The sequence below is a fragment of the Pelobates fuscus genome, chromosome 9 (assembly GCF_036172605.1).
Source record: "Pelobates fuscus isolate aPelFus1 chromosome 9, aPelFus1.pri, whole genome shotgun sequence".
Lineage (NCBI taxonomy): Eukaryota > Metazoa > Chordata > Amphibia > Anura > Pelobatidae > Pelobates > Pelobates fuscus.
In genome coordinates, this window is record NC_086325.1 from 76,105,121 (window position 1) to 76,240,530 (window position 135,410).

Sequence of the window (135,410 nt, forward strand, 5' to 3'; positions counted from 1 at the left end):
TTTTTAACCCCCCCTCCCACTCTCTTTTTACCCACCCCCACTCTCTTTTTAACCCCCCTCCCACTCTCTTTTTAACCCCCCCTTCCACTCTCTTTTTAACCCCCCTCTCTTTTTAACCCCCTCCCCCTCTTCTTACCCCCTTCTTACTCCCCCACTCTCTTTTTAACCCCCCCTCCCACTCTCTTTTTAAACCCCCCCTCCCACTCTCTTTTTAGCCCCCCCTCCCACTCTCTTTTTAACCCCCCACTCTCTTTTTAACCCCCCCACTCTCTTTTTAACCCCCCCACTCTTTTTTAACCCCCCCTTCCCATTCTCTTTTTAACCCCCCCTTCCCATTCTCTTTTTAACCCCCCCCCTCCCACTCTCTTTTTAACCCCCCCTCCCACTCTCTTTTTACCCCCGCCCCCACTCTCTTTTTACCCCCGCCCCACTCTCTTTTTACCCCCGCCCCCACTCTCTTTTTAACCCCCCGTCCCACTCTCTTTTTAACCCCCCCCACTCTCTTTTTAACAACCCCCCCCACACACCCACTCTCTTTTTTAACACCCCCCCCCTCCCACTCTCTTTTTACCCCCTCCCCTGTAGCGTGGCCGAGCTGCTCTCCGGTCCGCAGCGCCCGGCCGGAGTGATAGGAAGGTGCACACTGAGTGTGCACCTTCCTGTCAGTCCGGCCGGGTACAGGAAACAGAAACTCCTGTTCCGCGTGGAACAGGAGTTTCTGTTTCCTGTACCCGGCCGGACTGACAGGAAGGTGCACAGTGTGTGCACCTTCCCACTGTGCACCTTCCTTTCACTACGGCCGGGCACCGCGGACCGCACAGCTACAGGGGAGGGGAGGTGAGAAGCTGCAGCCGCCTGAGGCTCTTAAGAGAGCGCTCAGGCGCTGCAGCATTTAAAGGGGCGGGCGGGCCCCCTGATGGCGGGCCCCCCTCCCGGCCGGGCCCTCGGACCATGTCCGAAGTGCCCGACCGGTCAGTCCGCCCCTGCCCCCACCCACCACTCAGGGGTGGGGGCTAGGGGGGGGAACAGTAGGTCCCCCCCTCATTATTTTTATGGCCCCCACCCACCGCGCAGGGGTGGGGGCGGGGGGAGGACAGTAGGTCCTCCCCCCATTGTGATTTATGGCCCCCACCCACTGCGCAGGGGTTGGGGCGGGGGGAGGACAGTAGGTCCTCCCCCCATTGTGATTTATGGCCCCCACCCACCGGTCAGGGGTGGGGGCCAGTGGGGGAGGACAGTAGGTCTCCCCCTCATTATTTTTATGGCCCCCACCCACCGCGCAGGGGTGTGGGCGGGGGGAGGACAGTAGGTCCTCTCCCATTGTGATTTATGGCCCCCACCCACCGCTCAGGTGTGGGGGCCAGTGGGGGAGGACAATAGGTCTCCCCCTCATTATTTTTATGGCCCCCACCCACCGCGCAGGGGTGGGGACCGGGAGGAGGACAGTAGGTCCCCCCATCATTATTTTTACAGCCCCCACCCACCGCGCAGGGGTGGGGGCGGGGGGAGGACATTAGGTCCTCCTCCCATTGTGATTTATGGCCCCCACCCACCGTGCAGGGGTGGGGGCTGGGGGAGGACAGTAGGTCCTCTCCCATTGTGATTTAGGCCCCCACCCACCGCTCAGGTGTGGGGGCCAGTGGGGGAGGACAATAGGTCTCCCCCTCATTATTTTTATGGCCCCCACCCACCGCGCAGGGGTGGGGACCGGGAGGAGGACAGTAGGTCCCCCCATCATTATTTTTACAGCCCCCACCCACCGCGCAGGGGTGGGGGCGGGGGGAGGACAGTAGGTCCTCCTCCCATTGTGATTTATGGCCCCCACCCACCGTGCAGGGGTGGGGGCTGGGGGAGGACAGTAGGTCCCCCCCAGTGTGTATCAGGGTCCCTGAGGACAGGTGTCAATCCATATCTGCCAAGTGACCCTATGTAGGGGGAACAGTCCCTATTCTGCTCTGTGTCAGTGTGTTTCAGGGATCCTTAGGATAGGTGTCAATCCATATCTGCCAAGTGTCCCTATGTAGGAGGAACAGTCCCTAGTCTGCTCTGTGTCAGTGTGTATCATGGTCTCTGAGGATAGGTGTCAATCCATATCTGCCAAGTGACCCTATGTAGGGGGAACAGTCCCTATTCTGCTCTGTGTCAGTGTGTATCAGGGATCCTTAGGATAGGTGTCAATTCATATCTGCCAAGTGATCCTATGTAGGGGGAACAGTCCCTAGTCTGCTCTGTGTCAGTGTGTATCAGGGATCCTTAGGATAGGTGTCAATCCATATCTGCCAAGTGACCCTATGTAGGGGGAACAGTCCCTATTCTGCTCTGTGTCAGTGTGTATCAGGGATCCTTAGGATAGGTGTCAATCCATATCTGCCAAGTGACCCTACGTAGGGGGAACAGTCCCTATTCTGCTCTGTGTCAGTGTGTATCAGGGATCCTTAGGATAGGTGTCAATCCATATCTGCCAAGTGACCCTATGTAGGGGGAACAGTCCCTATTCTGCTCTGTGTCAGTGTGTATCATGGTCTCTGAGGATAGGTGTCAATCCATATCTGCCAAGTGACCCTATGTAGGAGGAACAGTCCCTTTTCTGCTCTGTGTCAGTGTGTATCATGGTCTCTGAGGATAGGTGTCAATCCATATCTGCCAAGTGACCCTATGTAGGAGGAACAGTCCCTTTTCTGCTCTGTGTCAGTGTGTATCATGGTCTCTGAGGATAGGTGTCAATCCATATCTGCCAAGTGACCCTATGTAGGAGGAACAGTCCCTATTCTGCTCTCTGTCAGTGTGTATCATGGTCTCTGAGGATAGGTGTCAATCCATATCTGCCAAGTGACCCTATGTAGGGGGAACAGTCAGGGCCGGTGCAAGGATTTTTGCCGCCCTAGGCAAAAGTAAAATTTGCCGCCCCCCCCCCACCCCCCATATGACATCACAATGCCCCACCCATATGATCTGCCATGTTAACTAACGCCAGTGCTGCAGTGCCACCGTGTTTACATTAAAAGGCCTGCAGGTACAGGCTATAAACACCAGAACCACTACATTAAGCTGCAGTGGTTCTGGGGACTATAGTGTTTCTTTAATGTGAGGTAAATTAGAGATCAGTGCCACGAATAATATACTAGATTGCCTACTTACAACCAGATGAGGATGATGATGGGTTCTAGCTGCAGTCTGGCTCCACTGGTCTGGTGTAGAACAGGCTCTCTGGAGGCTGTTTGTAACTGTGGTCACAAAAATCAATGTTCTGGGAGAACGGGAAGCAGCACCATTTTTTTAACGCCCTTTACACAGCTCAAGGTCTGAGTCCCAGGGTCCACCTTCATGTTCCACCAATGAGTTTGTTCACAGAAGGTGGAGTAGGGGATGTCCTGATATGTGTGTAAGGAATGCATTGTGTGAATCTGTGTTTGTATGTGTAAGGGCTGCAAGGTGTGTTTCTGTGTATGTACGGGATGCAGTGTGTGCGTCTGTAAGGGGTGCATTGAGTTTGTGTAAGGGGTGCATTGAGTGTGTGTAAGGAATGCATTGTGTGTAAGGGTTGCATTGCTTGTCTGTGTGTGTAATGCATTGTGTGTTTTTCTGTGTGCAAGGGGTGCATTGTGTGTGTGTGATGGATGTCACTCTCCCCCCTCCCTTGTCACTCTCTTCTCCCCCTCTCCCTCCCTTGTCACTCTCTTCTCCCCCCCTCCTTGTCACTCTCTTCTCCCCTGCTTGTCCCTCTCTTCTCCCCCCTCCCTTGTCACTCTCGTCTCCCCCGTTGTCACTCTCTTCTCCCCTCCCGACCCCGTCAATTCCCCTCCCTGTCAATTTCTTCCCCCCACCTTGTCAATTTCTTTCCCCTCCCTTTCAATTTATTCCCCCCACCCCTGTCCGTTTATCCCCCCCTGTCCATTTATTCCCACCCCCGTCCATTTATTCCCCCCGTCCATTTATTCCCCCCCGTCCATTTATTCCCCCCCTGTCCATTTATTCCCCCCCTGTCCATTTATTCCCCCCCTGTCCATTTATCCCCCCTCCCTGTCCATTTATCCCCCCTCCCTGTTCATTTATTCCCACCCCCCTCCCTGTCCATTTATTCCCACCCCCCTCCATGTCCATTTATTCCCCCCCTCCCTGTCCATTTATTCCCAGCCCCCTCCCTTTAAATTTATCTCCCCCCCCCCCCCTACCTATGTTGTAGCGTGGCCGAGCTCTGTATGGTCCGCGGGTACAGGGAGCTTTTGTTCCTGTACCCGGCCGGACTAAAAGGAAGTGAACACTCAGTGTTCACTTCCTGTTAGTCCGGTCGGGTACATGAGACAGATGCTCCCTGTACCCGCGGACCATACTGCGCTCGGCCACGCTACAGTGAGGGAGTGACAGGAGGGAGCGCTGAGCGCTTCCCTCCTGTCAGCCCCTCTCCTCACGATGCGCCCGGGCAGTGCGCCCTCATGGACGCACCAGCCCGGGCAGAGCTGCAGCCGCCTGAGGCTCTCTGCAGAGCGCTCGGGCGGCTGCAGCATGAGGGGGGGCGGCTCTCCTGGCGGCGCCCCTTCCCAAGGGGCGCCCTAGGCGGCTGCCTAGTCAGCCTTACAGGTAGCGATGGCCCTGGGAACAGTCTCTATTCTGCTCTGTGTCAGTGTGTATCAGGGTCTCTGAGGACAGGTGTCAATCCATATCTGCCAAGTGACCCTATGTAGGGGGAACAGTCCCTATTCTGCTCTGTGTCAGTGTGTATCAGGGATCCTTAAGATAGGTGTCAATCCATATCTGCCAAGTGACCCTATGTAGGGGGAACAGTCCCTATTCTGCTCTGTGTCAGTGTGTATCAGGGATCATTAGGATAGGTGTCAATCCATATGTCAATGTGTCAATATGTCATATGTCAGGTGTCAATCCATATCCATTGTGATTTAGGAATGTTAGGTGATTTCTGCCCTTTATGGATTAAAACCAGACTCTGCATCAACTGTGTAATTTTCCATGGGAGTTTTGCCATGGAACCCCCTCCGGCATGCCACAGTCCAGGTGTTCGTCCCCTTGAAACAACTTTTCCATCACTTTTGTGGCCAGAAAGAGTCCCTGTGGGTTTTAAAATTCGCCTGCCCATTGAAGTCAATGGCGGTTCGCCCGGTTCGCGGAAGTTCCCGCTCGCCGTTCGCGAACCGAAAATGTTGTGTTCGCGACATCACTAATCCCGGCTACCAGCTACCACTACCATGTTATTTGTGGTTATGGTAATAAGAGTGCCCTGGCGCATCCCCATTGTAAGTAGTTAAACAATTTTAGACTTTCATTCGACTCCTAGCCTGGGTTCCACCAAAATTTGTATTCCAGGAGTTTAAAAGCACTGACACAATGACTCAATTAGATATCCGAAACTGCAGTCTAGTTAATGATCAAATTGTAATGATGACAAAGACATTTAGGTTAAAAAAAAGTGTAGAATATGAAAGTGTCTCTCGGTAGGCTGGATGACCCTGAAAATCTGCAAATTAACCTGAGCTTGGCTTTTTATCTCTGAAAATAATCTACAGCACAACATCTACATTTCTCCTCATCTGTGTTTTTAAACTAAATTGGTAAAAGACAGGGCTACAGTAAGTGGGCACATAGAGGGGGGAGATGGTAGTATTTGAAGACCTAGCTCAAATGTGTAATAGACTGTTGATTCAATAGGTGGGAGTAATTTGTTTGCCAAGCAACAGATACTACAGAGATGGAGAAATAGGCAGACTGGCAGAATGACAAAGCCAGGGATAGACATAAACTTGTTGTCTCCAGATACTGTGTAATTTGTTTGATGCTCACCCAATGAAGAAACTAAGCATCATTGGAGATGCTGTTCAGAGCCGAGAGAGCTCAATATATAGTTTATGTTTACTACTTGGAAGCGCAAGTACAAAAGGCAAGAACAGATGCTATTCAGGGATAAAGTGCTATATATGGACTAATCACCATGGAAACAAATAGAGGCAGAATAGCACCTGTTTTGGTTTGATAAATATGGCCCTATGTGTAGTGTTTTTCTTTGCAACCCATCACTTTCACCTCTATCTATCAGTGCATAAATCTTGCAATGCTTGTTACTACTCTGTTACGTTTTATAATATTTTTAGGTTTGAAAGCTGACTGCATTTAAAGGTTGTTGCTCCGACTAAGAATGCAACTAGATACATAGCAATAGCATTAGAATATCCAAGGCTACACACAAACATTTTTAAAATTCCCTAACCAAGAGACTAGTTTATATTTCCCACTCTAGAAAACTGCTTAAAAGGATGCTCCACTGCCCAAACAAAAACAACAACCAAACAAATATTACTGTTTAGTAGTTATACCCTCACTGAAGACAAGCATGCATTCAATTATATACTTTTTCATTGGTGGTGTATCTAAAAACAACATGTAATATCATTATATATCTCGTGTCTGAAGCCTTGACAATCCCTCCCCTCTAACCCAGCCTGACTTTCGATGGCTGTCCAATGACATCCTTCCCAATGCATCTCAATGCAAGGCAGGTGCTCAGGACCGGCTGACTGATTAACAGCCAGAGGGGTGTAATATGCTTAACCCCTTAATGACACATGACATGTGTGACATGTCATGATTCCCTTTTATTACAGAAGTTTGGTCCTTAAGGGGTTAAAGGAACACTATAGTGTCAGAACATGAATTTCTATGTTTCTATGTAGTTCTAAAAAAAACCCAACAATTTACATTCCCAGGCCCCTTATCAGTTGCAGAGATAATTTTGCTCCCCTTTTAGGCGGCGTGCAGGTTGTTGTGGCTGGCTCCGCCCCCTTGGCAGAGATCATCAGACTTGATGATCTCAGCCAGTCCAATGTTTTACAATTGGAAAGCATTGGGAGGCTATCGCACATGCGCAGCAAAACACCACTCTGCACCAGTTAGCATCTCCTCATAGAGGTGCATTGAATCAATGGATCTTTATGAAGAACATTCAGCCCCTCCATGCACATTCAATAACAAAAGAGTCTGTTATTTTACTCAAGATATCCTGCTCCTTTCTTGGAGCCTCCAGAAATCTCCATATGGGCAGTGCCATTCCTAATTTAAATTGGCACTACACCTATACACCTCAGAGCAGGGACCTATAGGCTCAGGACCAGGTGAGCACCACATTTATTATTTTACACTCATCTTTTTTATTGCTACAGTCTGCACATTGGTCCGCTTTCCCTTTATGTTTTATCTATGAGAACCACTCCAAGCCGAAGCAGAAGGGTGGTGTTACCAAAATAAGCACACAGGCCTAAGTACAGAGCCAGTATTTACACACAGGCTCCTTAAAATGTGAGTGTTATGTTTGCTATGTCATTCAGGGCCGGCGCGTCCATAAGGCGGCACAAGCGGCCGCCTTAGGGCGCACCGGCTCTGGGGGCGCAAGATTTCGGTGACCGGCAGGAGGGAAACGCTCCCTCCTGCCAGGTCACCTTCTGGACCCCCGGCGGGCGGCAGCGTTCTAATGAGAGGCGGCGAGGGAGCTCTAACCTGTCTGCTCTGCTCCCTCGCGCGCCGTGTGCTGATTCTGCGGGAGCCGGAATATGACGTCATATTCCGGCTCCCGGCATCAGCAGACAGCCCGCGAGGGAGCAGAGCAGACAGGTTAGAGCTCCCTCGCCGCCTCTCATTAGAACGCTGCCGCCCGCCGCACTGAAGCCCCACTGGACCCCAGGGACACATCCACACCAGCTCTCCAGGTAGGGAGGCTGGGTGGATATTATTATTAATTTGTGTGTGTCTGAAAGTGTATGTGTCAGTGTGTGTGTGTCTGTGTTTGTCTGTGAGTGTGTGTGTCTGTGTATGTGTTTGTCTGTGAGTGTGTGTCTGTGAGTGTGTGTGTATGTGTTTGTCAGTGTGTGTGTGTGTATGTGTTTGTCAGTGTGTGTGTGTGTATGTGTTTGTGTGTGTTTGTCTTTGTATGTGTTTGTCTGTGAGTGTGTGTCTGTATGTGTGTGTCTGTGAGTGTGTGTCTGTATGTGCTTGTTTGTGAGTGTGTGTCTGTATGTGTTTGTCTGTGTGAGTGTGTGTCTGTATGTGTTTGTCTGTGAGTGTTTCTGTGTGTGTGTGTCTGTGTATATGTGTCTGTGTGTGTGTCTGTGAATGATTGTATGAATGTGTGTGTCTGTCAGTGTATGAGTGTGTGTTTTTGAGTGTCTGTCAAATCAGTGAGAGTATGTTTGTGATTGAGTGTGTGTCTGTCAATGAATGAGTGTGTGTCAGATCAGTGAGTCTGTGTCTGTCAGTGACGTCTGTGTGTTTGTCATTGAGTGTGTGTGGCTGTTAGTGTGTATACACCACTGAGTGTAGCGTGGCGGAGCGGAGCGCAGTACAGGAGCTTCTGTTTCCTGTACCTGGCCAGACTGAGAGGAGGTGCTCACTGAGAGAGCACTTCCTGTCAATCCAGCCAGGTACAAAAAACTGAAGCTCCTGTAGAGGGTCTGCTCCGCAACGCTACAAGACAGGTAGGAGGCACACCAGGAATGGGAGTGTGACCGCTAAGAGGGTGGGGGGAGAGAAAAACCAAGGGACAGAGAGGGGAGGGGAGAGAAAAACCAAGGGACAGGGAAAGGAGGGGGGAGGGGAGAGGAACACTAAGGGACGGGGAAGAGGGAGGAGCTGGTTAGGAGGCACATAGGTGAAGATGTTAATTTTAGAGGGGGGGGCGGAAAAATGCATCTTCGCCTATGTACCCAAAAATCCTTGCACCGGCCCTGATTTCATTCACTGGATTGCATTTTTAAAATACCATCTGCACTATATTGTATCTTTTGTATTTTTATACTCTCTGGCATGTACGTCACACCATACTACTGAATCAAGTTATGCTTGTTATGCTTAGTAAGCTTTATATTTGTTTTAGCGCTCCACTTATAGGTGTAGGTCTTTGTCACTTATACCGCAATGTATTCCATATTATTGTTTTGTGGAAAAGAGGATATTTCCACATAAGTGTATAGAGCTGCTTTTAATTGTTTTTATTCACGTTTAATCACTTATTGTTACACACATCCCTCCATGTAAGTGGGGTAACTTTGGATTGGTATTCATGGACTAAGAAAATAAATTGAATATTACCTGAACATCAATTTAAAGAAACACTCCAAGCACCATAATCACTACAGTGCACTTTAGTAGTAATGATGCGAGTTCCCTGGTGCTTCCCATTGTTAGGAGTCAAACCATTTTAGAATGGATTGAATTCTCATTTGGGGTCTGCCAGGCACCGTTCCCTGCTTCCTATAAAGTTTTTTTTTTTTTTTTAAATTTTTCTTTTATTATGGCACATGCGTTATGGGGTACAGAATAGAAAGAGGAGGCATTGCGGGGTAACACAGGTTAACACTAACAAGGTGGTATGCAATACACTCCTAGGAAAGACTGACATTTTTTTTTTTTTTTTTTTAAAGACGTCACGTGTACAACATAATGATACAAGCTTGGTCAACTGAAGTGCATGAAAATTAAATAAAATAAAATAAAGTAAAGAGAACTATCAATGCTTAACAATATTAGAGCAGCTACCCTGGTGCAGTCCTAAAATACTAACAAGTCTGTCGATGTACCTCATCTTATATTATATCAACAAGCTTAAACCATTGATAAATAGCAGGTAAGGTATGTGCTGGACAATGCGCATTTTTGATAAATAGGAACATAGCTATAGTTTCCTGCAGGCATTAGATCTGCTAACGATTTGCTGAAAACATGTTTGAAATACTCGCGTAAATTATATGTTTAGGTTATAGGATTAGCATGTGTCAGCCTAGTAGGCAGATAAGCGACATATATTAAACCGCTCCCATTGCGATTGGTAAGGTAGTGAAGCAACTGACTATGATTCACTGGCAGTGAGTGTCAGAAAAAGCTGGGTAGACATGTATTGGGCAATAGGAGTTGTGCCTATGGTAGAAGCTGAATGGCTTTGCGTTTTCTAAATAAGAATCATGTGTAAATAGGCTAAACACAACAATCCTGCGCTTTGCTCGTTTTAGGCACTGCTAGCAAGAGGGTAAGCATAAATAAAACAGGCTATGGGAACCGCTAGTCCATCATGGCAATGCAGGGCAAGAAAGGAGTAAATAAGTGGTTGTGGTCATTGGAGGCAACAAGGACAGTTCAGGTGCCGGTTATACGTAGTGCAGTCCATTACCGGGGTTTCTGCGGGCAGGTCTTGCGGGACTATCGGTCCACTTCAGCCGATACTTCTGCGGGTAGACGCTGACGTTTGTACCTGCACTATCCCCATGGTTAGGGTAAGGGGCGAGCGGTGGGGAGCCGCCCTCCTGCCCCGGGTCGTTGGTAAGGCCAGCACCCGTGAGCCACAGACTCGGTGTCTCGATGAGGCCGGGTCTTCCCCTTCATGGGCGCCCTGGAAAGCCCGGTTGTTCTGCCGCCGCCTGCGGTGGTCGGGCTTCCGGCGGTGTGGTCGGTGCTGCGGAATTGATCTCCGTGGGGCCTTCGGCCCAGGTAGGCTGTCGACGTGAATAGCGGGTGCAACTCTGCGTGAGGTGCCCGAGCGCGGCCCCTTCCCGCTCTGCTCCCTCTGCTTTACTGCCCTCTGTTCCGGGGCATGGGGTGTCTGCTTACTACGTTGCTCCATGTTGTCCCAGAAGCGCTGTAATATGATGTCTAGTTGTGTGGAGTAGTGCTCTGTCTGAGTGAGCTGCTTGTCAGGATGTTGTGGTGACTTGAGCTCTGCTCTCATGTGCTTGTCTGCCATCTTGCGCTGGCCATCTCCGTTACCGCTTGGTCGGGAGAGTGGCAGTGCCTTGTGCTTCAGGCTGGCGGGGACCGGGATGACCCCCACCGGTCCATAGGGGGGTGGGGGGAACGGAGGTGCAAGCTTGGTCTTTCCACGGCTGATAGGCACAGGGGCGCGGCCATCCCCCCCGCGCCTGCCGCGTGTGTAGGCCGCAGATGCCGATGCGGAGATTCCTTGCATTTGGGCGACACGTTTGGTGTCCCCCGGTAGGTCCCAGCTTTGTCTGTCTCGTTAGGGACTGAGAATGTCTCGTAACCGCTTTACCGAGCAGGTTACCGACTCAGTCGCTTGGTGCGGGAGCCCCAGGGAGACACGTCTGCATGGCTCAGCGGTCAGGCCCCGCCCCCCTCCTATAAAGTTCAGTAAGGGCTGGTAGCTCCTGCTGAGGAGATTCTGTTAGCTCAGTTTATCATGCTCAGCCACTGAGATAAGCACTGCAAGGCCTGAGCTTTTATGGAGGCGGGGAATGTGTGGGTACCTCCGCCAGAGGGGTTGCTTTCTAGCTGGAACCGGCAAACGGATGGGGAAACTAGCTCGTTTAGTCCTTACAAGGACTTTCCCCGCTGCGTCCCCTGCAAGATGGAACAGAAGTTAAATTTTCCTTCCCTCCAGTAACCAGACGAGACACAGTTATGGAAGTTAAAACACTGACAATCTTTTATGCTCCTTCAGTTCAACACAATCGCAGGCAGGAGAGGGTTGGGTTACGGATAGCCATCTCCCGCTCTGGGAGATACCAACAGTACACAGGGACACACATTAAAACATATTCCGTACAGAGGGAGGTAACCTTCCCTGGGGCTACTTCCACCTAGGTAGCCTCAGAGAGAGAGCGCTCTCTTGGGCAGCTACGAGCCTAGCCTCATAGCTCCCAGGCAGGGGGGTAAACAGCGATTATAGCCCCGTTAGAAAAGTAGGGCGATCCCCGAGCAGGCCTGTTTGGAAAACAAATGATTCCCTTGTGGGCATTCGGCTTACGAAACGGCGGCCACCCAGGTGAAGCATGTACCACTTGTTTCCCTTGCGGTTTGTGGTTTTGACACCTCGTTACAAGGTGTGAACATTCCAAATGAGGTATTGGGGTATTCCCTGTTCGCGAGACAAACATGTTCCATTTGTATGCCCTCTCCCGAACGGGGAGAGGGAAAAACACATGAATACATCACAATTACATGGGGAAACAAAGAATACAAGAGAAAATCATGGGAATAAGCATTTTTTTTTTTTTGTAAATCTTTATTTTCAGTGCAAAATGTACGAGTTTCACAAACTTGTGCCGTAGAGGCTATGTTAAGGTAGCAACACTGTAATCAAGTTACGAGAAAGAAAAAAAACTTTAGCAAGGTACATTAAACACATTTTTAGTTATAGCAGGACTGTCGGGTTGTATCGGCATGTGATCTTATGGTAATAAAAGTGGGTATGTCACTCTATAGTCAGTAGCACCACTAGCGTAACCTGTTAGTGTTGGTTGGTAGTGGATGTTGGGTCTATTGACTTCAATAGGCTTCGACTTCTATCTGGAGGGATACTCAGGGAATATACCCTATGAGTGGCTAGGCTAATTGCGTATGTCCACGGCTTAATTGTGTAGGTGTAACGCTGTGTGGTGCCTCGCTAGGTTAGGTCTAATAGTGAGTGGTCTAGTTGCACAGTACACGTCCGTTCATGAGTAATGTCAGCTATTGCGAGTCTATAGATGTCAATGTTGGGCCATGTAGTGGTGGTCCGCCTGTGCTGTCTAGCAGAGTCCCTGTATGTGTGTGTCATTTGTATGTGCAGAGCCATTTAGGTCTTGTGTGGACTCTGTTGCAAGCAGTTCCCCTGTGACCCTGGGGTTGGGGGGGGGGGGGAGAGAAGAGGTGTTATAGTAAAAGAGTCCCGGAGTGTGTGTAACCGCGTGGCGGTTGGTGATAGGACAGTTCGTCTTGGGTATTGGGGCCAACTGTTGAACTAGAAATGTCCCATTGTCCCCGGCCGGGGTAGGTAGGAGTTGATGTTGATTCAGGTCGTATCGTCGCGTGGTCCCTTGAGGTCTGATGCTCCTCCGCTTCTCGCTGTCCTCTGTCCGAGGCTGGGGGTGGTGGTCAAGCCTTGGGTCTGTAGTCCCAAAGTAGTTAGCAGTGCCGGTCCCTCAGTGGGGTCTGATATTTTATAATGCGTCCCTTCTTTAGTTATCCATAGGGTCTTTGGCGTCGCCCACCTGTACTTAATGCCTGCTTCCTGGAGGGAGGTTGTGATTGGTCTCATCGCTTTACGCCATATGAGTGTTTCTCTGCTTAAGTCCTGAAATAGGGAGAGTTGACAGTTCTCAAACTTGTAGGGGGTCCGTCCCCGAAATGCCGCCATTAGTCCCATTTTATCAGTCATGGTACAGCAGCGTAGGATGAGGTCTCGTGGCGCTGACGTGGGAGCACGGGGCGATTTTGCTATTCTGTATATGCCATCAAAGACAAACTGCTTGGCCCCCTTGTGCGGTAGGACTGTCGCCACAAGGCGCCTGACGAAATGGGGCAGCTCTTCTAGTTGTATGTTCTCTGGGACTCCCCTTATTTTTACGTTTTTTCTCCTGCCTCTGTCGTCCAGTATATTTAGTTGCCTGGCCATTGAGGCTTGTGTTGATTGTAGGTTCAGCACTGTTTCCCTCAGGGTGTGAAAGTCCTGTTTCAGGTCTGTCAGGCCTGTTTCAGTTGCCTGTGTGCGGGCTGTCACTGAGTGTACTTCCGTGGTGAGTGCTGCTAGATCAGCCTCCCACATTCGTTTCAGGTTATTTTGCAGGCCGGTGAGCATTTCCTGTATATCATTTTTAGAGGCAGGTGTGTGGCCCCCTGTCGTCGGTAGTGCTATCGGGGAGTGAGTGTTGGAGGGGAGCATATCAGTGTGGTCCCCTGCCCTTAATGTTGCCTCTGGAGGATGAGCATTGGAGGGGGTAGTGTCCGCGTGGGCTCCCTCCGTTGAGGAGGCAGGTGATGGCTCGCGGGGCGCCGGAGTCATTGGGGAAGAGGAGGATTGCAGCATGAGGCTGATATCTCGCTGCATTTTCGGGTTGAGAGGAGGTTGCTTTTGCGACCTTCGCCCCATTTCACTTGCCTCTGTTTGTCCGTGGCAGTCCGGCGTGTATCGCGGATCGTATCCCCAGGCGAGCTCTGCCGGTTGTCCGCACTCGAGGTAGGCCTTGGTGCCTCGTTTTCGGGGTTTTCTGCCCGGGGTGGAAAAGAAGGGCATCTGTGTGTTCAGCAGGTTACGCTGGAGCTGCCTCGCTTGTCAGGGGCCGTGTATCTCGTAGGATGCTTTTGATTTTTAGCCGATTAGCATGGGAATAAGCATTGGGAACACAAAATACAAGGGCAAAACATATGAATATTCAGTGGGCATGGAACTTAGTGGTGGTGGCCCGCCACTGATAGACCCCAGGTAAGACGTCAAACTGTCCTAAAATGGTTTGACTCCTTACAGTGGAGGGATGGGTGGCACAGGGACCCATGTGCGCTGTAATGGTTATGGTGCTTGGAGGGTTCCTTTAAATGTAATAATTTGGGTAAAAAGTAATATGTCTAAATAGTCTACAACACCCTCAGTCTAACTAAAGTGAATGAAAATTAGTATGTTTAGTGTAGATTTTGTTAGCCCTAATGTAAACTAATGTCAACCAAAAACAATGTATATGTTTAGCTGTTACAGAGAAGCATAATGAATCATTTCATTCAACATTACGGTTAATTATAATACCTAGACAAAAATGGATGACTCTTTTGAGTGATGTGTACAATATATGCTAATGGATGTAAACAATGTAGTGAAAAAAAAAAAAAAACTATTTACCACAAATGACTGAGATATCTTTCAAATGGGTTATGGATGAAAACAGATTAATGTGAAATAATTTCTGTAGTTAGACAACCAACATTTATTTTTAATGATAGTGAAAGCCTGTAGCTAACATGATGGAAAAAACAGATAACTTTTATTCTGTGGTCGGATAAGGTTATGTGCTACAGCATTAATTTAACAAAAAGTGTTGATTTAAGTAGAAATTGCCATTTTTTTAAAATATAAATTTACCGAAGGGCAAGCTTCTGAATGTCTCTAAGCTTATGTCCGTTCTCATATTTTTGTTGCAATGCAATTTGCTACAGTTCTCCCTAAGCAAAAAGGGTGATCCAGATGTGGACCCTGTGCTCATTGTGCCTAGAGGCGTATCAGCTACACCTCGCTAATGAACAGAGAGAGGATAGGGGGCACTCCCGAGACCTACTTTTGTATGAAAGGTGCTGCCGCTGTGACCAAAACTTCATGAATAAGAGAATAAATAGTTGCGTCGCACTCAGACTACAAAGAGAACAAAGAAGGCTACTAAAATGCCTATCTAAGTATAAACATGGGGATTTGGTTCCACCATATGGCCATATGTTGTTAAGCCCACAACTACTTTCAAAGTACCCAATTATTGGTGGGTCCTACACTAAAATGTGGGGGGCAAATAAATAGTAAAAGTGTTAAAAATAAAAGTGTTAAATTAAATACTGGTAAGAGCATAGTGAGTATACAAACATAAGTGATGAAAGCAATTAAAAACAGTGTTAAAACTAAATAGTTAATGTGTTTGTGCTAAACTGGGTATACTCACTATTGCAAATGACTGTGCTAGCTGGGAAAAATAATAAAAGTGAACTGACTATTGATAAACTCCTCCTATATATACACACCTGTGGCCACCTCTAAAGGAGACTCTGAAGCTGGGGGGGCCTGGGCGGGGTGCTTAACCCCTAAGGAATCTGGTCTGGATTCCAAATATAATATGAACAGAGAGAGGATAGGGGGCACTCCCGAGACCTACTTTTGTATGAAAGGTGCTGCCGCTGTGACCAAAACTTCATGAATGAGAGAATAAATAGTCGCTAATGAGGCCCAAAGAAACGATTGTCCAGGGTTGTTGTATCTCTCATGCAAAGGAAACTTGCTGGCATTTCAGTTCTGGACTGCCCTTATGGGTGGAATCAGTCTTATATGCAAATTGTATAGGTTCTCTTCTTTTAATAGCACAAGTGAGCAAAAACATTTTTGTGAGACCCAAGCTACTGAGTTTCTCTGAGCTTTTGTCCATTCTAAGAGTTCTAATTTTCTCTATTTTTATAAATTACACTTGTTACACCTCCCTGGCTGTGAATCATGTTACTTCCTGGTTGTTTAGCTCAGTGGAGCTAAACTCAAGAGACGGCAATTACTCAGAACATCTGTCTTGGAAAGACTTGTTAAGCTGCATTGGGAAGTCCGGTGATTGGACAGCCAGAGAAAGTCTGAGCTAGGTTAGAAGGGGAGGGACTACGAAGGCTCAGACAAGAGATCTAGAGCTTTTACAGGCTGTTTTTAGATATACCTGAAAAAAAAAGCATCATTAATTGCATTCATGTTCTCATTTGGGTATATCTATTAAACAGTGATTTAAAACACAATTATTTGGGCAGTGGAGTCTCTCTTTCATTATATGATCAGGAGCTATTCAATAAAAATAAAAACACACCAAGCACCATAACCAGTGCCAGGAGTGACAATACTACATAAACAGACCAATACAAAAGGTAGAGCGCCCTGCCCGTGAGCTTACAATCTAAAGTCTATAGAGTATTATTACTGTCTCTGTGTTATTGTTACTGTCCTGCCACAGAGAAGCCAGTTATTAGGGATCCCCAGACCGGTCCATTGGGAGAACCCCCAGCAGGCCTGTATCATGTAATGCAGCATCCAGGCCAGGCCAGTGCAGTTCTGCCGCCGGCCGCTGGGTGCCGCTGTTCTTCATTTCTTGCAGGCCCGGCCGCCGTTGCTAGGATACGTGGAGCGGGCGGTGTGTGGGCAGCTGCAGGCAGCGCTATGGAGATGGTGCCGCGGGCTCGGACTGCTCGGTGAGGTGGAGGTGGGAGGGAGGGAGGGAGCGGCAGGGCCCCGGGCCCGGAGTAGGCCGGATAATCCGCGCACCCAGACAGCCTGGGTCCGGAGAGGGCCTGCCCCGGCCTGCGGAGGCCCCGAGCTGCGGTGCTAGATGGTGTTGGAGCTGAATGTCCCGGAGAGTGCGTGTCCCCTGCTGCAGCGCTGCGCCCCCCGCATCCACAGACTGTTCAACGTCCGGGTGCGGGTACCGGAACCGAGCCCGCACCATGGGCACCACCGCACCGTGCGCCTCGAGCTAGGGGGCGAGGAGCAGTGCGAGAAGGCCCGGGTGAGTCTCCTGCCATGCTGACATCAAACTACCACCATGTATGTCAAATACAACATTGACACCTGCCAGGAACATCATAGCACCCCAAAATACTGCCACCTGCCAGGAACATCATAGCACCCCAAAATACTGCCACCTGCCAGGAACATCATAGCACCCCAAAATACTGCCACCTGCCAGGAACATCATAGCACCCCAAAATACTGCCACCTGCCAGGAACATCACAGCACCCCAAAATACTGCCACCTGCCAGGAACATCACAGCACCCCAAAATACTGCCACCTGCCAGGAACATCACAGCACCCCAAAATACTGCCACCTGCCAGGAACATCACAGCACCCCAAAATACTGCCACCTGCCAGGAACATCACAGCACCCCAAAATACTGCCACCTGCCAGGAACATCATAGCACCCCAAAATACTGCCACCTGCCAGGAACATCATAGTACCCCAAAATACTGCCACCTGCCAGGAACATCATAGCACCACAAAATACTGCCACCTGCCAGGAACATCATAGCACCACAAAATACTGCCACCTGCCAGGAACATCATAGCACCCCAAAATACTGCCACCTGCCAGGAACATCATAGCACCCCAAAATACTGCCACCTGCCAGGAACATCATAGCACCCCATCATAGCACTCATTAACAACACCCCAAAAATACTGCTACCTGCCAGGTAACCCCAATACACCCCAAAATACTGCCACCTGCCAGGTAACCCCATTACACCCCAAAATACTGCTACCTGCCAGGTTAACCCATTACACCTTAAAATGCTGCCACCTGCTAGGAACACCATAAAGTCTATTGACATCCCAAATTACTGCCACCTGCCGGGTAACCCTATACTATCTAGTAATATTTCCCCCCAAATACTGTCACCTGCCAGGTAAACCCATAATGCCTGTTAATAATAGCCAAACTGGAAAATGTTTCAAGGTCATCTGTGCTTCCATTTCACCCTTAAGTTTTACTTCTTGGCAATTCTCACTTGAGTGATAACACTTACAGAAAATCTCACAAATACTGTCGGTGGTAGGAACCCATAATTGTTAGACCAAATATTTCCAAATCTTATAAATTATGTCCCACCCCTGGCACTGTTTCCAGTCCATGATTCCCCAAAATACTGTCACTTGTCAATTATATCAATGTAGACACTATCCATCAATATCACTAATATGGGTCGCCCCAAAAACCACTATCTATTAATCATCACATTTGAACTCACTGAATTCTGTGCCAATCATACCTTACTCACTGATCCTATTATTGCCAAACTGTCTTAAGCTACCCTGTTCTGCCAATTGGTGTTCCATCAAAACCCATCCCCGGCTTCCAGTTACTTTTCATTGACCCACTCTACTCCAACCTTAATTATATCTCAAATACCAGTCTGACACTGGCTCCTAGTACCACACTGCAACCTACTGGAAAATAACAACAGTACATTGTCAGTTAGGGAATCACAAACACAAGGTTTTTTAATATAATACATCTCACACATCTGGCATAATATTGCAATTGCTGATGCCTGTTATGTAAGACATAGAAATAAAGAAACATTCCTGGTGGATTTACATCCCATTTGTATTGTGGAAATCATTCATTCAGAATTGGGGTAGGGGGGAAAATCACTTACCTTATTGTCTTACTTGCTCTTTAAACTGTACTTGGCTCTTTGCAGGGGGGCTTCTGTCCTTAGAATTCCACTGAACGTTTCCCCTTTTGTCATAGGACAAACCTAATGGACATATTTGTTTTTGGAATTCTCCTATACCTTTCCACCTTTTCAGTCAGCTTGTAAAATAAGTGCAATATTGCCAGACAAAGTCAGGTCAAAGATGTTGCACTTCGTACCTTTGGATTATTCATGCAGCTTTTGGACAGCAAAGGTAGTCTGAGAGCACTAAGCTAACTCCCCATCCTTGGTCTCAGCCTATTTAACCATCCAGAGATGGACCACTTCTCTCTAAATTCACTTCTTCATCCAAGGAGAGAGGGCTTTAGATGCTGAGAGCTTCATTAGCAAACACAAATTGGGGAGGTACCTGAACACCTTCACTGTTACAATGAGCTGTAATCGTTATGTTTTGAGTGCTCTTCTGGTTTCTTGAATTAGTCTTTCATGGAATTTTGCATTTGTAGTAGTAAAGAAGTGCTGTTTTTATTACATATCTACATGGTTGAACTATTTATTGTAAGGTGGAGAATGTCACATCAATGATATGGAACAAATCTATGGAGCAGTAAGTGGGTAGAGGCTTTTCAAAAAAGTGATTTGCATTGAACAGGCTTTGTCATTTTTGAGTATCCACATTCAAGTGTCTTTTTAAGCACTTTGTATGATTGCAAAGTTTGTGGTGCTGCAGCATCCTGAGCCAACTTTGGAGATTGTGCTATAGCGGCCACAATTTGTAAAAATCCTGCCACTAAAAGACTGTTCACCAGAGTGAACGTTCAGTGAGTTAGTCTGGAACACTTAGTTCAAGGTTGCCACTTTCACTATTGCCCCTGTGGTGCATGCACACTGCACACCTACAGTAGGAAAGAGAGAGGTCTGCACCTTTTGAGTTGAAGTGCTTTCAGGGTCTGTAGTGACGGGATGATGTTTTCATGTTGGTGTGTGGTGCATTTTTTACGCCATACATAGTGATATGTGGTGCCCTTTTTACGCCATTCATCAGTCCACAGAACATTTTTCTAGTAGCATTGTGGAGAGTTATGGTGGACATTGGCTAACCTCAGGTGCATAGCAATGTGTTGTTGTTTTTTTGTTTTGTTTGTTTTTTAGTGAGCAGTGCGTTTCTTCATGGTGTCCTATCATGAACACCATGCGTGTTGAATGTTTTCCCTATAGTTGACTAATGAACATAGATGTTAACTGGTTCCAATGATTTCTTAAAGGGACACTTCAGACCCCTAAAGCACTTTATCTTGTTGAAAAGCTTTATGTGTGAAGAGTGTCTTGTTTTTTTTCATTTGCTCCCCCTCCTTCGCGCCTCCCCACTAAATAAATAAGGGGTTGAAAACCCTTTATTTACTTATTATTCTAGCTGGGTCACGACCCCTACGACGTTCCGCTATGAGCGGGCGCTAATGCTCTTGCGCAGCAAATGCCGCTCGCGCATTAGACCTTCCCATAGGAAAGCATTGAATCAATGCTTTCCTATGGGGGGGAAATCTAACACTGGATGTCCTTATACTGAGCGCGAGGACGTCTAATGTCAGATCCCAGACCAAAGATCTGGAGGCAGGCTTAGTGCTGCTTATTGCGGTTTCACTGGAACTGTAATGTTTAACATTGTAGCATTAAGGGCAAAAGGGCACTGCACGTAGACCACTTCAATGAGCTGAAGTGGTCTGGGTGCCTATAGTATCCATTTAACCCCTTAAGGACCAAACTTCTGGAATAAAAGGGAATCATGACATGTCACACATGTCATGTGTCCTTAACATTAAAGACAGTTTCTCTAACATTGGACAGATGCATGTCTAAGTACTTTGAGATAACTTAGTAACCCTTTCCAGTTTTAATTTTTGATCCCAGGTCACAGGTTTTATAAGTTAAAGGGACACTCCACTGCCAAAATACAAAATAAATTTTAAAAAAAATCACTGTTTAGTAGATATACCCCAAAATAAACTTGCATGCATTTAACTGTAATTTTTTCTTTAGGGATATATCTAAAGTCAACTTGCAAAACCTGCAGTATTATTGTCTGCTAGCTTTGCAAACTTTCCCCTTTTAATCTCGCCTAGATTTTCTGTGACTGTCCAATCACTGACTCCCCAATACAGCTCAATGAAAAGCAGGTGCTCTGGGCAATGATTTTATTAAAGACACGGAGGTGAGTATTATGCATAACTCTTTCTTTAATTACCTCAGCAGCAAAGATAGAGAGGGATATAAATATATCAAAATGAGAAACTGTATAGTAACACAAGCAACCAATCACATAACAGGGGAAGTGACTATAAAAGGCTTGTGTTTCCCAAAATCCCCCTCTTTCTTGCGAAAACCGAAGACCAGTAACCACGAACCGAACTCATTCACCGGAATCAACAGGAAACCAGACCAGAGCGATAACTTCAAGCTAAAAGGAAGACAGAGAAAAATAAATTATGGTAATTTCAAAACTCCAAACCGGAATACTCACAAAGCAAATCTGTTAATATCCAGTCCAGGTAATCAACCTATAAAACAGAATGCGTGATTAATAAATAGCCATATCATGAAAATACATAGAAATAACGAAAACATATACAAAGAGAAGACAAATCCCAAACGGAACACTTACCGAATCATCCAAATGTTGTCACATCACAACACCCCCATAACCGGGAGGCCGGGTGGGTATAATACTCGCCTCTGTGTCTTTAATAAAATCATGACTTTACATCATGTTAATAGTAAAATCTGGGAATTTTATTAAAGACACGGAGGCTCCTAGCTGAGCCACCACTTGAGATGCAATGTGCTCAATCGCTCTAAAGTAGAAATAACGGAAAGTCGATTCTCGCGATCAATCAGCAGCTCGTAAAATATCCTCCAGACAACAACCAACCGCTGAAGCCTTAGATGCCATGGCTCCCAGCACCAAATGTGGCGTAAAAATCAACGTGTCAATTCCAGCCAACGCGCCAACATAGGAGTCGACACCAGGAGATGAGGATTGCGGAAGGAAATGAATAGAGGATGACGATCCGATGAGCGCAGGGATCGAGTAGCATCCAGATATGTCTTCAGACATTCTACCGTGCATAGTGCCGGGATGCCCTCGAACCTAGGATAAACAAAGGATTTCAAAGCCGACTTCGTCCTCCTGGAGTTATTAAAGAAAATAGCCTCCGGGGTAAATATAACGGCATCCCAATCAAGTGCCCTAACATCTGACACTCGCTTGCAGGAAATTAGACAGAACAACATTACCAACTTAGCAGACAGTTGCTTAAAGGGAAACTCCAGTGCCAGGAAAACGATCCTGGCACTGGAGGGTCCCTCTCCCTCCCACCCACCCACCAATCCCCGGTTACTGAAGCGGTGAAAACCCCTTCAGTCACTTACCTGAGGCAGCGGCGATGTCCCTCGCCGCTGTCTCCTCCTCCGCGACGCTCCTCCCTGTTCTTCCGTCGGCCGGTGGGCGAGACTGATCCCGCCCACCGGCCGAGGAGACCTAATGTGCATGCGCGGCAATGCCGCACATGCGCATTACGTCTCCCCATAGGAAAGCATTGAAAACAAATTTCAATGCTTTCCTATGGGGATTTGAGTGACGCTGGAGGTCCTCACACAGCGTGAGGACGTCCAGCGACGCTCTAGCACAGGTTTCCTGTGCTATAGAGCAGGAAGTTCCCTCTAGTGGCTGTCTAATAGACAGCCACTAGAGGTGGAGTTAACCCTGCAAGGTAATTATTGCAGTTTATAAAAAACTGCAATAATTACACTTGCAGGGTTAGGAGTAGTGGGAGTTGGCACCCAGACCACTCCAATGAGCAGAAGTGGTCTGGGTGCCTGGAGTGTCCTTTTAAGCATCAAATCCAGATTCGTATAGATGTCAAGAACTGCAACACTACACTGACGTCTCAACAGGCATAGAACCTAGCTTTAGGCGGTCGAGTAAGGTGAGTCCCTTTGAGAAGACTACACACGAAAGGATGCATTCCGACCGGTGAACCATTTATGCCCTGATGTCCCGCTGAGATAGCCGAACAGAACAAATTGACGGTGCGATACGCCTTCTCGGACTCGAACATGCCAGTGAGAAACTAACTCCAAAATCCTATGTAATGGGGCAGATACAGGATCCAGTGCTCGTCCCACGCAAAAACCAGACAACAGGCGCAACAATGAGCGATAGGCAGATCAAGTACCTGGTGCCCATGCGCTGTCAGGAAAGAGTTGTTTGCAGGACGGCTGGTAGAGTACAAGGTCCCCAGAAAGGAGAAACGCCATCCGGTGTAGGAGGTCCTGATCCACTAATCCGTGCTAGTTCCCATCCAGATCCAGAAGGGGATTCTGGAAGTTCGGAATCAAGCGCGGGTAATCTATCGCCATTTCCAGTAACCGAGGGAATCACGGCTGTGATCTCCACAGAGGAGTGACCAACAACATCGTACAGTCGTGACTGAAAAATTTCGAGAGCGTGCACGCAATCAAGTTGAATGGAGGGAAGGCATACAGCTGAGTGTCTGGCCAAGTCTGAAGAAAGGCGTCCGTTGTCATGGCCGCTGGATCCGGCCTCCAGCTGTAAAACTTTGCAAACAGATCTACTTCGAAAGGTCCCCATAATCACTCTATACCTTGAAACGCTGAAGCGTGTAAGCGCCAATCCCCAGAGTCTTTCAAATATCTCGAATTCCAATCGGCCCACGAACTGTCCAGGCCTGGGATGTGCTCCACCATCACCGAGACGTTGTCAAAACAGAATTTACAGAAATCATTTGCCATGATCGCTAGCATCCTTGACTTAGTGCCCCCCAGGTGGTTGATTTAATGCACCGCCGACACGTTGCCCATCTTGAGCACAATGCAGCAGTTCACGCGGGGGTAAGGCTGCGATTAGTGAAAGCCCCTACTAAGAGCTCCAGACAGTTGATGTGCAACGACTTCTCAATTTCGGACTCCGGTGGAAACGTTGCCACAGCACGCACCCCATCTGTGCAAACTGGCATCGGATTCGATTACCACGTCTAGAACTGACCTGAAGATGGCCCTGCCGTTCCATGCCCCCATGTGAGCGAGCCACCAGATCAGTTCGTCCCTGGACTCATCGTCCAACTTCAGTTTCATCTCGTAAGAGTGCCCCGATCGGAGGTAAGGAGCCTTTGAGGCGTTAAAGTGCATGATGGTGAAGTGGCCCCGGAAAAATAGCTTGGGTGGAAGCTGCGGGCAGGCCTATGATCCTCGCCAACTGTCTGATCGACAGCTCCGATGCCCGAAGAGGCCTTAGTTCCTTCTTTCTGGCTTTTATCTTGGATTCTGGAAGATATAGGAACTGCTGGAGAGAGTCCACATTGAAACCCAATTTCACAGATAGCGCGGGGGTCAGCACCGACTTTTCCAAATTGATCAGGAAAACCCAAGTTCTGAAGCAAATTGGTCGTCCAAGTCACATGCAATTTGAGCTGATCCCGCGACTGGGACATGATCAGGATGTCGTCCAGATAGATAATCAAACAAACACCCCGTCTGCAGAGGAATGACACTACTGGTTTCATGACCTTGGTGAAGCACCAAGGAGCCGATGAGAGACTGAACAGTAGACATGTAAACCTCCAACATTTTCCGCACCAGGTAAAGTGGAGGAAGTTCCATGGCGATGGGAACCGTGAAATACGCGTCATGTAAGTCCAGTTTGGCCAACCAGTCTGATGCCTGAAAGAGATCTCGGAGGCAATGGATACCTTCCATCTGGGAGTGTTGGTACCGAAGGAAAGCATTAAGAGGATGGAGGTTTATCATGGGGGTGAACCCCTCCTCCCTTTTTCAGCACCAGGAAAAGGTTGCTCGTGAAGCCCGGGCAAGTGTACGGCAATTCCTGGATCGCTCCTTTTGCGAGCAACTCTTGAATCTCTGAGGAGATCAATGACTCCTGTTCCGTCGACAGGTTGAGTTCCCTGGGGACACAATACTGAACAGACAGAGACAGTAAATCGAGGTGATAACCCCATTCATTTTGGAGAACCCAAGCGTCCGATGTCACGGCAGCCCACTTGTGGTAAAACTGGGACAACCTGCCCGACACCTGCACGTAAAAGTGAGAGGAAAAATGGGTACTCCCCATAAGGGCATCTGCCCGACGGGGCACGTTGAGGGTAGCGAGAGTTCTATGGTCTCCCTCTGGATGGAAAGAAGGTTGGAGCCTTGGTGTTGTGGAATCTCCGCGTAGGGAAGGAGGAGCCTCGAGTGGCTCGAAATGAGCCCCAGAAACCACGGCCAGGTGGATGGCTCCCCTTTAAAAACCTTTGCAGAAAATACTCATATTCACAATCACCTGGGCCTTATGGATCGCCGTGAACATCTTCACGTAGGACCCCAGGTCCTTGACAAAATTGTCCCCAAACAGCATTCCTTCAATAACGGCAGCCCCAGAAATGTCGCCACGGTAGGGGGAATGTCTTCCTCAGTATCAGCCTCGTCATAAGAGGCATACTCCATAGCCTCAGTCACCCTCCTCACTCCGGTCGGTATCCAACCTCTCTTCACGGGACCTAGCCAGTTTCCACAATCTGGACGTTTTTGCCTGGCCAGGGGCTCTTTTGCGTGTTGGGAGCGTGCCGTCTTTGACCGCCTTAAGCGAGTCCGTCATGGCAGGCAGTACCTGCATCGAGGAGTGTGAGGTGAGGTGTTTCGCCTTTGCCGTAGCCTTACGGGCCCCAGGCGTGGCAGGGGCAGAAGGAGGCCCAGTACCCAGGAGAGCAGGGGGAGCTGCCGAGGGCAGCAAAAGAGCCTGTGCCAACGTCTAGGATAGCGAATGAATCATTGCATCTCTATGAGTAAAATTTAGCTTTCTCATGCAGAGCGTAGAGACGCTGAACGGCAGAGCTACCTACTTTGCAGCACTGAGCCCAGAAGCACCATCTGAGGAGTGGCCACTTGGAGGTGTCCCTAGGGGCAATGTAAACACTGCCTTTTCTCTGAAAAGACAGTGTTTGCATTAAAATGCCTGAAGGCAATTATTGTACTCACCAGAACAACTACATTAAGGTGACAATAGTGTCCATTTAACAATCCACTTACTTCTTACTTACTTACTTTTTTCCCCACCATAACTCTGTTGGTATGTAAAATATATATATAAATATATATATATATATATATATATAATATATTTATGCAATCAAACATGATGTGAGACTGTATGATCTCCACTAGGAGGCACCAGCCAGCCATGTATAGTTAGTGTGACTTTCAAAGTGACTTACCAACTCTGCAACCCATTAGTGCAGGGTATGCAAGCTTCTGCACTCCAGATGCTGTGGACTACATCTCCCATAATGCTCTTACTGCCATAATGCTAGCAAAGCATCAAGGGGAATGTAATCCACAGCATTAGCTTGCCTACCACTGCCTCAGTGAGTGAGACTTTAAAAAAAAAAAAAAAAAAGGACATTCTGAACATTTTCGGTACTTTTAAATTAAATGCCACCTACATATTATATATTTTTTTAGAAGTATCTCTTGTATGCCTATATACCACGAGATTAAAACGGCACTGTTCTTCTATTTCAAAGTGCCTACATTTGTATGCTGCTGCAACTTCCAAGTACAGCAATATTTCACATGTATACCTTTGCTTTTTTGGGAAGGTTTAGGATAAAGGCATATGGTCTAATTTTGACATTACTTTGTGCTTACTTGCATACTTTATTTGGAAAAATTACACTATCTGTGTCTCCATAGTGACCAGCGTTAAAATTTTATGATGTTCGTAACCCTAGCAAAGCCTAACAATTAACTGTAGAGTAGATTCCCCCACCCCCGGCTGAGTGATCAATGTGATGAGGCAGCCTAGGAGTCAGTTAATAATTTCTGCTATGAAAAATTGGAACAATAAAAATAGAAACTACTACTTATAATTCCAAAAGAATAATCGGAAAATGGATCAATAAATAAAACACCTGTACACCCCACTTGACTGGTCACCAAGGTCCCAAACAAAAATCACTACTAAAATGCAGCTATATATATATTTGTTATTTAGTAATTTTCTTTTTTTGTTTCCCCTGAGACACCACTCCTGATATAGCACTAGGATTCTGGTCCTTCTTGCATTTTAGTAATGATTTTTTTCCCTTCGTATAGTGGCAGTACTTACAAGTGGGATGTTCCTTATGGTTCTGGACAAGAAGCTCCCCCTTCTTAAAATTTAATTGCTGTGCTCCGCCTGCTGCCTCCATATAATCTGCAAGCCAGAGTCTCATACCAGTTCTTCTTGTCCCGGCAACGGGACGGACAGGTTCCCCACAGTGCAGGTGGAGAATTGGTGCAGTCAGCACAGGTTGCTGACCAGGAGGTGAGTGCCCGATAGCTCCCCGGGCGGGAACTGAGCGGCAATAGTACTTCCGGTTTCGCGTTACGGAACGCAACCGGGTACTTGCTATTTGTGGCATTACTGTGAGTTCCCGGGCGTTCTTCCTTCATCGTTACGCATGCGCACAGCGGTGGAACGCACGCCCGGGAGGTGTTGCGTTCCACCAAACACAGAATCGTGCTACTGAGCATGCGCGAAACGGTGTTTGGCGCCAAATTCTAAATTTGGACTTCTAAAGCTGTGCAGAACCTTCCTGACCCCAAGGGTGGGTGTACAGTCCTGGTTCTCCGTGTCACCAGCCCTCCTACAACGGATCTTAGGTGATTTGAGGTGAGATTTAACTCTTTTTTTTTTTTTTTTATTCTTTATTTTTGTAGTGCAGATAAGAAACGTACACAAATTTTGTCATGCCCCAACAGCTAATGACAATAGATTCACAATAGATAGCTTACATGTAATAGAGCCATGAGAGAGACATGCACAATTTTTAAAAGGTATAACAACAAGATTAATAACAAGATTAATAATTTGCTTTGTATATTTTGAATATAGGCATTATATAGGCATTTCGGCTGGGGTGTGTGTCCTATGAGACTGAGCTTTGTTTAAAATGTCATCTACAATGCCAGATACAACTCTTGCCTATTGCTTATATGGCCAATAAATGCTAGCCAGTTGCTTATGTAGGATAGAAGTGAAGTCGCTTAATGAACATGTTTTTCAGTATAGCAGTAGCTGTTTGATATATGGTGCTTATACAGTTACATCTTAAAGGCATTTTGCAAAGGAGATTTACCACCCTGAGTGACTATATCAGTATGAGCTTGTATGGGGATGTGTGGAACAGATGGTGCAGGCTTAGATACAGATGATTGATTTCTCCTGGCTGTGTGTGGTGTGGTTGTGGGTTCGGCGACCATCTGTGCTTTCAGCCTATGCCCGTCATGAGCAGGGTACAGTACCATGTGTTGGGATGAGTCCTGAGGTGTAGTGACCCAGAAAAGGTCGGTGGAGTGTCCATAATGTTTAGTGTCTTCTTCTGTGTCCCCTGCTTTCCTCTCCCTGCTTCGGCTTGCTTGGCTTTCCGGCTGATGGCTCCATAGGCATCACTGTCCGATGTAGGCCTGTGCTTCCCGCCCTTTGTGCTCCGCCGACCCGGTTTTTTTCGCCCTGTTTGTGTTTTCTCTGTGTTCCGCTTATTTCGAGGCTGCCAGGGATCAGGTTTGGATGGGTGCTCTTGTAAGATTTGTTGGGCGGGTACTGGGTTTCGGAGGGACAGCGCTCCCCAGAAGTCGGCAATTAGGTTGTCCAGGAAGGCCATCGTTCTGGGCATCACATCGCCATAATCAGGCGTGAGGACCGCCGCGTCCGCCATATTGGTTATGCCATGTGGGTTGTCAATGCTGGTTGAGGCCGGGTCGCTTAGTCCTGGTGGAGGGAGTGAGCCTCCAGGGTGGGGACCGGGATCACCCCCGCCGGTCCAAAGGGGGGGGTTGCAGGGTGCCATCAAGGGTTGTACAGAGGTCTGCCTGAGCTTGGTTGAGAGAGCGGCCGCCTCTCCCCTCCGCGCTGCTTGCTAGGCCTAACTCCGACCCGTTGAGGGTTTGATGCTGGACGGCTGCCACCGATCGTGCAGAGCCGGTCGCCTTACACCTGGCGTTCAAAACCTCGCTTTCTATTTCGGAGAGAGCCCCGGTAGTACAGGTAAGTCGCTTAATTTCAATGATTTGCCCGGAGCTCTCTGATAATGCGTCCAGCCGCCATCACAGTCAGGCCCCGCCCCCGAGATTTAACTCTTTAAACTCTCCTTTTCACCTATCATTATGCATGCTCCTAGAATTATTTGATGCTGGTGTTTTTTTCCACAGATATGTCCAGTCCTATATCTCCGGATAAGACAGATAAAGACAAGATGTCAGCATCTGTTCTGAAAAAAGCCACAAGCAAATCTAAGCACTTATGTTGTCTGGAATGTGCTGTACCTCTACTTGACAGATGTTGCAAAAATACATACAATCAGTGCTCAACGGAATTGCTAGAAAAAGCCAAGCAAACTGATATGGCATCCTTCCTGGGCTGGTTTCAGGAAAATATGTCCCAGACATTTGAATCTTTTAACCCCTTAAGGACCAAACTTCTGGAATAAAAGGGAATCATGACATGTCACACATGTCATGTGTCCTTAAGGGGTTAAAGATGCTGTGAAGAAAGAACCGGCTATTCAAGAGAAACTGCCTAAAAAACGTAGGAGGCATAGATCTCCTTCTGTGTCTGACGTCTCTTCAGGAGAATGCTCTCTTTCTTCACCTTCGGATATTTCCAGCCTGGCTTCAAGTGTGGAGGAGGGCTTTCCACCAGAACAGCTAAAGAAATTTATTAAAGAAGTGACGACGGCTGTACAAGAAACTGAACCTACCCAAGGGTAAGGTTAAAGGTTTCCCAATGTCTCCTAAAATCTTGGATCTCCTTCATAGAGAATGGAAGAATCCTGAAAGACGTGCATTTATTTCAAAGCATTTTAAACTGCTGTTCAAGCTACAGTCTGAAGAAAAATGGGAAGATCTTCCTAAAGTGGATATTCAGATTGCCCATCTGTCAAAGAAAACCACTATACCCATTTGCGAAGTCTCAGGACTTAAAGACCCAATGGACAAACGAGCCGAAACTTCATGTAGAAGAATATTCCAGGCCGCAGGATATCAGTGCAGAGCTGAAATTGCAGGTTCGGCGGTTCTCAGAGCTCAGAGCGTTTGGCTACAAGCCCTGGAAGATTCCCTTATGGGAAATCCGATACAGATCCTTCCCATCTCATGTTCCTACTGAAAATATCCAATGAATTCCTTTCGGATGCCTCTGATGAGTTTCTTCGTTTATCAGCAAGAATTATGGGGTTTTCATCAGTAGCCAGAAGAGCGCTTTGGCTACGAACATGGACAGCTGATTCAGCGTCTAAGGCAGCCTTATGTGAATTACCCTTTGAGAGGAACAAACTTTTTGGTACTCCTTTGGAAGACATTATTAGACAGATGTCGGAAACAAAGAAAGCCCTACCTCTGGAATCAAGAACCCAGGGATATAAAAGATTTCAGTACAAGGGTCAGCGGTCCTTTCATTACCAAGGGTGGTTTCGCAGGTTTCAAAAACATGGTGGAAACAACAGCCAGTGGTCTAGACAAGAATCCAACAGGCAAGACAAAAAGAGGAAGTTTTGACGCCAAAAGAGTGGGAGGACGCCTTCGGTTCTTCGCCCACGAATGGAAAAAGAGTACTTCAAATGGGTGGATCATAAGAACCGTTTCAGAAGGTTACAGAATAAAGTTTTTGTCAAGACCACGTCCATCCTTCCTACTGTCAAGCTATCCTTCAAGGGTAAAAACAGAGGCACTCCTAACAGAAGATCTTCTTCTTTTAAGAAAAGATGTGGTAGAGAAGGTACCCAAACGTTGGGAATTTCAGGGAGTTTACTCACACCTTTTCCTGGTTCAAAAACCAGATGGATCCTTTCGGACGATCCTACACCTGAAACAAGTCAACACCTGCATACCGTACCAGAAGTTCCGTATGGAAAGTATTCTGTCTGTAACGCACATTTTACAAAATGAAACTTCCCGGAAGTTTCTCAGATTTGCGGTTCTAACAAGAAAACAAAGGATTCTCCATTTGCAATTCAAGGCTCTTCCCTTTGGCCTGTCCTCAGCTCCTCGAGTTTTTACAAAGATCCTGGCACCCATAGCAGCAGTTTTACGTCTGAAAGATATCTCGATTGTTCCATACCTGGACGATTGGTTCCTGAAGGCCCAATCAAGTCAACTGCTAAAACTTCATCTCAAGATTGTGATGAAGGTTTTAAAAGATCACGGTTGGATCCTGAACCTGGAAAAATCCAAGTTGACTCCGTCACGGAGTCTAGAATTCTTGGGTCTTCGGGTAGAATCACAGTCCCTCTCTCTTTTTCTACCAATAGAGAAACAAATGAGGATTTTAAAAGCTGTATCAAAGCTGCAAAATAACCTAAGCTCAAACAGGGATGCTATGAGGTTATTAGGCCTCCTCACTTCTGCAATCCCGGCAGTAGCCTGGGCAAAGGCGGAATCAAAACCATTACAATGGGACATTCTTTCCCAATGGACACGAAAACAGGAAGATCTAGACTCTGCCTTCCACCTATCCGAAGGGGTGAAAAGACAACTGAACTGGTGGAAAGACAGAAGCAACATCTCAAAGGGCCTATCGTTTGCACAGAAACAGTGGATTACAATAGCCACAGATGCCTCCCAGACGGGTTGGGGCGCCCATCTAGGTTCTCAGTTCCATCAAGGTCTTTGGAGCAGAGAAAAGAGGCATGCGCTTCCTCAAATTTCAGGGAATTAAAAGCGGTTTGGAAGGCACTGGTTTCCTTTAGTTCAGTCATCACCAATCAGACAGTGCGGATTCAGTCGGACAACGCCACTACAGTGGCTTATTTGAATCACCAAGGAGGCACAAAGGTGAAAGCTCTACAAGATCTCTGCTACCGCATAATGTCTTGGGCCCAAGCGAATCTTCTCGCAATATCAGCTACCCATATCAGAGGGTCTCTAAACATTATTGCCGACGACCTCAGCAGAAGCCATTGGTCTCAAGCAGACTGGGCGCTATCAAACCAAGTTTTCCTGGAGCTGGTTTCACGCTTCGGCAGGCCAGAAATAGACTTGTTGGCCACAAGGAGAAACAGAAAAGTACAAAGATTTGCTTCTCTCCGTACAGGAGATTACCCAGATGTCCTAGACGGTCTATCGATCCCTTGGAATTTCAACATGGCTTATGTTTTCCCTCCTATCGCTCTTATACCACGGATTGTTTAGAAAATAAGATGGGAGAAGGCAAGAATTTTGGCAGTCCTGCCCTTCTGGCCGAACAGAAGTTTATTTTCAGAAGTGGAAAACATGACCATCTCATGTTGGCCTCTCCCAGTCTCTTCTAACATATTAGAGAATGTGACTCTTCCCGTAGAAACCCTGGAGATGTTTCACCTGACGGCATGGTTGCTACAAGGATGATCCTTCAAGGTCATGGTCTTTCTGACCATTTATGTGACGTTTTTGCTGTCTTCTGTCCGCTTGTCTCAGTCCTGGAAATTCTTTCTTTTTTGCAAGATGGGTTTGAAGCCGGCCTAGGGGTATCTACGCTCAAAGGCCAGATTTCAGCTCTAAGTCACTTCCTGGTTTGTAACATTGCCTCAAACCTGCTTGTACGAAGATTTAAGTCCATAAGGCTGAAGAGGCCTCCCAAGTTAGTACATTTCCCTACCTGGGATCTGTGTCTGGTGCTTCAAGCCCTTTGTGAACCACCATTTGAACCATTACTGGAGGTTCCTATCAAGCTGCTTACCTTCAAGACGGCTTTCCTGGTGGCTATCCCTTCTGCTAGAAGAGTAGGTGAGATCCGAGCTCTCTCTTCCTCTCCGGAATTCACAATTTTTCATCAAGACAAAGTGATCCTGCACACCAAGCCTTCTTTTTTGCCTAAGGTTATCTCAAGTGCAGCTATTAACCAACCTATTGTCCTGACGGCTTTTTGTCAATCTCCTACATCGGATCTGGAAAGAAAGTGGCATCTCCTAGATGTTAGAAGATCCCTGAAGATCTATCTTCAGAAGACTCAGGGATTTAGATCCTCAGATCATCTATTTGTATACTTTCAAAGCACTAACAGGGGTTGTGCTGTCTCCGGACCCTCTTTGGCCAGATGGCTGACAAATACCATCAGGTTGGCTTATCAATCCAAAGGGATTCCCATTAAAGGCTCATTCCACTAGGGCTATGGCGACCTCCTGGACTGAAAAAGCAGCCTCCTCACCTGAAGACATCTGCAAAGCTGCTACTTGGTCTTCCTTACATACCTTTATCAACCATTATAGGCTGGATGTATTCTCATCATCTGAAGCTGCTTTTGGGCGTAAGGTGCTGCAAGCTGTGACCTGCTGAGTTCCCACCCTTTGTTTTGTGCAGGGATCTTGCTATTTCCCACTTGTAAGTACTGCCACTATACGAAGGGAAAAACAGTAATTTTACTTACCGTAAATTCCTTTTTTCTTAGTATAGTGGCAGTACTGGCTTTCCCTCCTCTTTCATATAGATTAAATTACTTTGCATTATTCAGTCTCCGTTTGGTTCTTTTGTATTACTGGTATGAGACTCTGGCTTGCAGATTATATGGAGGCAGCAGGCGGAGCACAGCAATGAAATTTTAAGAAGGGGGAGCTTCTTGTCCAGAACCATAAGGAACATCCCACTTGTAAGTACTGCCACTATACTAAGAAAAAAGGAATTTACGGTAAGTAAAATTACAGTTTTTTTCTATTGCCTCAACCAGTAGTATCCTTCTGACAGCCGATCCCAGCATACACTGCAGCAGCCAGTCATGATCTGTCAATAACATGGGCATATCATGTGTGATAACGGTTTCAAGCATTACCAGCTGGCCTCATGAGTTAGGCTTCCAGTAATAGCAAGTACCTACCACAATTGTGGTATGTATAGTTCTTAATGGAGGCCCCTGGCTTGCTGAGGTTGACAGGTGTCACAATGACTGGGGATGGACGTCCCTGCATTTGCTTTCCTTGGAGGATGTTCACTGTGCAATTTGTGTGATGCCTCACTATTAAAGTATCAAGAATGGCCTTGCCTTGCTGATCCTGACAAGAACAGCTTGCTGAACTCACTGTTAACGACCAACGTAAAGGGTATGGCAGCTGTCATAAAGTGCTTAAGTAGCAGCACCATACCCTGCACAATGAATATCACTTGGGTTAATGGGATTATATAGTGCCAGGAAAGCAAAGCTATTTACCTGGCACTTTATTTTCCTACAGTGCCCCTCTCCCGCGACGCTGAAGGGGTTAAAAACCCTTCAGTCACTCACCTGAATTCAGTGCCGATATCTGTCGGCATTGGGTCATGCTCCTCCCCCGCCCACATCAGCCGGCGGTGGAGACCTAATGTGCATGCGCGGCAATGGCCGTGCTCGCATTAGGATTTTCCCATAGGAAAGCATTAATCAATTACATAGTTACATAGCTGAAAAGAGACTTGCGTCCATAAAGTTCAGTCTTCCTCACATATGTTTTTGCTGTTGATCCAAAAGAAGGCAAAAAAACCCAGTAATTAGAAATTATATCCCTGTATGTTATGTTTTTGCAAGTATTTATTCAATTGCTCTTTATACATCTGTATGGACTCTGCTAAAACCACCTCTTTAGGCAGAGAATTACATATCCTTATAGTTCTTACTGTAAAAAAAAACAAAAAACTTTCCTTTGCCTTTCATTAAATCTCCCTTCTTCCAGCCTAAATGCATGACCTTGTGTCCTATGTATAGCCTTGTTTGTGAATAGATTTCCAGATAATGGTTTGTACTGGCCCCGAATATATTTGTATAATAATATCATATCCCCTCTGAGGCGCCGGTTTTCCAAACTAAAGAGATTTCAATTTTTTAACCCTTCTTCGTAACTAAAATGCTCCATTCCTTTTAGCAATTTTGTAGCTCGTCTCTGCACTTTTTCTAGTGCCATCATATCCTTCTTTAGAACAGGTGCCCAAAATTGCACAGCATATTCAAGGTGTGATCTTACCAGCGATTTATATTTTCATCCCGAGAATTTATGCCCCTATTTATACATGACAAAACCTTACTGGCCTTAGCAACTGCAGATTGACATTGCATATTGCTGCCTAATTTGTTGTCTATAGCAATTCCCAAATCCTTCTCGTGTGTGGTTATCCCTAATTCACTACCATTTAAATTGCTTGTACATTCTTGATTCCTATGGATAGTGTGAGGACGTCCAGTGTCATTTAGACGACCGCCACTAGAGGTGGAGTTAACCCTGAGAGGTAATTATTGCAGTTTCTCAGAAACTGCTATAATTACCACTGTAGAGTTAAGGTACATGAGACATTGTAGTCAGATCACTTCAATGAGCTGAAGTGGCCTGGGTGTCTAAAGTGTCCCTTTAATCAGTCCACAACATTTTTGTTTGTTTCCCAGGGAAGAGAAACAAATATGGACAGTCACAAGTTCAACAGTTGAGAGGTTTGTTGTAGCCATCTACTCTGAACCTGTGCCTTTTGCAAGTAAAGAGATTTGTATGAAAACCTTTTTTGGCAAACTTCTAGTGTCTGAATTGTCCTACTCCTATAATCCAAATTAAAACAGGCATACTTGAGGCCTATGCAAACATGGCAATGAGCTAATTTGCAATTCTCACTTAAACAAGTTCCAGACAAAACCCCATCCTTCTTTTAGAGAAAAGAATAGAAAAACAATACACACTGCAGACTGAATCATAGTCACGCTCACTGCCTATGTAACCCAATTGTGCATAGTCACACAGATTCTGTCCTCTTACAACTTATGTGGGTGGCAGGAAAGAGGGGGAAGCAGACAGACAAAGAAAACTCTAGGAGATAAACGCCAGTGTCTTGGAGCTTGGAGAGAATTATTAACCTTTTCAAGGTTGGTCAACATCACAAGGTTTAACAGAGGGTAATCTATTCTGTACTTTTTGCTGTCCCAGTGCTGACTGTGATTTCTCTATTGATCGGTCAGGAGAATAGATTACTGTGCTTTATTGGAACTGTAGTCCACAACAGTTTGAGTTCCTTTGCTGTGCTTGTATAAAAGATACTGATAGTATAATATACAGCCAAATCAATGTTTAAACACAGCCTATACAAGAAATGTGGTGATCTATGTTTTGGAACACACACACACACATATATATATATATATATATATATATATATATATATATTAAAAAAAGTACTTATGTTTATAGCCCTCTAAAGGCACATGCAAAGATGAACAATTCTGAAAAGGACACTGGGCTTTAAATGTCACAGAAATGTGTATCACTGCTGAGCCACAGCTATCATCAACACGGTACTAATCACGTATAGCGAACATTTCGATTGTGTATTCAACCTCATGTTATGTCATTCAGCTGCAAGGAGGTGGTGTACATTTTTGTTGAACATTTGGCTTTTGCAATTGCGGTTGCAAAAATCTAAATCTTTTGAGATTAAATATATTCCGTTTTTGTACATTAGTTTGCCACCTATCTTATCAGCAATCAAATATTGTATTTTACTCTGGTTGACCCTGTATCATGGATATAACACACCAATACTGGGACAGACGTGAACCTAAAGAATCAGCCAGGACATAAGTTATATGCACCAGATCTCCACCAGAACTGTAAAAAGAAAGGCTCCCTTGAATATTATAAGTTCTTCTTCTCCATAATCTACGCTTACATCAATGATTCAAAATATAATCAGGGCTATTCACTAAAGTGATAATTTTAAATTAAGTCTGTGAATTTCAGATTAAAGGCAAAAGTAGTCAAATGGAAGCATAGCTGATATAGAGAATCTTTTTTTAGTCTGGCTACTTTGACCTTAGATTTGAAATTTGTATTCTCAATTTAGTGTATAACTCAGCATTGCTGTTTGCTACGTATGGGGTTGAGTGCCCATGATGACCTCTGTCCAAAGCTGAAAGGACCTTCAGTGGGGATGTGAGCATCCGAACTGACCATGGAGCAATGGAAGAAGGTTGCCTGGTCTGGTGAATCACATTTTCTTTTAGAATGGTTGGATGGCCTGGTGCATGTGCCTTGTCATTTACCTGGGGTAGAGATGGCAGCAGGATGCGCTATGGAAAAAAAGGCAGGTCGGGAGAATGTTCTGCTGGGAAACCTTGGTTCTTGGCATTCACGTGAATGTTACTTTGGCATGTACGACTTACCTAGAGATTGTTTCAGACCATGTACAGCACTTCATGGCAGTGATGTTCGCTGATGGCAGTGGCCTATTTCAGCAGCATGAGTTTAATGCACCTTGCCACAAAGCAAACATTGTTCAGGACTGGTTTGAGGAACATGACCGTTCAAGCTGTTGCCTTGGCCTCAAACTTACCCAATTAGCAATCCAAGTTTGCAGAATCTGCTGCTAATGTCTTGGTGCCAGATACCACAGGACATGTTCGAATATTAGGCAGGTGGTTTTAGCTTTGGAAAAGTAATTTTGATAAGTAAAAGTACGATGTTTCAGTTCTGTATGCAAACTTTTATCAAGATGCCCTTTTACTTCTGGAAATTACTTCTTTAAAAATCAATAAAGAATAGTTTTCTTTAGGATCTTCCTTGAGTGCTTGCTTATTATGGACATATATATATATATATATATATATATATATATATTTATATATATATATATATTTGTGTATGTATATTATAATTTATTTTTTATGTGCTGCTTAGCTAACCATATATATTCCCTTATTTTTAATATTCGTAGATTGTAAGCTTGCCTTCCTCATGCCCCTTTCTATATGTCTTTCTGCACGATATGTCGGTGCTATATAAATGCTAGTAATATATATGTTTGTGTGTTCTTTTAATTATATACTTTTCTGAAAAAAAGATTCTTCCACACCGAAATGGGAGCCAGAAATAGGTGTGACAGATGCACATGTAAGACAACTAAACAATATAAGGCAAATTAATTTATCACCTACGAATGCCAGCAGCTTTCTTAACACAGATTATGGGTTTACTCCCTATCAAGAGACACATTCTCTGTTTCACAATGGAAGTTCATGTTACAAATATAATGTAAAAACCCAGAAATAAAGAGAGGCATGGTCACAGGAGACTTAGCCATATAAAACTGAGCTCAACAATAGAATATCTTACAATGTGCAGAGAATAGGGATGCCTTACAGTTGCTTTTTATGATCTGTATTATTATTTAGTCTTTATAAAGTGCCAACATACAGAACATTCTTGGCTGTTCTGATATTGGGAGAAAGATATATCTGTAGAAGGAGGGCTGTATGTGGCGAATAGGTCATGGTCATGGCCATGCCAGCGTGCAAGAGCACCAAAATGGCTGGCATTCCATAAACTGAGCACTGCTGAAATGTTCTGAAACTAAGAAAAAGAGCAACAGCACGAGCCCTTTTAATCATATTCTTGTGCTGCACTTTCGCTTAGTCTTTCCAATATTAAATAATAGAGTTGGTCTTCCAGGTGAATGGAGAGCAAATCATGTGTCACATTATATGACTTGGCACCAGTGGAGACTCATCCACAGGGGCACGTGAAAAGCACCTCACTACAGGTTTATGTGGTAAAATATTATTTGAAGTAGTTAAGGTCCACTTAAAAAAGTAGATTAACGGGGGCGGAGTCTGACCGCCAAGCTGAACAGACGTGCAGGGAAGGAGCTCCTGCCGGGCGGGTAGAATAGCCGATGATATCGGAGGCTACTCAGCCCAAAGACACACTGAGGTGCGATACCCACATTGGGGGTGCACCAGAGACTCGACAGATACGTTTCTGAAGCCTGTCGGAGCCCAGAACCCGAAAAGCGATCTGCGGCCTACAGGAGTTGGGGCCGGGGAGAGGTGGCCGCTCTCTTCGACACCAGATCCTCTCAGAGGTGCTCCTGATCTCCTACCCCCTCCCCCCCCCCGGACCGGTGGGGGTTATGCCGGTACCCACTAACCAAGCGGACCGACACGAAAATAAATTACCGCAGCATCACAGCCGGCAGAGGCTCCAGCCTGCCAGGGCACACCCAAGATGGCCGCCCAGCAGGGGCCAAAGAGCGGGAACACTAGCAGCCGTATACACGTTTGCCAACTGGAAGCTCTAGACCAACTCTGCTCGAGCTTCCACAAAATCTTATGTGACAAGGGGGTGTCTTACCGTCAAGCGTCTCGAATGGTGGCCTCTTGGCTCCGTCCGGAGACCCGCCGCCGCCATTATGGACTCCCACAACAAGCCTTCAGGGCGGCCACCCGACCAAGCACAAGACGACGACTGCAAGGGCGGGAAACCTCGGGCGCAAGCACCCGCGCTCCCACAACCCAGAGCGGAACCTGCCAACCTGCACAACTTGCCCCACACACAGCGGCCCAGACAACCTCAGGCCAGCAGAGCGCAACCCCACACAGGAGGACTCGGATCCGGAAACTAAAAACCCGGGGCGCATTGATGCTACCTTCCAGGGAGGCCAGGACAAGAGAGACTCCAGGCGCAATCCACACCAAGCATTGCCACAAAAATGTAACCAGGCGATCAAGGGAAATCCCAGGGAAGACATGGATCTGCCAAGCCGAGGTATTGGCTGATCGTGCTACATACCCTCGAGCACGGTACCCTTGTCCCCTAAAGGACTTGCAGTTAAACCCCAGCCTGCCGGTACCAAAATAGCTGTTAAAAAGATATCATCGTCACTCCCATATAGCTTCCTACTGTTTATTGTTTCTTGCTTATTCATTCTAAAACTGGCGGTGAGACTGTTGGTTATATCTCTACACTTACATACGTACAACTGGCACCTAAAGCATAAACACTCCTAGCTTTTCTAATGCACAGCTTTACACTTATAACCTTAAACGCAACTAGTTTGGCTATATAAGCATATCTAGTTTAGCATGTTCCACTACATAATGCTGTTGTGTACTAGACTATATTTGACTAAGCTTGTTATTAACAGTGACACTCAATATAAGTGCCTATGACATGTAATCGCTATAACAAACCTCGCTCTATTATCATTTATAGGCACTGTATCATTTTCATCATTGTTTTTCCATGTTATTTAAAAAACAAAAAGTGCTGAACTGTTGACATTTTATGCCAATCTTGCCCTCAACCTCAATGTATATTTTCGTTTAAAAATGTCACTGTGAGCTTGTTAACTAAACTATGCACTACAAAAATAAAGAATTAAAAAAAAAAAAAAAGTAGATTTACATAATCCAGGCATTCGTCATGTCTGTGTGTGGGGGGGGGAAAAGTGTCTTCTGAGAGAGGATTTCACTTATGCAGGGTCCCTCCCCTCTGATTGGTGGCTGTCCGGAGAAGTTTTCTTTAAAGCAACTAAGCATGTCAAATAACAGAGAGATTTGAAGTCTGTCCTGTTTCAGCAGAGTTTTTACATGCCTAGTCTTTAAGAAGGAATTTCAGGGGGCCTTTCATTGAATTGCCTTTCAGGCAGTGGAATTGGCAGCCCATGAGTGGTGGATGCATGCTATTGGCCTTACTATTCAGGGGCCATCATTGTACCTGGGGTTGCGGTTACTGTGCTCACATAGAAGCAAGCAGCTGTCTTGGAAGTAGCAGAAGCTGTATAGCAGCAGCTCATTGCCCCTGCCCAATGTAAGTGCATAATATATTTAATTTTCTCTTCCACAATAGCCTTAGTGTCTGCCTGAGGTCTGATTAAGCAAGGGAATTAATTCAAATATATGTCAAATATAAAGTCAAAGCTAGAGAGGTCATGGAAGGACAAGGAAAGGGAGGAAAATGAAAGACGTGTGACCTACAGCACTGTGCTGCATATCAATAATATGTTTACTATCACCTACTGCACTTTGCATAGTGTGGATCAGGTCTTAAAATTTGTAGTTTTATGACACTAGCTAGGCATTAAAAGTTATTTGCCATTGCTCCAGAGGTGAATTTCTACTCAAGAAGGCTACATTTCTGTTGAGTGGACATTTTGAGTCCTGGTGCAGATTTAGGTGTCCAGTGGCCACCATCTTTCTTAAAGGACCACTATAGTCACCCAGACCACTTCAGCTTAATGAAGTGGTGTGGGTGTCAGGTCCAGCTAGAGTTAACCCTTTTTGCTGTAAACATAGCAGTTTCATAGAAACTGCTATGTTTACCTATGGGTTAATCCAGCCTCTAGTGGCTGTCTCATTGAGAGCCGCTAGAGGCGCTTCCGCGCTTCTCACTGTGATTTTCAGTGAGAAGACGCCAGCGTCCATAGGAAAGCATTGAGAATGCTTTCCTATGGACTGGCTGAATGCGCGCACGTCTCTTGCCGCGCATGCGCATTCAGCCAGGGACGTCAGAAGAGGGAGGAGAGTCCCAGCGCCGAGGGAGCCCAGTGCTGGAAAAAAGGTAAGGGATTAACCCTTTCCTCCCCCTTCAGCGCCACGGGAGTGGGACCCTGAGGGTGGGAGCACCCTCAGGGCACTATAGTGCCAGGAAACGAGTTTGTTTTCCTGGCACTATAGTGGTCCATTAAAGTGCTCAGTGGTTCTGTAATTGAGACCCCAGACACTCAGGCTAGTTAAAAAGTCGTGAAGCCCCTCACTGCAGGACTGGGGCTGTGACTCTGTGAACTGAGCTGATTCTGATAGTTGAAATCTGTAATGATTATTGCTTCTATTAACCATGTCATTCCAAAAGATCCTTTAACTGGCTCATAGCACTAGCTTTACTGACGATAAGATCAGAAGAGCGAAAGCTAGAGTGCTAAATTGAGACTGAGAGAGCTGGAATAATATACAGAGACTTTGCATTGTCTGGTATACCTTTATTACTGCTCTGTGTATCAATCACATTGACCCTGTCTGTGTTGGCTAGGTATGGATATCTCTTTATTGCGCCCAGCTCTGTGTCTTATATGTCTGTATTAAGCCCAGCTGGACTTTGCCAGCTGTGCAGCACCTGCCTATATAGGCAATGCCTATAATGCTGAAAAGAGCCAGTAGATGGCAACATACCGCTTTCTACTGTTTGAACTTGGAAACCTATCTGCTGATATCCGTACTGATACAAGCAGAGGGTTTGTGTAAGGTAGAGGATAATGTAGAGTTAAGGTTGGGACAGGTATACGGTTAGAGTTAGTGTAAGCTTAGAGGTAGGGTTAGCATTGACTACCATCAAAGAATTTAGATCCTAGACACATGAAGCATTTAACAATCAGGACTGATACTTGAATATATTTTGAGTACAGTAATTTTTATTTAGTTATGCCTGATGCGAAAAAAACATTTTTATAAGCAAAAATGTGGGGAAAAAAGGTTGTTGTTTTTTGTTTCCTCATTTCATTCAAATTTACAGGATATTTACTGAAATAAGAATTCAATGTGAATTTCACATTTAAGCCCAGCTGAGCTGAAAGCATAACTGGCTTTTTCCAGCTTCTGACCTTAAATTTGAAATTGGCTTTGAATTCTAACTTTAGTGAATAACCCTGTTAATGTTGTGTTAGGTATACAAATAGGATATTTAAAGAAAGCCCTTGTAAAATAAATGGGGGCACTTTAACCCCTTAAGGACACATGACATGTGTGACATGTCATGATTCCCTTTTATTCCAGAAGTTTGGTCCTTAAGGGGTTAAAAGAAAACGGTGGAACAAACACATAGCTCATATTCTAGCTTTTGATTTCGTTCCGAACTTGGACAAATGCCTCTGTCCTTAAGAGGTTAAGGGAGCTTTTTAATGCTCATACATTTTTGCTCAGTGATTATATTTAAATGTCATTATTGTTTGATATAATGCTTATTTATAGGATATAAATAGGATGTTTTTTATTTTTATTTTACTATTTAGAAATATTATTTAAAAGTTTGTCTAAAACCATAGACGTTTGAAAAAATGTATCCAAAATATAAACCAAGGCCCATGTTAGAAAAGTAAACAATGTATTTTTTTTTAAATTTAGTATCCATAACTGCATACATTCACTCTGACATTGTTTTCAAACACAATTGACTAATAACTTTCTTCTCTGATAAACAACTTAAGAGGGAGATTGGACCTAAATATATCTAATGACTAATTATACCCCAGTGTGCAATCAGGTCTTCCGTAGTGGATGCCTTATTAACCTAAAAAGTAAATGTAAATACCCCTTCAGAATACTTTGTATTAAAGAGTATCTGAGCTAGAAGAGGTAAGGTCAGAAAGAAAAGCATAGCGTAATAAATATGGAATTTTATAATGGTAGTTAATGTAGATAGAACCACTCACCATGAATAGGCTCTGTGAATTCAACATAAAGGTGCCTCCTTCGTTGGTCACAATATATCCCAGCTGATATCTAAGGATGCTAGGGAAAGGTATGAAATGTGTAAAAAAAAAAAATTCTTATTAAATATAGATCTATAGTATAAATAATTCAGACGACTACAGCGCCAGTAATAATGGCAAATGTACTGGATACTCTCACCGCTGCTAAAATATAGCTATTCATATACATAAACACGTGACTTTTATATTACAACGTTTTTCAGAAATCAGTGAAGCCGATTTAACAGAGAGATAAATAAATAAAGAGGAAATCTCATTTTAATAGCAGATTGAAAAACATTTCAATAGAAATATTGCATGTGATTTATAGACTAGTAATCTGTCACCATCAGTGGGATTGGGATGGAAATTGAAACCCTGTTAACAGGGTAATACCCTTTATTGTTGGAGGCAAGTAAATGTGTACTTTGGAAGAGTATATATCTCATTAATTTAGTCTGAAATGTCTATGATGATCACAATATGTTTTTTTAATTTGGTTTGTGCACTAAGCTTGATAATATTTTCTGAAACTAAAACATAGCCCATAGATGGAGGTTAAATATAAGCAGGGTGTTGGATAGTGTAACTTAAACTAGTATCCCATCTCTGCATCTAGTTTTCAACAACATGTTAAATAAAACTTTATAAATGTTGGACTAGCTGAGCATTATAGTAGATTCTTAAAGGAACACTATAGGGTCAGGAACACAAACATGTATTCCTGACCCTATAACTGTGCAGTACTGCCCTCAAGGAGCCATCTGAGGAGTGACCAGTGGAGGTATCCCTAGGCTATAACGTAAACACTGCCTTTTCTCTCAAAAAAAAAAAAGTGTTTACTGCAAAAAGCCTGAAGAGAATGATTATATTCAACAGAACAAATACAATAAGCTGCAGTTCTAATGAGTATAATGTCCCTTTAACTTAAAGGGACACTAAAGCCCCACTGGACCACAGGGGAAGCCGAACCACCCTAGATCTCCCAAAAGGTAGGGCGGTTGGGTGGTCACATTAATGTGTGTGTCGGTAAATGTGTGTATGTCAGTGAGTGCATGCGTTTGTCAGTGAGAGTGTGTGTGTCTAGGTAACCGGTACCCCTCCAATCACAAAGGAAAGGGTTTTTACTCACCTTTACCTCCCCCCCCACTCCCACCCCCCCATGCTGTGCTGGTCTTCGCCGCAGCTGGCCCTGCCTCCATGACTGTAAACCTCAATCTTGATGATCTCAGCCAATCCAATTCCTTCCAATTGGAAAGCATTGGGAGGCTATTGTGCATGTGTGGCAAAACACCACGCTGCGCCAATCAGCATCACCTCAGATTAACGTAGGTCCTGCGCACTGTACAGCACTGACCCAGGATACACTCTCGATGCCGTCTGAGTGACTGTCACTAGAAGTGTTACTAAGCAACAATGTAAATACTACCTTTTCTCTGAAAAGGCAGGGTTTACATTGAAAAGTGTGCAGGGACAGGTTATAGACACAAGAACAATTACATTAAGCTGTATAGTATACGTTAAGCTGTAGTGGTTCTGGTGACTATAGTGTCCCTTTAAGAATTGCATATTTTACAATGAAAAGCCTAGCTCCTAACTTTATTTGCTGGCTCTTAGATGCCAAGCAAATTTGTCAAGCCCTGCACTATAGACTTCCAGACCACTTCATCTCAATGTAGTTTTAACCCTGCAGCTGCAGGAAGAGCAATGTTTACAGTGCAGGGTTTCAATTCATCTAGTGTTTATAACTCTTTAAGGAAAACTGAGAAAATGGGTAGTTTCCAATGTTGGATTCAGAGCCTGACAAAAAGAACCATGTTACATTTTAAAGGGACACTGGTGCCTAAGTTAAAAAAACAAAAAAAAAACAAAAAACGCAACACAAATCACTGTTTAGTAGATACTTCCCAAATTAATACTTTTAATTATGCATTTTTTTCATTGGGGCTATAAAAAATAGCTTGCAGTGTTTGAATCGGGTAAGTCAATGAAAGTTTTTTTTAATTTTTTTTTATCCCTTTCATTGATGTGGTGGTGCAATGGCAGAAGGGCACTTTAGTTTTAGGAATACATCTTTGTATGCATAACACTAAAGTATTCCTTTAAGTATGAATGTTATTTTTGGTATTATTAAAATGTGAGACAAATCTTGATGTTTGTGGTACATAAAGGTCTCTTAATTCAGCAAAAAAAGTGTTAATAGTGATTCAGACCTAATCTAATCTAAACTAATAATTTGCCAAGATAATGAGGAATCAGACAATTGCCTCCCCAATTAAGGGATCATATTTTGTTCTGGTGGCCATGCTGCAAGGAGGCTATGGGTATAATCATCAAGATTGATGTTCTCAGCCATGGAGTGGGGGCCAGCTGCGGCGTCACTGGCACGGCATGGGGGAAAATGGTAGGTAAAAACACATTTCCCATGTGATTGGAGGGGGCAGGTCACCTAAACATACACACTGACACACACACACACACACACACTCCCTGACCGAGACACACACTCCCTGACCGACACACATGTACTGACAAAAGCTGGAGTGGATCCGCTTTTCCTGGGCCCAGTGGGGCTTCTGTCATCTTCCTGTTCAGCTCCTTCTTGCGCATTGTTTTTTGATGCACGCCAGGAGTGACATCATACTCCGACTCCCGGCATCACTGCAAGGTGCGTGAGGGAACAGAGCAGGGAGATTACAGCTCCCTCGCCGCAGCCCACCTCCCATGAGCCAGCCGGCTGCTCCTCTCCCTCAGTCAGGCGCTTGCATGGCTCCATGCCTCAGCCCTCTGTGAGCTGACTGGCCGGAACTGCTCTCAGGCAGCCAGTCACCTCGGGGGCTGAGCAGGCTCACAAATCTCAGCTGCCAGGAAGAATTTCCTGTTCACCATGGTGACCTATCGTCTGGGATTTGTCGAGCCCTGGCCTAACCCTGACTTAAATATAACTACCTACAAAGGCAAGCTCCAACCGAGGGCATGCCTTTAATAAAACATAACATTAAATTGAATGAAAAGTCTTTTTGTTGTCATTTTTCCGTTTTTTTTTTTAAATAAAACTTTATTAATTTAAATTAAATTAAAAGTGATATTTAATTAAAGGTAGTTATTTATACATTTTATTTAGTTAGTGATATAGTTGTTTGTTTTTATTGTTGGTTTTTTTTTTTTTACCCCACATCCTCTTCATTTGGATCAACAGCACCATATTACTCAAATGTTGCTATGTTTAAACATATTTTGCCCTTCTTACATTTTCTTAATTGCAAATAATAAAAGAAAATCTGTTACAGGGGCTGAAAAGAGACATGTGTCCATCAAGTTCAGCCTTTCTTACATCTGTTTTTGCTGTTCAAAAGAAGGCAAAAATTCCAGTTTGAAAGCGCTTCCAAAACTAGGGGAAAAATCTTGACTCCAGAATGGCAGTCCGATATCTCTTTGGATCAAGAAGCTATTACCCTATCAATTAAAAATTCTATCCCTGAATATTATGTTTTTGCAAGTATTCATCCATGCTATTTCAACATCTGTACAGACTGTTAATACTGTGACCCATGTAGAATAGCGTGGAGAGTTTTTACTTTAATGTTATCGTGTTTTTATTTTCCATTGTAGTTGTTGCTGAAATGTATTTAAATGTTCCATTACTGTTTCCTTAGTTACACTGATTATTGTTTTGTTTGTTATATTATTACTACATACAGTGTAATGTCATTTAAAACTCTTCCTTTGTCATACAGTGCTTCCCTATTTCTGTTTTTGTTCTTTCTAGTTTGTCACTGAAACGAAATTACCCAGTTCTATAAATTGCTGCTAATCTTTCTCCTGTCTTTAGCTCCGCTACATTGTTTTGCTGTGCTTTTATTGGCTGATAAGATATCAAATGGTTCAACCAGTGTATTTTCAGAAGCACCATTAGTAAACAAGCTTAAATCCTCCATTATGATGAAGTGACATCTGGAATTTCCATAAAACTACTTATGAAACGGTTCCTTCTTGTTTTCATACATCATAATTTTACCTGGGAACATGTGGTATAATTAACTGAAATTATAACGGATATCTTTAAAGGTTTTTTGGAACATTCAAACTCCTACCCTGTGTAACCTATTGAGCCATGTTATTGAAGGAGGGGATTAGAGATCGACCGATTATCGGTTTTACCGATATTATCGGCCGATATTTGGTATTTTCTGCAATATCGGTAGCGGCCAATAGAGATACCGATATTGCCGATATTACCTCCTAGGGGGGGCCCGCAGCAAGCTGTTACTTACCTTCCCAGCAGCTCCTCCAGCTCCCATGTCAAATCTCGCGAGTCCATACTTACCATTGCAACGCTCCGCGCGGCACGCAGACCACGAGATTTATACAGGGAGCTGGAGGAGCTGCTGGGAAGGTAAGTAACAGCTTTCTGCGCGCCCCCCCCCCCCCCCCCCCCCCCAGTACTTAACAAGCCACCGAACCACCAGGGAATACTATATCCCCACTCCTTGGTAAGAAGCAGGGAAGGGGGACTAAAAGAAAATGTAAATATAAAAAATAAAAATAATATTAAAAAATGCCCCCTCCCCCCCCCCCCCATTTTACACAAACACACACTGCGTTATATACATACACTACACAAACACACACACACTCTGCATTATATACACACACACTCTGCATTATATACACACACACACACTCTGCATTATATACAAACACACACACTTTGCATTATATACACACACTACACAAACACACACACTTTGCATTATATACACACTACATGAATTTTAAAATCCTTCCAAAACTCTGGCATTCACTGGAACCCCCTCCTGTTCCAACTGAAACCGTTTTACTTGCTTTCAATCCCTGGACCAGAATACGCTTCCCTCCTTTATTTCTGTTTATTAGGGTAGTAGTTGGACTTAAGTCCTGTATCTTAAGACAATCTGTTGTGTTTAAAGTAACTCTATCATGCCAGGGACTTGTACTATATCCAAACCCTCTCAGTTGTAATGCGCCATGGCAAACTTAAAGGATCACTATAGTGTCAGGAAAACAAAGCGGTTTTCCTGACACTATAGTGCTCTGGGGGTGCCCCCACGCTCAGGGTCCCCCTCCCGTGGCGCTGAAGGGGTTAAAACCCCTTCAGCAGCTTACCTTATTCCAATGCCGACTCCCTCGGCGCTGGTGACCTCTCCTCCCCCGCCGACGTCAGCTCCCCCCGTCTGACGTCAAAGGAGCCGAATGCGCACGCGCATTCAAAGTGTCCATAGGAAAGCATTTCTCAATGCTTTCCTATGGACGCTCTGCGCGATGGAGGCATGATATGCTTCCAGCGTCAAAGATGCGCCTCTAGTTGCTGTCCGGAAGACAGCCACTAGAGGCTGGCTTAACCCCAAATGTAAACCTGGCAGTTTCTCTGAAACTGCTATGTTTGCATCTGAAGGGTTAAAACCTGAGGGACCTGGCACCCAGACCACTTCATTGAGCTGTAGTGGTCTGGGTGACTATAGTGTCCCTTTAATCCTGTGGACTGCAATTTACTTTAAAAAAAACTAAAAAAAAAACTGGTTCATATGCTCTGAGCAAGGTGAGCAATAGTTTGCACTTTAATACCTCCATATTTATATTGTAATCTACTACACCAGAAGGAATTTTCTGTTCTACTGCTTTTGTTTTATTCTTTGAGGATTATTTGAATTAAAGGGGAAAGTGCCACCAGACAGCACTACTGCTCAAGAGATTTGAGCCTGTCCTATCTAAGGCTCTACTCCATGCGAGTTGTTAACCTGCAACCTAGATACGTTACTCTTTACCATAGAATTATGCTATGTATTCCCCTATTTTTTTCTTTCATACATGCCTTGATATCCACTGGATTGAAGCATCATCCAAGCTTGGTAACATCTGATACACCCCCATTTAGGGTAGGTGGTTAAATTTCCACCATCTTTCTCACCCTCCATTCTTAAGGATTATCGCTCCTTGGGCTCTTTTCCACTTTTCTTGTATGCATGTTTTTGGTGGGTTAGAGGGATTCCCACTAGAGTGTTGTAGCGTTATCAAGAATTATACTCTCTGTACATTTAAGCGCCTTTATCGCATAGAAATTTGTATATCTACTTTTATTGATTTATATATTTTTGTATGCATATACATATGGAACATGTGAGTAAAATTATATGCATATGGAAACAGTGTTCTTATTTTAGTTTAAGAACATACTGGAGCTTTAGAAAATAATTACAGTATAAGGGCAGACACCGTTTCCCAACAGCATTTCACGTTGTGACATATTAATAGCTGCCAGCTGTCCTGACTGCTGTGCTGTGGGACAATAGCTGTCCTGATTGCTGTGTGGCAGCATCAATTTGAGAACTTGTCTTGCTGTAATGCTTTTCCTCAAAGACGTTCAACTTCAAACCTCAGAGGAAAAAAGATTGCATATGAGGTGTTGGTTATTCTGCACATGCACAGCCAGATTAACAAATACACTGCATAAACATGAAACCTCTAACTAGTCTTTTGTGACTCTGTTCACAAATTTATATAAATGATGCTTGTTACAGTATATGTATTTATATAATCTGGAATGCCGAGGAACAAGAGTATAGTTAAAGTACCACTAAAGTCACACAGGCCAGTTCATCTCATTGAAGTGGCCTGAGTGTAGTGGGCCTGTAGGTTTAACCCAGTAATGTAAAACATTGCTTTTTTTTTTTTTAATAGAGACTGCAATGTTTACTTTGCAGGGTTAAATCTCTAGTAGCTGTCATACTGACCACCACTAGAGGTACTCTCTACGGGGAAATATCGATGCACATGTCACACGCGACAAATCAGGTCCCCAATGCTCCCCTATGAGGAGCATTAGATTGGACTTGGGGTGGAGAAGTAAACCACACAGAGGAAGCCTTGCAGCTGGAAAAAAGGTGAGTACAACACATTTTTTAAAATTAACTTTTATACCAAATGGATGGGGGTACGGGGACTTGTCAACAGGTACAGGCAAACTAAAGCGTTGGGAATACATCTGTGTATGTTCCTAACGCTTTAGTATTCCTCTAAAGTGACTGCCATTTTAGAGGTTTTTCCAGGAAGATTGCATTGGAATACTTTATGTATAAGAATGTTTTCGGCAAAATGTAGCAATTGGCAGAACTTCAAGCACATAGCTTTTGCCGCCATATTTTGAAATATTTTTTTTTTTTTCTACCAGTTGTCCCTCGCGATGACTGACTGAAACGGGCCGATAGATACTATCTATGCCATGAGTGGCATTTATGGAGAATCCTCTGTTTTTCCATGGATTACAATTTTCTTTTACTTTAATTCATGTGTGTGAGAGTACACCTATTATGCTAGGTGCTGAATAAGCAAAAGCTGGAGTCCAGGGCTCCTAAAAATGTTACTGCTGACACCCAACTTTTCTGAACGTATCCCTGAGGATGTTTTTCTTCTCTTACTCCTGAAAATATTTAGCATCTCGAAAATCTGTCTCCCTCTGACATTCTGCGAAAGCTGGCACTTTTGCCCAAGTTTCTATCACTCGCTATGTTTGATTGGGATTGTTATTTTTTTAATCCCATTGTGTGTCGTTATAAGATGTTTGATATTTCACATCTCACTGGATTCTTCTTCTCAATTTTTGGTTTTCAGACCCCTCTCCCCATTTCATGTCCCTCTGTCCACTTCTGACCTCTGAGTTACCAAGGCCACCTCTTCTCTATGAAGTGGCCTGGTTGCAATGGTCTTGTCAATTTAACCATTCATGGTAAAATGTTTACCTTGAAGGGTTATACACACTTCTAGTGGCTATTACATTGGAGATGCTTCAGCTGCACTGACAGAGTAAGACTCGCTCATGTGATGTGGAATCCATTTATTCAAGGCTTTCCCATGGGGAAGCTTGGATTTGCATGCAGCACACACCCCACATGTGCATCAGTCTTCAAGGCTCCTCTAAGAGGAGCATTGGAGTCTCATGAGCTGGATAGGTAAGCAGAATAAGGTAAATAAACTTTTTATTAAAAAAAATAATAATGTATTTTCAATCCAAGAATAACAATAGCACCGTATCAATATATATCACATATAAAGTAAAACAATTCGACGTGCTAGACGCCTAAACATGATGGAAACCACAGAGTGGTTTTGTGGTTTAAAAATAATATCCAAAATACTAAAAATAATACAATTGTAAAACCTCTATCTGTATAAAAATTCTGTTACAATCTATGTGGTAAAAGTAAGGGAGACAATCTGCTAAAATGACATATAAGAAAGTAGGAGGGATCTACGCAATATTTTATATATACATTTTTCTTATGGAGCCAGCAACATTTTTAAATGAAGGAAAAACATTAGGTAAATTAATGATGAAACAGAAAAAAGGTGAAGAGTCCTCAAATCCATTCAGTTTGGTGGATCACTTGACGGGACGTTCCTTGGCACAAATGTTATCTCATCTACTGCCCATGTGGATTGAGACACTGCTGATATTGATCCTGCCAGTAGCCCCAGTGACTGGAGTAGAGAAGATACTTCAGAGAGGTGCATGTTTGGAAACATTTTGTAAACTCTTCATTTTATTATAATTATTAGACACATGGAGTTGACCCTATATAACTATGGAAGGGATAAGGATCCATAAGCGTTTTAGTGTTCCTTTAAAAATTAAACTCCCCTCTTTTTCACTTGCATTTATTTCTATTTATTATTTTGACTTCCTTGCTTGGATATTAAAACATGCATACGTTAATATTGTTCTCCTCTGTCTGTCTATGATGTCAGCAGTTTGACCTTCTGTGGAATTCTTTTGAGTGATTGTGGCTGAATTAGCTTAGCAATGAAACTTTGCTTAGACACTGTCCTTTACCAAAGATCACGCTGCCCATGAGAAGCAAGTACCGGTAGTACTTACATTTTCTTATGTATAACTAAAAAAAACAAGCTGAATTTAAAAGCAAAACAAAAACAAGGAGTAACAGAGGGACAAAAAATTATTTTAAAACCAAAACTGCTTTAACATCTCTGCTCATTTAATTTTTCCAGTGTTTACGGTTTTGTTTTTGGTACCGGAAAGCACCTAGCCAGACAGTTTCATTGTACTCTTGCTTACTGTGTTGCTATTGACTTCAGGATATTTAATTCATTTGCATACTATATTCCCATTGACTGGAATGCATTCAGTTCTTTTGGGTACAGTTGCCATGGAAATATTTGTCTATGGCTGTTTTTTTTTTTTTTCTCCTCAAGATTGATTTCTGAATAACTAAAGGAATATACTGATGAACCTTTTGCATATCCGCATTACTTCTGTCTACTAGAGTAAGAGTCAAATCCTGTAAAATCCTGAATTTCAATGCTCGAACCCTCTTTTACAATCATGGCCATTGCGATTTGTGGTCATATTTTTGATTTATGCAAAAGAAATGGATAACAACTTATTTATATTCTTACCTATAGAACCCTCATTTTGTTTCCCTACCGGAGATATTATTCTACAAGCTACAGGGACTTGCAGTTTTTAGTAATGCAAAGTTTAGTATAAAGCGAGAGCGGGGAAATTATGTGCTCTGCATGGTGTTATCTGTCCTAGCAGTCAGTCGTGACTCCCATGAAAAGAGTATTTAGGTAAGGAGGTATGGTTGCTAAGCACTGGGCATCTGTGGATTCAGATCTGTACAGCTTGCTCCCCCCATCTCCAAGCCAGTAGTATTTATTATAGCCATAACACTGCATTCATAAAGGTTGTTTAGCAGATTGCCTTTCTGAAGCTGCTTGTCCCATTCATACATTGTGCGGAACAAAATAAGATTTAGTGATTTTTCTTTGACGTCATTGCAACATTCATAATGCAATGTTTCTTTTCTTTTTCTTTTTTTTTATCTTTAATGTTTGTTTTTATTTGGGTTTTTTTTTCTTCCCTTTATTGAGACAACCTGATTCAACAGAAATACGAAGTTGATTCATTTACTGTGTGTCAGACTTAAAGGAACACTCCAGACACCAGAACAACTTCATTTAATAAAATTGTTATTGCAAGTAGGCCCCGGGGCACGTTCTTACCTTAAGGGGTTCGACTGATCTCAGCTCCGTTTCAGGAAATGTGAAATGCCACCTGGCAGGATCACCGCTAATTGTCTGAGATCGGTCATCGGACTGTGTTCGACTTGTGCCGGCTCTGCCCTGATCTGCCTACTTGTCAGTCTCAGCCAATCCTATGGGAAAGCATTGTGATTGGCTCAGACCACCACTTCTGATGATGTCAGCAGTCAGTTGCAGAGGCAGATAGGGGCAGAGCTAGCAGCTGCAGACTTTATTTTACTATATTTAGGGTGGCAAGAGAGGGCCAGGGGGGCTAGATATTAGTTTTAACACTAGGGTCAGGAATACAAGTTTGTGTTCCTGACCCTATGGTGTTCTGTCACGGGTTCCTGAGTCTATTGCTGTTATTCCTTCAATCCTCCATTAGTTCTAATTCCAGATGTGCTGAATATAGTGAAAGTATTCCCTTTGTGTAGAGTTCCCCCAATACAATGGACGCAACCAGTCGTATTGGGTAAAAGCAGCAATCTGAACTTTATTAGGTCACACTCAGATTTTTATGCAGTGCCCCTAGCATGGGGTTTCTAATACATAATCACAGGGGTTTCCTTCCCACGAGCCATTGTGTTTGAGAGATAATTGAGCTCCAATTAAGATAATCCAATTATCTCTCAAATAGGAAAACTTACATACAATTTTTACATATCACAAAAATACATGACAACAGCATCGGAACCCCACAAACTTTATATTCCCAAATTGCCCTGATCTGAGCGCACAACATATCCAAAAAGCACTACGATTGGTTCGGTAAAACTAAAGTTATGTTTGTGCATAAATGAACTGGCTGCCTGGTAGAGGTGGTGGTGTCAATTTCAAAAGGGGCTAATTTGATTGTATGGGAGGTCAGAGCTTACAACCTAAATTCCTCTTTGAAGCTGGGACCACTACTCTGTAAGGTGTGAGAAGTCACACATAAGTGGCCTGGAAGTCTGGTTTCAGTATAAACTAACACTCTCATTTGCTATATGTCTTGATTCCCTCTTAGATAAGGAGTCATTTGATATGAACAAGCCTTGTGTTCCAATATCATATCCAAAATAGACATTAATACCTATCCACAGATTAATAATCAAGCCTTATTTTTATCATATTTAGAATGGACAAGCACAATCTTCCAATCAAGCCTAAACATGATTTGCGAACAAGGGTACCCCACAAAATCGCTTCGGTAACCGAATGCAGGGCAACATTACAACGATTCAAAGTATAATTAAGGGAACACGTACGAGGAGTCCCATCTCCCGTGACATGTTCCTTTACACTCTATGAAACAGCAGGAAGCGCCTCTAGTGGCAGTCTGGTAGACAGCCCCTAGAAGTAGTCTTAAAGGGACACTCTAGTCACCCAGACCATTTAATCTCATTAAAGTGGTCTGGGTGCAGTGTCCCAGTAACACTTAGTCCTGCAATGTAAATAATTGCAGTTTTAGAGAAACTGCAATGATTACATTTCAGGACTAAGACTGTTTCTAGCGGCTGTCAATCAGACAACCACTAGAGGCACTACCTGGTGGTTAGGTGACTTTTGGTCAACCTAACTAAAGCTGGAAATCTTCACGCTCTGCATAAGGACATCAAGCATCAGTAAAATCCCTATAGGAAAGCACTGTAGCAATTCTTTCCTATGGGGAGGACCTAATGCGATCGCAGCAAATGCACATTAGTCCCTCACCCCCTATCGGTTGACTCCAGATTAGGGGGGGCGGGGGGGGGGGGGTGGGGACTACAGAGGTAACTATAGTGTACTGTAAACCATACAGATTTGTATCCCTTTAACCCTGCAATGAAAGCGTTGCAGTTTCTCTAGAACTGCAATGTTTTCACTTGCAGGGTTAAGGGGACAGGGACATTGCACCCAGACCACTTCAATGAGATGACGTGATCTGGGTGCCTATAATGTCCCTTTAGTTTGTCCTCCACTCTTTTTTATGTTTTTTATTTATTTATTTTTTAAAGTCTTTTATTGCTTCTTCTACTTTCATAAAAAACATCACATTTTTAACACAGTCATTTTTACCCCTGTAGAAGTAATCCAAAACGTTTAGTAGCGTCAATCATCTTTTACTTTCACACTGTAGCACCAATCTTTGCTTGCGTAGATAAATTGTTTTTGAAAAATCGTAACAAGTGAAAATATAAAAACATGTTTCACAAACAGTTTTTTTTCTCATCATTTAACATTGATGTCCACATCTTTTTCAGTGTTTTGAGGTTTCTAGATTTTTTTTCTAAATCAGAGAATTATGTTTTGTCATTACTCGTAATTTGATGGTTGGCTGATTCTTGAATTGCAAAAAAAGATTTATTGAACGCAGGATGGTTATCAGGTTGCTAATCTGATATTTTTTTCATGGTTTTCAGTCTGGCAAAGACAGTGTAGTGCAAAAACAGCCACAGCGTTTTAGCAACAGCCAGCTTCTCTTGAAAGTGTTACTTTCCTATTTGTTAGCACTGGCTGTTTTTTCCCCTCTATTTATTGTCTTCTACACTACATCGGATTAAGTCCTTGTATATGTTGGTTAGAGAACATGAATGCTTCCCATGTATGCGTCATTGCCTTGCAGATTTGTTATTATAATTACATCTGCTGTGTCATTTAGATTGGTTCATAGTAGAATGCCAATTGCCTGTAAATGCTGCTTTATATATTGATTGTACTGTGTAAATTCCTTTTGAGAAACACATCTGTTTTATACTTGGGCTATTCATTTCACATGAAGCTATTATGACACATTATGATTTCTTGTTGATGTCTGATGCTCCATAGTTTTATTGATATTTCCTATCTATTTTGAGGTTCTGCCTTGTATATGTCCTGTAAGAGCTTTGATGATTATCCTTGAGAAGAAACTACCCCTGTTATTTTGACTTTTTGTTGTTTCCCTCTTGGGCAGATAAAACTACCGAACACCGACCACCACCTGGCTCATTTACTTTAACCCCTTAAGGACACATTTAATGTTTGACATGTCATGATTCCCTTTTATTCCAGAAGTTTGGTCCTTAAGGGGTTAAACCAAACAGTCAATTTAGTGCTCTCCCTGGGTGGCTGTTCATAAAGTCTAACGCTACGTGCAAGAGAAAACGGCGGCCATCTTGTTCACACGAAGGAGGCAGTGGTACTTGGTCGTCGAGTTTCTGGAACCAAAATCGAACACTCGACTTCCCGAACGCTGGTCAAACTACACAAACGCCTGCTTTCTTTCACAGACCAGCCTGGATAGCACTATTCAGTAGATTTGTTCCCACGATCTAGGGGAACAAACGCTACCTATGAGCCAGGGGAACCATTCATGGATTTATTCTGTGTTTGTACTTGTCGAAATAGCCCGACCGCACAGCCCAATTTCATGGAACTACTTCTGGGCAGGAGCCTCGTGTGTGGTCGGTCAACTTAAGACCTCCATGTAACTTTTGAACCCCTGAACCGATCTGGGTGATTTTTGAACATGTTGGTCCGCCAGATCTGGGCTATCAGGGGATATGTCTTTTATGGGGTTCCCATGGAGTTTGGGGTACTTTCTAAGGTTTAGGGAATTGTATGTTTTTTGTGTTGGGAGATAATTGTGTTTAGTAAATTGCTTGACTCAATTATCTCCCCAGTACAGGGGAAGATTATATTACTGTATGGAGGAGTGTCCTGGACCGGAGAGCCACTGGATTTGCAGAATGTATTTTGTCACTGTCCCCTCTCAGGTCCAGTGGGGAATGCCCCTGGAATTTGTCAACTGAAACCCTGTGCATTGTTCACTGCATAAAAGCCAGGCGGTTAGCCTGAATAAAGCATTTCTGTTATACCCTTCATCTAGTTTCGACTGATGTTTGGGTACCTGTCTACTTTGCTGGGAGAATATACTTGGAGGCTGTAATTTGTCTGGAGAAGCGTTCAAATCGACACCCGACCTGCGAGCTATAATCACTCAAGCTCTAGCAGTTCGGGAGAAAATAGGCGAACGGGTACCTGGCATACCAGCGTTCATTACAATCCTCACAATCATGTATACATGGAACTGTAATCTCTATAGAATAGAAAACAATCATTCCTATCCATATAATACTTGGTATTAATTGTGGAAAATGTTTCATATTGCCTATTCCTTATATCTGTATGTCGCACCTCTTTGGGTTTAAAAAAGGGATCTTTAGCCAAAAATAAACTTCGCTTAATTTGCTTTTATATCCTTTTCTCGATCTGTCTCACAAAAAATGCAGTTTTAAATCTTAAAAGGCTAGGGGTGGGGGAATAATTTCATAGAGGGTTGAAAGGTGTCAAAGTTGAAGACCCCTGAAGCACTGAAAGGGACAATATAGTCACCAGAACAACTACAGCTTAATGTATTCATTCTGGTGAGTATAATCATTCCCTTTAGGCTTTTTTGCAGTAAACACTAACTACTAGAGGTGTTTCCTGGGGCAGTGCTGCACACTAAGCAGTGCTGCCATTCAGTGTCTCCGCCCTCTGCATGGAGACATTGAACTTTCCTCATAGAGATTAGTTGATTCAATTCATCTCTATGAGGAGATGCTGATTGGCCAGGGCTTTGTTTGATTTGTGATGGCTCTGCCCCTTTTCTGCCTCCTGCCTCCTTTTCCTATAGAAAAGCATTGTGAATGGCTCAGAACAAAACCTCTGATGATGTCAGCCAAGCAGGCAGATGAGGGGCAGAGCCAGCAGCAGTAGACTTTGCTATTTTTATGGGGCCAGTGTGGCTAAATGGTGTTTTTAACACTATAGGGTCAGAAATACATGTTTGTGTTCCTGACCCTATAGTGTTCCTTTAAGCTTACTGTAGTGCGTCATGTTTGACGGGTGTGTCCCTTTAAAAATAAAAAAAAGTGTTTGTTTATTGTTATTTTACAAAAAGTGCAGATTTCAATAAGAATTTGCACTTTTGTAAATGAATCCCTGGATGTCAATCAGAAAGCAGGTCCTGTCATTTCATGGTTTGTTTAGATCAGTGGATCTAAATTTAACTGATGGCAATTGCCCAGAGTACATACCTTGCAAAGACTTCTAATTGAGCTGCATTGGGAAGTCTGTGATTGGACAGGCATGGAAAGTATGGACTTGGCTAGAATGGGAGGGCTTGTTAAGGTTTCAGGCAAGATAGAGTTTTGCAAGCTCTTTTTTTTTTTTTTTTTTTTTTTTAAAGGGACAATATAGTCACCAGAACAACTTCAGTTTGTTGTAGTTCTGGTAAATATAGTCAGTCTGACTGCCTTTTGTTGTAAACACTGTATTTTCAGAAAAAAAGTAGTGTTAAAATATCAGCCATGGGACACATTCAGTCCTGGGTCAAGTGCAGCACTGACATTTAGTGTCCCTACCCTCTGCATGGAGACACTGAACTTTCCCCATAGAGATGCATTTATTCAGTTCATCTCATTCTCTATGAGGAGACACCATTGCCCAGGATTGACAATTTCTGATGATCAGAATTGGCAATCTCAGCCAATCCAATCCTTTCCTTATGTGATAAATGTTATTGCTGACAAGCACCTGGCAAGGGAAAAAAAGGCCGTAAGGCCTGGAGTTGTGTTAAGGGGTTAACCTTCTTTAAAGCGCTTTCACCTTAAAACCGTGGCGAAACCACACCATGCAACTCTTATCTTATTTCCCTTCACTAAAGTGAGAATTTGATGAATACTTTTAATTCTAAATTTAGTGAATAACCTTGATAGTATTAGTTAGTAAATCAGAATATTAGGGCAGCCCAATTAGATTTTTATATAAATCTTCCTTATTACTCTGTAATCACTCGACCTATGGATAAATACATGGCATATTGAAAAAGCCAATGGGTTAAAGGAAACCTATCACTAAATAATATACTTTTAAACCTCTTGTAATTCGTCTAGGCTGCGTTTAGTGAACTTTCTAATTTAGCTATTGTTACATACAAACTTTACCATCACCTACTCAACCTGCTAATTTTGCAGCACTCATTGGTGACCAAAAACAGGATTATCATGGCACACTGGTAGAAGTCCAATTGTGGGAAGATCTCCAGCACAGTCATGTGCTTGATCCATGCCACCATTGTATTAGGATGTCTTTCCCCATCACCAGACCTCATGATATTGTGTAACGGGTTCACACATCTGGCAATCCATGTTGCTGAGGTCCTCTTGCTGGTCCATAGCAGCCTTTTAACTATGCCCACTGCTGCCCATGAATTGGAGCCAAGAATAAAGACATTTTAAATTGTATTAAAAACCCCTGAATCGAACATTATGCAAATCTTTACAAAATTGATTCACGTACCTTTGGAGTGCCCTTATAAGTAGTTGCTTTAAAGTTGCATAATATTTGAATATTATTGTTCTTTCCCTTTACTGCATTAACTATTTTATTATGCGCTCATATTTTATATTAAAATGAAAAAACAAATATAGAAATTTGCTACACATCTAATTTCTTGAGACCAGCTAGTATCCCTGTCTTCTTCCGATATGATTTGTAAATTTATAAAATTTATTTTTACATATACAAACACAAAGATAAAGCACCGCGCTTACAGCAGCAGTAGCTTAGTATCCAACAGCTTAAAATACATAGTAAAAACAGAAAACGTTACCTGCGCTCTGGCCTAAATCCCCATGTGCATTTAACCCCTTAAGGACACATGACATGTGTGACATGTCATGATTCCCTTTTATTCCAGAAGTTTGGTCCTTAAGGGGTTAAACAAAATGGAGGCTCTTTAGTTTTATTCCAATGGCCATTTGAATATATAAGCTCACCAGCCACGTCAAGGCAAGCCTCAATAGGTGAGTTCCTACACTAGCCATTAGATATGCTGACATCAGCCAAGAATCTCCAGTAAGACAGGAAGGGGTATTTTATAAACCCTTTAACATTTAACCCTTTAAAGGGCTTCTACACATACAATAAACTTTGCTGGTATCAGACAAAGTTTAAACGTCTCTAATGAGACATGAAGGAGTACTTTTTACATATGCCTAATATTTTTTTTCTGTTTTAAAAAGACGCTTTAAGCACTATAACTACTAAATCACATTGTTTATGGTGCGAAGAGTTTAGTGCAGTTCCCCAGGGTTGACCTTGTCTCTCACAATACCAAAAGTTCAATTCCTCTGTCACCAAGATGATGCTGTTGTGATTATGATGTTTACAGTATCCCCTCAAGAGTTTTTCATTATCACGATAACAGCAGCAATAGCATTTCCATACAATGTCTCCTTGAAAATCAATGTATTGCTTTTCCGATTTAACTTTATATTTTCACAAAGAGGAAGAAAAAAAAAAAAAGTTCCACATTAACCTTACCAAAAAAAAGACGAAAAAAAAAAGAAAAATCTGTCATTTACAGGAACTTACCTTTGCCTCTCTCATTCGATACTGTACACGGTGTTACAGCACAATGACGTTGCTCAATGCTTCATGTTACTAAAGCTGCATAACAACAGATCAATACAAATCCTCTTCAAACACTCAACAAGGATATAATTGCAACTCAGTCATTCCTAATTAACTCTATAAGGACAAGCTGTTCACAAGACAAATGATATTTTTTGTTTTTCTGCTGTAATTTTCTTCCTTGGTGCATATACATATATGTTTATTATTCAGAATATTAATTAGTGGCTGTAAGCTTTCCATGTCCACATACACCTTTTCTGACTGGTTAATTATTATTAGTAAATAAAAAAATGTAAAATGTATGGCAATATATTTCATGGGGCTTTTATTTGGTTTGTTTTTTGGTCAGAAGGGGAATGGCAGTCTTTTAGGCCAGCCCATTACAGACAGGACCATGCAAGGAGCACTGCTGAAGCGCTCTCAGCATTGTCATAGTGCCTGCTGCACAGTGCGAGCACGTCTAATTATGTGCCTGCGTTGTGCTGCCCTGGGACAGTTTCCTGTTGTCCCCTGATGTGGGAGAGAATCCTGAAAGTAGGACTGTTGGGAGGCATGGGAAAGAAAAGATCTGTCTGAATTAAAGTGAGCAAAATTATAACCATGTTTTAAGTTATTGCTGTAAAATGTGACTGCTGCACCATACACTCTGGATCAAACCTGTTAAAGGAACAATCTGGTCACCAGAATAACTTCATCTAAATGTGTAAATATTGGCATATGTATACATTTTGCAGTTAGATGATCTCTCCACCTTGCAACATCCTGACTGGTTGAGAAGTGATGGAGAGTGTGATCAGGGCCGGACTGGGACAGAAATTCAGCCCGGGCAAATAAAGGCAGAGCATCCAACTATGAGTGGCGGAGCCAGAATGGGGAGCCATTTTTATGTTAGTGTGATTCCCTTCCAGAGCACCCAGTGCTCTGGGGTGGAGTAAATGTCCTGGATTTTTATTTTGTTCAACGTAAACATGCGCTGCGTTTGCTAGTGATTTGTTTCTGTCCTCCATAATGGGATACCAGAGAACAACTGTGGAACAGGACTGTTAAAGTGTGTTGTGTGGATGCTCCCTGCAGTGTTGTATATGTTTGGAGATTGCTTGTGCGATTGCATGTGTGTATAGACAATTTGTGTTGTAGTTTGTGTGTAAAGGGGTCTGTTTGTGGCATACTATGTGTGGCTAGGGGCTGTAGTGTGTGTTTCTGGGCTGTAAAGTGTGCGCGTTTGTAGGGCCTGTAGAGTGTGTAGGACTAGTGGGTGTTGTGTATACGCATGTGAGGACTGTACTGTGTGTAGCTAGGTGATGCAGGGGGTTGCATTGTGTGTATCTTGAAGCTTTATGTGTATTGGGGTCGTAGTGCAGATGTGTGTATAGTTGTGGCAATGAATGTATGTATTAGGGGTATAGTATGTGCATTGGTGGTGTAGAGTGTGCATAGGGCTATAGAATGTGTATTTATAGGAAAATAGAGTATTGTGTGTCTGGGTGTGCAAGGAATGTAATGTATGTTTAGGGGGTATAGAGTTTGTGTACTGTGTGTATGTATGGGGGTGTAGTGTGTGCAGGTGATAGGACAGTGGCTTCTGTAATTTAACAATAAAATATAAATTAATTTATAAATATATCACATTTACTCCCCTTCCCCCTTATTACCTTGCAGGGGGGAGGGAGCACGTTGATCCCTGGTGGTCCCGTGGTCCGGTTATCCATGTCTCTGACTCTTGCGAGCGCCGGTATTACAGAGCATCACCGCTGGTTACTATGGCAACGCTCTGTTCATATCGGAACTCGCGAGACACGGGTTGCCCAGCTTTGTGTCTGGATGAGTTCTTCCACTCTGGCCTTGGAATCTCTCCTCAGGCCCATGAAGGGACCGTGGTCCCTCTTAAGGCTGGTGCTGCCCTGCATGTGCCGGCAGGAGAAATCCCTTGATTCTTCCTGCCGGCCTCGGCCCGTGGCCATCGGGGACCACCGGGCATTTGCCCGATGGCCAGTCCGAAGCCTGAGTGTGATTCATGCAGGGGAGGCTCCAGTGTCAGGTTTCTATCTCCTGCTTCTGCACAATGATGCCCTATTTCTGTCATAAGTGGACTGATCTGAAACTGAGATGAGTTTGTAAGGGGTTAAAAAAACACTATTTAGTAAATGTACCCCCAAAGAAAACATGTTTGTTTAACATTATTTAATTATGCATTTATTTTTTCATTGGGGGTATATCTAAAAATGTCTTTTAGGAGCTGTACATCTCTAAATTTAGTAACAGAGAGGTGTGCCAAACAATGCTATCTGACCAGGTTTATAAAACATTTATAAACTTTTAAAAAAGTTTTTCATGCTTTATTTTAGTTTGTAAATTTCTTTAACCCCTTAAGGACACATGACATGTGTGACATGTCATGATTCCCTTTTATTCCAGAAGCTTGGTCCTTAAGGGGTTAAAAGTGTTTGTTGGTGGGGACGAGGCCTGACAGCTGACCAAGCTGGATGCATGGGACTAGAGCTCCTCAGGAAATACAGCTAAAAATTTGAATTTCAGAGTGCAATCTTGGCAGAAACCTTACTTACCTCCTGAGGGAACACACTGCCAATTGCCTGACCAACTTCTGCCTGGTTCCTGCAGGCATTCTTTGTGACAAATGAACCTGCCGCATGCTGTTATACTGGAGACAGGGGATGTGGCCGATCCTCTGCCCTGGTGTGCAAAAACCTTGTGCCCGAACGCCTCCCCCCTCCCCCCCCCTGGTGGTCTGGGTGCCAGGTCCCTCTAGGATTAACACTTTTTTTTATAAACATAGCAGTTTCAGAGAAACTGCTATGTTTATACTGAGGGTTAATCCAGCCTCCAAATCCTCTAGTGGCTGTCTCATTGACAGCCGCTAGAGGCGCTTGCGTGCTTCTCACTGTGAAAAATTGTAAATGCTTTCCTATGCGACCGGCTGAATGCGAGCGCGGCTCCTGCCGCGCATGCGCATTCAGCCGATGACGTCGCAAGGAAGGAGAGGAGGAGTAGAGCTCCCCGCCCGGCGCTGAAGAAAGAGGTAAGTTTAACCCCTTCCTCCCCCCAGAGCCCGGCGGGAGTGGGTCCCTGAGGGTGGGGGCACCCTCAAGGCACTCTAGTGCCAGGAAAACGAGTATGTTTTCCTGGCACTAGAGTGGTCCTTTAAGATGGCCGCCGTGCTTGAGCCTACAGCTTCTGAGGTCTCCTCACAACAGTCCTCCAGTGTGCATCACCTTCTCCAAAAGTTCGACCAGTTGTGGGAGCGATTCTGGGAGACTCTAGCCGCGTGCTTCATCGACTGCACATCGGTCGGGCAGAGGCCTCACAGGTCCCAACTGCTTCACGGTGCAGCAAAGGGAGACCTCATATGGATATCCCCTGCATGCTGTTGCGGTGCAGGACACGCAAGTGGAGACCACGACCGGTGACTAGGTCCCGGCGACCTTACTCTGAAGCTGGCACATACCTACCTGAGGTGTATTGCACAAGGAATATCCTCCCGGTATGACCTCCAAGGGCAGCGTGCATAAATGTCTCTCTCCGGACGCTTACCGGCCACAGAAATGAGGGCTAGACCTGTTCAGACCACAGGAAGCATTGTCCAGATGAGTGTGGTGGCTGAAGTCCAATGGGGCATTCCATTCATCTTGTATGGACTTAAGTACAACAAAGACATCCCTCCCTCTAAGGGCATCGGCTGAGCAGGCTATGCTCCTCATATACAGCAAAATATATTTTACTATATGATTGCTAGTTGCTAGAGTTTGAGCTCATGTCTTGCAGTTAACCTTTCGAAGCACAAAATATGCTGTGGTCTGGACTCTCAGCTCTTATGCCCTAATTGATCCTGATCACACAGTGTTTTTTACCTCTTGTACACAGTTCAATTATACAGCATGTTGCACCCTTTCTTTGTTTAATATGATGGCGCTGTGTTTCCCATGGTTTTTCTTGTTTGTTTGTTTTTTATTACTTGCCTTCTCATCTACTCTATATTTAAAAAAAAAAAAGAAAAAAGTGCAGTAACCTAAACATTTACTGTCACAGCTCTACTTTATTAATGTCGAATACACTCTTGTAAAATGTCTCTGCAAGCTTGTAAGTTTAACTCTGCACTGCAAAAATAAACAATTTTATAAAAAAAAAAAAAAGTGTTTGCTGGTTTAAAAAAAAAGTCAAGTGATGCATGTCGCTTTAAGAAAGAATGTAAGCTCCATCTGCCTTCAGTGTGGTTGGCCAGAAACCCTCATTCAGTGTTAAACTGCTTAACCCCTTAAGGACACATGACATGTGTGACGTCATGATTCCCTTTTATTCCAGAAGTTTGGTCCTTAAGGGGTTAATAATGGTTTAAAACTGAATACAGGGACAACACCAAGGTACTCTAGGCACTGGAAACAATTCAATAAGATGAAACTGTTATAATGCCCACAGTATACATTTAACTGTATTCTGGTTTGTTACAGTACTTGTTATAAAGGGGAGGCCTATCGTCCAAAGCCCTAATTAAAACACTAAAATCTTTTGGTTTGATTTTTTTTTTTCATGTTGCATTGCTACTTTAATATGAAATATGACAATTCTGTGGAAATGGTTACAGCATTAGACAGTTGCCTTGGACCTTCAATGGTTAAACTGTTGGAAAAGTCAGTCGGTTATCGGGTGTAATAATATCCATCACCCTCTCCGCCATGGAACTAAATCTCCATCAAATTTAAATTATAAAGAAATCCAAATCCTGTGTGAGCTTCCCTCCTGTGTTTACCTATGTTAAAAGAAATGGCCTTTATGTAATAATAAGAACGAGAAAGGAGCAAAGGGTCACGAGATAGACTTTTAAATGTATATATTTAGCAAACTTTTCGGCTTGGTGGGAAAGATTGAGAATTCCCCACGCTCCAAAGACAGTTGAGGATTTTTTTTTTCCTCTAGCGTTAGTCATGAGTTGTGCTGCTTCCTGCAAGTAGCATGATGAGAGCTGATCACGAGTTAGCCGGTGTTTGCAGTCTCTGTATGAAGTGCTGAATTTCCCAGCCAGCGGCTGGGGATCCTGTGTGCTGTCTCATACAACGTCAGAGAAAGGGCGGATCAGTGAGGTCACTTACACTCTCACCCAGACAGAACACTCTCGGCATCAGCTCTCACTCCGATCCCATCATCCAGAAAGGTAATCATGGCAACGTGCTAGCTCAAGCAACATCTATCTCTATAGAACTGAACGGGGAGCATTCGGATTAAAACTTCCACGTTATGTTGTGGAGTCGAACCGGGGTTAGAACTTTGAGGCTTTGTTCTGGATTCTGTAAGAGTGAAAAGTCATTCTGTTATTGTGTTTTCATACAGATAGTGTAAGATAAGGGCTGGTACATGTTTTATGTGGTTTGTATGTTCATTATTTGTATAGATTTACCGAAAGAGACAGAACAATGTTTACATTTTATTTTACAATGCTATTGATTGGAGCCTGTAATGCTTGTGTTCTGGTTCATAGAGACATGATGCTAATATCTCAGGCAAGTCTTGTCAGAATGCTGCTATAAACTAATGCAAACACTTTATTGAGAGAGGTAAAACTTATTGCTGATGTCAAGTAGTTAGAAATGGATTTGAATGACTAACGTTTTATTACTGTGTAAGCTCTATATAGCATGCTTTACCTATTATACAGTGGATAAAGACACAGCTAGTGCTATTCATTTGTTTGTTGTCTATACAGTGTGAGGAATCTAGTCAATAATAAATAAGAGAAAATAGTATGTGTCTGTCTCTTTGGTTGTAACTACACATACGAATATTCTAAGTTTATGCTGTGTGCTATTTTGAAGAAGAAAAAAACACCCTGAAGAAGTTTCCTGGCCCATCAAAATACTTGATCATGCACTTCCTTAAATTGACTCTGATAAAAGTATCTTAGAGTTGGACAATTGTTTAAATAATTCATATTGAATGAAGTGAGTCACTGAAAGTAATTCTGGCTACTATTTGGTTATACTTATTTATTTATTTATTTTTTTTCTCAGCACTTGGTATACCATTGGTCAGCACAATCTTGTGTGCCAGTTTTTCTGATAATACTGTAGTTGATATTAAGAGGATTTTGTCATATTTGAAACTAATGCTACTAAGGCCCAAGTATATACTGTTTAGAAACTATTGTTCTTTATGAAAAAAAAAAAAAATATATATATATATATATATGCCTGGATTGATTTCTGCCTCTGTAGCCTGTAGCAATTTCAGATGAAACATTGACACATTAGGCATGCTTAGTAACAGGAAATCGTTTTGTTTAAAATAAATTAAGGGAATCTTTCTTTTTGCATACAAGGTTATCTCGGTGCTGAATACTATTAATCACATTTGAAACAAGTGTTAAACAATGTTATAAGACAAGTGATATAACCAGTGTTTTGCTAAATTTAACTTCATGAAATATAGGCATATTTGCAATGTGGCAATTTCCCACAGAAAGTGTATATTTGGTAGATGTATGCATCAAAACATATTTTTGATAAGTGGATATTTAGTTCAAAGCAATATATGAAAAAACAGAGGGAAAAACCATTTAGATCCTTTCCATGATGTGGGAGCATAATCCATCTAATTGGTTTCTTTGGGTGAAGCCTGAAATGGTACCTGCATTGCTTGGAAGCTAATTCTGTAGGCTTGACTTTGGTATGTGTATATGCAACTATTTGCTTTTGTCTGCTTATGGCAGTGAGAGGGTGACGTCACAGGAAGACATAAACTTGGTGTGCCACTCTGAATAGAAGAATTACGCAACAATCCTTTTACAGGTTACCAATGCAGACTTGTGTTTTTTTTTTAGGATTTGTAATAAATAACTATTTATCTGTAATAGACTAAGGATGCTGATCAATGATTCAACAATAATTTTGAATGCCGTTCAAGCAAAGGTTTATTGTGTAAAAAAACAAAACAAAACAAAAAAGTATTTAAAATGCTGTAAAGTCATTTTGTGTTGCATCTAACAGATAACATTTGCATCCGATTTTAGTTTTTGTCTTCTTTAGTCCTGCAGGAAAACATGTAGCTGAATTTATCTATATTTTACATACTTCTCTTCAGCAGTGTTAATATAAATTTGTAGAAAATTTAGTTTGGTGTGTGACAATTACTGGCCTCGTATAACAAAGTCTATTTCTGGCTAAGTATCTTTGGAGTTTTAATTCAACAACATCTAAAGGACAACATTTTTGCTTTATTTGCTTCATTTTAATGTTGTTAGCTCTAGACTTAATCACGTAGGACATTACCCAGTTGTGTCATTATGTTGGCGTGTAGTATTAATGATTTTTAGGGAGCAAAACTTTTATGTACATATTTAGGAATTCCAAATCAAACCTTTTTGAAATGAATAAACTGGATATTTTATTTTTTCCTTTTTATTAGAATATCCGAAAACAAGGATTTCCATTCATGATGTATTCATCATACTGAATCATAAATTATTATATATTTAAGATTGACTTCTAATTAGACTTTTCAATCTCCAAAACTGCAATAAAGCCTACTGCAAGCCATACAGCTAAATCAATTCATTCTTGGTCATGCATTGTACATATGCAATGCATAATAATATCCCAAAAAAATAACAATAATTTTAACATAAAATACCATTTGACGATCCTGCTACTGGTGCATACATCACTGTCTGATAGATTTGTATCTAATTTATAGTTCAGCCCGTCACAGTTCTATTCTTTGCAATTCTGATGAGCAGAATAGGGTGATTTCACTCAAACGGCATCTTTTACAAGTGTGTATTAGTTAGTGCTTATTGAAGTGATCTGGGTGCAATGTCCCTGTCCCCCTTTATCTGCAATGTAAACATTGCAGTTTTAGAGAAACGGCAATGTTTACATTGCAGTACTAGGACAGCCTCTAGTGGTTGTTAGGAAGAAAATATCATACGTACAAATAAAAGCAAGCGTCAAGGAGAAGAGTACTATCAAGGGATACTCCACTACCCAAATAATACAATTTAAATAAACACTATTTAGTAGATGTAACCCCCAAAGAAAACATGCATGCATTTAATTATGCATTTTGTTTTTCATTGTGGGTATGTCTAAAAACGTCTTTTAAAAGTTGTAGGTCTCTAGTCTGCAGCCTTTGCAAGACCTCCCCTTTTAAACCCCATCCAGACTTTCTGGGACTTCCCAATGCAGCTCAATGAGACATATTTGCAAGGCAGATGCACTGGGCAATTGCTGCGCAGAGAGAACACACTCTTCATATATAAAGCACTTCAACATGCTAAAGTGCTTTAGGACTGTGGAATGTTCCTTTAAAATATAGGGGCCATAAGGATAGGAAAACCAAAAGTAAAAAAGCTTTAGTGTGGAGTCTCAAGAAATTACTGTAACTGACCAACAGTATGACCAAAAATAGTAAACTTCCTGCTCCCCCTGTGTTCGATCGTTAAGTGGTATGACAATTGGCCCCGTCTCATTTCCCTGTTACCTATCTAAACACACCTGCTTTATTTTGTTTCCTGCTCAGAATAGCAAAGTATCCATCTGAATGTTTTCTTTTTGTTTGGTGGTGTTTATTATTTATTTATTATGTTCTATTGTATTGATGTCTACAACTTTTACCTGTAAGGCTCTTCCTTTTGTCTACAAAAATCTCAGTAGAAATAAATATATATAATTTATTATTTTTCTTGGTCCTCCTGTTTAGCTTTTTCCTTAATATAGACCACTTAAGTAGTCTACTTTGCTATAGCCCTAGAGAGCTTTATAATGTCCTACTGTGTCACCCTTTGTCTATTTTCACTTGGCTATTCTTAGTTTGGCCTTAATAATGCATTTGTGCCTTTATGAAGATACAATCTACAGAACAACTTGTTTGGTAGTAAAATACTGCTGGCTTTTTGCCCCATTTTATCATGTTTTTGGCTTACTGAAGTCATTTGAGAAGTTTACCCCTACCATTTTTATTACTTGGTGTCAATATATTCTAGACCATTGTAAGTTTATGTTAGCATGTATTGATATAGATTTTTTTAATTGATTTACTGCTTTCTTTAAATCATGACTCATTTGGGACACTCCAGGTACCATGCTGCACCCATCATAACCTTTTTGTGTGATGCCAAATATGCTGTTGCTTCCTCCCAATACGAGCTGTTTGTACTTGTAAATGGGACATTCTGCCACTGTGTGCCCATTCCATCTATATATCAGGGGATTACTGAGCACATGTCTGAGATTAGATGCATATCTGCACAATTTCCTCCATAAATTAATGGAGTAGCAATTGGCTGAAAGATAATTTCTCACTTGAAGTGGAATGTTGAGTAGGTTCATTAAATACCATGTAAACATGCTAAAGGTAGGCACCGAGGTTTGAAGATATCTTTAGATTTGTAGAGATTATTGGTAATTATTTAGTATTAGTATATAACATAAAATGGATTATGTGCTGTTAAAGGATCACTCCATCATTAAAAATACATTTCTCTTTTTTATTTTAGATTAAGTGTGCCCCTCATACCCCATTGTGCTCTAAAAAAATTAAATCCATTAGTAAGACTATTTTCTCGCTCCTACAGGAGATCATCATTAGTGGTGATCTGATCTCCCCGCCAATCCAATGTCTCTCCTTGTGAAGCATTGGGCCATAGAGTGAATGCTGTGCAGTTACCACAATCCATCAGCAATGGATTGGCTGGCCAGCTAGGATGTTTGCCTTTCTCACTTGCTTAGAAGCTCAGCAATGAAAAGATAGGCTTGGTTGGTGGATTGTCACTAGGATAGATCAATTATCGGTTCTGCTGTTTATTACAGCTGATATGCGGCATATTTTTGATAATCGGTATCGGTCTTTTAATTTACCGATATTGCCTTACCTCTCTCAGTCACTGCATGCCATCTGCCGCAAATACAGCCACCAGCAAATGTAGTTCCACATCACAACCTTGCCGATACCATGTGAGTTTCCGCAAGCGTAGCTCAGCTGAAGGCAGGGAGGTGAGAGTGTATAATCTACTGTAATATACAGGGTTGGCTGACGTGATAGGAGTTTGAATGCTGTCAGCAATCACACTGCTATCAGTAACAGCACTATACATGCTGGGAGCTCATTGATCTCAGGATAATACTGACTGTTTGAAAGTGACTTCAGTGTGATTGCTGACAGCATTTTCAGTTAATGCCAGATTTATGTAGAAATTAAGGTTTTGTTTTTTTCCCCAAAAAACTTTAAATGTAGAGAATATTGGTACTGGTTATAGCCAATTGGTCCAAAAAGTGACTGATAATCTGAAAGAGACTGTGGTTATCAGTATAGGCTCTGAATAAGTGATACCGGTTGATCACTGATTGTGACTATGCCTCATTATATTGTGATATGTAGAGACATTCTGTGATGCGGATTTCAACATATCTTTCTGCACTTTCAAAATGTGAATAAAACCGTCTCTTGGACGACAGAAATATGTTTTTTTATTACAACATTTATGTCAATCAATGAACTTAGATTTTGTTATGTCATTTGAAAATGTTAAATAAAAAGTTATGTGAACTGTGGAGCTTTTCCATTACTTGATGCTTTTATTACCTATTCATTTATTGCAAAGTAATATCATATTCAGGAACTACCTAATAGTTATGGTCATTACAGAAGCAATGACAAATAACTTCATCTATTGGGCATGTTGTATTTCTCCCTGTTCCCTTTTTTGATTTGCCTTCTCCTTACCATCTCCCTTCTCTATTCAATATCTGGATGTTCGTTGTCGCATAATCAAGGAACCATCCTTATAGTTTTCATAATTTCTTAAAATGATTCTCTATGTACAGACTATGACATTTTGTATAGGTTGTGGTGCAAGGAGCTTCCCTGAACCATTTCTTTCTTCTTTGTGTTGATTATTACAATATACAATTATACAAGTAAAAACATACTACTAATCCAAATCTGCAATATTATAACCTTCTAGAGTCTGCATATTTTTTAGAAACACTCACCCCTCCCGTAGTGGTGGCTTTGCAACTTGGTGTCTGGGGGTGCAGGGGATGGTAGGTTTTACTAACTTATAACTGTGCTTACCGGCGATCTTGATCCAGCGCATCTGCTTCAGCTCCTTGCTGCTCATTTTCCAGGAGCCGTCATCAGTTCTGTACTCTTGCGCATCAGCATGAGTTCAATTTTGAAGTCTGTGGAGGATTTGCAGGACCATAATAAAATAGAGAGAACTCAGAGGTTGATGGGTGGGAGATTATTGGGTGTTGACTAGGACAAAGCACAGGGAGGATTGACATTGCATACACACAGGAACAGAAACATATCTGCTGACATTGCACACAGGAAGATGATAAAACACACATACTGAAAATCCAAACACCACACCACGTATGACATGAACAGTCACACAATTTTAAATACATTTGCCAGAAGCTGATTATTTCAAAAGTGACTTTTTGTAACATATTTTTATGGTAAGTATGATAATCAGGATTGACAGGCTGGTGGACACGATTTCTTTGCAAACTCCTGTTTTGCACATTGCACTTGTAAGCCTAAAGCTAGGCCTGTAAATGAGTTTTCCTTTAAAAAGGTTTTATCCACTTGAGAAAGCCCTATGGGGAGAAACGCGTTGTGGTATTTTAAATGATTTATTTTATTAAAGGTATTTTGGCCACTTTCCACTTGTGAGTCACCCATTTTACTCTTTTACTTTTACCTGGCACCAGAGTTTTTATTGTTCCAGTGAGAATGGTAGTTTTAACACATAAGGGTCAGGAATACATGTTTGCGTTCCTGACCCTATAGTGTTCCTTTAATATTTACTTCCTCAACACCACGTCATCATAATAAACAATCCAGGTTATTTGGCAGAGTTAACAAGGAACAGTTAGGATACTTTTAGGTTATAATTGATATTTTGAAAAGGCTATGCTTGTGCTGAACAAGATTCCTAGGAAATGCATAATAGATCAATGAATGCCATTGGCAAGTGGTTAATGATGGCTTTCACTGTTTTCTTTTTTTAAGTCTTCACTGAGAAACATCCAGGCTTAAAATGTCAAGGATTTCATCAAGAACAAGTTTTTGCTTTTCAATAATGTAAATGGTTGCTGCAAATAACGTTCTTCACAATGGAAGCTTTGATGTCCGTTTTCAGGACGATTAATTGGTTTTGGAAGTGGACCTGAGTTTGTGCAGGGCTTTCAAAGCAATGTAGTTTGATGTCAGAAAGTCATATTTGAAAGATATGGCGGTCAGAATCTATGGCTTGAAGAGGGCTGTGTATATTTTTTGTGTTTGTATTTACATGTTTAAAGTGAACCAGTCATGATGGATATAGGCGTGCAATGTTCTAACCACCTGGCTTGACTCATGTTATACAATTAGGTGCTTTTTTCCCTTAATACTATTTAAAGCTCCTATTTTAATGCATTTCCATGAATCCGGTCTCCTGTTGAGCATGTGATACAACTCTCCTGCATACTCCTGTTTTGCTCTCTTTCTCTGTGCTGCTCTCACACATGCTCAACACAACCTTCTTATCTCTGTGCTGATGAGTGCAATAAACTGCTGTTTTTTTAATCTCCGATTTTAGAGAAATCTGTACATTTACTAGGAATTTTGCCCAGCACAATGTACTGATCTAATTTAATTTCTATATAATTTAAAATTAAGTTGTCTATGTTAAGACAGACACCCTTTAAATGTAATGTACAGACAAATATGTAATGCAAATTTAAATTTCCAATCAATTTTTGACATCTGATGACTTCATAGAGGTTGCAAGTAGATTTATTGATTATAGTTCAGCTCATTGAAATGTGGGTGAAGGCAGGTGCGTGTCAATATGAAGGCCAGTAGATGCGATTCCATAAAATAGAGTAAAACTCTATTTTAGTCAGATGGTCTCAGGAGGCCATCTGATTGGTGCAGAGATTATCGACATTGATAATCTTAGCCAAAGAAGCGGAGCTACACTAAGGAGACTGAAGCGGCAAGGATGGAAAGGTAAGTAAATCACTTTAATGAGTGGCAAGCATGTCAGAAGATTTTAATTTTATTTTTTTTATGTCCACAAGTTTCTAGGAAACTATAACGTTAATCATTAAACATTTGTTGATACATTGTATAGATTAAGTTTAAATACTTACTCGTAAGTGTTTCTATCATAGCAGGTAACAATGTAAGAATGAGAAACTTTTTAAATAAAAAATAAAACACAGGTCCATGTGAATAATCTGCAGTTTAGAATTATAATAGTTTACACTTAATGGTCAAGAAATGATGTTTCCATACAGTAGTTATGTGTTAAAATTCAACTCCTGAGCGATAGTTTCCTGTTTGTACTGACTTGTCTAGTCCTGTTTAGCAGTTTGTAATTACGGTTTAAACCTGTGATTAACTTTTCTGATTCATTCGCTATTATTATCATAACTTATTGCTGTTTTAATAAATATAGACAATGAGGAACGCAAATGACATGAATAAAACGACCAGTTCTTTTTTTTTTTTTTTTTTACTTCTTGGAGTACAAAAATGTATAAAATATGCAATTACCAGAGTATACTTAATCTTTTTTATGGGAGAACAGTGTGGGGCATTCTCCTACATTCTCCTACACAAATATAATTCCTGAAATTACATATTGTTATATATGGTTGCTACTTTAAAAAAAAAAAAAAAAAAAAATGTTTTACTATTTGACAGGTACCGGTATTTGTTTTCCTCCCTTCATTTCTTGGCGATTGTATATGAAAGTAATGAAATATTAACTGTTTTTCTCTTTGTTGTAGGAATATATTACATCTCTTTGTGCCCCTGAATACATCAAGCAAGATACCTTGTCTCCTGAGCTTAGGAAGGTCTTGTTTAGACTAAGAGATGCTATTGAATACAAGTGTCTTGCAATCTTGAAAGTGAAAGAGGAGAGCTTTGAGATCTCTGGACGTCAGGTAAACGTGATGACGGCCTGGTCTATGGTCAAGAAACTGGAAATGGAAAAGAAGAGGCCGTCCAAGGAAGACAGGGCGGCTGCAAACGAGATGGAGTACTCACAAGACATTGGAGATTGTAGTGGTGAATCAGATGAATGGACTAGCTCAGAAAGTGAAGCAGAGCAACAGGGAGGAAGGAATAGTTTGGGGGGCTATGTAAAAACACTTTTCCAGGGTATGGATATCTCTAACAAGCCACATCGTCAGCTCTGTAGATCTCCTTGCTTGGATCGCCCCAGCTTCTCCCAGAGCAGCATTCAGGTGCCAGTTGACCACCAGATGAAACTAGATGAAGCAAAGGCTAACTTGGACAGAGAATATCAATCAAAGATGGACTTTGCTTTAAAGTTGGGCTACACGAGTGAGCAAATTGAAGCAGTCCTTAATAAGCTGGGAGCAGATGCCCTCATTAATGACATCCTAGCTGAACTGGTGAGACTGGGAAATAAGGGAGAATCAGAATCACCAGGCAGTGGATGTAACAGCAGTACCAACCTAGTACCCAGAGGTGCCTGTCCCAAAGAGACTACGAGCCCAGAGCTATCTCTAGAAGATGAAGTAGTGGACACCACAGAAAACCTCAGGCCTATTGTCATTGATGGCAGTAATGTGGCAATGAGGTAGGTCCAGTATTCAGCTTGCTTAGCTTGAAAAAGAAATCTAAAGTATTAACAATGTGTTTGTGTGCATGCATGTCTATTGTAAACATACTTCTTACTATTGTACTAAAGACAAATGTTTAAAGGAATGCTCTGAGCACCAAAACAACTTTGGCTAAATGAAGTGCGTTGGTGTATATTTGGTGTACCTGCAGTCTCACTGTCTTAAAAATCCCATGTAACCCTGAGCTAAATAAAGCATACTTTAAAGATGCAATAACATTTAATTCTGTTTTTTTGCATTCGGAATCCACATTTTAGGTCAATTATCAAACCCACGGCAGAAAATAAAAAAAATTATTCTGAAATTGCCTTTTTATTTACCATTGATTGGGCATTTCACCAAGAGCTCAATTTACTTGTGTTTCAGAAAACAGTTTAACACTATCGTGTTTTTTTCACTAAACTGATAATGTGTAGAATTGCAAACTTTAGGCAAAATAGTGGAGTTGAAGCATTTTCCTTTTGACTTAAATGAGCAATTCCTTCTCTATTCTCCACTATTCTCAATATTGTGAATAAAGCTTTTTTGTTTTAAGTCCATAATTATTAAAATTTGGCAACTGACATGGCATTTGCTTAAGTGAAAGTAGAAAATGATCTTTGTGATAATAGAGTTACTTGCAAATGTATACACTTTCTGCTAAGCCAATTTAAAATGACACCTCCCTCATCTGTCAACATACACCTCTGTGCTAACAATGAAATGAAAGGAGACGGGCTATAGACTACCCTCCTATAGATAGGTCTCCTGCTCTCTAATTACATCTTATAATTGATAGAAGAACAGAGGGACAGCACTGATGTACTGGCAATGAAGCCAGCCTGTAGACATCATGGAAGGATTGTCCCCAGCATTGACAATTTCATTAGTGTCTGGAGAACTGGAGACTGGGTGTTAAATAGTGTAACACCCATGGCCCTTGGATAGTGGCTGTGCTGGCATTTTAGAAATAAGGAAAGTAAGTCCGTAACAGCTCCTGTATCAACTAAATATAATTTATCTATATGATAAATTAGATATTCACTGTTTCTGGTGCTGTCATATATTAAAGTGAAACTTATAGATTTATAAATATTTATTCATTAAGTTATGTATTGTAAAACCCCTCTGTTGTATTCTTTCTAGTGTTAAAGTTGTTTCTGCTGGTGCAGAGCCAGAAGGGCCAAACAGCCTATGGAGCTCATGTGCCAGGTGCTCCCAGTCTCTAGTTGGTAGGTAGGACTACCAGGTGAGCACTTGCACACACATCCTGCCAGTGCTGACGAAGGGTCAACTGCAGGCTAGAAAAGGGGAATTTGAGGGAACAAGAAAACAGTGACTTTGCTCACAAAGTTCACTTTGCTTCCCAGAACTGTGCATTAAGAGTTCTAGTCATGAGACGGATACAAAGAGAGACAGTGAGACAAAAGTAGAAGGTGCATCTGAGACAATAGACAGAAGTGATGTAATTGGAATTGCAAGCTTTGTCTTTCGCTTGAGATGCTGAAATGAGATTAGAAAAAGACAGCTAGACATATTCAGTTAGATAAAGTGGTGAAACTGCAGACCAACTACAGTGAAAAGTCAGTGTTTACATTACAGCCTAGGGACAGCTCCAGTGGCCACTCCTCAGTGTGCAGCACTGAACTTTCCCCATAGAGATGCATTGATTAAATGCACCTCTATGAGGAGGTGCCAAGTGACCAGGGTGGCGTTTGGCTCCACCCCACTGGCCCTCTTGCTTGGCTGAGATCTTCAGAATTGACAATCTCAGCCAATCCAATGCTTTCCTATGGGAAAGCATTGTGTTTGGCTGAGATCATCAGTTCTCATGATGTCAGCCAAGGAGGCGGATCGGGGTGGAGCAAGCACCGGCGAACCCACGCAGCACTGGAAATTACTTTTTACTAGCTGAAAAGGGGGCTAAATTGTTTGTTTAACACTATAGGGTCAGGAATACACATTTGTGTTCTCGACCCTATAGTGTTAAGCAAGGCAAGTACCACAAAGGTCAAATAAGTACAAAACCCATTTCAGCACAAAACCCATTTCAGCACAAGAATAGTAATAAAATATAATATAAGATGTTCAGTCCACAACATCAAACATGCCAAAAATAAATGGCTAACAGAAAGGTCAACCAGCAACATAACAGCTGAAAAACAAATAAAGATACATAGAATTAAAAGACAAAGACATTGGAGGAAAGAAAGGGAAGAAAAAGAGGACATATGGGGCAAGCAGAAGGAATAAGAAGGCCTTAAAACGACGACTATTTAAGGGCATTTGCATTGCAGTGTCTAGAACACAAACATATTTCTGACAGTATAGTGTTAAAACCACTATTTAGGTCCCCAGTCTCCCTGTCAGAGCAGTGTTTAAACTCACCTTTTTCCCCATGCTGTGCCGTGCTCAAAGCAGCTGGCCCTAAATTTGATGATCGCAGCCAATCGAATGCTTTCCCTTAAGAACAAATGACAAACAGCATTTCCTCATAGAGATGCATTGAAACAATGCATCTGTATGGCGAACATTCCGCTTCTCCATGCGAAGCGTGAAGACGCCGAACGCCAATCAGGAAGGACCTCTAGTGGCCCTATGAGTGACTGCCACTTGAAGTGTTATTGGGCAGTAATTTACACACTGCCTTTGCTCTAAAAAGGCAGTGCCTACATTAAAAATCCTGCAGGGACATGCTATAGACCCCAGAATCACAACATTTAGCCATTAACACCATTAGGGCATACCGTGCCGCCTTGAAAAACAGTGGGCTTAAACGCGGTTAGGATGGCATGGTACACCCTAATGATTAGGAGCACTCCGCTAGATATATACTTACCTTCCATGACGATACCAATTTGGGGGACTGCCTGACAACCCAATCAATTCACATTGCTAAAATAGCGGTCTACACAACTGCCTGCAGGGGTCTGTCTGGGTTGTCTGACAGTCCCGCAAACTGAAAAAAAATAAAAAAATTGAAAGAATGTTATTCTAAGCCTATTTTATTTTATTTATATATATATATATATATATATATATATATACATATATATATATATAAAAAGATTTTAACATTTAATTATGTATAAATAGTAGATATATATACAGATAGAAAATATATATATATATATACATACACACGTGTATCTATTATTTTTACATAATTAAGTGATTTTATTAATTCTAATTCTAATTTTATTAAATCTAAAAAGGATGAAGTGCTATATTTGACCCAGTAACTTTCCAAAACCCCCATAAAACCTTTGCATGAGGTGTACTGTTGTACTCATGAGACATCCTTGAACACAAATATGTATGTTTATACAGGAAAAGATATCAGTATTATGACATTCACAGTTAAAATGCCATGCAGAACTTGAAAAATAGCGTTTCTTAATTCCACACACTTTTTTGTTCATATTAAATTGTTTCGTATATAAATATTTGACAAAATTATATATAGTAAGTGTGGATGCATTTAATATGAAAGAGATGAATAAGGATTGAACAGATATATAGCTCAAATTCTAGGTTTGGTTTTGATCCTTAAGGGGTTAAGTGGTAGTTGCTCTGGTGACTATAGTGTCCCTTTAAAGATGTTTTCGAAAAGCATAACTGTTTTCATTTCCTAGTGTCCCTTGCCTTGGAATAGTGCCCCTTGAGAGTAGCAGAAAGAAAATATGGAGCAAACATGAGTCTGGTTTATAAATATCTTTAATGTGCAAGAATTATTGAAACCACTTGACTTTTGTTCTTCTAAACGTTTTCGAAGATCTAAAGGAAATTGTCAATTATCATACTAAATTCCATTAATTCGTAGCAGTATGTTGCTTATGTCTATAATGTGTTTTCCGCAGTTAGAATAATAGATAAAAAAATTTCTATTCATGCAATTTCATTAACCTGTTGCCTTTTTGTGTTTTAAATTTTTTTTTTGGGTGTTTTTTTTTATTTAGTCATGGCAATAAAGAAGTTTTTTCCTGTCGAGGAATACAGCTGGCTGTAGAGTGGTTCTTGGAGAAAGGACATAAAGACATCACTGTGTTTGTGCCTGCTTGGAGAAAAGAGCAATCCCGCCCTGATGCACCAATTACAGGTAATACAGACCCTTCCATGTGAACTGTGTCTGTTACGTCAATGATGATCTTAGAAGATATTTTCAGCACAAAGGTTTTTTGTGTGAGATGTGGCAATTCTTCTCACATTGACCTTTCAAACGCTGGCGAGTTTTGCAGCCCCAGTTAAGGATATTAATATGTCGTGCACCTCTATTTCTCTACTTAAAGGGACACTATATTCACCAAAACAACTTGAGCTTAATGAAGCAGTTTTTGTGTATAGATCATGCCTCTGAAGTCTCACTACTCAATGCTCTGCCATTAAAGATTTAAATCACTTTTGTTTCTGTTTAAGCAGCCCTAGCCACACCTCCCGTGTCTTTGATACAGCCTGCATGAAAGCCTAATGGTTTCATTTTTAATCAAATGTAACTTACTTTAAATGGTTTTATCTACTGCTTTGTAAAATTAACTTTAATTACACACAGGAGGCTCCCTCAGGTTTAGCAAGCTATTAACAGGGCATGAGATAAGAAATTCTAATTCAAACCAAATTTGCAATAAAGTAAGTGTAAACATCAGATGACTCATTACAGGAAATGTTTAGGAAGGCTGTGTAAGTCACATTCAAAGAGGTGTGACTAGGGCTGCATAAACAAAGTGGTTTAACTTCTAAATGGTAGAGAATTAAGCAATGAGACTACAGAGGCATGATCTATACATCAAAACTGGTCAATTAAGCTAAAGTTGTTTTGATGAGTATAGTGTCTCTTTAATTTAAAGTACGTCTTCAGTTTAAGTGTGTAGTTCTCCATACATAGTTGTACAAATCCATACTTGCCAACATTTGGAGGTATGAGATTGGGATGTGAGGGCGTCACTGGTGACTCAAACAAAGGGCCCTGTCTGGACAGCCCCCAACCTACAGGACCTTGCAGAGAGCTCTGCTATAAAATGTGTGGCCAGTTTTTTATATTGATTAAGATTTTCACTTGTAACTTGTATTAAAGTATTTGCAGGGGTAGTAACCCAGAATTTTACACGTAGCAGTATGGGAATTAACATACTGCAGACCACAAATTTGTGTCAGGTTTATTTGAAAATTGGGTAGATTAATTTGTATGCCATCCCATGTGTTTGTGGATGATGGGTCCACTTTAATAATGCAATAGTATTGCAGATAGAGAAACTGATTACATGAACTATGAAAATTCAGTGGCTTGTAGAGACCTACAAATATCAGCCCACTGAAAAGTAACAATTTCTTTTCACAGACCAAGAAGTTTTAAGAAAGCTTGAAAAAGAGAAGATATTGGTATTTACCCCATCTCGCAGAGTTCAGGGACGGAGAGTTGTTTGTTATGACGACCGCTTTATAGTCAAGCTGGCCTTTGATTCTGATGGCATCATCGTATCAAATGACAACTATCGTGATCTGCAAAATGAAAAGCCAGAATGGAAGAAGTTCATAGAAGAACGGCTCCTGATGTACTCATTTGCCAATGACAAGTATGTGCCTTTAAGTGCACTCCTTTTTAAACATTTTTTAATGTGAAAGACATGTAAATAAAAAGTATTAAGCCTTAGGCTAAAAGTGATTATTATTAGTAATCATCGTATTTCGATAGTGCCAGCATTTTCTGCATGCTTTTCCGCACGCCTAATTCTATAATGGGTTTATTTAGCAATTCATAAAGACAAAACTGATATTTACAGACACAAGAGGTGAAGAAGGCCCTTCTCAAATGGTATTGCTTACATTCTGAAAGATCTATTTTCTGGGAAAGAAAATCCTATTACTGCAACATATTGACTATTAACTTATAGCTGTGTCACTTATTAATCAACATTATTTTCACATTTTAAAGTTTAAGCACAGCACAAAACTCGAGGGCGGGATGTACTGGAATAAATACATGCCCAATAGAAAGTAGTTAGACCCGCACATTCTGTACACATCTCTGACAAGAGCCCTGAATGTATATCTGGAGCCTTTTTAGGGACATCTTATATGGAGATTTTCTAACTACTTAATACGTGCAATTGATAAATATATAGATAGCTCTATGGTTGGGTGCAATGTGAGTATATTATTATTTTTGAAAAGCGTGGCTCCCAGGGATGTATAGATTCCATGTGGATTTTTTTTTCTCTTCCTGACTTCTTTAAACTGAAAAAAAAAAATTCTGATTTCTACTGTATGTCTGCATATGATGAAATACATAGCTACGTCTTTAGTAGTGCTTGCTTCAACATTTGCCATGGGATATATTAACGCCTAATTAATTAACCCCCTTTCCCCACCAGATCATCATCCACAAGACAAACTTATAGATCTAGCCTCTACAGCAAGATTAACATATCAAACACATGGTTTAATGTGCCCAGCTGTAAATAATATTTTGTAGAGCAGTTCAAACCCACTCCAGACACCAGCACTTAGGGTAGTGGTGATCAGGATGTAGCTTCTTTACACTAGAAAGGAAACAGGGTAAGGGTTAACCAACAAAATTAAACATCTGACATTGATACCGGAGAAACTGACGGAAGCCAAGCACAGAGAGATGGACACAGGTTTCTTCAGGAAGGAAGAGATTCTTTATTGGATCACCGATCGGGACTCAGAGGGACTAGCGTCACCAAAATACAGCAAAGTCTGAGTACTGAATACATAGAGTACATTCCTTATATAGCACTGTAGCTCCTCCCACAATTAACTACACCCACACATACCCTTAACCTATTTAATGAATAGAGTCTAAACTCATCCATCCGGTCTAACCACGTGGCTCATCTGATACAAAGGAGAGGGACGCGTAATTCCAGTTCTTACATTCCTGCACCTGGTCAGTACAGTGATGACAGTATCTTAGCTACGTGTTATTAACTAACTGATACTACAAACACATATACATACATATGCCTTGTGGCAATCTTAGCCTGCTAAACTTGTATTTTACTGGAATTACATCACATTCCCCCCTTTGATGCCTCTGATATTTCACAATTACTTGAGGCATCACTTAACCTTGGTTTGCATATACCTCAGGTTACCATGAACCAGACCAGACTTATCTTATGATGTGAATCTTCAACATTCATCTTCTTGCATTGGTTCTCCCTGATCTAGAGCCTTATACTTATATATCGCCATTATCTGTGCAGCAGCCTTCCTCTCTGCTATACTTCCTATCAGGCTTTGCACAGACCTAACTACTAAGGGTATAAGACACGGTAGGAGTAGACACAACAGTAAAATCAGTAGGACTCCACCTACCACTGCCTTAAGCCCTCCAAAACACTCATACCAGCTACCAAACCAACTACTTGGATTGTACCCTTTCCATACCTGAGTAGGCACATGCGCTAGTTTAACCATATGGCTAGTAAGCTCAGCTATTGCTTGCCCTTCGTCATCTATTTGAAGACAGCAATTACTTAGGTTAAACTTCCCACATACACCTCCCTCTACTGCCAAAAGGTAATCCAAGGCTAATCTATTTTGGTAGACTGCTGTCCTCATCCTGGTGTTATGCTTCGCTAGAAGATTGAGCGCTTGTGATGTCTCATTTGTGATAATCTCAACCACCGCCTGTAATCTTATAATACGGTTGAGCATATAAATAGGGGTTCTATAACCAAAGGTACCATCCTCAGCCCACGTGGCTGGCCCATAGTAATCTATAATACGCTGGGGAGGCCATTCATCATCTTCCCAGGTACCTATCTCTATGGGTCCCCTTTTCTTCCTATGATTCACATCATACACTTTAACACCTAAAGTCTCACCTGTTTCAATCGGTAACAAGAAGAAGGATGGTTTGAGCATACCCAACACACATGCCCCTTCCCAGTCCTGTGGCAACTCCGAATAGGCTTTCTTACCACAGATCCAGTACAAATTTGCTGGGGCTCTCCAAGTAGATGTGATGGATAGATCAAACCACACATCCTTTAAATTGGCATATCTAGCAAACGGGTTAGATGGTTCTGAGACATTTGAAGCCGACCACCAAGTTGTATTCTTTGTATCATCATCATAAGCTTTTTGCCCTAGACAAGTTAATTCTCCTACAGAAGTATTATACATTATTCCTTTCCTTGCTATGCAAACATAACCTATGATGGAGGTCTTTAATCTCCACTCAGATTTACCTCTAACACTCATATGATAATCGGCTTGTGTAGATATTAATTGGTCAACTGCCTCAGAACCGGACATTACCTCCTTTGCTTCCCAAGGCCATTGGTCTCCCATGTTAGTACCTCCACACACATAGCAGTTGGTAACATTAAGACTACCGGCAATACTTTCAGCTAAATCGATGAACAGGTTTTTAGCATTATGGGGGATCTTATTATCTATACTCATCTCTTCGTAAAAGGAATGGTATACTTGATGAGTCTGGGAGGATACCGTATCAGTCTCTATTCCTATAAACAATAATGTCCCAGGATCTAAACCCGTCCCGTATATTTGAAACCCAAATAAATTGCCATACTTATCTAAGAACTTGTCGGGGTTATTAATGAGTATATGGACTGGGTTACATTCCATAGACTTACAATATGGGCTAGTCGGCAACTTAGTCACTATCATGTCTTTATCTACTGTCTGTCCCCAAGTCGCCCACCCCACACAAGACCAATATGGGCAAAAGTTATAATCTCTATTTGGGCATCTAGGACTTACATATTTATTTTTGCTACTGGGACAAATATATTTATCGTTAGACCCATACGTCCTCTCCCATCTAAGATCCCCACATACATTCCACGGCTTTCTACCACTCGATATCGCTTTACACGCATCAAATAGCAGAACACCCGAAGAATGTACGGATTCTAACACCGTTTTATTAATTAGGGTCCCCTGAGGATCTCCATTCCTGAGAGTCAACCAGATTGTACGAGGCTGATACTCCGGACTGAAGCACTTAGGTTCTCCTACTCTTAAATGGCACACACTATAATCTATATTTAAGTATTTACATCTCGATACATCTCCTTTACATTCGTATTGTGAATGCCAAATTAGGGTTTGGGAAATATGGTTACCTGTTCTCGTAGTCTTAATGCATACCTCACAGCTAGGAGTGTCGGTACCTCTACCTTCCTGAATATAAAAACACATATAAATAAACACTATCAAAAGCACATCTTTCGCCGTCATCCTCAGTCTTCGTCCGTGCGATGGCGCCTCAGCTTCCAGGATGTGAGGGGCTGCAGGGAATGGAGTTCTGCTCATCTTCACAGGTGTCCCTTCGAGACTTTCCTGGCTTATACACTATGTGATGGTAAGCGGACAGGCTTTATTATGGCCTTCTCACTCACACCTGTAACAATAAAATTTGTAATCCACAATAATTCCTCGTTACTCCGACTGAGTAGTGCGTTTTAACCGGATCTTGCAGGGATTCTCTGGATCTGCTGTAACTTGCCAAGAATCGACTGCTGCTGGTTTAACCCTGGAGTGATGTATCCACGGAGTCACTTCTGCTACTTTTATCGCTGTAGGGGTAGACAAAAGAACAACATAAGGACCTCTCCACTTGGGCCCTAACGGTACATTATTCCACTCTTTAATCCACACTTGATCTCCTGGATGATAACTATGAACAGGGGGATAAATATTCACAGGTAATCTATCTTGTACCCATTTCTGTACCTCCTCCATAGTCTTACCCAACTCTACAACCTGCTGCCGAGTAATTCCTTCTCCCAACTGACTCAAGTCCCCCCTTAAGTTACCAAGTACGGGAGGTGGTCGCCCATACATGATTTCAAAAGGAGAGAGGCCCATCCTTCTGGTAGGGGTACTGCGGATTCGCAATAAGGCTATAGGTAAGAGAACGTTCCACTTAAGTTGGGTTTCCTGACACATTTTAGCCAACTGGTTCTTTATAGTTCTATTCATTCTCTCTACCTTACCAGAACTCTGGGGTCTATATGCAGTATGAAGCCTCCACTTTATACCAAGCATATGAGTCAGTTGTTGTAGGCACTGGTGAACAAAAGCTGGACCATTGTCCGATCCTATAGAACAGGGTAGTCCATATCGGGGTATTATTTCTCGTAGCAGGAATCTCACAACTTCTCCTGCTTTCTCTGTACGAGTAGGACATGCTTCTACCCAGCCTGAATAGGTGCACACAATTACCAGCAGGTAACGATGTCCACCCGATTTAGGCATCACTGTAAAGTCTATTTGTAGATCGGACATGGGGAGTCCCCCCATAAACTGAACTCCTGGTGGCTTTACTGGTCCTTGTCTTGCATTATTCTTAGCACACGTTACACATCTGCGTACAATGGCCTGAGTCAAGTTGGACAATCTTGGTATGTAGAAATGTTTTCTAAGAGATTCTTCAGTACTGTCTCTCCCAGAATGTGTCCCGTTGTGATAATTTTGGACAATTTCTACCGCTAGCGATGCTGGTATAACTATTCTTCCATCTTCTAGCTGATACCACTTGTTCTCCAGATACTTTCCCGGTTCAGTCTTTAACCACTCCTCTTCTTGAGCTGTATAAACTGGAGTCCATTGGGACAGTGGAGTTGGTATAAGAGCAGCTATATGCCCTACATACTCCTGTCTTCCTGATTCAGCAGCACGCTTAGCTGCACTATCTGCCATCCGATTTCCCTTGGTTACATCACCATCTCCTCTCAGATGCGCTCGACAATGTATGATACCGACTTCTTTCGGCTCCCACACTGCTTCCAATAGTTGTAGGATTTCAGCTGCGTACTTGATTTCTTTGCCTTCTGAATTCAGTAGTCCTCTTTCTTTATACAAAGCTCCGTGGGCATGAGTGGTTAAAAACGCATACTTAGAGTCCGTATAGATATTTACTCTTAAACCTTCAGCCAATTGTAACGCTCGTGTTAGTGCTATTAATTCTGCCTTTTGTGCTGATGTTCCTTTCGCCAGTGGCCGAGCTTCTATCACCTTGTCTATTGTTGTCACTGCATATCCTGCATAGCGGATCCCTTCTTTCACATAACTACTGCCGTCGGTGTAATATTGAACATCGGGGTTCTGGATGGGAAAATCACGAAGATCTGGTCTACTTGAGAATACTTCATCCATTACTTCCAAACAATCATGTTGACTTTCAGTAGGTTGTGGCAAAAGGGTAGCTGGATTTAAGGTGTTTACAGTCTCTAAATGCACTCTTGGGTTTTCACACAACATTGCTTGATACTTGGTCATACGGCTGTTACTAAACCAATGATTTCCTTTGTAATCCAACAACGTCTGTACTGCATGTGGGACTCGTACATAAAGTTCTTGACCCAGAGTGAGTTTATCGGCTTCAGCTACTAGCAGGGCGGCTGCAGCTACGGCTCTTAGACAAGGTGGAAGTCCGCTGGCCACTGCATCCAGTTGCTTAGACATGTAGGCAACAGGTCTTTGCCATGATCCCAAGTACTGTGTCAATACTCCCACAGCCATTCTTCTTTGCTCGTGTACATATAAGTAGAATGGTCGTGTGTGATCAGGTAGACCTAATGCTGGGGCACTCATCAAAGCCTTCTTTACATCTTCAAATGCCGTTTGCTGTTCTTGGGTCCATAAGAAGGGGTCGTGCTCTGTACCTTTGATAGCTGCGTACAGAGGTTTTGCTAGTATCGCATAACTGGGAATCCATATCCTACAGAAGCCTGCTGCCCCCAAGAATTCTCGCACTTGTCTTCTATTCTTGGGTATTGGTATTTGGCAGACAGCTTCTTTTCTCTCTGGCCCCATAATTCTTTGACCTTCAGAGATATGGAATCCTAGATACTTGACAGTTGGCAAACACAACTGAGCCTTCTTTCTAGACACCTTGTATCCTGCCTTCCAGAGAATGTGTAGTAGATCGTGCGTTGCTTGCTGACAGATTTCTTTTGTAACTGCTGCTATCAACAAGTCATCTACATATTGTAACAATACACACTCTCCTGGGATGGACTCGAAATCCAATAGATCTTGACTTAGGGCTGAACCAAATAGGGTAGGTGAATTTTTAAACCCTTGGGGCAGTCTTGTCCAAGTCATTTGGCGTTTTGAGCCCGTTACAGCGTTCTCCCATTGGAAAGCGAAAATACATTGACTTTCTGCGGCAATTCGGAGGCAAAAGAAGGCATCTTTGAGATCTAAGACTGTGAAGTAAGTAGCCCCGCCCGGAATTAAAGCAAGCAGGTTATATGGATTGGGTACAACTGGATGTATGCTAACAACCGCATCATTGACTGCTCTTAAGTCCTGCACAGGTCGATACTCATCTGTGCCGGGCTTTTGAACAGGCAGCAATGGGGTGTTCCAGGGGGAAGTACAGAATTTTAGGATACCATACCGTATGAACTTATCCAGATAGGATTGGATGTTCTTCTTAGCCTTCTGCGGAATGTGATATTGTCTTAGGCTCACTGGATAAACCCCATGTTTCAGTTCAATTTTTATTGGTGGAATATTGCGGGCCAGTCCTGGTGGGTTGTTCTCTGCCCAAACTCCTGGTATGTTAAACAATGTCTCATCACTCCTAGGGTTTTGGCTAGTCAACACTGTATAAAGTCGCCACTCTTCTTCCTTTGGTACGGATAAAGTCATAATACCTGAAGGTCCATTAAACTTTAAAGATGTTGTTCCATTTGGTAGGAACGTAATCTGCGCTTGTAATTTTGATAGCATATCACGTCCCAGCAATTGGACTGGACATTCAGGCATATAAAGGAATTGGTGTTTTACTACGTGGCCTCCCAATGTACAGAGTCGACTTTTAAGAACCGGTCTTTCAGCACTTCTTCCAGTTGCTCCTATCACAGTAATAGTCCTTCCAGATGGAGGAGCAACTAGATTAGTCACCACTGAATGTTCAGCACCAGTGTCGATCATGAACGCACTCCTTTTCCCCCCTATTGATACATCGACCATAGGCTCCGCTCGACCAAGGGGGATGGAGCCCGGTCGGTATCAATAGTCCTCCATGACCGTGTCAGCCAATCCTCCGAAGTCCCTACCTTCTCTATCGCGAGACCTTTGCGCTGCTGGAATATACCTGTCTTCCCTAACACTTCCTCTGTTCCCATTACTCCCTCTATAACCATTACTCCCTCCGGGACCTCCTCTACCTCTCGCTCTGCCTCTAAAGTTTCCGTAGCCTGCCCTGGGTTGGTCTCTCTCGTACTGCTCTCTTTGCGGACATTCGTTCCTCCAATGCCCTTCTTCCTTGCAATACGCACACTGATCCCTACTCAAAGGCTCCCTATTCCATCTACTATCGCCTCTATCTGGGCCCCGTTTATCTACGCCTGCGATCGCTACCGCTAGCATATCAGCCTTTTTACGCATCTTGCGCTCCTCCTCTTTCTTGCTTTCTGTTTCCCTATTCATATAGACCTTATTAGCTACCTCCATTAGTTGGGAGATTGACATACCTGCAAACCCTTCTAACTTTTGTAGCTTGCGCTTAATATCTCCGTAAGCTTGGCTGACAAAGGCGGAGTTAACCATTCGGGAATTGTCTGCGTCTTCCGGATTAAAGGGGGTGTACAAGCGGTACGCCTCCAATAATCGGTCATAAAAGACACTGGGCGCTTCATCGCTTTTCTGGATCACCTCAACTGTCTTCGACATGTTAATGGCTTTCTTTCCTCCGGCTTTCATGCCAGCAATTATAGCGTCTCTATAGGCTCTGAGTTGAACCATATCAGCACCATTTACGTTCCAATCGGGATCAGTGTTGGGATAATGTGTTGCGGCCCATGCTGCTGGATTAGCTTGGTTCAAAGCACGGGCTCTATCCTCTAATGCTTTAATGGCTGCTTGATTTATTCTTGTCCTTTCCTCATTGTTAAATAAAGTCATTAATAACTGCTGGCAATCAGCCCATGTCGGATTATGCGTCTGTACTATTGAGGTGAACAGATCAGTCATGGCTTGTGGTTTCTCAGTATATGAGGAATTATGGGTCTTCCAGTTTAAAAGGTCGGTAGTGGTAAATGGGACATATACGAAGACTGGGTCAGCGTGTGCCATTTGACCTGCGGCATCGATATAAGCTGACCCGGGATTTAGGCGAAGAGGCATCTGATAGTGCTTTAATTGTTGGGCACCAGTCAACTGTCGGGTTTGGATGGGGCTACGTAGGGAAGCGTCAGTCATGGGTTCCGGTCGGGGAGATATAGGGTATGGGGATGTGGGAGGTTGGTTTTGGGAAAAGGTAGTGAATAGAACACTTCGGGCCGAGCTAGATGAAGCTTGACCGGAAGTCTGAAGTGGCGCCAAATCAGGATATTCGTTTCTAATGGGGGTGGGTTCTGGTTCCGGAAGGGGAGATTTAGTACGAGGGGGGGTGGATCCTGTACTGGAGGAGGAAGCGGAAGTGGATGAGGGTAATGAGGGAAGGGTTACAGGACTTCCTGTATTTGCGTCACTTCCTCTTACCGGAAAGTAAGGGGGCGGCAAAGGGATCTCGGACTCAGGGGGCGTGTCCAAAATGGGCCTAACACCAGTCCTAGTGGACGAACAAGTCCTAGCTACCATGAGGCGACACTGCTCCTCGTGGCATGTCCGGAGCCATTTTGGCGAGTCATTTACGGCCTGTCTCCAACAATCAATATAAGGAAACTGGCCGTAAAGTTCAGGCCTACCTGATACAGCCACGTGTAAGCGCTGTACCAGAGTTGGATCCAAACTGCCACGTGGCGGCCATGCCGCAACCAAAGTAGGCCACTCCCTAGTGCACAAAGTGACCAAACGTACAGGGGACATCTTAACCCCAAAATCACAAACTTTGAATCCCTTTTTAAAATTCTTAACCATACATCCTAAGGGATCCGGAATCGTTGACTGCGACGCACCCATATTTAACAGTGGAACGTCGTCGACAACGATTATTATACACGCGTACTATTCAACAGTCACACCCGTTTCCTCTGGCAACAGCACCACGTGGTACGGTTACCAAGTGAAACGTACACAATAACAATAAACACTCAGGGAATTCCCATACACACACAGCTGCTACACCAGTCACTATATAATCAATATTATGCCCTTTGGCGTAACTACACAGTCACCCACGCTATAATTCTCTATATACGAATTACCCGTCTATAACACACCCCAGTAACATCGTCTTTTACAAATAGCGGTTACAGTACGGTTAGCATAGGTCAAAGCACAAGTTAAGGTCACAATACAATTATTAGTGGTTATGGTGTTAAACATGCAATGGACGACAATGATTAGTACTTATTATATAATGTCAGTAAATATACAGGGTTATGGTACCGTGCACTATAATACAGCAACACACTATTAACACTCTCGCTAGACGGCTGAGCTCGCGCTATCTAACAAGATATACACTTTACTAAAACAATCGTTAACACATTTACAATTCCCAACTAAACTATTGGCCAGTACCTTGAATGGACTACCTAAAACTATATACACCCGTTTTGGTTAGCCACACTGCCCAATCACCACATATACATAGCGAGCTAGAGAACCGAATTTACACAGGCGCCTCTTAGTCGCACTATACAACGAGCTAGAGATCCGAATTTACACAGGCGCCTCTTAGTCGTACTATCAAAAGTCTAGTGGGTTCCAAATTTACACGCCTTCCCACTTAGCCCAGATAGGATGAGAACTAGCGAACCGAATTTACACAGGCGCCGCTTAGTCTCCCGGTCCCTCCGACCTAGCGAACGTAATATACACCCTAGAACGCTAGTCTAGACAAGACACCGGTGTCCGGCTAGGGCTATTTACACCAGGACCCCGCCTGACTAACCAAATCAAACGGTCTGACTAAAGAGCGTTCGATCGAGCGGTGCGCCTTCGCTCCTTCCCTCCGACAGAGGGGGCAGATACAGATTCAAAAACCCCTTTGGGCCTACCGCACAATCGGTATACCCCTAGCGGGTCCTGCCGTCTAAAACAGCAGTTATCTTACCTCCTCGTTCCTGAACCTGAGTTCACACTCATCGACGGGGACACCCCAGCACTTCTCACGTAGAGGCCGATGATCTCCTGGACAACAGACCAGTGGCGCCGAGACGAAGGGAGGTCCACGCAGAAGTTCAGGGGTGCAGCCGTAGAGAACGTGGGCAAAGATAGACCGTCTCACGCCTCTGCCTCTCAGCTACCGTTGAACGATGAGCTTCCCGGCCAATGCACCAAATGATACCGGAGAAACTGACGGAAGCCAAGCACAGAGAGATGGACACAGGTTTCTTCAGGAAGGAAGAGATTCTTTATTGGATCACCGATCGGGACTCAGAGGGACTAGCGTCACCAAAATACAGCAAAGTCTGAGTACTGAATACATAGAGTACATTCCTTATATAGCACTGTAGCTCCTCCCACAATTAACTACACCCACACATACCCTTAACCTATTTAATGAATAGAGTCTAAACTCATCCATCCGGTCTAACCACGTGGCTCATCTGATACAAAGGAGAGGGACGCGTAATTCCAGTTCTTACATTCCTGCACCTGGTCAGTACAGTGATGACAGTATCTTAGCTACGTGTTATTAACTAACTGATACTACAAACACATATACATACATATGCCTTGTGGCAATCTTAGCCTGCTAAACTTGTATTTTACTGGAATTACATCACAACATTTTTATGCAATTCAGACATGGAAGTTGGTTTAATGTTGTATTTAGTATTTTTGTTCCCTTAATACCTTGTATGTTCACACTGAAAATGGGCCACATCTTTATTTTCAGATTTATGCCTCCAGATGATCCCTTAGGAAGGCATGGCCCCAGTCTGGAAAATTTCCTTCGTAAAAAGCCTGTTATTCCTGAGCACAAGAAGCAGCCATGTCCTTATGGTAAGCAAATAGGTATACTTCACTGTCCAGGTGTGATTCCCTGCTTCTTCTTCTATGTGATATATTCTGTTTTATTTGTTTTAGACTTCCTTTACCAGTTTGTTTTATTGGTAGTCATACTTGAATTACAATATATTTAAAACCTCTGTATCAAGAACAGTTTAATTATAACACAGTATATTAAATTCTATCAAACATTTATTAACAATAGGCCAGACACAAATAAACTTGCCTATAATCTGAATATTCTTTGTTTTTCTTAAAGCTCTTGCTGCTCTTACATAGTGTTTAAAACTCTATGTAACTTTTCACTCTGCAGGAATTATCAGAGGAGGTTTAGTTTTGCTAAACTGTAACTCAGAATAAAAGTAATAAAGTGAAACTCTAAGAAACTTGAATACTACACCTCAGTGTTTCTGAGCTATATTCCGAGGTTGATGTCAAACCATTTAGAAACACTGTGACAAAATCAGGGGCTCTCTCTGCCACTCAGAGACCACACGTTTAGCTGGACAGAATATATATTCTAAACTTACCGGTACATTTTAGGAAGTTGCAGAAATCATATTTAAATTTAAAAATTGCATTAAAGATTGGTCCAAATAGCTGCCTGATGTTAATTGTCTCATATTTATTTCAGGAAAAAAATGTACATATGGACACAAGTGTAAATATTACCACCCTGAGCGAGCCAACCAGCCTTTGAGATCTGTTGCAGATGAGCTCAGAATAAGTGCAAAACTATCCGCTGTCAAAACCATGAGTGAAGGGGCACTGGTGAAATGTGGCACTGGATCATCCAGCTCCAAAGGGGAGGGTTGTGTTGAAACTAAACGCATTGCCCCCAAAAGACAGTCAGACCCCAGTATTCGCTCTGCACCTGTAGAACCAGAGCAGAGGCTTTCAGCGGCTCGCAAGTCAGAAGCAAGCTCTGTGCCATCTTTGGTGTCTGCCCTGAGTGTCCCAATCCTTCCTCCTTCAAAAAATCATGCTGTAAGTGCTCTGAATACTCGATCTGCCAGCAGCCCTGTGCCTGGGTCATCACAGTTTTCTCACCAAAAGTCTTCTTTAGATCATATGTCAAGTGTCCACTACCCACCGATTCTGGTAACCAACAGTCACGGTAATTCTGTGAGCTACACAGAGGAATATCCAAAATATGAGTCTCTGGGAGACCATGGTTACTATTCCATGCTGAGTGATTTTTCCAATCTGAGTATCAGCAGTATGCACAGCTCAGACTATTACACTTCAGAACAAGACAGAGGAGCTTTTTCCAGAAACTCCAGTCCATGTCAAGAGAGTTGCATGAGTCATATGAACAGTGACTCATATTCCTCTTACAGTGACTTGTATTTAGGCATCTCAGACCCAGGGCCCGATGACAGCATGAAACCTTCAAGACCTCCACCACAAAATCGTCTGCAACAGTTTACTCATGGTTACCATGAACCACTTAACAGAGTACAGAGCTATGGGCAGGAGGAAATCATGCAAGCTCCACGCAAGCAGTCCTCTTCACATTTGGCCCTGCATATTCAGCATCCCCTTGTGGGGGCACGCTCTAGTTGTCCTGGAGACTATCCCGTGCCGGAGAACATGCATCCATCTGCCAACGCTCAGCCTGGAAGAGCACTGGTAATGACCAGAATGGACAGCATATCGGACTCTCGTCTCTACGAGAGCAACCCCATGAGGCAAAGACGACCTCCATTGTGCCGTGAACAGCATGCCAGCTGGGACCCTTTACCATGTCCTACTGACTCTTACAATTACCACTCTTACCCATTGAGCAACAACCTAATGCAGCCATGCTATGAACCAGTCATGGTAAGAAGCATGCCTGAAAAAATGGAACAGCTCTGGAGGTCTCCTCACTGGCCAGTAATGTCCAGTGAACCTAGGGAACAACACATAATTCCTGAGCACCAATATCAAACCTACAAAAATTTGTGCAACATTTTTCCGGCTAGCGTGGTACTTTCTGTCATGGAAAAGAATCCACATGTTACAGATGCCCAGCAGCTTGCCGCTGTTATAGTTTCCAGGTTAAGATCGGGTCATCAACACTGCTAATCAGCACAATTAATGTCTGGACAATAGTATCTATTGATCATGTCGCCTGAATGAAAGCTGGCAGTGTTTTACTAAAAACCTTTTCTCGCTTAGTTTGGCCCATTGAGCAATTTGCCATGGTACAAATTTTCTGAACACAATAAACTTTTAATTTATTTATTTTATTTTTTGTAAAAGCTGCGGTTAGGGATTTTTAAAAAGCATTCCTGGAGGAGTGCATGCTTTATTGCCCAGGTATATATCCCTGCTAGACCTGCATGGCAGGTTGAACCACAGAGTTTCCTTGGTGGGCAATGGTTCTCCTTCCAAATCTGAATACAGAGGAGGGAAGGAGTCTGTTAACCCTAGCAAATGCTGGAGATACCAGCACTTAATTACAGCACCGGAGTTCCTTGCATTAAGTTGTGTAAAGGCTCTCCAGCTGTATATAGAAGCACCTATTCATATTGTTAGCAATTATATTGCATGCATACTCGTGTATTTGCAGTTTAAAATCAGTATACGTGTGTGTATAAATATATATACACACACATGTATACTAAAATAGTAGTGTTTTAACAGTATGTTGTTTTTTTCCTGCGACAATCAGCCTTCATTGCTGTGGGAACGGTTCTTGTTAATCTGCAAAGATGCTGTATTCCTGCCTTTACATTCCAATTTCCATGAGCTTTATTTACATCATTACCATCATCAAACTGAACCCTAAATGACCTAGTTTCTTTTTTTTCCCCTCTTTGCTAGTTGATGAGGCTTACATTCTGTGATGTCCTCGCTGTGAGGTACGTTTAGTACTACACTATTTTCTGATGCCTCATTTCATATAAAGGTGCAATATTATGATCTAAAATTTTCCAACATTTAACTTTTTTTTAAATACCCATTTATGACTCATAGATCAGGGAAATACAGAAACACGAAGGCATGTGAGGTGGGCCATGCACTGGTACTTAACAAATGATATTGTGATATTGTGTACACACACACAATCACAATATTCTGCCCTCGCTGGCTTAGAAATGTAAATGCTACAGTGCTATTCTGGTCAAATAGCTACACAAACTTGCAGAGAAGTACTCAATGGACTTGCATTAATATTTAAATATTTAAATAATAATTCAAGTTGAATAAGTGCTTCTTTGCAAGTGTGTGTATATGTTTATGTGTGTGTACATGCATATATATATATATATATATATATAATATATATATACACACACACACACACACACACACACTCTCTCTCACTAGGCTCCCTATTTTATATATTTATATATATATATATATATATATATATATATATATATATATATATATATATATATAACCATAAACTAAGCTGTTGTAGGAATTGAATTAATAAATATTAAATGAACACTCCAAACACACACAAAAAAAACTTAATTTGCCAAGTGTTTTGTGTGTGAAGAGTATGTCTTTTTTTATTTTCATCAGAAAATTGGCAGTTTTCTAAATTAACCGTATCACATCTCCCTGGCTGTCAATCAGATAGTCGGTCCTCTTACTCTCTGGTGCTTTAGGTCCATGTAGCTAAACTCATGTGTCAGGCACTGGCCCAGAGCACCTGCCTTGCAGAAATTTCTCAATGAGCCGATCTAGAGTTCATAAAGGAGTCTGTGATAGGACAACCACAGAAAGTTAGTATTGCCCTGCATTCAGATATTTATATCACTATCAATCAATAGTTCTGTTCTACAACATTTATGCTATGCTAATTAAATTGGCAGTCATCACAAACATTTACCAGTCGGTGGTTCCATTACTCGTTTTGTTTCTTCTCTCTAGCACTCTGCTTGATAATATCTAGGTTTTAAATCATTTTGGTATGAATATGTAGGTTTGAAATATTATAAAGAGTGCATTTAGGGAAGAAAACAAAATGGTACATAAAAGTAGGGGGCAATTTAATTTTTTTGGACTGATCTTTAGTCACATGAGTATAGATACTTCCCTCTATACTTTTTAATCAAAAACAGATCTTAATAAAAATCAGTGTGTGATGCATCAGTGGTACTTAATGTCTACTCTCAGGATTAAACCCAGATTTTTACAATATTTGTGCCCACTAAAACATGCGCCGATCAATTAAATTATTTGAGATGGACCATTCATTTCTGCGAATCAGTACTGTTGTTGATTCTTGAAAAATGAGGTTGAGATCTATTGTAAAAAATGATGTTATCTCTAAGAGATAGATTGATAAATGCCACTAATACGACATCTTTCTCCTTAATAGACGTGTTTCCTGATGGCCAATATTATATGCCACTTCTCTTTCCAAGCAGGTTATGGAATTATTTTCAGAAGCAGCACATCCTCCCACAAGTCCTCATAGCAATGTATTGCTAAGAAGTTGCACTTTTTTGTTTTGTTTTAGAGAAATGTGTGTCTATGTGTTAATGCATAAATAAGAGGAAAACCTGCAGAAAAAAAAATATTGCCTCATTGGGCACTTTTTTATTGTTTGTTTTTCTGCTCTTACTCAGGTTGCTGATCCATAAGCATTCTCGTGTTTAAATTTATAAAGAATCCAATCTGTATCATCTAGATAATTTTAATGACGATCCAAAGCTAGTATACCTGTGCTATGGACTTTTGTCGACTACAGCTTGGATTTTTTTTTTTGTTTTGTTTTTTTGTTTTTTATCATGAAAGTGTGGAAGGACCACATTGAAAGCCCGTTTCTTTCTTCATGAGAAGGTGATAACTGCCTAAATGTTTCTTACTGTGAAACAAAGGGAACGTCTAGCTACCGTCAGGGTTTTCTCTGGCTTTCTGAGGATGGGCCTTTGGCTGCTCTATCAGTTCTCCCCGTTGTCTGTGATTTGCATGGTGGGCACAATGAAGGGCCACAATGCAAATAAACAGCAAAAAAAATACAGGGCTTTGAATATTGCTAAATGAATGCAAAAGATGTACTTTTCAAAGATACAGCTGGAAGATCAGTAGAATCATTTTATCCCATAAGATAAAAATGGTGGACGTGTTCTTTTAATAATCAAATCCATTGGAATAAATGGAAAAAGTTGAATATGTAAATAATATTCATATTATGCCTGCATTATTGTGAAATAGTTTTAATTTTGATACAATAGTCGTGTTTCTAATTGGAAGTTCTCAGATGGCAATTTTATTGCCAGTCTAATTGTCTTTATCGTTCACTGTATTTACAAAAATAATTCAAATTATTTCAGCCCCAAACAATCAGAGGCAAGGCTGTAGTCCGCATATGTCTGAAGATAGATTGTGTATGAGTCACCTAAATCAAACAAGACTTTGCTGTAGTTTTTACTACATGATTAGCTATAGTGTGATTGCTTAATATAATTTAGTCAATGTGTGTCAAATAACAATATATCGGTATGTGTGTGTTTTTATATACATCTATATAAACACACAAACATTAGCTGTTTTGTTTAAATGCATTACCATTACTTTCAGATTGCTTAATCTGACGGTGGGCCTATTCATTGAGAGTCTCTTTTAACCAATCCAAGTGTGCCACCTTAATGCCAACAGGGGAGGGCAGCCAAATTACCACCTCGCATAACCAGAAATGACCTTTTGTTTGTTGATACAAATTGTATCTTTTTTTTCTTGATTGTATTTAAAATAAAACTGAGGAAAATGTGTGTGTAAATATATACATATGTTTAACATAACAAATATGACGTAAATAATGATTGGGTATTGTTAGAGCAATGCATTTTCACTGCTATGTGTGTGACACTATGTGTCACTTTGTTGTAGCCCAAGGTGTGGACCCTCTTTTCTGCAAGAAGATCCTGCAAGCTCCTTGTTTTGTATATTCTAGAAAAACTCGAGTTGCAGGTCTAGCCAGCAGTGACAAGGTCAAATAAAACTCCTTTATGACTGGGCAAAGTAGTTTATATTATGAAATAAGGACCTTTTCAAGTTAACTTTATATAGATATAAAGAGCTGTATATATAGCTCTGTATAGCTAATGTGCAGAACTGAAAGCATTCTATTTATTTAACTAACTTTATGTTCACATTAAGAATTATTTAAATGGACACTTGATGTTATTGAAGTGCTTGTAAGTTGTGCACTGCAAAAGCATTATCGAGGATTTTATGCCACTGAAATGCTTACGTAGCAGTATTTTTCAGACGTTCAACATGCCGTGAACCATTCTGTAAGTGTGGGTTTTACATGTTTTTTTTTGTTTTGTTTTTTTTAGATATTATTTTGTGTTGTTGCATGATAATTCTTGCTAAATTACTGAATTTCTGATACTGTATCTTTGTATCTGCACTAAAGTAACAAAGCAAGGTCAGTGGGAGAGATGTCAAAAGCCACTGGGCAGTAGACACTTTTGCTGCCTGTGCTGTATTGGTCTTGATTCTACTTTAGAGTAGTGAGTACTTTTTTAAAAGACTTATTTATGTATCTATGTATTTTACTGCTTGTGAAGAGTAAGGAATCTCTAGTTCTCAGATTCAGAACTTGTCTGTATTTCTTGAACCTTTATTTTGCTGCTCTCTGTGATTTATTTATAGCATATCTCACCCTTCACTGAACTGAAATATTCTATATTCAGCAATATTTTCAAATATTCTATTGTAAAGCATATATATTTTATATCTTTTTATTGTTTGCATAATAAAATACTTCTAATTCTGCTTGTAGGCTCTGATTTAATTGTTTTTAATGTGTAAATGTAGGTACTGTTTACCCTCATGGGCTTCCTTTCCTGTTAGCACTGTCAAAATCTCAACAAGCTTTGAGCTAACAATAAGGTTACGTGGAGTGAATTGTGAGGAAAAAGGAGACTGCCTTAAGTCTGCAAGTAAAATAATATTCTGATTGTGCCTTTAGGAAGGAAGCATACCCATAATGCTAAATTGTGCCAACATTTATATTTAAAACTCAACGCAATTGAAAGAAAAGAAATAAAGCATAAAATAGAATTTGGAGAATATTTTTATGCAACAAATAGAAGATTCACTTTAAGGGAAATTAAACAGCAAAATGTCTAGTATCACCGTTACATTAACTGACACCACTATTTGCTGAATACTGGTATATTCCATGTGTAAATCACATGGCTACATTTTATGGGAGCAGCCATTTTGCTCAACTGCTAACTGTTGATGTGTTCTGCTGCTCCTTTGCTGCCATTGAAACACCTATCACTTAATAATAGGTCTGGGTTCCAAAGCTGCTTGTTTTACACTATTGGCTTTAGAACAGAGCTTAGAGGACCATAAAAGTCATCCAGACCACTTCAGTTCAATCAGTGGTCCTGTACTTTTAAAAACATTGTCGTGTTGCAGAAACCTTGAAGGTTTAAAGACGCCTTTAGTGGTTTCCATACTAACAGCCACTAGAGGCTCTTCCTCTGCACTGACCGAGTAAAACTCTGTTACACGATGCAGAAGTTCATAGAAAAACATTGGAATGAATGGTTTCCTAAGACAAGCATTGTATGCACATCAGGCTCCCAATGCTCCTCTGTGAGGAGCATTGGATGGGACCATTGCCAGAGGAAGCTATGTATCCTCAATGACATTGCGGGAAGCATACAAATGAGCATGGCTGAGGGAGGGGAAGAAAGTGAGTAAAAGCTTTATTTTATACATTTTTATGGCAAATGGGGAGGGGGGCTGTATATAACTAGAGACAGGGGCACTATAGTGTTGGGAATACAGGTTTGGATTACAATTGTTATAGCGTTCCTTTAACAAATTGTGACTTTCCAGCTACGAATGGGTTAAATTGACCATCATCCTGGTGTTTGAAGTTCATAGATGGATAATTACTTTTTACATGCCATGCTATAGTAGTACTTTTTTCTCTACAGAAATATTTTACAAAAAACAGTCACATTATTAATCTATTCAAACGTTGCAGTTTTCTTTTCCTTGCACTGTATAGTGTGACTCAATTTATTCAGTATGCAGGTAGGAGTGCATAAATAGTTACACTGTATATGTACATAGATTATACCCTGCCTACTCTGCATTTATAATGGACTTTTTTCGGTAGGTAGTGGAGTAGAGAATTAATTCACAATTTACTTCATAATTCATTATAATCTATATACCCCATTTAGCACCCATACCCTTCAATTTACTAATAGGTGCAATGGGTTAGGACACCAGTGCAAGATTTAATGCATGTTTTCAGTATTCATGCTGGTTCTTCAGAGTATATATACTGCTAAGAGAACCAGTCAAATAGCCAAATATTTTGTTCCTATGGAAAGTTGATAAAAAAAAAAAAAAAAAAAAAAATGTACATTTTACTATTTGATTTTTGTTTTGTAATGTACGGTTATAAGTGGTTGTCTTGACACCTGCAAATCTCAATGAAGATCATTTGCACCCTGTTTTGTAATGTTATCTATTAGATATACCTTACATTTTTTGAGGTTTCTTTCTGTTAATTTAATGGGCTATTTTCTTCCTGTACTCCTTTTATGAGATATCATTGTTAATCAGATTCATGTGTAGTTTGTCAAATTGCCACAAGAGCACTTCCTTCTAACCAATCTACAAGAAGTGACTTATGGCGTGGAATATAACCTTTTCAAAAGGTGTTTTTTTGTTTGTTTTGTTTTTTCTTCTTCTCTTTCTTACTTATGTACTGTAGATTAGCACATTGATTCAAATGTTGACATTCCACGTGCTGCATATGGTAACTCATTTCATATTCCTAAAGTCAGTTGCTGGTAGTCTCCTCAGAATCTCGAATCATATGTATACCCAGAGATTAATAGTTGCATATTTTTGTCTGACTGTACCCAAACAAAAGCTAAGGGCCATTCCACCTGTTTCAAGAGTGAACTCAAAGTTGAGTCCAAGTGAATTTAGTGAAGACTCAACTTATGGGACCTCAGGACAGTGACTTGACGGTGTGCAAACACATCTTCGAGATACCATGTATCATGAAGTGCTACAACCTGTAGCCTTGTGAACACACTCATTGTGTGAAGATGTTTCTACTAAATAGCTAAGTCAGTCACATCTTGGTTGTAGAACATCGTAAAGTGACATTGTTGAAGTGTTTACAGAGGAGTTACTAGCATTACATAGTCGTGGCATACTTTATTCACAGAATGGTAGAATGCACAAACACTACTGTTAAGTTTAAAGTTTAAATCCTATGAAAATATATTTTTGTTAATTACGCATTCTTTTCTAAAGCCCTTTTTTTTTTTTTTTAATGGCCAACACCAATGGAATGTGATTTCTGTTGTATCTATAGTATTATGATTTGGCTGAAATATCCTTCCTGGATTAAAGTTCCAGGAATTTAGGCCTTTATCGGAATTCTAGTAGAACAGTGATGTATCAGTCTTTTTTTTATTTTTATTTTTTTAACTATAATGCTGATTTTTAGAACTATGCCGATTTCAAGTTATGGCATTTAAAGAAAATGGTCGCCGTCTTTAGAGAAGCGGCGTAGAAAATCTTTTTCAGATACGATATCAAATGTGCCAGAAAATGTTCCAAATTTTAGCAGGCCATTTGCAAATAAGACCACCTAACAATGTCAAGGCATATACAGGTTCAAAAAAATGTTTCCTTCCTCTTGTACTTTTTTTTCCCCACCTTTTGTTTGTTTTTATTGCTCTACTTTATTTTTAAGAATTGTAATTTAAGTAAACATCATTCCATTTTTCCTATATCGCTTTTCAGGCCAGCAATGTCCTCCATGTACTGGCGTGTTATCATAATTTAGTGGTAGAGGGCCAAGGATGGTTGAGTAGAAAATAACATGGGTAAAAAATGGCCAGTAAAGAGACACAATAACAATGCTGCAGTCTCATGACAACAGCATCATACCACTGGGGGAAACAATGCATGATGGTAGACCAATGTACCTAAGTGTGTTCACCTGCCTGTGATTGGGAGTTACATGTCTATAACACCTTAAAGGCAGGTCCCTCCATGAAGCTAGTTCCCACTAACTGTAAGTCTCCATAGCATTACTTCAACCCTACCCCCTCCAACTTAACCTTTGTGATATACGTTTTATTTAATTGTGTTTTATTGCGTCACTATGTATCATCCTTTGTTTTATATATATAATTTTTATTTATTTTTTTACTATGTGACTTTTATATGTATACAAGGTTGGACATCATGGTTTACACCTTTACATGGTAAAGTAATTAAGAAATAGGTGAAAATGTTGACTTAATATGATGCCATGGTGATTTCTCCCCGTTTCATCTTTGAAATTGAGAAGGCTTCATAGTGCAGTCTGTGGCATTCAGAAGGTTATGGAATGACTTGCAACTGAAATTGGTCACTATATATCCCTCTGCTTTTGAGATATTTTATTAAATTGTTGTGTGGAGCTGCATAGTTATGACTTTTCTGTTCCACTGTCATATTTCTTAGAATGAAACGTTACTGCGTAATTGTATGTTACATTTTATACAACCTCTTTGGGTTTATTTTGGTGAACCCAAATATTATGTAAGTCTTAATGACAAAATACTTGGACGTTAATAAAAATAAATATAATTTGTGGCGTGTTTGTAACTCAATCAGTGTACTGGTTTTTATTTCCCTTTTACCTGTTAATGCAAAAGGAGTTTTTTTGTTTTTTGTTTACAAAAATATAAAATGGAATCAAGCAGGCTGCTGTTATACAATATCTATTACATAGCTCACACACCCTTTATTTTACTGAAGTAGAACAACATTGAAAGTCATTCGCTAAAAGAAAATCCTTTAACACTAGTTATTGCAAACAAAATTCAATAAATAAATGACGGAAAAGGGGTTTTATAAAAAGATAAAAAAAAACAGATGTTTCAAGTTTAGAGGGACATTTTTTTTTTTCCCAGCAAAGCTTCATTCTATTCCAGTAAATACATTGCAGTTTGAAATATCTGAAAATGTTTTGACTGTATTTGTGACCTATATATTTATATGGTTATGCTATAGATATATTATATACTAATATGTTTCGTGTGTGTATATATACATAAATGATTCTGAATACACCTGGTTCCACAATGTAAGGTAATTTACATAATCCAAATAGTTAAGACCAAAAATGCTCCAGGTGGTTAATTTAACCAAATATGATAGAAAACTGGGAACATGTAAACATCATCATGGATAATATGGGTTGTAAATTCTCCAGATTCTCTGTCTCTGTACAGAGGATGGTTAAAGGGGTCAGTTTACCTAAAGTCACCAGACTGTAAAACTGAACTTGAGGTGTGACTTTTTGTACATGCTTCTATAGAGAGGGTAGGGGCTTGTCCCAAATCATCTTTTAAGTTATACCTACTGGAAAATAGAAGGGTCTTTCCTTTTCAACGGGCCATGTTAGTGGAGGCAGCAGTGTATCCGGCCAAGACATGGAAAACAGGGGGACCATAAAATTCCATCTTTAGAAAATCCAATTTAAAAATGATAGTCTCTTCCATAACCTCTCAAATAGTTCTTAACATAGAGAACCAATAGAGATTACATAGACCTTTTTTCCTACAAGTTACAAGGGAGAGCACAAAAAACATTCTATAAACAGTGCTCTTTCACAGCAACTACAGCAAGTACGCTATAGTTGTTGTGATATTCATGAACACATTCTGCTTTTAAGAACTATATAAATGTGGTGACAGGTGCTTACTGTTGCAGACTATAGATGTCTGGTCTAGGCCCTCTCTTTGGGTGGGACAGTAGAGTTTGACTGGAAAACAGCACTGCAGACATACAGTGGCACTCTTGTGTTACCCTCTTTCAAGAAAAAAGGGATGGACCTTTGTTTTAGGAGTTAGACTGATGCTGGATAATCATTGGCCTTTTAAAACCCAAACACACTTGATGGGAAAAATTAAAAATAATTAAGTGAGAAATGACATCTTGATTGATTGTCCTTTATCATTTCCTCTTCTGTAATAACCGTTAGAGTGCCATAGGTCCAGGGCTGTCCAGATTTAGGTTGACATTTATTCATTTTGTTCTGTGCATCTCTTCTGTCAGTTATATGAGGGCACTTAGCAGGCTGGCCTGTTTTAATTCACACCGACTTTGAGAATATCTGTAATGCTTTGAGAGAAGTAAGCAATCTAAAAGTAAGTAGGTTTAACGACGACTGTTGATCTTCCTAGATCGTATTCCGACAGATGTCTGTGATCTAACAATAGGAATTCTGTATTGGGTAAACACACGGACTACAATGCTGTATGTATTGATGAAGCCATGTCTCCAAAAGCATTATTTAATCTGTGCCCTGAAATCAGATACAATTCTGATTTCTACACCTTGATGACAATGTTTGCTCAACTGTTGTTTTATGCCTAGACATAGCTAATGTTCCAAAACCGCTAATTGTGCTTTAGCCGTCATGCTTCTGATAATAGTAAGACATTTTAAACCAATGAAAAATTCACTGATATAAATTCTATCACATCACTATGTTGTGTTAAATGTTAACTGTATGTTTTGGGTGTGGGGAGCGCAATCTGATTACATGACGAGAAAAAAAAATAACCACTTTTATTCCCATCATCATTTTTCTTTTCATACAGGAGATCTTTTATTTAATTCTGGAAAATGTAATTCTGAGTAATGGACTGGTATTTCTTTGCTGCTTACTCTTAAGTGTTCAGTCATTGATCAAATTTAGCTGCCATTTCGGGACAAAAAAGAATATCCCCTTGTTTTATGTTTGTAATAGAATCAGTCTGTGCACAATGTTTGACCATCCATTGTCAATCTTTTGTAGAAGGATTCATTACATTTCTGCCTTTATGCCTGCTGGGAACATCGATGGCTTCAACTGATGTGGTATTCAAATATTCCTGCTCTGTCAGAAAGATTTCAGGCCCATCCACTGGGGTCATAATTTAACAACAGCTTGGAATCTGATTGCTAGATTTTAATATAGAGGAGGTATAATTAAGGCATTCTGATTGATCATTTATCATTGCTTTGACTTTTTTTCACAGTCAGCACTTAAAAATGCATCATGCATAGAAACCTTGCAAACCTTGCAATCTTTTTAATTTCATCATATGCTTACATTGAAGAATTGAATTATACTGTTGCAAATGCCATGCTACTTCCTTTTTTCTTTTTTCCTTTTTTTTTTTAAATAGAAATTCTCACCATTAAGAAAGCACTCTAATATCATTTAATCTATCCTACTTCTATTGCAGTATACAGATCCCTGCACATATGTTTGAAAGTAAGACTATGTAAAGTGTGTTACACACTCTTTCAGGGCATTGTATGTAAAGAGAATGGAAATGCCTTGAAATTTGTCAGGGTTATGGTAGTTAAACTGTTTGCTGGGGTCCACCTAGCACGGACGCCTTCTCCAAGAGAGCTGGATACTCTTCAATGAACTAGTCTGACAGTGCAGGTCTTAATAATTCACGCAGAACTAATAAACAGTGCCAGACAGACCAGAGGTAAGCTGCCCAACTGTTTGCAAACTTTGACTGCTTCACTTGGGAGAGCACCCCAAGTGCTCTTCTCTCAGATCTGGCCACTTTTGTTCCAAAATGTAAGATATACAGGTGATACTCGAAAAATTAGAATATTGTGCAAAAGTTCATTTATTTCAGTAATGCACCGTAAAAGGGGAAACTTATGAGATAGACACATTACATGCAAAGCTGTAAGCCATAATCATCGCACTTATGACAAATCACGGCTTGAACTATCTTGCTTTGCATGTAATGCGTCTATCTCATATATTAGTTTCCCCTTTTACGTTGCATTATTGAAATAAATGAACTTTTGCATGATATTCTAATTTTTCGAATATCACCTGTACACATTGGAAAAAAAATTTGGCCAATTAATACCAAGGACGGAAATATAGGATTTTTTCCATTCATAATGGTATTGTAATTCACAATGTGATAATGCCAAAAGTGTAATGTTAAAAGGTAGAGCCTGTGTTTTGTGATTATTCAACATGTAATATGAAATATCTCCAAATTCTGTAAATACCTAATTTGCCTCAAAGACATAATAGGTTCACCCAATGCTAGAACTATATCATCCATTAATAGTCCTGTTTTATGAGTGTATTTTGCTACAGTAATCCCTTTAAATACAGTCCTGCATCTGATCGTTATTGATCGGAGCTCCATGGCTAATATAAAACTGAGTGGTGACAATGGGCACCCTTGTCTTGTTCCATTAGTCAGCCGAATACCTTAGATATATAGCCATAAGCAGAAACTGTACCTGTATGTTAACTATATAAAGCAAAAATTACATCTATAAATGAAAGGTTAAAATTCATTGATATCAAAACCTGGCCCAAATAACACCAATGTATTCTGTCAAATGCCTTCTCCGCATCCACATGCATTAGAGTAGAACTAATATGATGGATCGAATTGATAAATCTCATACTATCCGATGCCTGTCTATTAGACACACAGCCAACTTGGTCGTTATGTTTTACAAGAGGAATCAAATCAGCCACAATTAGCTAGGATATATTTTAGAATCATTATTCATTAATGATACGGGCCTACAATTTTGAAATGTCTGGTGTTTTACCTGGCTTCTATGAAACAATGAAATGTACTTGTAAAGATTTCAGATGATTTATAGAATTTTATAGTTTGGTTAGTTGGGGAATTCAAATTTCTGAAAAATGTTTATAATATGAAATAGTGAAACAGTCTGGTCCTGGTGTTTTGCCTGTAGGTGTTTTTTATGGCTGTAATTTTTTTTCCCAATGAATCTGTGTTCTGTTGTAATTTTTGTAATAGGAATTTTCTAAAGATATAAATGGATATTTTCTAATGTGGGTTATATCATACTGATATCATGTTTTCAATTCTAAAGAGATCTGTAATGCAAATGATCTATGACACACTCTCATTACAAAGCAGCCTGTTCTTATGCATGCCAATGCTGTTGTTGCAAGGAAAACTTGTACTGTTATATGTGCACAAAAAAAATAAAGAATACAAAAAAAAAAAAAATATATATATATATATATATATATATATATATATATATATATATATATATATATATATATAAACAGCAATGTCCTACATGTATAACCCTATACACTTATAGCCCTATAACTTGCAAAACAAAGCTAAGAACATGTTAACATTGGGTATTTCTAAACTCAGGACAAAATTTAGAAACTATTTAGCACAGGTGCTTTTTGGTGGTTGTAGATGCATAACATATTTTGGGGGTTAAATTTAGAAAAAGTGTTGGGTTTTTTTTTACATTTATTCATCATATTTTATACATTTTTTTATAGTAAATTATATGGTGAAATCAATGGTATCTTTAGAAAAACCATTTAATGGCAAGCAAAACCGTATAGAATATATGTGGGTACAGTAAATGAGTAAGAGGAATATAACAGCTAAACACAAACACAGCAGAAATGTAAAAAACACCCCTAGTCCTTAACGGTAAGAAAATTGAAAAACTGTCTGGACACTAAGGGGTTAAATACTCAATCCTGGCTTATGTGGTTGTCTGTCCCAATTTAGATGCTAACAGAGAAGATGCTTTATTTCCTTTTGAATAAAATGTTTGTTTTAGTCTTTTCAACGCCAATGCCTGATGTTCAAATCTAATTTTGTAGAATATTTCCTTTATTTCCTTAATCATTGCTGAAACTGATGAGGAGAGGCCGAATTATTAGCTTGTAGTAAGTTATAAAGTTCCTTCTCTAATAAAAATACATTATTAGATTTACTTCTCTATATAAAAGAAGATCTCTGTATAAAATGACCTCTCATGGGAGTCTAAATACCTTGAAAAAGTGACGTGTTTAAGATGGTGAGTCACCAGACTCCACCAATAAAATTTGACTTGACCCCCTCTCAAAATCCCACTTCTCCACCTATTAATCTGTCAAACTCGTATGATCTCAAAATGGCTGTAATAAAAAAATAAAAAAAACTTTATTCCTATTATTGTCTTTTTTTTCAATCTTGTTTTTTATTTCAGTTTTTAAAATTAACATTGATATTGATAACAAGCTCAACAGGAAATCATAGTATTCAAGTTTGTCACAATACGCACAACATTTGTCACGAAATCATGATATGCGATTTAACTGTAAAACATGTAAACAAGTCCTATCTATTTATTTATTCATGTATAAGTTGGTAGACCCTAAGTGAGCACGTGAACCTAGGTCGTCTCTGTGGCCTCCCTCCTTTGTCGTACTAAGATTGCACCTTAGCGCTGTAGACAAGTGTGGGCATACCTCCTTTTTTTAGCTAATTTCTACTGGTCCTTGAGTCTTGCCTAACTTTACTCCAGTAAGTGGGTTGAGGTCGGAAGTTCCCTACATGTATGCTTGACATTGTTGGGATGATAGCCAGTGGTTACGCTGAGATAGGGATCCTTGTGAGTTGTCCCTAATCCCTGTTTGTGTGTGTCCTATCATTTTAGGGGGATCCGTCACATTATGACCTTTTCTCACTTAGTCTGGACCGTTGTAGGGTATTAGGTGTCAGACGTATTCAGGGCCGTTGCGTCGGTGATCAGTTTGCTGGGTCAGTGTCCTGTGATCCATTATGCCTCTTTGTCGCAGCTCTGCTGCCCCTGTTTTCTGACTAGGTTTTAATCTCTGTCCCGCCTAATCTCTGTTTCTTTGCCTTTGACCCTTCAGGATCTGCATCCCGGGTGGTCTGTGTCTGATTTGGTGTGTATGATGGTTAGGGAAAGTGTAGAAGAAAGCAAATGTGTGCATGTATCCGGTCCATGAGTGGTCCGGGTGTGAGATAGAGAAGGAATCTGGTAAGAGGTGAGGGTTATAGGGCTGGGGGGTGGGGTAACGAGGGTTCCCCACGACGTCGGGCTCTCTTTTTATAGGCCCGTCCCGTCCCCCTCAGGGTCCCACCGGCCAAATGTGCGTCCGCGGCTCCTTTGGGAATCTCTGCCTCGTCATTGCGGTTATAGTCCTGTCACCCCTGTGGGGGCCATGCCATTCTACCTGAGATAAATCCCGTATTAGTTCTTGTAGTGGTTTCAGCGAGTCCTCTGAACACCACTCTTGCATGTATGACCAATCTTCCTCCGTAAATGCACTGATGTCTTGGGGTTTGAGGCCCCCCGCCACCCCGGGGTTGTGTGTTATCGCTGTTAGTGGACCCGGTGTGGTGGTTAGTGAGAGCTTGGTCCGCACCGAGTACCAAACCTTCAGCGTTGCTCCGACAAGCGGATGGTTCCTGGCGCGTTGTCCTCCGTGATGGTTGTCTAGCCATACCGCTGCCGGGAGCGTTCCCACCATTTGTGTTTTCTCCATGGTTATCCATGATTTCCCAGCTCTAGGGGTATGCCAGTCGACTATACGATGCAGGTGTGTGGCTCTATGGTAATCCCGTATGGATGGGAGTCCCACCCCACCCTGCACCTTTGGCATGCGAAGGTGTATCTTGCTCAGCCTGGGCGCTTTAGCTTGCCAAACAAACCTAGAAATTGTCTTGTCGATTTCATGGAAAAAGGACGCAGGGAGGTTTATCGGGATGGTTTGAAACATATACAGTAGGCGAGGAAGGAGATTAATTTTAATTGCATTTAGTCTCCCAAACCACGTGATACATAAGCCCGCCCATCAAGCTAGGTCGTTTTCCAGGGTTTGTGCCATTGGGGCGAAGTTATGGGCATAAAGCTGGGAGAGGTCCTTGGGGAGCCAAATTCCTAGATATTTAAGCCTGGTTTGGCACCATGTAAAAAGCGAACTGCGTTCGCAGGTTGGCGATGGTGTCTGTGCTCAGAGTTATGGGGAGTGCCTCTAAATTTGGCCTTGTTCAGCTTTAAATTCGATAACTGTCCATAATCCTCGAAGGCCCTCAGATGGTTTGGGAGTGAGACCACCGGATTGCTGATGAAAAATAGCATGTCATCCGCATACGCGGCCACCTTATGTACTTCTCCCCGTAAGGCGAAACCCCCTATTCCCCCGTCCCGCCTGACCGCCCCCAGGAAAGGTTCCAGGGAGAGGGCAAACAGGAGGGGGGAGAGAGGGCACCCCTGTCGCGTACCATTGTGAATGTGTACCGGTGCGGAGAGAGCTCCATTAATTCTGACCCTGGCAGTAGGCGTCGTGTACAGGGAGGAGATCCAGGTCATCAGACGAGGGCTAAATCCCATGGCGTGTAGTGTTGCCTTCATAAATCGCCAGTCCACGCGGTCAAAAACCTTCTCCGCATCTGAGGACAGGAGAAGGATCTTCTGTGTCGCTTGTTTCGCCACGTGGATGACATTCAGTGCACGCGTGGTGTTATGCCTCGTCCCCCGTCCCAGGATAAAACCCACTTGGTCAGGGTGTACTAATTCCGGCAGTACACTTCTCATGCGTGTTGCTATGATCTTCGTGAACAGCTTCAGGTCCGCATTCAATAGTGAAATCGGCCTGTAGCTTGCGCAGTTGGCTGGATCTTTGCCCTCTTTAGGGATAACGTCGTCAGAAGGGAGTCTCTCGGAAATGTTCCTCCTTCCAGTATCGAATTGAGGCCCTTTAGAAGCCTTGGTAAGAGCACGTCGCTGAACTCCTTCAGGTATCGCACCGGCAGGCTGTCCGGGCCAGGCGCTTTGTTAAGTTTCGAGCTTTTCAACGCTATTTGTAGTTCTTTCAGTGTGATTGCGGCCTCTAGTTCTTCCGCCGCATCCTGGCTTAGTGATTTAGTGATATGTTGTCGTAGGTAATCTGTGATCCGTCTGTCCTTGCGATGGCCTGCCTCTTCCAACTGCTCCGTAGGGAGGTTGTAGATGTCTTCATAGAACCCTCTGAATGTCTCTGTAATTTTCTCCGGCAGTTGCGTCACCTGCTCGTCTTTGGACTTGATTTTAGTGATGTAGCACATTCTCCTTTGTTTTTGTAAGGTCCTGGCCAATAATCGACCGCATTTACCTGAGTATTCATAGAAGAAACGTTGAGATTTTCGGATCGTATACTGCAGCTTTTGGTGCAAAATATCTCGCAGCTTCTTCCTGTTCTCCAACAACTCTTTGTAGCTATCATCCGATTGTGTGGCCTTATGAAGACCCTCGAGGTCTGCTATACGTTTAAGCAGTTCGTTCGTCCGTGCGTCGTTGCTGCTCCTTCTTCTTGTGCACACTTTGATAAGGTGGCCCCGGACGGCACATTTATGTGCCTCCCATATCGTCAAAGCGGGCACTTCAGGGGTGTCATTCTATTCAAAATATGTGACTAGTGCCGCTCGGATGTCCGCAGCCGTGGGGCCATCGTTAAGAATTGATTCTTTCATCCTCCATTGTCGGTCTCTGGGTCGGAATAACGGGGACTTGATGCTTGCTAAGATGGGGGAGTGGTTCGACCAGCCCTGCATTATAATCCCCGCATCGAGGAGCAAAGAACTCCTGAGCTAGGAAGATATAGTCTAGCCTGCTGTAGTGCTTGTGGAAAAATAGTAGTCCCTACCGGTTGGATGAAGGACCCTCCAGCAGTCCGCTAGGCCGGCGCCGCGTAGTTCTGCCCGGATGGACTGTAGGCAGTGGGTCGATATAGAGCTAGTCCCTCTAGATGTGTCGACTCTTGGGTCAAGGGCCACATTCAGGTCTCCTGCTACGATCAGCAGGCCTTCCCAGAATCTTTCCAGCTTACGTAGGGTCCCCCGCAGGAACCTATGCTGTCGAGCATTCGGGGCATAGATGGTGGCTAGCGTGTAGGTGGTACCTGCTATAGTACCTTTGAGGAAGAGGAACCATCCCGTGTCGTCGGCCAGTGTATCCTTACATTCGAACGGTACCGTACGGGCAAACAATATTGCCACCCCAACTTTTTTGGGCGGTCGGGTGGTTGGCAAAGTATCCCTGGGGGAAACTCGCGTCTTTAAGTGTCAGGGCTGACTCTCCTCGGAAATGAGTCTCTTGCAAGAATGCGATGGACGTTCTCGCAGCTCCCAAGGAACGTAAGAGATGTGACCTTCGCTCCGGCACGTTCAACCCTCGGACGTTGTTTGACCAGAGACGGAGAGGGGCTGGATCGATCCTCAAGCTCATGGTCGCTTGGAATGGAGAAAGATAGGGTGGGTGCGGGGAGGTGTAAGGGACGAGGGAAGGGGGGGGGGATAAAGAGTGTGAGAGGTCTGTGTGTATGTGGGTGTGTGTGTCCTAATGTAACTGTGGTGACTTTACACCTGTGGTAAAGGTGACGTGTGGAGTACCTCGAAAGGGTAGTCCACACCCCCCGTACCAAGTTCGCAGTGGTGTCTATCACTGGGGTCTAGTCCCAGGGAACACCAGCACAGGTGCTGGTTTTGTCCATGTCCCTTATCGTAATGTGTACCTAAGGAACTACTGTAGTGGTACCGTCCACTTCCCCTCCCCCAGGCTGAGGCAGGCAGAGTGCATCGGGAGGCATAAGGGAAACTGAGCTGTGAACAAGCTTTGTTATTCTGGGGGCTTGGGCTGTCTCTTCGCAACTTGCGCTGTTTGACTCGTCTCTAGGGATACCCAGCTGTGGGTTTTGCTCCCTGTTCTGGTCAGGGCTGGGGGGGGGGGGGTCACTCCCCCTTTCGGTATGTTCATGGGGGGCTGGTACATTTACCACAAAGCATGGTCTATCAGTCGGGATGAGTCAGTTCCGTATGCCCGGGAGCAAGGTGGAGAGGTGTAGGGTGCTGGACGCTGCCGTCTGTTCCACATAGTCGCGCAAGGGCGCTAGAGGGCAGCGGGAGCCACCCCCATCACAGTTGTGTCCGTGTCGCTAAGAGCGCTGTGGGTGTAGTCCTATATGTTTAGCGTGGGGGGAGACTTGCAAGAGCATGTATCTTCGCTCACCATGCTGTCATTATGGTACGCTTGTACCTTTGTAGAGGGGTAGTTCGGCAGCTGCTAGTGTATATTGCTCCCTGGTTCCCCTGCCCCATTGTATTTCCCCTTCCACATCTTACTATGTTTGTCCCGGCGATTCCTGGGGTTTCTCCCTCTCCGCCACCCCTCCCCCTCTCCATCCTATCCCTGGTGACCCAGAGTGCGTTTCAGAGGGACAAAAAGGCAAGTTAGTACATTCAAAAATATACTGTATACAAGTCCCCTTACGTAAAATCCCGGACATCTCCCTCCCCATACCCGGGTTTCCTCCCCAAGTTTTCGGTACTGCAACTGTTATCAGGCGTGTATTCCCTAGGTTTCGTGGGTGACATCGGAGTATGTCCAGGTTGTCCTTCCGGTGCTGGCCCCCTTCCATACTCTCATTGCCTGCAGGCAGGGGCTCAGGGGACCTAAGTAGGCCTGTTCCCGTTTTTAAGGCACTGCGTGGGTAATGGCCCCAATGTGTACCCTCCCTAAACCAACCCAAAGAGACCCGCTTTGCATTGCATTAGCTAGGGTTTTCTGCTAGCCCTCCTGCACCTCTAGCAACATTCTTTTTAGTACGGGAACCACCGCCGTGTACCGCTAGCCATGCTTTGCAAGCCATTACCTTGCCGTTCTCCGTAGGGGAGTTGCCCATGTGTCTCCTCTACAGGCCCGAGCCCTTTATTAGCTCCATGTCCCTTGCTGGTCATATTCCTCGCCCATTCCCTCAACCCAACAAGCAGGGCCGGCCTTAGGGGTGTGCGAGCTGTGCGGCCGCACAGGGCGCCATGGAGCAGGGGGCGCCGTGCGGCCGCACAGCCGGCCGGAATTAAAAAAAAAAAAGTTTTTTGTTTTTTTTTAAATTTCCGGCGGGGGCGGAGCTAAAAGCGCCGGAAAACTGCTGCAGGGGAAGCAGGAAGGAGTCCCTGCTTCCCCACCAAACAGTCACCAGGAGCTGCACTGCCTCCACAATGAGTGATTGTCAGGTGAGTGTGACTCTCTGCCTGTGTGTATTACTGTCTATGTGTGTGTATGACTGTCTGCCTCTGTGTGTCTGTGTGTATGACTGTCTGCCTGTGTGTATTACTGTCTGCCTCTGTGTGTCTGTGTGTATGACTGTCTGCCTGTGTGTATTACTGTCTGTGTGTGTGTGTGTGTGTGTGTGTGTGTATGACTGTCTGCCTGTGTGTATTACTGTCTGTGTGTGTGTGTATGACTGTCTGCCTCTGTGTGTCTGTGTGTATGACTGTCTGCCTGTGTGTATTACTGTCTGTGTGTCTGTGTGTATGACTGTCTGCCTGTGTGTATTACTGTCTGTGTGTGTGTGTATGACTGTCTGCCTGTGTGTATTACTGTCTGTGTGTGTGTGTGTGTGTGTGTATGACTGTCTGCCTGTGTGTATTACTGTCTGTGTGTGTGTGTGTGTGTGTGTATATATGACTGTCTGTGTGTATTACTGTCTGTGTGTGTGTGTGTGTATATATGACTGTCTGTGTGTGTGTGTGTGTGTGTATATATATGACTGTCTGTGTGTGTGTGTGTGTGTGTGTGTGTGTGTGTGTGTGTGTGTATATGACTGTCTGCCTGTGTGTATTACTGTCTGTGTGTGTGTGTGTGTGTGTATATATATGACTGTGTGTGTGTGTATATATGACTGTCTGCCTGTGTGTATTACTGTCTGTGTGTGTGTGTGTGTGTGTGTGTGTATATGACTGTCTGCCTGTGTGTATTACTGTCTGTGTGTGTGTGTATGTATGACTGTCTGCCTCTGTGTGTATGACTGTCTGCCTGTGTGTATTACTGTCTGTGTGTGTGTGTGTGTATGACTGTCTGCCTCTGTGTGTCTGTGTGTATGACTGTCTGCCTGTGTGTATGACTGTCTGCCTGTGTGTATTACTGTCTCTGTGTGTGTGTGTGTGTGTATGACTGTCTGCCTGTGCGTTTTACTGTCTGTGTGTGTGTGTGTATGACTGTCTGCCTCTGTGTGTCTTTGTGTATGTCTGTGTGTGTGTGTGACTGTCTGCCTTTGTGTGTCTCTGTGTGTGTGTATGACTGTCTGCCTGTGTGTGTGGATGTCTTCCTGTGTGTGTGTATGGCCGTCTGACTGTGTGTGTGTGTGTCACATACAACCAATACACGCATATCACACACTGTTAATACACCCATTACAAATATCACACATAGCATACATATCACACACAGTCATCACACCTACTATCACATACACAGACAACACAAACATTACAGCATACATGGATGACGGGGGGGGGCGCTGTGAAGATTTTTCGCACAGGGCGTCTAAATGCCTAAGGCCGGCCCTGCCAACAAGTCCCAGAGACTCCCTTCCCACAGCCGCCTGTCCCTGTATGCTATCAGCCTTGTCCCCAATGAGTTTCCCAGCTTACCAGTCCCTTGTCGGCCCGGTCCGGCTGCTAGAGTATCATTCTTCTGGACCGTTTGGACCCCCTCTGCGGTGTGGGAGCATGGCCCGTTCTGTAGGTGGGACCGTTGGGTTGGATGCATTCAAAGGGTCTCTCCTTGCTGCTATTGCTTCATCTAGAATCCAGTTGCGCACTCTCACCGGTGGTAGGTTAAGGGTCCTCATAAGGTGTGGAACCTCTTATGGCCAGCGGGCCGTGATCCATGTATTTCCATGTTTTGCTTGAAGGCTGAATGGAAAGCCCCAGCGATATGGGATGCTTTTGTCACTTAGCATGCCCGACAAAGGACGTAGCGCTCTCCTGGCGTCCAGCGTTAAACTTGATAAGTCCTGGTATAGGGATATTTCCCCTCCGCGGAACAATATGGAGGGCCTGTCCCTAGCAGCGGACATGATCCTGTCTCTTTGGTCCTGCATGGAAATACAGCAAATTACATCTCTGGGGCTGCCGCTCATCTCGCCAGCCCCAGTGCTCTGTGAGCGCGGTCCAAGCGGATTTCCTCGGGCACGTCTTCCCCCAGCACCTGTGTAAATAGGGCGCAGAGAGGCGTGGAGGGGTTCATCTTCCGTCTCGGATTTTGGCAGGCCACGTATCCGGATATTCTTGCGTCTACTTCTATTTTCCAGATCTTCCACCTGCCTGCGGAGGGTGATCAAGAGGTTGCCCTGTCTGGTTACTGCAACCTCTGTTGCCCTGATGGTGGTCCTCACATCCTTGGGCGGCTGTTTCCACTTCATCCACTCTCTGTTCTAAGGCAGTGAGATCCGACTGCAGGCCTGCCAGCTCCTCACACAATGCCGCCCGCAGCTCCTGTGCAATTGAGCCCAAGTCTTAGTCCATATCTGGGCTAGTTCACTCACTTGGGTGCCTGCTGCAGAGGATTCTCCCGCACTCTCCGAGCCCGGGGAGGCGGCGCCATTTTGTCGGCGGGTCGTGGTCCTCGCAGATCCGATGGTGTGGCGATAAACTCGTCCATCGGTCCGGTATGGCGTCGTGGGGAGTCGGTCCCTGACGGTCCCGGGGTATTGGGCCTCTTGTTCCGGACCATACCTCCCCCGTATGCCGCTAGTTATCGCTGGTTATTCGGCATGGGGTGCGGAGCTAGTTTAGCTTGCGTCCTGCTCCATGCTCGTCCGGGCCACGCCCCCGTCTGTTTTTTTTTTTTTTTAATAGCACTACAGTATGCTGTAATGTTTATGGTTTTAGAAATGCCCTGGTGCTTACTAGATTAAGTAGTTAAACTGTTTGTTAATGGTTAGTTAACAGAAGTTCCGTGCAGGACCAGTGCCAAACAGGCCCCAGGTAAGTTGTCAAACTGTTTGCAAATGGTTTTGTTACTTAAACTGGGAGATCATCAGTGTATTTAACTGGGATCACCAGGCCTTCCAAGAGCCCAGAAGCTTACATTGAGCGTCTCTTTTTGGAGAAGACCCAGTGTGGCTCAGACACCCTGTTGAACCCAGGTTAGCAGTTCAACCGTGCTTCACATCCTACTGTGGACGGTGCTGTGGCACTTATCTAACCCTGGACATTCCTTTAGGCTGTAGTTATGCGCCTTGGAGTGACCATTTAAACTTAACCATCTTTATTTCAGCGTGTCAAACTTGTTAAGACAACTGACAAAAAGAAAAAGTACGTTTGAAAAGGACACTAAAGGCTGAAGTGAATCGATCATATGTAGATAACCATCATGTACTTTGGAGCAAAAAGAGAAACACTGCATATGGGGTGGGATCGGGGTGTATAGTTTAAAATTTTGAGCATAAATAAAAAAAAAAAAAAAACCCAACGATTAATAAAGAAACAGTAACAAATAACTATAACCTAACCTATATATTGCATATTGCCTGGAGTTACCCTTCCGGGAAATAACCCTACAAGATTATTAAACAAAAAACCATCACCCATGTCATAATAAACTCGTGAAGGTAAATGTATTGGGGGTGTCATGGGATAATTATTATTGAGGTCCTCTGGAAAATCCCCTGAAATATAAAAAAGCGCACCGACATCCTATCTCGGTCTGTAAACATTATAATCCCAACCACTATGAACTATGACAAAACTGTAAAAGGGAGAGCTGAGATACACCAAAATCCTCGCTGGAATGTCCAATTTGAGTTCAGTTAAGGTTTACTGGCCTAAATTTTGAGAAAGAGTCTACTTCTAGTTCCTTACGTATGATAGACATCATATTTGTTATCACTTCCATTTTCTAAATTATCAAAGGTGATTGGCCCTGGTTACGATAAGAAGCACCTGTACAAAATATGTTTTATATTTGCAGTCTGGTTTGTGATGCAATTTTTGCCCCTTGTAACACTTGGAGTTCTATAACCCTCTGCTCCTTCCAAGCAAGGTATGTCTAGAAATCTAGTGTGTATCATCTAGTGTATATAACATCTAATACACACCAGAAACTTATTTATTATTACACACCAGAAAATTTATTATTTTTATTATTATTGCCATTTATATAGCGCCAACAGATTCCATAACGCTTTACAATATTATAAGAGGGGGGATTTATAGGACAATTACAAGAAAACTTACAGGAACAATAGGTTGAAGAGGACCCTTCTCAAACAAGCTTACAGTCTATAGGGTGAAGTTTGAAAGCCAACTGAAAGTCACATTAAAAAAAAAAAAACAGTATAATCACAGATACATCGCAATATTAACTTTTTTTTATTTTTATTTTTTTTAATTCTTTATTTATTCACTCTGCATGTAAGTTACACAACAAGTGGGCTTCCACCCTATCATTGAGGCATACAAATAGTATAGTATTCACATTGGTTTCGGTAAGACAGAGAAAGAGAAAGAAAAAATAAAATGCAGAGTGAGGATTTTTGTTTTGGTAACAAGGCAATACAACTTATAAGGTACAATAATAACATCCCGCTGGGGTACATCTGATAAATTCTACAATGAGGCATTCTAATACTGTTGGGCCTCCCCCTCCAGGATTAAATTATTCGTGTGAACTCTATTGCGGTTGCGGGGGGGGGGGGGGGGGGGGGGGGGGAGTGTAGGGGAGCCAGCTTTAGTTGGGGCATACCTGACATGGTCGTATCCCTAGTGCATATAGCATATGAAATTATGGAGAGCTATAGGTGGAGGTGTATATCCACCCGCTCTGGCACATGTAGGGGCCGGTAGAACAAAATATATAACAAACAGATATAACTCAAGATAGGTTAGACAAAATAACAATATAAACGTGGTTGCTTATGCATTCGTTGAGGTGTTGGAAAGTGTGGCAGTCCTCTGAAGGGACAGGTGTCTGTTCCAGCTCAGGTCGGTCCAGCAGGCTTATCCAGTAGGTGTTGTCGTCTTTGTGGCCGCGTGACGAACTCTGCTACTGTAGAAGGATCCAGGTGAGACAGATTTGTCGAGGTTGCTTCCTTTGTGGCTAAGAGGCCCAGCCGGCCCAAAAGAGCGTTCAGTTCTTGCGGGCTCCTTGCCCGGTGTACAGTCCCTTGGTATGTTACGGTGACTAGCCTAGGTCCCCCCCATCGATAGGGGATATTCTTGGTGCGCAAATGTTGCAGTTGGGATTGGAGCGATTTGCGCCATAGGAGAGTGCTCCTCGTTAAATCAGGGAACAAGGAAATTTGGGAGTCCTCAAATTTAAGCGGGGTTTTCCCCCGGGCTGCTGCCAGCAGTGTTGCCTTGTCCTGCAGAGATTGGAACCGCACTATAAGGTCTGCAGTGGGTGGTACTGCTGCGGGTTTCGGCAAACGGAAAAGGCCGTCCAGTTTTATGTTTTTGGCCTGCTTAGGCTGTAGCAGCGTAGCCAGTAGGCGCCTAATGTAGTGGGGTAGGTCGGATAATCCGACGGTTTCAGGCACCCCTCTAACCTTAAGGTTGTGTTTCCTCCTGTTGTCCTCTAGGATTTCCACTTTGTCAGCGGTGCTTAGTTGCTGCTTTTGGAGGTCAGAGACCTTATGTTCTAAGGCGCTTAGTCGGGTGTCCTGAGTGTTTGCTGTGGTCTCGAGGAGGTCCAGCCTCGTGATTGCGCCCGCAATGGCGTCCTGAAAGCAGGCTATGTCTTTAGCCAAGTTCTGCCGAAGTTCTGCAAACATACTTTTTAGAAGGTCTACAGTGACTGGCTCACCCGGCGGAGACGATTTGGTCGTTCTCACCACAGGTCTGTTCAAGGAAGATCCCTCTCCCATGTCGATATAGCCGTCGTCAGAGGAGTCCGAGAATCCTTCTTCCCCCAGCGCCATTTTCTCCCATGCGGCCTTCTGAGAGTTCCGTAGGAGTTCGCCGATGTCATGGCTTGCAGGAGTTTTGTCCGCTCTGGGTTTTTTGTTTTTCCTGCCCATCTCGATATCTGCGATGTGCAGGGTAATTTGTGGGTAGGTAAGCGCCCAATTTCCAGCAGAAAATCAGTTATTTTGTCTTTTATGGCACGGAGCCTTCTGAGGTGCGTCCGCTCGGATCGGCAGTTGGCTCCGCCCCCCGCAATATTAACTTTAATGCTGCAGCAGAGAGCAGTTTGTTGGCACTGAAAGTAAAAGTAGAAATAGGTAAAACATGCTGGGGTCTGTGAGGTCTCCGCATGCAATTATAGATAGCCAATTGGCTTTCTCTGTTAAAAATTAAATACATTAATTTTTTTGTACATTTAATTTTATTTACATTTGGTTTTTTTAAGGTCGAGTTGTTGTCAGAGGTCCTTTATGGACCATGCATTGGTACGCGCAGATACCTTTAACTGTAAGAATGCATTGTTTGTGCTCGCAGGCACTGTTCCAAGTAATGACTTAGATAGTTGGTACGTGCAGGTACCTCAATAATGCATGTCAAGATGCGAGTGGATGCGCAGATCCCATCTAGCTAATATAAATGGAAAGTCAACAAACACAATAACTGATTCAGAAAGCTGCAGGTGTTGCCTAGATCGGTCTGTAGAGCACCGTTGAGTGTCTGACACAGCGTGGGCAGGGGGGGGGGGAGGAGGAGGGGGGGAAAGGAGCAGGTTCTAGGGGAGTGGGGGGGGAAATCAGTGCAACAGGGAGCGGAAATCTTCAGACTCCACCGTGAGGATCCATTGCGTCCGGATTGCCATATAGGTCTGAGTTTTACCTTCCATAGTACGTAGCTTTTCCATGCGCTGGAACCAGGTGGCCATTGGGGGTGGCTTCTCCTATCTCCAGTAGAAGGGGTTCAGCCCTTTTGCTACATTGACAATTCTTATACTGGGTGATTTTTTTGTAGATCGATGTGCGAAGTTTGGTGTAAAAGTAATGTGGCAGGTTGGAAGGGTGGGGAGTTGTCTGAGAATTTCTGTAGTATTTTGTGGATAGTGGCAAAGTATGGTCTGATTAGGTGGCAGTCCCACCATACATGCAGTAGCGAGCCCATGTCCTGCTTACATCTCAAGCAGCGGTCCATGGCTAGCGTGTAGTAGTAGGGTGTTCTTTACCAGTGAGCTAGCAGCTTATATGCCGTTTCTTGTGTCCCACTGGATAGTGCACAATGCAGTGTCAGGGTGCGGATGTTGGACCACGGTGTGGGTGTGATTTCAAGGTTGGTCTCCCATTTCCCCATGTAGCTTGGGGCTGGTAGTCTCCTGCATCTCATAAGGAATTGGTAGAGAAGTCAGAGTCACCTATCCATGGGCTCATGGTCCATACACAGTGTCTCGAAGCCTGTGGGTTCCCTTGAAACCAAGTGTTTCTGCGTTATTGAGGTGACAAATCGTGCTAGTTGTCTGTATCTAAGGTTTTGCATGAAATTCAGTGTGGTGGGGTTTGGGAAGTCCGTCAGGGGCTTGATGATACCGTCTTGTGTTGCATGTCTTAGTTGGGGGAGGTTGTGTCCTAGAAGTGTTTGAAATACTTGGGCCTCCAGTCCTGGAGGGAATGCTGTGTTGTGTACTATTGGTTACAGTGGGGAGGGGAAGAAAGTGAGTTCCAATTTGGCCGTCAGAAGGTGCCAGACATGTGTCGTGGCTTTGATTAGTGGCTGCTATTCTCACGCAGTGTAGTGGGTCCAGCCAAGGAAGGACTTCTACTGGTTGTCCCACTAGCGCTGTTTCTACAGTCTTCCAGAGTTTGGAAGCTCCCTGTTTGGCCCATTCTGTTATTCTGTGGATGTGTGACTTCAGGTAGTATTGCCGTAAGTCCGGTAGGGCTAGTCCACCCTCCGCCTTTGGACGTGTAAGAGTGCCATGGCTAATCCTGGCTTTGGTTTTGCACCAAATAAATGTAAGTACCAATGTGCGTAGGGAAGTGAAGAAAGATTCGGGGATGGTGATGGGTAGTGTTTGGAAAAGGTAGAGTATTCGCGGTAGGAGTATCATCTTTACTGTCCCTATCCTACCAAACCAGGAGATGCCCGGTCTGGACTAGTCTTCTAGGTCTCTTTGTACCCTGGGTAATATGGGGTGGAAGCTCGCTTGGTAGAGTTGTGTGAGGTCTCTAGTTAACAGACCCCTAAGTATTTCAGTGCTGACTCTGCCCATGTGAAGGGGTATTTGTTTCTTAGCCCTTTCTCTATCCTTTAGGGTATGGAGATGTTCAGGATGGTTGATTTTGCGTAATTAATTTTAAGATTTGAGATGTGTCCGTATGTTTCAAATTCGGTCATGATTGTTGGGAGGGACACCTCAGGTTTTGTCACGAAGAACAATAAATCATCAGCGTATACCGTTACGAGTGGTTGTCCTTACCCACTTGGAGCCCTTGTATCTGGGAATTGTGTCGTACTGCATTCAGGAAGGGTTCGAGACCAATAATGAAGAGCAGAGGCGAAAGGGGGCATCCCTACCGTGTGCCGTTTAGGATCGGGAAGGGTTCCGTGAATGCCCCATTCACGCATATTCTGGCTGTAGGGTTTGTGTATAGGGCCTTTATCCAGCCTTGCATGTACAGGCCCATCCTCGGAGACCTCAGGACCACAAACAGTCCCAATTGACTCTGTCGAAGGCCTTCCCCTCATTGAAGGCGTGTGGTTAAAAGTTTGGTGAACAATTTAGTAGAGAGATTGTCCTGTAATTGCCACACTGCTCTGTGTCCATGCCCTCTTTGGGGATCAGGGTGATGTTGGCTGCCAATGCATCTGTGGGTATCTCATGGTGGTCTCTAATGGAAATATAGAAATATAGGCTTTGAGGTGATGGGGGAGAAGCAAGTCTGCAAATTGTTTATAGTAGCATATGGGGAGTCCGTCTGGGCCTGGGCTCTTGCCCAGTTTTGTCATCTTAAGAGCCCTGTTAGTTCCTCTATGGTGAGGGGTTCTTCTAGTTCATATGCTGCCTCTCTAGTGAGGCGCTTGTGTACGTGGCAGTCCAGGTATGTCGTCAGGGGGGCGTCTTGCGGTTTGCTCCCCTGTTCCGGTGTGCGATGTGGGAGGGATTTTAGCTGTGCATAGTAGTCTTGTAGTGTTTTGGCGGTAGGTATGTGAGTTTATTGTCAGCCAGACGAATCTTAGGGATATAAGTGGTTGCTCTCCGTTTGGCAATCATGCGGGCCAGTAGTACCCCACATTTGTTCGCGTTAGTGTGGAAGAATGTTTTTGTTTGAAGGTACTTCCTTTGATAGGAAGCGTTTAGGATGGTGGATAGCTCTTGTCTGGTGGTTGTCAGTTTGATCCAGTCACTTGGATGTTGTGTTTGTTTGTGTCTCTCTTGTAAGATTTGGATCTCCCGTATTAGGGTTGTGAAGCATGCTGCCCTCTTCTTTTTTTAATTGTCAGGTTTATGGGCCTCCCACAGCACCATGGGTGCAATATCTGTTGTCTCGTTTTCCTGTAAGTAGTGGGTGAGGTGTTGGTGAATGTCTGCTGTCACCACCAGGTCCGACAGAAGCGCCTCATTGAGGCGCCACTGTCCAAAAGCTGGTCTGTAGAGGGGGGGATGAAAGTGTCATAAATATTGGGGCGTGGTCTGACCACGTTGCTGTCCAGATGTGTTTTTTTTCAGGTCTGTGAAAAAGTAGTGGGGTAAGAAGAAGTAGTCTAGCCTTGAGTACATCTGGTTGGGTATGGAGAAGAATGTATAGTCCCGGTTGTCTGGGTATTTTGCTCTCCAGCAATCTACCAATCGTTGTTCCCGTAGGCAGGTATTGATGAAGTTAATAACGTGGTGGGGTGTTGAGGAACTGCCTGATGATGTGTCTATCGGGGGGTCAAGTGCAATGTTTAGGTCTCCTCCCAGGATGAGGCAGCTCTCTGTGAAGCCCCTGATGTCACCATGGCTGATTTGAGGAACCGACTTTGGTTCCTGTTTGGCATGTAGAGGTTCACTAATGTGTATGTTCTGTCTCCCACTCTACCCTTCACGCAGATGTATCTTCCCAAGTCATCCCTGAGCACCTCAAAGGGTGTGAACTGTAGGGCCCTATGTATCAGTATGGCCATCCCTTTCGATTTTCCCTCCGGATTATTGCTAAGGAAACAGGGTGTGAAGCAGTGGTCTGTCAGTCTGGAAATCTGGTCTTCCTTGAAATGTGTATCTTGTATAAAGACTATGTGGGCCCTTTGGCTATGAAAATGCCCTAGGGCGAGAGATCGCTTTTCTGGTTTATTTAAGCCTTTTGCACTTATGGACAGTAAGTTGATCTCAGCTTGTCTATATGCCTGTGCCATCGTGTGGGAGGGGAGAGGCGGGGGCATATCTGGGGAGTATAAAGTAGAGTGGATAAAGAAGTAAAAGGAACAGTTACTGGGAGTAGGGTAAGTCGGAGCTTTCTATTACATATCAAATTTTGATTAAACTCTTCGGAGATAAATGATTTCCAGATTTTAGAATTAGATTTTCAATAATGTTTTCAAATATAAAACTGCATAAATCAGTACAATATCAGTGCATGGGGAAAATATTCGGTCGGTTCCGCATTCCGAAATTCGTGACTTCGGCGGTTCGGCTCGGCTCGGCTCTTCGACACTTCGGATGTTCTCTTGCAGTCGCTTAGTGGGTAACGCCCTAATTCCCACGGTATTAGGGAGCTATCTAACAAAAGGCTGAAAGTCTTTCAGTCAAATTTACTATTACTAAGTAAAGATTACTTAGTATTAGTAAATTTTGCCCCTACTCGCTATACTGCGAGTAGGGGCATGTCTAGTAAAGTGTCCACCCTCCCGAGCCCCCACCTGTGCCCTGTGCGGCGAGTGGGGGCCCTAAAGCTGGTGGGGAGGACAATAGGTTCCCCCCCTTACTCTGATTGAGGGCCCCCACCCGCTGCTCAGGGGTGAGCGCCAGGGGGGACACGATAGGTGCCCCCATTGTCATCCAGGGCCCCCACCCGCCGCTCAGGGGTGGAGGTCTGGGGGGGGTAACTTGTCCCCCCCTTCAGTTTAAAAGTCCCCACTCGTGCGGCACAGGTGGGGGATCAGTGGTTGGCAGATCAGAGGTAAGTGTTCCCAAACTATTTGACTACTTTCCTTGGGAGGGCACCAGGGCACTGTTACACTTATGGTGCTTGAAGTGTTCCTTAAAAGGGGTTATTAAATCTGACCCACACTTGGCGCAGTGTATTGTGAACTCTCAAGATCTGTAATTTCAGCAAACATGCTTATAAATTTAAAACATGATCTACATGGGTGAAATTTTTAGGATGGGTAAAACATATTGGCTTCTTATGTTATGTTTTATAAACATTGTCAGTTATGTTACAAATAATTCAGATGAGGCGAAATCTGAAGAACCGAAGTATGTTTAAAAAGCCAGAAATACTAAAATATTGATCCAAGTGCTCTGTTGAAGAGAAATAAAACCTAAAATAATAAATTTCCAGCAGGTTTTTTTTTTTTTTTTTTTTACAGGAAGCATCTGATCTGAGCATAAAGTGAAGTGCAACTAAACATTACTTCCCTCAACCAGCAGGGAAACGTACGTGGGAGTTCCAGTAAATATTCTATGGGTGTTCTCATTTCTTCCATTTTAAAAGCATTTTTCCACAGGTTCCAGCAAGTATTCCAGTATAAATATACCTAAGCAGGGCTACCATCACTTTCTTTTTATTGTTTCCAAACCGGTCATAAAAATAATTATTTAAATACGAACTGTCACGTCCCAGGATTTTTACTATGTTTGCATAACCATTACATTTAGCAAATATGTTTTGTGAAGTGTGAAAATTAAGATAAAATGTTAAAATCCACACATGAATCTTTGAACTGGGCGCCTCCATCTTGGTTTTCTTTTAATCAACAATATAAATGTTGCCCTTTGCTACCATTGGACATAGTTGAAGGGGAGAAAGTGAAATAATGTTTCTGTTTTCCTTCTTAAACTTTGCACTCGGGGCTGGACTGGAAATGAGAAGCAGCCCCATAATGCATCGCGCCAGCATAGTGTGCAGATATAGAGGTGGAAACATTTAAAATTGAAAACTATTACTACAAACTTGAAAGAAAGCACTGATAAGGCTTCAAAATCAACAACAAAAAAACGGTTTTATTTTAAGCAGACGTGCATTTGCATATAATCAATGTTTCGGTCCAACTACCTTGACCTATATATTGTAAAGCGCTATATAAATACCAATAATAATAATAATATTAAGAAAACGTTTGTAATGGGGCTGAAATACTGAATGTATGCTGTTGCACAGAAGTAAATCTTATCTTGTTTATTTTGATAATGAGTGTGCTCTTCAAACTTGATGATCTCCGCCAATCCAATGCTATCCCATAGGAAAGCATTGGGAGGCTATTGGGCATACATGGAAAACGCTGCGCTGTGCCAATCAGCATCTCCTCATAGAGATGCATTGAATCAATACACGTCAATGGGGAGTGTTCAGCGCCTCCATGCAGAGCGTGGAGACGCTCAGTGTAGGTGCTGCACACTATGCACCAGTGAACTAGGAAGCTCCTCTAGTGGCCATCTAGTGACTGCTACTGGAGGTGTTCCTAGGCAGCAATATAAACACTGCCTTTTCTCTGAAAAGGCAGCATTTACAGTGTTCACCCGGCAGGTATAGGCTCCTTATGCATCATTTTACCTCAGCCATTCTTTGTGTCTCATTCCTCCCCCATTTTCTCCATGTGTCTCTTTTCCCTCCTCAGCCCCTCCATGTGTCTCTATTCCTCCTTCCCCAGCACCTCCATGTATCTCTGTTTCCACCTCTCCCCAGCACCTCAATGTGTCTCTATCCCACCCTCTCCAGGACCATCATGTGTCTCTATCCCCCACCCAGCACTTTTATAGGACTTTGGCAGGTCCTATCCTAGCAACCTAATGTCCGCTTTAATGAGATTAATCCACTTACTTGGGAAATAAATACATATATTTGGGAGTCTAGGCATGGTTATGCACCCCTCCCTGTCAAGGGTGCCTTATTCCAGAGCCCTCTTTAACTTTGCAAAGCAGATAATCCCAAGTGGAAGTTTGGTATTCAAACCAATTGTTTCACTTTAATGGTCACGGTGATGTGTAAGTATTTCTAATTTAATGGTGGTGCAGAAGGCCCCTGGTTCTTTCCAATAATTGTTTCTCAGGTGCTCAGATGTGGTTGATGAAGTTCCTGAATTAGATGCAGTGCTGACACAAAAATGAGGAAAAGAGAAAATAGCAAGGCTAAGGTATGTTTCTGTGAATTACTAATGGTCACAGGGAAAGTACATGTGAAGTAAGCCATAACTGCTCTGTATCTTTGGTTTGTTTGATGTGTTCCGAGTCTTACAGGCTCTAAAACATGATGTAGTGGTTTGTAATGTGTGATTCACCTTTGACATTGTTTAAAAAAAAAAAAAAAAAGTTATTAAGAAAACGCAATAACATCTCCCTTGTTCCGAGGCTGGTCAAGGTAGGGAGGATTTGGAGGATGTTTTCCATAGAGTCACGAGAAATTGTAACTATACAGGGCATGCCAAATCTATCCAGACTCCTTCATTTGGTTATGTTACAGCCATATGGTGCAATTGTTGAAATATGTTCCCCACACCAACTAGTTTTTGAAAACTTAAGTTTATCAAAAAGAAAAAAAAAACTGAAATCACATTATAGCAACATAGAATGTGACAGCAGATAAGAACCATTTGGCCATTTACAAGCGTGGGGAGGAAGTGATCTCAGATCACTTCCTCTAAGTGCTGCAATGTGTAAATTGAGGATTGTCCCCCATAACCTGCAAATACAGCTCAGTTTGCACCAGCGGATATCTGAAATTCCACTGGGATTCCTGATACCGCAGAGTCTATTGGGCTCTGGCAGCCTTGGTTGCTGACCCTTGCACTATATGTTCTCTCAGTGTCCTCCTGGCAGCACCTCTCATACTGTTGCCCTGTGACTAGCAGACAGGTGCAAGTCCGCAACATGAAAAGAGAGGCAGCAGTACATAGTACAGATAGACATCCACCTCTAGTGCTGGACCACATGATTCTTAGGGAAGAAAAAAGTTAAAGCGGCACTGTTATGCCAAACTTTCCTTACAGCTTCCTCTTCCTCTCTCATAATCTGTTTTTCTTTTCTTCCTAGCCCGCTCCATTTCCTGTGGTCAAAGGAGTTCTCTTGAGGAAGGCACTGGCAACTGTCCCTATAACGTTGGGGTTTTGTTTTGTACACGTGTCCAGCCCTTTGAGGTAATATGCAAGTGAGCTTATATGCCTGTATGATTTTTTTTTTTTTTTTTAATTCTTTATTTTTGACAGTGCAGTAATTAAGACATCGTTAACAATAATACGAGTAGACATAGGTACATTGGTAATTGACAGAAAACAATGTTCGTTAGTATGGTAATGCAAAGCGTATTGCACAGTTTTTTTTTTTTTTTATAAAGTATTGTAACAGCATATTAGAACATATCTCTCTTCTATGGCTTCCTACGTGTCCCATCTGAATATGTAATCAATGCTTACGACATGTATCCAAGCTAGGAGTGTGTTAATAAGGTATGCAAATTGAACACAAAAACAGAAAACATAGTAAAAGGCAGATGACAAAAAAAACCGAAAACTATACTTGAACATAATGAGATGTCCCATCTGTCTTACTAAATATGCAGCCCAGGCAAGGTAGGCTTAACCCAGAGCGGGCATAAGGTTCGGAGTCGCTTGTGGCTAGCTGAGTCTTATGATGACGTGTTATGACATGTGCCCAAATCGTACAGAGGTATCTAATTGACTGGGTACCTAAATTATACATATATGTCTCCCCCTCGACTGGTTACAGGCAAGAAAATTCAACTGAAACTTGAGAGAACTGTAAACGTAAAAAATAACGGTAAGAATATTATCTCGTAAAAACAGGCGTTATAGGCCTGCATAAGGAGGTCTCCAGTTTATTGGGGACCTTGCTGGTAAGTGGTCTGCGTGGAATCAGCCGATTCCCACGTCTAGGAAGCAGAGGTCATGGGAGTGGGGTTCTGTAAGGCGGCTGGTGTCTGGCAGCTATCGTGAAGAGATCTTACAGGGGCACATAGTGTCGTGATGCTTCCCTGCAATTGCCAGTGTAGGCAGGACAGTCGCCTATCTCATTCACCGGGCACATAGCGTGGTTGGCTCGTGCCGTATCATGTGGGAGGCTAGGTAGGAGCAGCGTGTAGGCTCTCTTGCTGTTGTGTGGAGTCTGTCGTGGGTACCCTGGTAGTCATTGTGTCAGAGATGTCGAGGGGTGCCCAGGTGTGTGGGTGCGGGATGGTCGTAGCTTGATTCCCCCTAGGTTGTCGTGTGTGTCAGGTCCTCTTAATGGCCAGTACCCCGCTGTTGCAAGGTAAACATGCGACTAAATATGTGTGGAGGTGGATAAGTTGGGTGAACCAGTATGTGTGTTTGGTCAAGAGTGTGGTAACGTCTGGGGTTGCGTCCCTTGGCGGCTCCTCGATGTTTGGGTGTCCCTGTCTGGTCGGTTGCGTGAGGGGTGTGTGTAAATAAAGTCTGTCTTGTCTCTGCTGGTAGGTTTGTTTGTTTTTTGGTTTTTTAAATAGTAAAGTCGCTATACAACCGTTCAATCAGGACTAATTTTTCCTTCCTGGATTTCGTGGGGACGGGTGGGGCCGAGGCCCTGCTTTGTTATAAAAAGGGGGGGGGGGTACCATTATCAAGTCCATATAATAGATTGTAAGTCCAATGTTAAGTTGAGGTTTCCCGTAGGCAGTGGGGTGTCTTCCATACAACTCCTGAGGATTGTGTAGTCCCAGGTTTGGTGCGAGACTTAAGTGGTGACCGCAGCATAGGTCACTGGGGTTGCGCCTCTCGGGACAAACGGGTTGATTGTCGCCGGGTCCCAGCTATGCGTCGGCGTAGTCTGGTGAGGGGGTCCTTCCCGGATGAGTGAGTCGTGTGGGATGCCCAGAGTCTTCAGGAGGTCCGCTGCGTCCTGGATATCATGGATTAAATGGGAGTCCGTGCCTTGTTGTACTGCGAGAGATCTGGGGTTCCGCCATCTATATCTGATACCCTTTTGTTGGAGCAGAGAGGTGAGTGGTCGCAGTGATCTGCGCCAGGCTAGGGTGCCGTTGGACAGATCAGCAAAAAAGGTCAGTCCCCTATTTTCGAACTGTAGCGGGGTTTTGCCCCTGAGGGCCGTGAGGAAAGCCGTTTTATCCCTTCCATTTCTGAATGTGATTATGGTGTCTCTCGTGGCTGAAGGCGGCGCCCTGGGTGGTTTAGGGATCCGAAATTGGTCTGTTGGGCTAATGGCGTCGGACTGTCCCTGAGGTAACACAGCCCCCAATATACGTTGTATAACATGCGGCAATTCGGACTCTAATATCTCTTCTGGGAGTCCTCTGACCTTTAAGTTTTGCCGTCTCCGGTTGTCCTCCTGGGCCGCAAAGCGGCGTTCAAATAGTTGATTCTGTGTTTGTAAGTCCTGCACTGCTTTCTGTAAGGACGATACGTTTAACTGGTGGCTCTGTGAGGATGCCTCCAGTGTGCTGATGCGGCCTGTCAGGCCCTGCACTTCTGCCCTGAGGGCCTTAACGTCTGTAAGTATGTTGTTTTGGAGTTCCGCCAGTAGGGCCTTCAGAACCCCTGTAGTTACTAATTCAGCATCGGGTCCCTTCTTCTGGGGCCTGGCCTTCTGTGGCATGGCTGGGGCTGGTAGGTAGTCGTCTTCGGCGTCTCCCGAAAGATCATCCGAGAAATCGGAACAGCCGCCGTGGAGGGCCGCCATATTGGGCTCCGTCGGGCCTAGCGCTTGTCTCCACATGTCGCCGATCGTCAGCCCGGCGGTAGGTTTATCTGGCCCCGGTTTTTTATTTTTTTTCCCCATGCTGATGTAGGGGGTCTGTGCAGTCGTGTTGGGTGGTCAGTGATTATATTTCGTAGGGTTAGGTAGATTTTCGTCGTCTATTATCAGGAGCTCTAGTTTCCAGCGACCGCTTTACTCGGCAGTTCGGCTCCGCCCCCCCATGCCTGTATGATTTAAGTGCATGTTTTATAGCCTCTATAACTGGTTGTTATAGCCCCGTAATATTGTTTATTTGGATTTATTTTTGCTTGTTTACTTTGTGTATATAATAAAGAGATTTGAGCTATTAACTAAGGGGAAAAAAAAAAGGTAAATTGAGGTGCTTAGGGCATTTGGGGTGATTAGGGGGACAAGACAACATAGTGGAGTCGGGAGGGGGGGTTAACAAAAAAACCAAAAACCGATGCGGCCATGACCTGAGCTGAACTGGAGACAGAAGATGTTGTCCTGACAGTAATATTTACCAAGTCACATGGAAGAGAAAGGAAAAATCTGACCCACTAGACTGACACATTTACATTATACACACGTGGACTAAAATAAGGGACATATATTCCCTGTACTGTGTCCCTGGATTTAAAGGGTGGCTTTGTTCTGCCTTCCGTTATAAAGGACATTCAGCAGTCTCTGCTACCTGTAGAACCGGAGCAGCAGCATTTCTAGTTATTAGAGGTCAACTCTAATCTACAAACCGCACTTTTTTTTTTTTAAACCTCCATTCCAACTCCCTTACGTTCTATTGTTCCCCCTAGTGATCCCCAAAAGTCTGTAGGTCCTCCATTTCACCTTATGTTTACCTTTTTATTTCATTTCTTGTCCGGATGTTGGCCATAGACACCGCCATCTTAGTGTTCCCAGATGAAGGCCATTTGGGACACGTCACATTAACTAGCGCTATGAAATTCCTGCACAAGCCCAGTTGAACAAATATAAATTACAAAGAAGATGGGCACCTATTATAACAATTAACAAGGGGGGACATTATACTGTACCCCCTCCAGCTCCCACCTATGCCCGAAGAGAGGAGGCTATTAAACTAAACAATGGACCTAGTGACTCCCCTGGCATCCACCAAGTAGCAGCGGATGGGGGCCCTGAATGACAATGGGAAGTCTCCCCACCCATTAGTGCTTGGGGGTCCCTTTCCAGCCAGTCCTAAGTGATAGGGGTGGACCTATTTTCCTTCTCCACCCCCATCCTCCACCCATTGGCAGTAGCCCTAAGTGACAAGGGGGGTAACCTATTGTCCCTCCCAGCCTTCACCCTGGTGATAGGTGGGGGCTAATAGTAAAAATAACTACCCCCCAAGTGACCTTCCTTATTTACTAATACTAAATATTTTTTTACTTGGTATTAGTAAAGTTGGTTGAAAGACGAAGTTTGGACTTCCAGCTTTTTAGTAGATAGCTCCTTAAATCCCACGGATTAGAGTGCTATCTACTAAACGGCTGAAAGATGCAGCTGGGGCCCTGTTCGGAATGGAATTTTTCCAAATGAAATTTTAAACCGAATAGGACAACCATATTTTGTCATAGTACGAATGGGCAACTTGTCGACATTCGGTTCTGACTAAATACAGTCAATTCGCTAGTACCCTAGTATAAATGATATGATTTGGTCACGGCGATTGGAGTTAAAGTGAGAACATGGAGAGTATGATAGAAAAACTTTCTTTGGCACAGGAAATGGAGCTGACTTAAGCTCCTACTTGGGTCGAAGAAAATCATGCGTAGAAAAAAATACATATGACAAAGTAGCCCCTACTATGTCTTAGGTTTTAAAGAAAACTAGATCAGAAATCAAGAAAGGAACAGATGCTGAGAGAGGAAGAGAAAGGGAAGGGATTGGAAAAAGGTAAGTTCAGCATATCACGTGGCACTGAGCTGGGATATGCAAATGGTTGCTGGGATCAGATGTTGAAAATTGGTGGTAATGTACTCTACTGCATACTGCAAATCTCCCTCCGGTTTTCAATAAACACCAGTTATAGAAGGGTTGTAGTGAAGGTAGCCAGGGCAAACTTTAAATTGATTAAAATATAATATAACAAATGATCTCTAATACACAACCGCACTAATGCATTTCGACAACAAGTGCTTGCTAATGTCTTTGACTCACAGTTCTCTCTTAAATATCCCCCCAAAAAGGCAAGTTTTCTCTCTGAACTTGAGTTCTTCGTTGTATCCGTAGTTGTGGTGGTGAAAGGGTTAAAGTTCACTATTTGTCTGCACTAGACTGGAAAGAATGCCAAAATCCCCCTTAACACCACCCACACTTAAACATAATAATATAACTATTACTATTTTAACACTGCCACCACCAAGACCATTTATAAATGGGGGGCCTTGGTCCCCCAGCTAAATAAATAGTAAAAACCCACCAAATATTACTTAACACAATATCTATGTAATTGCAAAATACTAATTAGTCTCTTCAGGTAACGTGATTCTTTTACCAGACAAAGGCAAAAATAAAGAAATATTTATTATGAGCAAAAAAGGAATAGTCACAGTGAATACAAAAAATAGATGATAAGCAAATTATTTACATCAACAACAGATACAAATAAAAAGGATAAAATAACAGAAGTCCTAATTACTCACTTAAGTTTTCAAAGTAACACTTCTGCCCAGAGGGGCTCTGGCAAGGAAGGATGATGGTTATTCACTCAAAATTAGATCTAGTCCCCAGGCAAGTATACCAACACCCCTCCAAATCATTGGATATATACCCTGTGAATTATCAAGTCTTGCCCAGGGGTGGCGTTAAGGCGTACCTATAGAAATAATAGGTGACCACCTCATTTGTTCCAGACCAACCTCAATCCAAATGGAAACATTGGCTGTATCTTCTTTTATGTACCTGCCACAAAAATAATAATTGCATCTATGAATTTGTTATTATTTTCCCCAATCCACAGACCTTACTTGCGACCCAACATGGCGGACATCGCAATACCCTTCCCCATGGTCAAGCCATGCCACTCATTTATGGGCTTGTTTAGAAGTTGGCGCTTGTCACATTCCAAATATAACAAAAAATTAATTATGAAAATAATTATTTTTCTGTGTAATAAATATGAATGTTTTTTCCTTCCGTTGGATATGATACTGGAACAAGGCTAATGGCCATTAACATATCAAAAGAGATTGCCTCATCAATTACAAGGTACATGCCAAATGGATGAAGAGAAATTCATACTTTTCCAAGTGTAGAACCTCACACCTTGCAGAGGCTTGATTATTCACATCCATATGGTAAAATCCTTTTCATATCCCTATGTCAGTCAAACTACCCCTTTCTGTCATCTGACCTGGTTTGGGGGTCCCAGCTTCAAAAGATCTAACCTCTTGACCTCCATACAATCAAATTAACCCCTTTTGACATTTACAATACCATCTCTGCCAGGCGACAGGTCCTTAATGCACTACACAAATTACATTAAAGGACAATATTCCGTAGTGCAATAATAAATTATGCACCCTTGCCGTAGTTAGACACTGTCTAACTACAAAAATGCATAAAATCACTTGATATACCTCAAATGAAAACATGATTTTTTTCATTGGGTATATCTAAAGACCGTTTGTCAAAGCTGCAGATCTCATTTAAAGCCTTTGTAAGCGCTAACTCCGCCAACACTTTCTGTGGCTGTCCAATCACAGACTTTCCAATGAAGCTCAATGAGAAATCTTTGTAAGGCAGGTACTCTGGGAAATAAGCTAAACCACCAGAAAAGCCAGCTTCTGATAGCCAGGGGGGTTTAAAAAGTTTATTTTATGAAAGTGCAACTTTCTTCTGAAATCTTGACTTTATTTTTTTTATTATATACAAAATAATCAGAGGAGGATACACTTGACACATCCAAAGTTTCATTGAATTTGTTGTTCCAGCACATTACACAGACTCTCAGTGAGATGAAGATCTGCGGAAATGGTTTGAGGAATGTGACAAAAAGTCCAATGTGTGCTTTGACCTCCAAATTCCTAACAATTTTTGCAGTGTGGCAGGGTCCATTACCCTGCTGAAAGAACCCGCTGCCACCGGAGAACATCTGCCGTGAAGGGGTATATGTGATCTGCAGCAATCTCTAGGTATGGGGTGCGTGTTAAAGTAACATTAACATGAAAGCCAGGACCCAAAGTTTCCCAGCAGAACATTGCCAAGAGCACAACACTGCCTCTGCTTGCCTGACTTCTTCCCTGCTACCCTCTTTTCCCCAGGAAAATGACACTCACCCACCTGATCTAAAAAAAAAAAAAAAGTGATTCATCAGACCAGGCTCCATGGTCCAGTTCTAATGCTCACCATTACCATTGAAAGTGCTTTCGGCGGTGGACAGGGGTCTTCATTGGTCCCCTGATCAGTAGGCCCAGCACGCAGGAAATTGTGATGCACTGTGTGTTCTAAAAAAACATTTCTATCGTGGTCAGCATCATGTTTTTCAGCAATTTGAGTAGCTCTTTTGTGTGATCAAACCAGAAGGGCTAGCCTCCCCACATGCATCAATGAGCCTTGGGCACCCTTAACCCTGAAGCCAGTTAATCGGTTGTCCATTCATGTACCACTTTTAGTAGGTACAAACTACTGCACACCGTGAACACCCCACAAGACTTGCCGTTTTGAAGACTCTCTGACCCAGTTGTCTAGCCATCAATATTTGGTCGTTATAAAAGTCACTCAGATCTTTTTGCTTGCCAATTTCATCTGTTTTCAACACATGAAATTAAAGAACGGACTGTTCACTTGCTGCCTAATATAGCCCACCACTTTACAGGTGCCATTGTACCAATATAATCAATGTTATTCACTTTGCCAGTGAGTAGTGTTAATGTTGTGGCTTGGCCTGTTACATATGAGAAAGTAATAAGCCACATAATGGAAAATAGATGTGCGAATACATGGTTTTTCTATTAGTAATGTCATAGGGGACCCTAAAATTCATTTTTAAATCAAAATTTCATTTGGCAGATTGACAAAGTGGAAGGAAGAAATATTGGAGACAGACTGTAAAAGTGAGACTGAGCAGTT

General features: G+C 42.6%; 1 protein-coding gene across 1 annotated transcript; it reads left to right on the forward strand.

Annotated features, from left to right (window-relative positions):
* Nucleotides 1–16,930: 16,930 nt before the first annotated feature.
* Nucleotides 16,931–94,452, forward strand: ZC3H12B (zinc finger CCCH-type containing 12B). Its single transcript, XM_063430977.1, has 6 exons — nucleotides 16,931–16,988; nucleotides 74,178–74,998; nucleotides 78,980–79,119; nucleotides 80,356–80,590; nucleotides 91,822–91,928; nucleotides 92,569–94,452. Exons 2-6 carry the CDS (start codon nucleotides 74,346–74,348, stop codon nucleotides 94,002–94,004), a joined length of 2,571 nt encoding a protein of 856 aa, XP_063287047.1. The 5' UTR covers nucleotides 16,931–16,988; nucleotides 74,178–74,345; the 3' UTR covers nucleotides 94,005–94,452.
* Nucleotides 94,453–135,410: the final 40,958 nt, after the last annotated feature.

Excerpts from the sequence above, each read along its gene's own strand:
- ZC3H12B (XM_063430977.1), top strand. The coding sequence starts at position 74,346 with ATGACGGCCTGGTCTATGGTCAAGAAACTGGAAATGGAAAAGAAGAGG. Across the intron at positions 74,999-78,979 it reads GGCAGTAATGTGGCAATGAG|TCATGGCAATAAAGAAGTTT; the intron begins GTAGGTCCAGTA and ends TTTTTTATTTAG. Across the intron at positions 80,591-91,821 it reads TACTCATTTGCCAATGACAA|ATTTATGCCTCCAGATGATC; the intron begins GTATGTGCCTTT and ends CTTTATTTTCAG.